Source organism: Meriones unguiculatus, chromosome X (assembly GCF_030254825.1).
Source record: "Meriones unguiculatus strain TT.TT164.6M chromosome X, Bangor_MerUng_6.1, whole genome shotgun sequence".
Lineage (NCBI taxonomy): Eukaryota > Metazoa > Chordata > Mammalia > Rodentia > Muridae > Meriones > Meriones unguiculatus.
Genome location: NC_083369.1, coordinates 117,335,733 through 117,479,911, shown reverse-complemented (window position 1 = coordinate 117,479,911; position 144,179 = coordinate 117,335,733). Strand labels below are relative to the sequence as shown.

Here is a 144,179-nt window from a genome sequence, read left to right as displayed (position 1 = left end):
AGCCAGCTTTGCTAACAACAATAACAAAAAAAACCTGAAAATAGGGACAAAATTTACACAACACTCTTCTGTGAGTTTTTTTTAATCATCTTAACAGAATCTGCAGTATAAAGAATCTTTTGAATTGTAGTCAGTCCCAAAGGTACATGCAATTGGCTAGGGGCGAAATAGCTTTTAAGCGCTAACTTACAATTCCTGGCTTATGTGAAATACGGTAGTAGTATTTGAGAGAACTACTAAGAATTGGTATATCTCTACAACAGTTACACGGAAAATAAAGGTGCTAAAAATCACTTAAAGACTATATGGCCTGCCTTCTTTCTTTTCTTTCTTTTTCTTTTTCTTTTCTTTTCTTTTCTTTTCTTTTCTTTTCTTTTCTTTTCTTTTCTTTTCTCTTCTTTTCTCTTCTCCTCTTCTCTTCTCTTCTCTTCTCTTCTCTTCTCTTCTCTTCTCTTCTCTTCTCTTCTCTTCTCTTCTCTTCTCTTCCCTTCTCTTCCCTTCTCTTCTCTTCGCTTCTCTTCTCTTCTTTTCTTGTTGTGAAGGGTAATAATATGGGCCTCTTGGCATTCTTCTACATATCGACATCCAGTTAGATCAGCACCATTTGATGAAGATATGGTCTTTTTTCCATTGTATGGTTGTGGCTTTTTTTTTTTTTGTCAAAATTAAGTTCCCATTTGTGTGTAGGTTTATTTATGGGTCTTTGATTTGATTCCATAAAATCTGTCAGTCTGTTTCTATGCGAGAAACATGCCAATTTTATTACTGTTGCTTTATAGTACAACTTGAGATCAGGGATGGAGATACCTCCAGAAGATCTGTTATTGTACCGGAATGTTTTAGCTATTCTGAGTTTTTGTTTTTCCATATGAAATTGAGAATTGTTCTTTCAAGGTCTGTAAAATATTATGTTGGTATTTTTTTGGGAATTGTGTTGATGCTATAGATTGCTTTTTGTAGGGTGGCCATTTTCACTGTTATTCATACAGATCCATTAGCATGTGGAACCTTTCCATCTTCAAATATCTCTTTCAGTTTCTTTCTTCAGATCTTTTTTTTTTTTTTGAGTAGATCTAATGATTTATTTATTTTTTTTATTTTTTATTTTTTTTTTTCAATGCAGTTTATTCAGGAACATTGAACAATCCTCGGACCCCGGGGAAAGCCATCCCACAGCTTAAATAGCCTCTGGGTAGCCAACCCAGGCGTGCCACGGGGGCAATGCAGATAGGTCCACATACATGGAAGCAAGCCAGATCCTCAGCCTTAGCCAAATGTGGAATTGTTCATGACAGAGAGCACTCACCATCGGGAAGGTGGAAGGCGGAAACCAGCTCCATCTTTAAGGCATAGCATTCCGCAGCTCTCTACAGTTCCCCCTTTTTGTTTTAGAAGCATCAGGCAAGAGTAGAGGTCTGATCTCTGATATTAGAAATAAATTGGGACTTTGTACAGATGTTCATTTAGGTGTCATCCACCCAAAGAGCATCAGACCCGTCTGATACCTTTTTCTCAGAGGCAGGACCTAGGGCATCAACCCGCATGCAATCAGACATGCTCTTCTCTGGGTCCAAAGCGGTTGACCCTGAGTGCAGTGCTTAGCCTTGCATCCTGAGCGTATCATTTTAGCTTTTTTTTCAGTTCTTTTACTTGCTTGGTTAGAGTCACACCAAGGTACTTTAATGTTATTTGTGGCTATTGTGAAATTATTTTTTCCCTAATTTCTTCCTCAGCCCATTTGTCTTTTGTATACAGGATGGCTTCAGGTTTTTTTGTTTTGTTTTGTTTTGTTTTTTTGAGTAAATTTTGTATCCAGCCACTTTCCTGAAGGTGTTTATCAGCTGAAGGAGGTCTCTGGTAGAATATTTGGGGTCACTCATGTAAACTACTAATCATCTGCTAATAGTGATATTTTGACTTCTTCCTTTCTGATTTCTATCACCTATATCTCCTTTAGTTGTCTTATTGCTCTAGCTAGGACTTCAGGAACTATGTTGGAGAGACAAGGAGAGAGTGGGGAGCCTTGCCTTGTCCTTGATTTCAGTGGGATTGACTTCATTTCTCCCCATTTAGTTTGATGTTAGTTATAGGATTCCTCTATGTTGCTTTTACAATGTTTAGGTATGTGCCTTGTATCCCTGATCTCTCCAAGACTTTAAACATGAATAGGTATTGGATTTTGTCAATTTTTTTGGCATCTAAGGAGATGATCATGTGGTTTTCCTCCTTTAGTGTGTTTATATGCTGTATTACATTGATGAATTTTCATATGTTGAAATACACCTGCATGCCCAGGATCAAGCCTACTTAGTTGTGTTGGATGATATCTTTAATGTGTTCTTGGATTCTGTTTGTGAATATTTTATTCAGTATTTTTGCATCAATGTTCATAAGTGGGATTGGTCTGATGTTCTCTTTCTTTGTAGCGTCTTTGTGAGGTTTAGGTATCAATGTGACTGTCAGCTCATAGAATGAAGTTTGCAATGTTCCTTCTGTTGCTATTTTGTGGAATAGTTTGAAGAGTATTTGTGTTAGCTCTTCTTTGAAGGTCAGGTAGAATTCTATTATACCCATGGTATTTTTTGGTGGGAGGATTATTTATGACAACTTCTATTTCCTTCAGGTATATAGGACTATTTAATTTACTTACCTGATCTTGATTCAGCTTTGATAAATGGAATCTATCAAGAAAATTGTCCATTTCATTTAGATTTTCAAATTTTGTTGCTTATAGGCTTTTGAAGCAGGACTTAATGATTCTTTTGATTTCCAAGGTGTCTGTATTTTTGTTTCCCTTTTCATTTCTGAATTTGTTGATTTGGACAGTGTCCTTCTTCCTTTGATTTAGTTTGGCTAAGTGTTTGTCTGTCTTGCTGATTTTCTCAAAGAATTAGCTCTTGGTGTTGTTGATTCTTTGAATTGTTTTCATTGTTTGTTATTTATTGACTTCAGCCCTGAATTTGGTTATTTCCAGCCATCTACTCCTCTTGGATGTATCTGCTTCTTTTTTTTCTTGTTCTTTCAGGTACGCCATTAATTTGCTTGTATTAGAGGCCTCTGAATTTTTTATGAAGACATTTAATGCTGTGAAGATTCTTCTTAGCACTGCTTTAATTGTGTCCCATAAGTTAGGATAAATTGTACCTTCATTTTCATTGAATATTTGGAAATCTTTAATTCCTTTCATTATTTCCTCCCTAAACAAAAGTCATTGAGTAGAGAGTTGTTCAGTTTCCATGTGTGTGTGTGTAGGCTTTTTGTTATTTCTGTTAAGGTGGAGGTCTAGTTTTAGACCATGGTTGTCTGATATGCTACAAGGAATTATTTCTATATTCTGGTATCTGTTAAGGCTGGCTTTGTGCCCTGCTCTATGGTCAATTTTTGAGAAGGTGTCATGAGGTACTGAAAAGAAGGTACACTCTTTTGTGTTTGAGTGAAATGTTCTATAGACATCTATTAGTTCCATTTCATTTAAAACCTCTGTAAATGTTTTGCTAACCCTTAGAGCCCCCGCAAAGATGTGGGCCATGATATCTCGGTCTCTGTGTGGGTTCCCTAATGATGATAACAGAGAATGTCTCTGGTGTGAACTCAGTGGCTGGCTCTTTGATCATCTCCCTCGATGGGAGAGCAGCCATACAAGGAAACAAAGGAGGACAATGAAGCCAGTCCCGATGAGACTTGATGGGCTGGTGTCAGAGTGACGGGGAGGAAAACCTAAGTTTTAGGTGGACTTGGGGAGGGACATGAGAGGAGATGGGGTTGGGAGTGTGGAATTGGAAGGGGAGGATGGAGGAGGCTACACTGGGAATACAAAGTGAATAAACTATACTGTATAAAAATATAAATAAAAATTTAAAAGAAACATAAAAATAAACACCTCTGTAGGTGTCATCATTTCTCTGTTTAGCTTCTGTCTCAATGATCTGTCCCTTAATGAGATGGGAGAGTTGGAGTCTTACACTATGAAGGTGTTGGGATCAATGTGTTTAAGTTTTATTAATGTTTCTTTGACAAATGCAGGAGCCCTTGTATTTGGTCCATAGATGTCCAGGATTGTGATGTTCTCCTGGTGGATTTTTCCTTTGACGACAATAAAGTGTCCCTCTCCATCTTTTATGACTAATTGTGGTTTGAAGTCTAATTAATTAGCTATTCAGATGGCTATGTCATACCCAAACTTGTGGGACACAGTGTTAAGAGGAAAGTCCATAGCACTAAGTGCCTTTAAGAAGAAATTAGAGACAGCTCATTCAAGCAACTTAATGGCTCACCTAAAAACCCTAGAAAAAGAAGAAGCAGACAAACCAAAACGGAGTAGACGGCTGGAAATAATCAAACTCAGGGCTGAAATTAATCAATTAGAAACAAATAAAACAATTCAAAGAATCAATGAAACCTAGAGCTGGTTCTTTGAGAAAAGCAACAAGATAGACAAACCCTTAGCCAAGCTAACTAAAAGGCAGAGAGACACCATCCAAATCAACAAAATCGGAAATGAAAAGGGGGACATAACTACAGACACTGAGGAAATCCAAACAATCATTAGGACTTAACTTCAAAAGTCTATGTGCCACAAAATTTGAAAATCTAAATGAAATGGACAATTTTCATAATTGATTTCACTTACCAAACCTGAATCAAGACCAGGTAAATCAATTAAATAGTCTTATATCATATCTCCCAAGGAAATAGAAGTGGTCATCGAAAGTCTCCCATACAAAAAAAAAAAAAAAAAAAAAAGTCCAGGACCAGATTAATTCAGTGCAGAATTGTACCAGAATTTCAAAGAAGAGCTAACTCCAGTTCTCTTCAAACTATTCCACAAGATAGAAACAGAAAGAACACTACCAAACTCATTTTATGAAGCCACAGTCATCTTGGTACCTAAACCACACAAAAACCCAACAAAGAAAGAGAATTTCAGGCCAGTCTTTCTTATGAACATGGAGGGAAAAATACTCAACAAAATACTTGCTAAACAGAAAATTCTCTATAGAGGAATATCAAATGGCAGAGAACCACATAAAGAAATGTTTAACGTAATTAGCCATCAGAGATATGCAAATCAAAACGACCCTGAGATTTCACCTTACATTCATCAGAATGGCCAAGATCAAAAACTCAAGTGTCACCACATGCTGGAGAGGTTGTGGAGAAAGAGGAACCCTCCTTCCCTGCTGGTGGAAATGTAAACTTGTAAAACCACTCAGGAATCTGGCGCTTTCTCAGACAAATAAGAAAAGTGCTTCCTCAAGATCCAACCATACCACTCCTAGGTGTATATCCATAAGAGGCTCAAGTACACAATAAGGACATTTGCCCAACCATGTTTGTAGCAGCTTTATTTGTAATAGCCAGAAGCTGGAAACAACCCAGATGCGCCTCAACTGAAGAATGGATACAGAAATTGTGGTACATCTACACAATGGAATATTACTCTGCAATGAAAAATAAGGAAATCATAAAATTTGCAGGTAAATGGTGGGAACTGTAAAGGATCATCCTGAGTGAGCTGTCCCAGAAGCAGAAAGACACACACGGTCTATACTCACTCATATAGACATATAATTTAGGATAAACCTACTAAAATCTGTAAATCTAAAGAAACTAATCGAGAGGGAGGTCCCTGACTAAAATGCTCAATCCCCATCCTGAAAGGAAAAGAGAATGGACATCAGAAGAAGAAGAAAACAGGAAACAAGTTAAGAACCTGCCACAGAGGGCCTCTGAAAGGATCTGCCCTGCAGACTATCAAAGCAGATGCTGAAACTTATGGCCAACTTTTGGGCAGTGTGCATGGAATCTTATGTAAGAAGTAGGAAATAGTAAGATATGGAGAGGACAGGAACCCCACAAGGAGAGCAAGAGACCCAGAATATTTGAACACATGTGTCTTCCCAGAATCTCATACTCCAACCAAATACCATGCATGGAGATAACCTAGAACTCCTGCACAGATGAAGCCCATGGCAGTTTAGTGTCGAAGTGGGGTCCATAGTAATGGGAAGAGGGAATGCCTCTGACATAATCTGATTTGCCTGTTCTTTGATCACCTCCCCCAAAGGGGGAGCAGCCTTACCAAGCCACAGAAGATGATAGTGCAGCCACTCCTGATGAGACTAAAATCAGAAAGAAGGACAGGAGGATCATCCCTATCAGTAGACTTGGGGGGGCTTGTGAAGAAGGGGGAGGGAGGGTGGGATCATGAAGGGAGGAGAGAGGGGCTTATGGGGGGATTCAAAGTGAATAAAGTGTAATTAATATAATAAAATTAAAAAAAATATTGCATATAAACAAAATAAAATTAAAAAAAAGAAAACCTTTTCCCAGCTCTGTTCTTTGAGGTAGTGTCTGCCTTTGTTGCAGAGGTATGTTTCTTGAATGTAGTACAAAGATATAATCTGTTTTCGCACCCATTCTGTTAGTCTGTGTCTTTTTATTGGACAGTTGAAACCATTGATATTAATTGATATTAGTGACCAATGATTACTTGTTTTGCTGGTGATTGTGTATTTGCTTTTTTCTTTTTTCTTTTTGATATGATGGTGTCTTTATTCTGCATTTTCTTGGGTGTTGTTCATCTCCTTTGTTTGAAGTTTTTCTTCTACTATCTTCTGGAAGGCTGGATTATTGTATATATTTGCTTAAATTTAGTTTTGTCAGTGAATATTTTTCCTCCATGTATTCTGACTGAAAGTTTTGGTGGTGATAATCTCCTTAGATGCCAAAAAAAATTGACAAAGTTCAACATCCATTCATGTTTAAAGTCTTGGAGAGATCAGGAATACAAGGCACATACCTAAGAATGGTAAAGGCAATATACAGCAAACCTATAGCCAACATCGAACTCAATGGAGAGAAACTTCAATCAATCCCACTGAAATCAGGGACAAGGCAAGGCTGCCCACTCTCTCCATATCTATTCAACATATTACTGGAAGTCCTAGCTAGAGAAATAATACCAGTAATGTAGATCAAGGGATACAAATAGGAAAGGAAGAGGTCAAAGTTTCACTATTCACAGATGATATGATAGTATATATGAGTGACCCCAAAAATTCAACCAGAGAACACCTTCAACTGATAAACACCTTCAGCAAAGGTGGCTGGATACAAAATTAATTAAAAAAATTCAGAAAGCTCTCCTGTATACCCAAGACAAAGGGGCCAAGAAAGAAATCATGGAAATGACACCCTTCACAATAGCCAGCAATAACAGAAAGAACCTTGGTGTGACTCTAACCAAGCAAGTGAAAGACCTGTTTGAGAAAAACTTCAAGTCTCTGAAAAAAGAAATTGAAGAAGATATCAGAAGATGGAAAGATCTCTGGTGCTCATGGATTGGTAGGATTAACATAGTGAATTTGGACATCCTGCCAAAAGCAATCTACAGATTCAATGCAATTACCATCAACATACCAACACAAATCTTACAGAACTTGAAAGAAAAATTCTTAACTTCATAAGGAGAAAGAAAAAACCCAGAATTTCCAAAACGTTCCTGTACAACAACAGATGATCGGGAGGTATTTGCATCCCTGATCTCATGCTGTACGATAGAGCAATAGTAATAAAAACGGGAAGATATTGGCATAGAAGCAGAAAAGTAGATCAATGGAACCAAATAGAAGACCCAGAAATAAACCCACAAACCTATGAAAACTTTATTTTCGACAAAGAAGCCAAAATCATTCAATGCAAAAAGGACAGCATCTTCGACAAATGGTGCTGGTCCACCTGGATGTCTACATGCAGAAAATGAAAATAGATCCATATTTATCACCCTGCACAAAACTAAAGTCCAAATGGATCAAGACTTCAACATGAAACCAGATACACTAAATCAGTTAGAGAAAAATTGGGGAAATCCCTGGGACTCATTGGCACAGGAGACAACTTCCTGAACAGAATACCAACAGCACAGGCTCTTAGAGCAAAAATTGATAAATGGGTAATCATGAAACTCTAAAGCTTCTGTAAAGCAAAATACATTGTCATTAGAACAAAATGACAGCCTACAGACTGGAAAAGGATCTTCACCAACTCTATATCTGAAGGAGGGCTGATATCCAGAATATATAAAGAACTAAAAAAATTAAAAGGCAATAAATCAAGCAATCCAATTAAAAAATGGGGTAAGGAGCTAAACAGAGAACTCTCAGTAAAGGCATATAAAATGGCAGGGAAACACCTAAAGAGATACTCAACATCCTTATCCATCAGAGAGATGCAAATCAAAACGACCCTGGGATTCCACATTACACCTGTCAGAATGGCAAAGGTTAAAAACTCAAGTGACAACACATGCTGAAGAGGTTGTGGAGAATTAGTGACCCTCCTCTACTGCTGGTGGGAATGTTAACTGGTACAAACACTGTGGAAATCAATCTGGTTCTTTCTCATACAATTAGGAATTGCACTTACTCAAGATCCAGCTATACCACTCCTAGGCATGTATCCAAAAGATGCTCAAGTACACAACAAGGACATTAACTCAACCATGTTTGTAGCATCTTTATTCTTAATAGCCTGGAAACAACCCAGATGTCCCTCAGTTGAGGAATGAATACAGAAATTGTGGTACTTTTACACAATGGAATGCTACTCAGTAATTAAAAAGGAAATCATGAAATTTGCAGGCAAATTTTGGAATCTAGAAAAGATTATCCTGAGTGAGGTATCCCAGGAGCAGAAAGACACACATAGTATATACTCACTTATATAGTCCTATAAGATAGGATAAATATACTAAAATATATGCAGCTAAAGAAGATAAACAAGAAAGGGAACCCGGGGTAAGATGATCAATCCTCACTTAGAAAGACAAATGGGATGGACATGGGAAGTAGGAGAAAACAAGTAACAGTACAGGAGCCTACCACAGAGGCCCCCTGAAAGAATCTAACCAGCAGTGTATCAAAGCAGATGCTGAGACTCATAACCAAACCTTTGGCAGAGTGCGGAGAATCATATGATAAAATGAGGAGTTAATATGACTAGGAGAGGACAGGATCTCCACAAGCACAAAACATATCAGGGCACAGGGGTCCTCAATGAGACTGTTTCTCCAACCAAGGACCATGTTTAGATATAACCTAGAACCCCTTCTCAGATGTATCCCATGGTAACTCAGTATCCAAGTGGGTTTCCCTTGTAAGGTGAACAGGAACTATTTCTGACATGAACTTAAGGACTGGCACCTTTACCTCCTCCTTCCCCCAAGGGAGGAACAGCCTTGCTAGCCCACAGAGGAGGATATTGCATCCAGTACTGAAGATACCTGATAAGTTAGGGTCAGTCAGGTGGAAGGGGAGGAGGTTCTCTCCTAGCAGTGGACTTGGAAAGGGACAGGGAGGAGTGAAAATGGCCATTTTGTCAAAAGCAATCTACATATTCAATGCAATTCCCATCAAGATAACAACACAATTCTTTACAGACCTTGAAAGAACAATTTTCAATTTCATATGGAAAAACAAACATCCTGAATAGCTAAAACAATCCTGTAGAACAACAGACCATCTGGAGATATCTCCATCCCTGATCTCAAGCTGTACTACAGAGGGAGAGTAATAAAATTTGCATGGTACTGGCATAGAAAAAGAATGGTGGATCAATGGAATTGAACAGAAGACCCTTAAATAATCCCACATACCTATGGATTCTATACAATGGAAAAAAGACACCATCTTCAACAAATGGGTGCTGGTCTAACCGGAGATATACATGTAGAAAAATGCAAATATGATTCCTCTGTCAGATAAAGGATCGGTGAAGATTCTTTCCCAATCTTTAGGCAGTTGCTTTGTTTTGGTGATGGTCTCCTTTGCTTTGCAGAAGCTTTTCAGTTTCATGAGGTCCCATTTATTGATTGTTGCTCTTAGAGCCTGTGCTGTTGGTGTTCTGTTCAGGAAGTTTTCTCCTGTGCCAATGAGTTCTAGGGTATTACCCACTTTTTTTTCTAGCCAATTTAATGTGTCAGGTTTTATTTTGAGGTCTTTGATCCACTTGGACTTCAGTTTTGTGCAGGGTGATAAGTATGGATCTATTTTCATTTTTCTACATGTAGACATCCAGTTGGACCAGCATCATTTGTTGACCTTTGTCAAAGATCAGGTGTCCATAAGTGTGTGGGTTTATTTCTGGGTCCTCTGTTCGGTTCCATTGATCCACTATTCTGTTATTATGCCAGTACCATGCAGTTTTTAAAACTGTTGCTCTATAGTACAACTTAAGATCAGGGATGGAGATACCTCCAGAAGATCTTTTATTGTAGAAGATTGTTTTAGCAATTCTGGGTTTCTTGTTATTCCATATGAAGTTGAGAATTCTTCTTTCCAGGTCTGTAAAGAATTGTGTTGGTAATTTGATGGGAATTGCATTGAATCTGTAGATGCTTTTGGTAAAATGGCCATTTTTACTATGTTAATCCTGCCAAGCCATGAACATGGGAGATCTTTCCATCTTCTCATATCTTCTTCTAATTCTTTCTTCAGAGATTTGAAATTTTTTTCATACAAGTCTTTGACTTCCTTGGTTAGGGTTACTCCGAGGTACCTTATGTCATTTGTGGCTATTGTGAAGGGTGTTGTTTCCCTAATTTCTTTCTCAGCCCTTTTGTCTTTTGTATACAGGAGGGCTACTGATTTTTTTGAGTTAAATTTGTATCCAGCCACTTTGCTGAAGGTGTTTATCAGCTGTAGGAATTCCCTGGTAGAGTTTTTGGGGTCACTCACGTATACTATCATATCATCTGCAAATAGTGATAATTTGACTTCTTCCTTTCCAATTTGTATCCCCTTGATCTCCTTCAATTGTCTTATTGCTCTAGCAAGGACTTCCAGAACTATGTTGAAGAGATATGGAGAAAGTGGGCAGCCTTGTCTTGTCCCTGATTTCAGTGGGATTTCTTTAAGTTTCTCCCCGTTCAGTTTGATGTTGGATATAGGTTTGCTGTATATTGCCTTTACTATGTTTAGATATGTCCCTTGTATCCCTGATCTCTCCAATACTTTAAAAATGAATGGATGTTGGATTTTGTCAAATGCTTTTTCAGCATCTAGGGAGATTATCATGTGTTTTTTTTCTTTCAGTTTGTTAATATGGTGGATCACATTGATGGATTTCCATATACTGAACCACCCTTGCATACCTGGGATGAAGCCTACTTGGTCATGGTGGATGATATCTTTGATGTGTTCTTGTATTCGGTTTGCGAGTATTTTGTTGAGTATTTTTGCATCAATGTTCATAAGGGAGATTGGCCTGAAGTTCTCTTTTTTTTGTTGGGTCATTTTGAGGTTTAGGTACCAAGGTGACTGTGGCTTCATAGAATGAGTTTGGTAATGTTGCTTCTGTTTCGAATTTGTGTAATAGTTTGAAGAGAACTGGAGTTAGCTCTTTTTTGAATGTTTGGTAGAATTCTGCGCTGAAACCATCAGGTCCTAGGCTTTGTTTGGATGGGAGACTTTTGATGAATGCTTCTATGCCCCTCACACTATGACTCTCTTCAGACAGAAAAGGGATCTTGGAACTACAGCCGCCACTGTTACTGTCATCTCATTGGCGGCTGTTGGAACTACCACCGGGGCATTAGCCATGAGTCATACTGTGCAGACTGCTCAGACCCTGAATAATCTTTTAGACAATGTAGCTCATGCCTTAGTTGTACAAAAAGGAATTAATGCTCAACTAAAAGGAGGCTTGATGGTGTTCAATCAGAGGATTGACCTCGTGCAGGAGCAAATTGATACCCTATGGCAAATCGCTCAACCTGGCTGTCAATGAAAGTATGCTGGACTTTGTGTCACTAGCATACAACAAGAGAATTTTTCCTGTGCTGCAAATCTGTCTAAACAATTGTCGAGCTATATTTTAGGTAATTGGACTGGAGAATTCGATACTACGATGGAGCAGCTGAGAGTGGCCATTATCACAGTAAATTCTACCAGAGTGGACGCTGGACTAGCCACAGGATTATCACCATGGATTGCTGCTGCCATGAATCATCTGAAGGAATGGGCGGGCATGGGAGCATTAGCAGGCCTTCTGGTGTTGATCTCCTTGGTTTGCCTGTGGTGTATATGCCAGATTAGAGTCTCACAACAGTGTAATGCAGCCATGATCATCCAGGCCTTTACAGCCATTGAAGCAAGACAGTCTTTGTGGGGTAGTTTGATTTTTTTTTTAATCTTTTTTTCTTTTTTTTTCTAAATTTAGGTTTGTTTGTTTGTGTGTTTATTAAATTTAATTCACTTTGCATCCCCTCTTCAGCTCCATTCCATGTCTCCTCCCAGTCCCACACACCCTCTCTTCTTCCCCTCTGCCCTTTCCCTAGTCCCCTGAAGTAGACCTCCTCCCCTTCTATCTGACCCTAGCTTATCATGTCTCAACAAGGCTGGCTTCATCATCTTCCTCTGAGGCCTGGCAAGCCTGCACGCCTCCCCCCCGGAGAGGTGATCAAAGAGCTGGCCACTGAATTCACATCAGTGACAGACCCCATAATCCTTACTAAGGAATGCACGTGGTAACTGAGCAGCCCGTGTGTTTCCTCTGAGCAGGTGGTCGAGGTCCTCTCCATGCATGGTCCTTGGTTGGAATATCAGTCTCTGCAGGCACAGGCATTGATATCTGGACCAAATTGTTTGACTCTGTTTTTCTCCTTGTGGAGTTCCTGTCACCGCCAGGTCTTTCTATATCCCTCTTTATCCATAAGGATCCCAGCACTCTGCCCAAAGTTTGGCTATGAGTCTCAGTATCTCCTTCAATACACTGGTGGGTAGAGTCTTTCAGAGGTCCTCTGTCAAAGGCTTCTGTCCTGTTCCTTTTCTTCTTCTTCTGATGTCTATCCTTTTTGCTCTTCTGAATAAGAATTAAGCATCTTCCCTAGGGTCCTCCTTGTTGTTTAGCTTCTTTAGGACTATAGTTTTAGTATGCTTATGCTATGTAATATGGCTAATATCCACTTATAAATGAATATCTACCATATATGTGTCTTTCTCATTCTGGGTTACCTCACTCAGGATGATCTTTTCTAGTTCCCACCATTTGCCTTCAAATTTCATGATTTCCTTGTTCTTAATTGCTGAGTAGTATTCCATTGTGTAAAGGTAACACAATTTCTGCACCATTTCTCCACTGAAGGACATCTGTGTTGTTTCCAGATGATGGCTATTACAAATAAAGCTGCTATGAACATAGCTAAGTAGATATCCTTATTGAAAGATGGGGCATATTTTGGTTATATGGCTCAGAGTGGCAGAGCTGGATCTTGAGTTAACACCATCCCCACCTGTCTGCCACACTGATTTCCAAAGTAGTTGTACAAGGATGAATTTCAGCCAGCAGTGGAGGAGGGTTCCTCTTTCTCCACAACCTCTCCAGTATGCATTATTCTTTGAGTGATTTTTTTTTTTTTTTTTTTTTTTATCTTGGTCACTCTGCTGGGTTTGAGGTGGAATCTCAGGGTTCTTTTGATTTTCATCTCCCTGATGATTAAGAACATTGAGCCTTTCTTTAAGTATTTCTCTGCCATTGGATATTCCCCTAATGATAATTTTCTGTTTACCTCTTTACTCCATTTTTTAAATTCGATTACTTGTTTTTTGTTGTTTAACTTCTTCAGTTCTTTATATATTCTGAATATTAGCCCTATGTCAGATACAGGGTTGGTGAAGAACGTTTCTCCATATATAGGCTCTCATTTTGTTCTGATGATAGTTCCTTTGCTTTACAGAAGCTTTTCAGTTTCCTGAGTTCCCATTTATTAATTGTTGATCTTAGAGCCTGTGCTGTTAGCGTTCTGTTCAGGAAGTTGTCTCCTGTGCCAATGAGGTCAAGGTACTTCCCCACTTTTTCTTCTAATACATTTAGTGTGTTTGGTTTTATGTTGAGGTCTTTGCTCATCGTGGATTTTAACTTTCTGCAGGGTGATAAATATGGGTCCATTTGCATTTTTCTATATGTAGACATCCAGTTAGACCAGCAACATTTGTTTTCTCATTGCATGGTTTGGGCATTTTTGTCAAAACTTAAGTTTCCTTAGGTGTATGAGTTTATTTCTGGGTTTTAAATTCCATTCCATTGATCCACCAGTCTATGTCTATGCCAGTACCATGCCATTTTTGTTATTGTTACTCTATTGTACAGCTTGAGATCAGGGATGGAGTAACACCCAGAAGATCTTTTATTTTACTGGAATGTTTTAGCTATTCTGGGTTTTTTGCTTTTCCATGTGAAATTGAAAATTGTTCTTACAATGTTTGTAAAAAATTGTATTGGTATTTTGATGGGAATTGTGTTGAATCTGTAGATTGTTTTTGATAGGATAGCCAGTTTCACTATGTTAATCATATGAATCCATGAACATGGAGATCTTTCCATCTTCTTATAGCATCTCCAATTTCTTTCTTCAGAGACTTGAAGGTTTTTTATTTTTTATTTTTTCATATGGTCTTTCACTTGCTTGGTTAGTGTTACAGCAAGGTACTTTATGTTATTTGTAGCTATTGGGAAGGGTGTTCTATCCCTAATTTCTTTCTCAGCCAGTGTGTCTTTTGTATACAGGAGATCTTCAGATTTTTTTTTTTAGCTAAGTTGGTATCTAGCCAATTTTCTTCAGGTTTGTTTTTTTTTTTTAGAAAAATTTTGGTGATCCCTCATATATACTACCATACAATTTTCGACTAGTGATACTTTGCATTCTTCCTTTTCAGATTTGTATCTCTTTGATCTCCTTTAGTTGTTATATTGCTCTGGCTAGGACTTCAAGAACTATGTTGAAGAAATAGGGACAGATTGGGCAGACTTTTCTTGTCCTTGATTTCAGTGTTATAGATTTAAATTTCCCTCCATTGAGTTTGATGTTCATTATAGATTTACTGTATATTGCTTTTACTATTTTTAGTTAAATGACTTGTAATTATGATTTCACCAAATCTTTAATCATGAACAACTGTTGAATTTTTCAAATGCTTTTTTTGGCATCTAAGAAGATGATCATGTTTTTGTTTGTTTGTTTGTTTTTCTTACAGTTTGTTTATATGGCGGATTACACTGATGGATTTTCTTAGTCAGGAAGCTAGATAGAGACTCACATGTTTTCTAATAAAATGGGTGGAGAAGAGGGAGGGATGGTAGAACTGGGAAGGGAGGAGGGAGGAGGCTACAGGTGTAATTAATAAAAAATAATTTTAAAATGTTATAACAGGTCACTTCAAGATATCAGCTGGTGTCCACATGTGCAGCATTCTGTAAAGGCTCCCTTCCTTTGCTGCTTGACTTCATGTTTGAACGGTTTAGATATGATGGAGTTGGAGATGTTGATTCTTATTTTTTGATATTTTTATTTTAATTTTTATTAATTACACTTGATTCACTTTGTATCCCCCCATAAGCCCCTCCCTCCTCCCCTCCCAATCCCATCTTCCCTCCCCCTTCTTCACACATGCCCCTCCACAGGTCCACTGATAGGAGAGGTCTTCCTCTCCTTCTTTCTGATCTTAGTCTATCAGATATCATCAGGACTGGCTGCATGGTCTTCCTCCGTGGTCTAGTAAGGCTGCTCCCAAGTCAGGGTGAGGTGATCAAAGAACAGGCCAATCAGTTCATGTCAGAGGCAGTCCCTGTTCCCAGTACTATGGAATCCACTTGGACACTGAACTGCCATGGGCTACATCTGTGCAGGGGTTCTAGGTTATCTCAATGCAAGGTACTTGGTTGGAGTATGGTTCTCAGGAAAGAACCTTGTGCTTAGATTTTTGGTTCTGTTGCTCTTTTTTTTGGAACTCCTGTCCTCACCAGATCTTACTATTCCCCACTTCTTTCATAAGATTCCTTTTACTCTGCCCAATGGTTGGCCATAAGTCTCAGCATCTGCTTTGATTGTCTACAGGGCAGAGCCTTTCAGAGATGTTGATTCTTAAAGAGACCAGATTCAGGAACATAGTTAGTGGTGGCTTCTTCAATCAATGAGTTAAACGATTGTCCACACAGCGGCTGGGATGAACTGGAACCCCTTACTCTGCAGTACATGAGAACTAAGTCTTTCTCTCTCTACCCATGGACTCAGTACGCAGCTGTCCTGGAAAAAAAAAAAAGGTTTTCTTAGCAATCATCAGTCTTCTATTGTTATTGATACTATTGTTTACTTAGGGAACATTTGGAAAATAGTCATCTCTCTGGTGCTGCCAAGTATGATTTTAGAGAGCAGCCTCAGGTATCTTTGAAGGACATGCAATGGGTCAGGCAGTCCAACACCACTGTTTCCCTTGCTGGCTGTATCTGCCCATTAACACCCAGTGGCATGCATATCCAGACTGTCAGTCACAGTTTTAAAACAGAAAGAGGGATACTGTATTTTGATGCTCTGTCTTTCTTCTGTTCTTGGTTTAAATTTTCAAATTACTGCTCTTAATTTTCAGTATATCTGGCGAGAAATATATATTGGATTTCTCTCTGATACATCCTTTTTCAGTGGGGTGGAGCTTAGGGCAATTGCATATGATGTATTCAAATGATTTGCTTTGACTTGACCCAGTTAGAATTTACTCCAGCCTGTAGCCAGCTGAAGTAACGGTTATCCCACTTTATGCCACTGTGCCCCCTCCAAAAATAATGGTGAGTTGGAGCAGAACCACTTTTGTGAATGTGCTCCTCTAAAGCATGAAATGTTTGTCTACTTAGAATATTGATGTATACTACTTATATTTTAATCTGGCAGTAGAGAAAGTATAGTTTTGTTAAAGGGACATTTTGCCTGTGGCCTAGATTTCTGGTATGAAATTTGATCTGTTATCCAACAAAGGAAGTGAAAATCTTTAAATACATTGGCAACAGTTATGTGGCTAATTTTGCAATATGCCTTTGAAGTAAATGGGAATAATCAATAATCATGATAATTTATTTATTTTTCCTTTGCTTTGTGTGAGTTGCTAACCTGAGCTTATTGTATTGAATAACTATCATTAGGAGGAACAACTGGTATTATTCTACATAGCACAATAGGATGACTATAGTTGACATCGGTTAAATCAATGCATCAGAACAGATAGTAGGCTGTTGGTCCTAGATAGAGGATATGGATATGGAAGTTACCTGGTTCTTACTGTGCACTGAATGTATAATTAAAAAAAAGTACTCCCCCACAAATGTCTGTAACTTTATGCCAATGAAATTCATGTACATTAAATACAATTCATAGTAAACAGTATTTTGAAGTAGGCATTGTTACTAGTTTTTATAGGTGATAAAACAAAGTCTGAGACACACTAGCAAGCTTTTTTAGTCAGTCTTGTTATTCCTGACTTTAGCATCTCTACTCTATTTTTATTACCTTTAATGATATAAATTCTCATGGTAGAAAGTAGATTGCACATTGGAATGGGGTAACTGACACTGTAAGTGTTGCAGGTATAAAAAAGCTAACATCTGCTTTGATAGTCTGCAGGGCAGAGCCTTTCAGAGGCCCTCTGTGGAAGGTTCCTATCAAAGCAGATGCTAAGACTTATGGCCAAATGTTAGGCAGAGTGCATGGAATCTTATGAAAGAAGTGGGAAATAGTAAGATCTGGAGAGGACAGGAACTCCACAAGGAGAGCAACAGAACCAACATATTTGAACACAGGAGTCTTTCCAGAGACTCATATTCCAACCAAGGACTATTCATGGAGATAACCTAGAACCCCTGCACAGATGTAGCCTATGGCAGTTCAGTGTCCAAGTGGGTTACATAGTAATGGGAACAGGAACTGCCTCTGACATAAATTGCTTAGCCTGCTCTTTGATCACCTCTCCCTGAGGGGTGAGCAGCCTTACCAAGCCACAGAAGATGACAATGCAGCCACTCATGATGAGATTTGATAGACTAAGATCAGAAGAAAGGAGGGGGGACCTCCCCTATCAGTGGACTTGGGGAGGGGCATGTATGAAGAAGAGGAAAGGAAGGTGGGATTAGGAGGGGAGGAAGGAGGGGTTTATGGGGGATACAACGTGAACAAAGTGTAACTAATAAAAAAACATTGGAATAAAAAGAAAGCTAACAAGAGAAGGAGATGCAAGCATCTTGATGCTGACACCAATAAATTTCATTATTTCTGCACATAAGAGGCCAAGAGAGGATTTATTATTTGATCATAACAGAGAAGCTGCAACTACAGCAGAGGGCTGCCTGCAAGGAGCTCTTGTCCTAGGCTGGGTTATTTATCAACTTTGGTGATAATAGGGAGGGAGTTGGTGAAGTGAATACCTGAAACTCACATGTCCCTTCCTCTCTCCAGTCTTTTGCCAGCCTTCCTATTGGCCAAATTCAAATGGTAGCCAGAGGAAGAGGAATCCTTGAATGCAGTGGTCAGCTTCTTCTTGCCTGGATCTAATGGAAAAGGTTGAAGGTTTGCAAGGAAATCAGAACAAATCTAGATCATAGAGGCATTACTGAGAAAATAGTTTCTCGGTAACAGCAAAAAATGTCTCTACATCTTTTAAACTGCTTCTTTTCCTAATTATTGTAAGAAGTTACCGACACACACATATGTATATATATACACACATACACACATAACATTACTAATACAATTGCAATTGCATTTTGGTAGATTTCATTGGGATTTACAAAATAGTAATATATTATGAATAATTAATAACACTTAGGTATGTCCACACCTTACCACTCTTATTACCCCTCTTCCTTCCTAAATATTTAAACCTCTGCTATCTGCCAACCCAGGGCCTCATACATGCTAGCCAGAAGTTTTATAACTGAGCTTTATATCATTATCCCTTTTTGGCTAATTATTAATTTTTGAACTTCTGCTTTAGGTTCCTGAGGCATTAACTGTGATTTTTCATTTTAACTTTTATTAATAACACTTTATTCACTTTGTATCCCCCCATAAGTCCCTCCCTCCTCCCCTCCTAATCCCACCTTAGCTCCCTCTTCTCCACACATGCCCCTCCACAAACCCACTGATAGGGGAGTTAGTTCTCTCTTCTGATCTTAGTCTATCAGTTCTCATAAGGAGTGGCTGAATTGTCTTCCTCTGTGGCCTGGTAAAGCTGCTCCCCCCTCAGGAGGAGGTGATCAAAGAGCAGGCTGATCAGATTATGTCAGAGGCAGTCCCTCTTCCCATTACTATGGAACCTACTTGGACACTAAACTGCCATGGGCTACATGTGTGCAGGGGTTTTGGTTATCTTCATGCATGGTACTTGGTTGGTGTATGAGTCTCTGGAAAGAACCCTGTGTTAAAAATTTTGCTTCTGTTGCTCTCCTTGTGGAGCTCCTGTCCTCTCCAGGTCTTACTATTTCCCATTTCTTTCATAAAATTCCATGCACTCTGCCCAAGAGTTGGCCATAAGTCTTAGCATCTGCTTTGATAGTCTGCAGGGCAGATCCTTTCAGAGGTCCTCTGTGGCAGGTTCCTAACTTGCTTGCTGTTTTCTTCTTCTGATTTCCATCCTCTCTGCCTTTAGGGATGGGGACTGAGCATTTTAGCCAGAATCCTTCCTCTTAATTAGTTTCTTTAAGTGTACAGATTTTAGTAGGTTTATCTTATATTATATGTCTATACATATATGTATGAGTGAGTATATACCATACATGTCTTTCTGCTTCTGGGATAGCTCACTCAGGATGATCCTTTCCAGGCCCCACCATTTCCCTGCAAATTTCATGATTCCCTTGTTGTTCATTGCTGAGTAATATTCCATTGTGTAAATGTATGACAATTTCTTTATCCATTCCTCAACTGAGGGACATCTGGGTTGTTTACAGGTTTTGGCTATTACAAATAAAGCTGCTACAAACATGGATGAGCAAATGTCTTTTTGTGTACTTGAGCATCTTTGGCTATATGCCTAGGAGTGGTATACCTGGATCATGAGGAAGCATTATTCCTAATTTTCTGAGAAAATGCCATATTGATTTCCAAAGTGGTTGTACATGTTTACATTCCCAACAGCAATGGAGTAGGGTTCCTCTTTCTCCACAACCTCTCCAGTATGTGTTGTCATTTGAGTTTTTGATCTTAGCCATTCTGACAGGTATTAGGTGAAATCTCAGGGTAGTTTTGATTTGCATATCTCTGATGGCTAAGGATATTGAGCATTTGTTTAAGTCTCCTGTCAAAAAAAAAAAGCCTGGGCTAGAAGGTTTCAGTGCAGAATTCTACCAGACCTTCAAATTATTCCACAAAATAGAAACAGAAGGAACATTACCAAACTCATTTTATGAAGCCAAAATCACCTTGATACTTAAACCATACAAAGACCCAACAAAAAAGAGAACTTCAGATCTATCACTCTAAAGAACACTGATGCAAAAATAATCAATAAAATACTAGCAAACCGAACCTTAGAACACATCAAAGATATCATCCACCATGACCTAGTAGTTTTCATCCCAGGCATGCAAGGGTGGTTACTGCATGGAAATCCATCAATGTAATCCACTATATAAACAAACTGAAGGAGAAAAACCACATGAACCTCTCCTTAGATGCCAAAAAAGCATTTGACAAAATCCAACACCCATTCATGTTTAAAGTCTTGGAGAGATTAGGGATAAAAAGCCCATACATAGATATAGTAAAGGCAAAATACAGCAATCTAATAGCCAACATCAAACTCAATGAAGAGAAACTCAAACCAATCCCACTGAAATAAGGAACAAGGCAAGGCTGCCCACTCTCTGCATATCTATTCAACATATTACTGGAAGTCCTAGCTAGAGCAATAATACAAGAAATGGAGATCAAGGGGATACAAATAGGAAAGGAAGAGGTCAAAGTTTCACTATTCACAGATGATATGATAGTATATATGAGTGACCCCAAAAATTCAACCAGAGAACACCTTCACCTGATAAACACCTTCAGCAAAGGGCTGGATACAAAATTAATTGAAAAAATTCAGAAAGCCCTCCTGTATACCCAAGACAAAAAGGCCAAGAAAGAAATCATAGAAATGACACCCTTCACAATAGCCAGCAAGAACAGAAAGAACCTTGGTGGCTCTAACCAAGCAAGTGAAAGACCTGTTTGAGAAAAACTTCAAGTCTCTGACGAAAGAAATTGAAGAAGATATCAGAAGATGGAAAGATCTCCCATGTTCATGCAATGGCAGGGTTACCATAGTGAAAATGGTCATCCTGCAAAAACAATCTACAGATTCAATGCAATCCCCATGAAAACACCAATGCAATTATTTATAGACCTTGAGAGAAAAATTCTCAACTTCATATGGAGAAAGAAAAAAAGCAGGATTAGCAAAACAATCCTGTGCAACAACAGATCTTCTGGAGGCAGCTCCATCCCTGATCTCAAGCTGTACTACAGCACAATAGTAATAAAAACTGCATGGTATTGGAATAGAAACACAATGGTGGATCAATCAAACCGAATAGAAGGCCCCTAAATAAACCCACACACCTATGGGGACTTGATTTTTGACAAAGAATCCAAAGCATTCAAAGGAAAAAACGATAGCATCTTCAACAAATGGTGCTGGTCCAACTGGATGTCTACATGCAGAAAAATGAAAATAGATCCATATTTATCACCCTGCACAAAACTCCAAAAGTCCAAGTGGATCAAAGTCCTCAACATAAAACCAGATACTCTAAATCAGTTAGAAGAAAAAGTGGGAAAGAGCCTAGAACTCACTCATTGAATTGTTTTAGTTTTAACCTTTATGCAAGTGGCTCAATTATGAATCTTCAAAACTTGGAAAACATAAGGACTGTAAATGTCCGAGCTATTGAGATAATATTCTCTTTTGTTCCACTTTGTCTTTTCTTTTTTTCTTAATTTTTATTTTTAATATTAGTTACAGTTTGTTAACTTTGTATCCCTGCTTTATCCCACTTCCTCTTTTCCTCCCAATTCCACACTCTCTGCCTGGGTAGGGGGGGTGGGAGGTCAAAGAGCCCACCATTGAGTTCATGTCAGAAACAGTCCCTGTTCCCCTTATTAGGGTACCCACTTGGATACTGAGGTACCAAGGGCTACATCTGAGCAGGGGCTCTAGGTTGCATCCATACATGGTCCTTGTTTGGAGAAATAGTCTCATAAAAGACCCCCTTGCCCTGATATATTTGGTCCTCGTGAAACTCCTGTCTGCTCCAGCTCACATTAACTCCCCCACCCTTTTTTATGATTCCTTGCACTCTGCCGAAGTTTTGGTTATGAGTCTTAATATCTGCTTTGATAAACTGCTAGGTAGAGTCTTTTAGAGGCCTTCTGTGGCAGGCTCCTGTCCTGTTACTTGTCTGCTCCTACATCCAATGTCCATCTTATTTGTCTTTCTAAGTAAGGATTGATCATCATATCCTGGGACCTCTTTCTTCTTTATCTTCTCTAGGTCTATAGATTTCATTATGTTTATGCTATCTTATAAGTCTATATACATGAGCATATACTATGTGTCTTTCTGCTTTTGGGATACCTCACTCAGGATAATCTTTTCTAGATCCCACCATTTCCCTGCAAATTTCATGTTTTCCTCATTTTTAATTGTTGAGTAGTATTCCATTGTGTAAAAGAACCACAATTTCTGTTTCCATTCCTCAACTGAGGGACATCTGGGTTGTTTCCAGGTTCTGGTTATTATGAATAAAGCTGCTACAAACATGGTTGAGTAAATGTCCTTGTTGTGTACTTGAGAGTCTTTTGGATATATGCCTAGCAGAGGTATAGCTGGATCTTGAGGAAGCGTTATTCCTAATTGTCTGAGAAAGCACCAGATTAATTTCCAAAGTGGTTGTACAAGTTTACATGCCCACCAGCAACGGAGTAGGGTTCCCATTTCTCCACAAGTTCTCCAGCCTGTGTTGTCACCTGAGTTTTTGATCTTAGCCATTCTGCTGGATGTAAGGTGAAATCTGAAGGTCATATTGATTTGCATATCTCTGATGGCTTAGGACATTGAGCATTTCTTTAAGTGTTTCTCTGTCATTCTGTATTCCTCTACTGAGAATTGTCTGTTTAGTTCTATATCCCATTTTTTAATCAGATTGCTTGATTTGCTGCTTTTTAACTTCTTGTGTACTTTATATATACTGGATATCAGCCCTCTGTCAGATATAGGGTCGGTGAAGATCCTTTCCCAGTCTGTAGGCTGTTGTTTTGTTTTGATGAATATGTCCTTTGCTTTACAAGAGATTTTCAGTTTCATGAGGTCCCATTTATTGATTGTTGCTTTTAGAGCCTGTGCTGTTGGTGTTCTGTTCAGGAAGTAATCTCCTGTGCCAATGAGTTCTAGTTCCTTCCCCACTTTTTCTTCTAAGCAATTTAGAGTATCTGGTTTTATGTTGAGGTTTTTGATCCACTTGGACTTTAGTTTTGTGAAGGATGGTAAATATGGATCTATTTTAATTTTTCTGCATGTAGACATCCAGTTAGACCAGCACCATTTGTTGTAGATGATGTCTTTTTTCCATTGAATGGTTTTGGGTTCTTTGTAAAAAATCAAGTATTCATAGGTGTGTGGGTTTATTTCTGGGTCTTCTATTTGGTTCCATTAATCTTCTTTTCTATTTCTATGCCAATACCATGCAGTTTTTATTACTATTGCTCTGTAGTAATGCTTGAGATCGGGGATGGAGATACCTCCAGGTTTTCTGTTGTTTACAAGATCTTTTTGGAAATCCTGGGGTTTTGTTTTACCATATGAAGTAGAAAATTTTTCTCTTAAGATCTATGAAGAATTTTGTTGGTTTTTTTTTATTGGAATTGCATTTAATACATAGATTGCTTTTGGCAGAATAGCCATTATCACTATGTTAATCGTGCCATTGCATGAGCATGGGAGATCTTTCCATCTTCTGATATCTTCTTCAATTTCTTTCTTCAGAGACTTGAAGTTTTTCTCATTCAGGTCTTTCACTTGTTTGGTTAGAATCATTCCAAGGTACTTTTTGATATTAGTGGTTATTGTGAAGGGTATTGTTTCCCAAATTTCTTTCTCGGCCCTTTTGTCTTTGGTATACAAGAGGGCTTCTGCATTTTTTGAGTTAATTTTGTATCCTGCCACATTGCTGAAGGTGTTTATCAGGTGAAGGAGTTCTCTGTTTGAATTTTTGGGGTCCCTCATGTATAATATCATATCATCTGCGAATGGTGAAACTTTGACCTCTTCCATTCCAATTTGTATCCCTTGATATCCTTTAGATGTCTTATTGCTCTAGCTAGAAATTCAAGCACTAAACTGAAGAGATATGGAAAGAGTGGACAGCCTTGCCTTGTTCCCGATTTCAGTGGGATTTCTTTGAGTTTCTCTCCATTGAGTTTGATGTTGGCTATAGGCTTGATGTATGCTGTCTTTACTATCTTTGGGCATGTGCTTTGTATCCCTGAACTCTCCAAGACATTAAACATGAATGGGTATTGGGTTTTTTCAAATGCTTTTTCAGCATCGAAGGAGATTATCATGTGTTTTTTCTCCTTCAGTTTGTTTATATGGTGGATTAAATTTATGGATTTCCGTATGTTGAACCACCCTTGCATGCCTGGCATGAAACTGACTTGGTCATGGTGAATGATATCTTTTAAGTGTTCTTGGATTCTGTTAGCCAGTATTTTATTGAGTACTTTTGAATCAATGTTCATAAAAGAGATAGGTCTGTTTCCAAATAAAGCTATTACAAATAAAGCTGCCACAATCCTGGTTGAGGAAATTTCCTTATTGTGTACTTGAGCCTCTTTGGGATATATACCTAGGAGTGGTATGGCTGGATCTTGAGGAAGTGCTATTCCTAGTTTTCTGAGAAAGTGCATGAATGATTTCCAAAGTGGTTGTACAAGTTTACATTTCCACCAGCAGTGGAAGAGGGATCACCTTTCTCCACAACCTCTTCAGCATGTGTTGTCACTTGAGTTTTTCATTTTGGCCATTCTGGTGGGTGTAAGGTGAAATCTCAGGGTCATTTTCATTTGCATTTCCCTAAAGGCTAATGACCTTGAGCATTTCTTTAAGTGTTTCTCTGCCATTCAATATTCCTCTACAGAGAATTCTCTGTTTAGTACTGTTCCCCATATTTTAATTGGATTACTTGGTTTGCTACTTTTCAGGTTCTTTAGTTCTTTATATATACTGGATATTAGCCCTCTGTCAGATAAAAGGTTGGTGAAGATTCTTTCCCAATCTGTAGGAAATTGTTTTGTTTTTATGATGGTGTCCTTTGCATTACAGCAGCTTTTCAGTTTCATGAGGTCCCTTTTACTGATAGTTGCTCTTAGGGCTTATGCTGTTGGTGTTCTGTTCAGGAAGTTGTCTCCTGTACCAATGAGTTCTTGGGTCTTCCCCACTTTTTCTTCTAACCAATTTAATATGTCTCGTTTTATGTTGAGGTCTTTGATCCATTTGGACTTTAGTTTTGTGCAGGGTCATAAGTATGGATCTATTTGCATTTTTCTACATGTAGACATCCAGTTGGACCAGCACCATTTGTTGAAGATGTTATGTTTTTTCCATTATATGGTTTTGGCATATGCCCATCAACTGAAGAATGGATGCAAAAACTGTGGTACCTCTTCACAAAGAAATATTATTCAGCAATGTAAAATAAGGAAATCATGAAATTTGCAGGTAAATTGTGGGACCTGGAAAGGATCATCCTGAGTGAGCTGTCCCAGAAGCAGAAAGACACACACTGTATAAACTCACTCATATAGATATGTACTATAAGATAAACCTACCAAAATCTGTCCATCTAAGTAAACTAATCGAGAGAGGAGCCTGAATAAAATGCTCAATCCCTATCCTGAAAGGCAAAGAAGAAGGACATCAGAAGAAGAAGAAAACAGAAAACAACCTAGGAACCTGCCACAGAGGGCCTCTGAAAGGCTCTGCCCTGCAGGCTATCAAGGCAGATGCTGAGCTGGATGGGCAACTGTTGGGCAGTACTCATTGAATCTTATGTAGTAAGTGGGAAATAGTAAAATCTGGGGAGGACAGGAGCTCCACAAGGAGATCAAGAGAACCAGAAAATTTGAACACAGGTGTCTTCCCAGAGACTCATACTCCAACCAAGTACCATGCATGGAGATAACCTAGAACCCCTGCACAGATGTAGCCCATGGCAGTTTAGTGTCCACGTGGGTTCCATAGTAATGCAAAGAGGGACTGCCTCTAACACAAACTGATGGGCCTGCTCTTTGAACACCTGCCCCTAAAGGAGAAGGAGCCTTACCAGGCCACAGAAGATAACAGGGCAGCCACTTCTGATGAGATCTGATAGACTAAGATCGGACGGAAGGAGAGAAGGAGCTCCACTATCAGTGGACTTGGGGAAGGGCATGCATGAAGAAGGGGAGGGAAAGTCGTATCGAGATGGGAAGAGGGAGAGGCTTATGGGGGGATACAAAGTGAATAAAGTGTAATTAATAAAAAGGAAGAAAAGAAAACATTAACAACAACAACAACCAAAAAGAAATAGGTGTGAAGTTCTCTTTTTTTGTTGGGTCTTTGTGTGGTTTAGGTATGAAGGTGACTATGGCTTCATAGAATGAGTTTCTATGAGCTTCCTTTTGTTTCTATATTGTAGAATAGTTTGAGCAGTATTGGTGTTAGCACTTCCTTGTAAGTCTGGTAGAATTCTGAGCTGAGACCATCCGGCACAGGGCTTTTTTTTTTTTTTTTTTTTTTTTTTTTTTTTGAGGGGAGACTGTTAATGGCTGCTTCAATTTCAATTTCCTTTGGGGATATAGGGCTACTCAATCTTTCTACATGATCTTGACTCAATGTTGGTAGATGGATTCTATCAAGAAAATTGTCCATTTCATTTAGATTTTCAAATTTTGTGCCATATATCCTTTTATAGTATGACCTAATGATTGTTTGGATTTCATCAGTGTCTGTAGTTATGTCACCCTTTTCATTTCTGATTTTGCTGATTTGGATAGATTCTCTCTGCCTTTTAGTTAGAGTGGCTAAGGTGCCAAAGATACACTTGCAGAAATGAAATCAGGAATGTGCATTTGCGGAGAAAAATGTGAATGTTTAGGTCAGAATTCCAGCTCATTGTTGGACAGTTATTCCCCCAAGACAAAGTAGCAGTAGTTGGAATATACATTTGCCCCTTCCTTTTAAAATATTTCATCTAAATTAGGTGTAAATATGTATGCCTGTATGGGTATGTGAAATTGTGTGTGCAGGTGCCCACAGAGTTCAGAAGAGGTCATCTGGTTTCCTGGAGCTAGAATTGCAGGTGCTTGTGAGCTGCCAATGTGGGTGCTAGAAATGGAACTCAGGTCCTCTTCTAAGAGCACTCTTTTTTTAATTAAATTTTATTTTACATTAATAACATTTTATTAGCTTTGTATCCAAGTTGTACCCCAATCCTACCCTACCTCCCTTACCTCCTTCCATGCCCCTCTCTACGTCCACTGATAGGGGAGGTCTTCCTCCCTTTCCATCTGTCACTAGCTTATGAGGTCTCATCAGGACTGGCTGCAATATCCTCCTCTGTGGTCTAACAGTGCTGCTTCTTCCTGGGGGTGTCAAAGAGCAAGCCACTGATTTCATGTCAGAGACAGTCCCTGTTCTCCTTACTAGGGAACCCACTTGGATGTTGAGATGCCATGGGCTACGTGAGATCAGGGGTTCCAGTTTATATCCATAAATGGACATTTGTTAGAGTACGAGTCTCAGAAAAGTCCCCTGTGCCCAGATATTATGGTTCTGTTACTCTCCTTTTGCATCTCCTATCCTATCCAGGTCTTAAAAACTCCCCCTTCTTTCATATGATTCCCTACACTCTGCCCAAACTTTGTGATGAGTCTCATCATCTGCTTTAATACACTGATATGTAGAGTCTTTAAGATGTCCTCTGTGGTAGGCATCTTCAACAAAGGGTGCTGTTCTAACTGGACGTCTATGCAGAAAAATGAAAATAGATCCATATTCATCATCCTGCATGAAACTGAAGTCCAAGTGGATCAAAGACCTCCACATAAAACCAGATACACTAGATCGGTTAGAAGAAAAAGTGGGGAAGAGCCAAGAACTTATTGACACAGGAGACTACTTCCTGAACAGAAAACAACCAGCACAGGCTCTAAAAGCAACAATCAATAAATGGGAACTCATGAAACTGAAAAACTGTAAAGCAAAAGACACTGTCGTCAGAATGAAACGACAGACTACAGACTGGGAAAGGATCTTCACCGACCCTATATCTGACAGAGGGCTGATATGCAGCATATATAAAGAACTAAAGAAGTTAGAAAGCAATAAATCAAGTAACCCAATTAAAAACCGGGGAATGGAGCTAAATAGAGAATTCTCTGTAGAGGAATATAGAATGGCAGAGAAACACTTAAAGAGATGATCAACATCCTTAGCCATCAGGGAGACACAAATCAAAATGACCCTGAGATTTCACCGTATACCCATCAGAATGGCTGAGATGAATAACTCAAGTGACAACACATTCTGGAGAGGTTGTAGAGAAAGGGGAACCCTCCTCCATTGCTGGTGGGAATGTAAACTGGTACAACCACTTTGGAAGTTAATCTGGTGCTTTCCTATAGCACTGCTAGGCATATACCCAAAATTTGCTCAAGTACACAACAAGAACATTTGCTCAACCATGTTTGTAGCAGCTTTATTTGTAATAGCCATAACCTGGAAAGAACCCAGATGTCCCTCAGCAGAGGAATGGGTACAGAAATTGTGGTATTTTTACACAATGGAATACTAATCAGCAATCAAAAATGAGGAAATCATGAAATTGCGGGCAAATGGTGGGATCTAGAAAAGATCATTCTGAGTGAGGTACCCCAGAAGGAGAAAGACACACATGCTATATACTCACTTATATATCATAAGATATGATAAACATAATGAAATCCATATACCTAAAGAAGATAAACAAGAAAGATAACCCGGGGGAAGATGATCAATCCTCACTTAGAAAGACAAATAGGATGTACATTGGACTTAAGAGAAAACAAGTAACAGGACAGGAGCCTACTGCAGAGGGTCTCTGAAAGACTCTACCTAGCAGTGTATCAAAGCAGATACTAAGACTCATAACCAAACCTTTGGCAAAGTGCAGGGAATCTTAGGAAAAGAAGGGGGAGTTAGTATGATGTGGAAAGGATAAGAGCTCAAGGACCAAATATATCTGGGCACAGGGGTCTTTCCTGAGACTGACACTCCACCAAGGACCATGTATAGATATAACCTAGAACCTCGGCTCAGATGAAGCCCATGGTAGCTCAGTAGGCAACTGGTTTCACATAGAAACAGGAACAGTGACTCTTTCTGACAGGAACTCAATGGCAGGCTCTTTGACCTCCCTACCCACACCAAGAGAGGAGCAGTCCTGCTAGGACACACAGGAGGACTTTGCAGCCAGTCTGGAAGATACCTGATAAAACAGGGTCAGATGAAAGGGGAGGAGGTCCTCCCCATCAGTGGACTTGGAAAGGGGCAGGGAGGAGATGAGGGACGGAGGGTTTGGGAGGGAATGAGGGAGAGGGATACAGCTGGGATACAGAGTTAATAAAATGTAACTAATAATAAAAAATTAAATTAAATTAAAAATAAAAAAAGAACTGAACTCAGAAAAGGAGTGGCTTTGGGCTAAGCAGCTATGCAGACTGGGACCGACTCTTAGGTTTATATAGTACAGTAACAGCTACAGAAAACCTTTCCTGTTCCTTGGCTTATCTAACACTTTATCCCAAATCCCACTTAACAGCAGTACCCATGGTAAGCTGTTTTGTGATTGGAGGGGCGTCCACATAGCCTATGCACCTGCTTATCACAAGTGGCCTGTGGTCAGAGGAATCTCTGGTACCTTCTGTTTGGATTAACACAAAGGGTGAAAGTTTTCCAAAGGAGGCCCTAGTTTCCTTCTCAAAAACTGCCTTCTCTATGGTAGACCCTTAGAATTTCCTTTGATTTATGAAGTAACTGCTTTAGGACAGTCTCTCATATCATCCCTTCTTCTAAGGGTGAACATGAATTACAGAGCAGTACAATCGCATGATGCTAGTGATGTTAGTGAAGTTAATGATATTGGGAAAGATCTTTCCTCACATCATAAGCACTGTAAAAGAGTGGAGCTGTAAGAGGTATGAGGTCCAGAGCCTGGAATCAGCCCTCTGATTCTCTTCTAGAACCAGTACCCTTCCAGAGCCCAAAATTGTTCCAAGAGTAAGGAAGATAATTTGTACTATTACATATACACATTCCTAAAAATTTGTCCACTCTTATTTGCAAGTCACATGAGTGACACAATGGACTTTCTGATAGTTGTTTTGTCAGGGATTCCTGCAAGCTGTTTGGCATTTCCTCCCTTCATTGTATCCAGTAAAACTCGAAGCACGTCTTTGTTCTTGTAAGCCCTGAGCATCAGTGCACTTACTCCATATTTTGGGGCATAACTCCTAAACTAAGGCTTTTCCTCCTACCCCTGAAAGGACAAAACAGAGGTCCTAGCAGCTCTCTTACCTCAAAATGTAAGGTGAGCACTGAACTGAGTCAAAGACTGAGATCTATACCTATTACTGCAAGCTTAAAGAAGCTATTTTTAGCAAAGCAATGGCATTGGGTGGGGAATTTCAAAATTTCTTGGACATTAGATACTTTGTGATTCTGGGAACTGGGTCAGATAATAAACTACAGTCTGGTTCCTGTCTCACGGATGTGTGCCTAATGATTTAGATTTAGAATGTCATAGACCTTTCTAGTGCCAGGGAACTCACCTATTATTGTCTAGGGGGAATATTTCTATATTTATTAGTAGGTAGCCTCCTTTTTAGATAAGGAAAATACCACATCATTACCATGCAAAAAGTTCAAGGGCATTGTAGATATTTTCGTCTTGGGTCACCAGGTTGGATTTGTGGACTAAAGAACTTTAACCAAGTGAAAAATTGTTGACCATGCCAAGAGGTGAAAACAAACAAACAGAAAAGAGGGGGGAATTTGTGATAGAAACGTGGACAATGCAGAACATCTCCTGGGCAATTTCTGACCTTGCCTTTTCCTTAGTTGACCCTGTATTTACGCACCTGTGGCAATGACAGCATGCAACGTGAAGGAACGTTTGTGTTATGCTCAGAGACAAGTGCTCCCTTCCCTTCCGATAACAGTAAGTACCTGTCATTACCACAGGATGGTCAGAGTGTCAAGACACACAAATCCCCTTTGATAATAACAAGTTATACCATGTCTGTGAGGAGCATTAGTGGGTCCCTGCCAGTGTACTCTGATCTGATGTAACAAACCAATGTCTATGCTACCCCAGAGATCTCATAACTAAGTAAAAAGAAAGGCTTTTCAAACAGAAAATACAGAAGGGGAAAAAAGAACAAAATGGTTGTTGAAAGTATCACAATGCTATGGAATGGGAGTCAAAGGCTGGTATGAGAACAGGGACTCGGTCCATGAGGGAGTATACCTTTCAAGGCATTCCAATTCTATCTGAATCCTATTTGATTAACAAATCAGGAATATTGGCAAGAAAAGATACCTCACTGATACCAGCATGTTCTGAAAAATGTCTCTGGATTTAGAGATATGTCAGTTCTTTTGACTAACAATGGACTGACACTATGTTCTGAAACTAGCCCCAGAGGTGGGACCAAACGATGAGCTTTAGATAACTTTAGATCCCTTACAAGCTTTAGATAACTATCCCTATACCTTGACTTTTATGTGGGCACACAGCTTTGTGTGCATTATGTATCTATGTTCATCCCGAGGAACAAAAATTATTCAATCAACAAAAAAGCAGCATTCATATTCTAGTTGCCATGGTGAAAATGCTTTTATGCTTAAGGAATAGAAACCTGAGTTTAGAGAATGGCCCCTAATTCAGTGCCTAAAATCGCTTGCTATCTGGATCTTGCAACCTAGATCCCATGGTGATAGAAGAGAACAAATGCCCTAAAGTTGTCCTCTGACCTCCACACATACACTATGGCACATGTGTGCCTGAATTTATATACATTTTTTGTTATTGTTGTTGTGAGCCTACCTATAATGAATGAACCATCACTCTAGCCCAGAGTAATAAATTTTAAGTAACTTGGATATTGGGAACCCTTAACAGGAGACCCTGAAAGGCCTTTAAGCACTTGGTTTGAAAAGGTTTAAATTTCTGAGAAGCGGAGTAAAAAAATCAATTTACAAAAGAGGGCAAACATAGCTTTGTTTGTTAGGGTGACTGAGCTGTTTCCTGAAGAGAGAAGCATGCTGGGAGGCTGGCTGCCTCTCCTGTTGGCACTGCTGTTGGCTACATGGGTGCTGGCAGTTTGGATCTACCTAACTTGTAGGCAAGGTAAGGATGGTGACTCTGAAAACACATAATGAGATCCTCCCCACCTGTATGTGTGGGAAAAAGACATTGTTGGATGTGGCAGCAGAAACCTGTACTTTAAACCCTTGAGAAAAACAGGTTCAAGAACATCATCAATTACCATTGAAGGCTAGCATGAGCTACACAATGACTTCTTTCAACAAAACCAAAAAGGAGCTCTTAGTGTACCTTGTGAGTTAATCCTATGTCACAGCAGAAGATTAACTTCACAGTTTAAGCTAAGCCACCTGAACTTTCACCTCAAGAAATCTTGTGGGGAAAGGATGATGGCACCTACCAGCATGCATCATACAGTCTGAGTGGCACAGGATTCCAAACTCCGAAATTAGTGAGTGAAGGGGCAGGTGAAGCAAGAACATAACATTGAGGCTTCCTGGGTGAGAGGCTACTACCTGGGGGCTGTGACAGTTAAGCTCCAAGTCACCCTTGGACATCTCCAGGGACTGAGAGTGGTAAATATTCAATCGACCTTCACCTCCCCTTGCCCCAAGCATAGACCTCTCAGTGAATGAGACAGCAGAGGCAGGCATCCCAGGTCTGGATCCTCCGTACTCACTGACTGAGACTGCAGAGGTGGCTACCACAAGTATGGGTCTCCCTATGCTCCCTGGAAGCCAAACAGAGGACACCACTGAGCTCACAGATCTCCTACACTCTCATTTGCCCCTGCGGGCCCAAATATGAGAGTAGAGAACAGGGGGAACCCCTGTGACTTCTGATTAGTCCTAGGAGCAAGTGAGTGTTCCTTCAAGTGAGTGCATGAAGATTCAAGGTCCCTCTACACTAACAGCCAGATATCAGATGCCTCTTACCCACATCCTCACAGTTGGCAAAATAGGGTTCCTTGAGACAGTGTTCCCAACATTGAAGCCCTGCTCTGTGAGTCTACCAGTGGAGTCCAGGCAAACAATTCCTGGAGCCCGGAAAATCAGAATTCGAGGTGGACAATACTAGAGGCCTGTAGGCCATTGATGTATTCATGGCACCTACACATCTACATTGTGCCTGCAAAAAGCACTAGGACCTGTACCCACTCCTACACTTAAGCTCCACATTGCAGGCTCTAGCACCCTCTCGTTAAAGGCACTCTTCCATGCACACTGCCATGCTTGTGCACATGTGCCAGCAACCTTCTACGTTTAGTTACAGTTGAAACACAAAGATCAATGCTCAAACTGGTGGACCTCTCTAAACATCCTAAAGAGTACTCCAGAAACCAGAGACAGATGGGCCCAGTATGAAGTGCAGACACCAGGAACAAATACCTAAGGTTATGGATAAGAAGACGGTTAGAGGTTGGTTTAAGAACACATCCAACAAAATCAAGGCATCATGGCCACCATTTTATCAGAGGAGAAAGCAGATGGTGGGTGTGCATATACAAATAAGCATGGGACAAAGAACAAAATCACAACTGCAGTGTGGGACCCAAAGGTGGAGAGAGTTTTCCATTGCCCTTTACAACTGTAGACTTTCAGAGAGCACAGGATGACACCATAGGATACAAGCAAATTAGAAAAGATTATTATGCAGTTAGACCCACTCTCGCCAACCACCAAAAGGCTGAAGCTATGTGTATCAGTGCAGGCAAGTACTTGTAATGGGAACAAATCACAAATAAAATGATCAAAAACATTGAGTGCAAAGAAGGGTAACTGCAAAGCAAAAATTATTTGTATGATAGAACACAAGAATCCTCCTGTTTATAGTACCCCCATCAGTGTGCCACAGGCCTTCCAGTTCATGATGGAAGGGTAGTGCAAGGGCTTACAAATTGCTACCTAGTGGCCATAGGCCCTGGTTGTCAGTACAATCACTTTTACTGCTTTAAGGAAGTGTTCAGCAAAGAGCTGCATCATGCATCCTTCAAAGGAGATAGTTTTCTTCTAATATAGGCAGTACACAAGCTTTGGTGTGGTTATCGAAGAGAAGAATGCATCCAATAGGGACAAAAATGCCAAGAAGGAATATACAGAACAGTCTGTATGTTCTGGGCTACAGATAGTGGTCACCACAATTATCATGTTCCCCCAACAGTTTACAATGTAGACAAATGAAAATACAATAAAAACTATTTTCTGGACTTTAGGGTTCTGTGAAAGTCTGAGGAATATAAACTCTGTTAGAAAACTCTGCTTTTGCATAATTTTAAGGAGGATGAAGAAGTAACTGTGTTTATATAATCTGTAATTATTAGAGAAAAATGCTTCGAATAAGTATACATTATCATCAAGAAGTTGGGTAGTAAACAATTTTATCTTCAGTGGTATTTGGATAAAACATGCTTTTCCCAAGACATGTTAATACAATGAACACTAATTGAATTGTGTTTGTGAGTATGTCTTTGTGCAGTAATAGAGAGACTAATGTGTAAACAGATAGATGATAGGAATATACATAGGCAGATAGATAGATAGATAGATAGATAGATAGATAGATAGATAGATAGATAGATAGATAGATAGATTTACTAATAAGTAGAGTTCATAAATTATAGAGAGGATTACAGTATGAGTCAGAAGGGGGAGGGATGTAAGGGAAGGAATTAGGTTTAAAAAAGATATACATGTATAAATTTGTTTTTAACAAAATATCATTTTCTGTCACCAGTATTCAGAAATCATGTATGATTAAAATGCTGGCTATATTTACTCCACAAAGCATCCACATGTGTTTTCACAGTGAATTGCTGATTTGTTTTCTCTAGTGGCGTCCTGAAGTGGAATAACAAAAAAGCATTGTGAAACTATTTACACATTACACATGTAGAGAAAACACTTTGTGTTAACCATTTTTCTAATCTGCTTGGAACAAGGTACATTTAAATAGTTTACAATGTCTGATCAGAACTCTTACTTACCAAGAGAAAAAAGACAAAATGTACTGTAGAATGCAATTGAAAATCGTCTTCATATTTCAGATTGTCGTCAAGATCCTGAGATTAATTGGAATGTCACATGAGTTAATTTATTCTTAAAAACTATAAAGACCTACAGGAAATGTTTGTCTCTGTTTGTAATGTATATGTTCCATTTGTTGAGATTTCCTTTTAATTCATCAATTTAAATTGTTACCAGAACAGAATATAATGCCTGTTGTCATAGTAAGTGAAAGACAACAAGATAAGCAGCTGCTTAGAGGTTAGGTAACAAGGATCAAAGTCTGCAGTATATTATATCTATTTTCTTGGTGAACATTTTAGTAAGAGGTGTTAACTTTAAGCTAACAAAAGATGCTTAACCTGCTATTGTAACACAGACTCTCTGGTTCAAACATACAGGAGCTTTCCTTTGGGATGAACAGAGAAGAAAAGAATTTCATCTTTTTAGACAAGAAGTACAGAGGAGTGGTGGCCTTTTCACACTCTACGTCCAGATATAAAATTCAAAACAATACAAATACATATACAAGTTAACAGCAGTCACATAAAGAAGTGTAACTCTAAGTTGAAAAAGATTTAGTGTCTTGAAACATTATAAGTATCAATGATTTATTCATTGTTTCCCATGTTGATACAAGCCAAATTCCTCAAGGTATATGATTTGAAATTCATAAGACTTTTCTGTAAAAATGATGTTTATAAATAGCTTACCTGCTCAAAGGCGAGGTTTCTGGAAAAACATCAAATGTGAACACTACCTATGCTAAAACGTGTTTAACAATTCTAGTTATAATTCATCCCTTTAAAATCACAGATAGTTTTTCCATAAGAGCACCAGATAAGTATTTCAGCTCTTGAATTCATTTTGTACAGACACATACTCAACCAACTGTTTCTGGTTCCTCTTTTGTGTGGACAATTGAAATACTATTGGTACCTGCCATCTCTTGTCTTGCCTTCTCCCAGAGCCTCTGTGCTTAAAGACCCTGTACCCTGGAGTGATAGAGACATCTTCTGTAGTGTGTGCATGGTTACTTTTTTCATGCCTGAAGCTACAGGGGTCTGGCTGGGGGGAACTAGGTGACAGAGGTGTAAGTGAACAGTACTTCCTGGTTTCCACAAAGAATTGGCTACTTGCAGAAACCTATTTCTATGAAACTGTGGTTGCCATGACAACGAGGACAAGCCATTCTTTCCTGGTTACAGATGTATTTCTGAAGGATACTCACAGACTGAAGAGGTGAGATCAGTAGACAACCACAGGAAGCATGTAGGTAGGTGCCTTCAGCCAACCTGAGTGACTCTGTGAGCTGACCCTCTGAGTGTGCCCTGGGAGCCTGTGTGCTTGTTCATGGGACAGGAGTTGTTGTCACTACTACTGTTTGAAGTGAAGCCCAAAGGACCCTGCCTTGTCTCTTTGTCCTCAAGTGACAACCCTTTGGTGCCAGCTTTATCATTTCAGGCCATGAAATCATAGTTCCCCAACACATGTGAATGGATACCTTTTCTCTCTTTGGCGATGATTGTCACTTGTGTGCTTGACAGAATGACTGCATCTGTGTGGCAGCACCTTAATGCCTAGATAGTTGTGGCGTTTGTTGTCTTAGAGAGAAGCTGGAAGGCATTTAAGGCAGAGGTGTATCTGGGCCTCCCTTTGTGGCTGGGGTGGAGGCTTATGAGTGGGAGGTGGGTGCTGACCTGCAGCCTATTTTTGGAAGATTGTTTATAGGAAGTGGTGATACTCTCCGGGCCTGGATATCTGCCACGGGCCTACAAAAAGATACCTGCCTCTAATACTGGCCACTAATGGCAGTTGGGTATACTGAAGTAAAACACCTGGTGTCATGAATACCCGAGGAGAGAGGAGAGACCAGACTTTGTTCCCCCAACAGGCATTAGTATGTGTCTGTGTCTGAGACTTTACAGTGCTCTGAGTTGGGTTAAGAACCAGCTGGGAATTAGAGAGTGTGCAGCCATGGATTCCACATAACCCACCAACACATCAGGATCCCTCTGTGTGTCTCTGCTCCTCTGTGTGACCAATATACACTATACCCTTCTTGCACCTTCTCATCAGACTTCCTTTAACCCATGTGTCTGTCTTGCACACAGGAAAGGAAGCTATTGTTCCCATCTTCAGAAAATGTGAATAGACTTCACACACAGCAATTGTGCCCAAGTTCTTGATAAAAGGCCTTTGGTCCCAGGGCTGAAGCATGTACTGAGACAGGGATTTCAGTATTCTACTTCTTCTCTTTGTGCCTCTGGAAAAGAGAGCACTGTTTTTGCCAGAAAGGTAACTATCACAGAAATTTCAGCAAAGCATTGGTTGAAAGTAGTGGTCTGGAGGCAGGTGATGCCTGAAACAGTGGAGGCAGGTGGCAATACCAATAACATTTAAGCAGTCTGTAGGAAGGGCAAGGACTTTCATATGCCCTGGAGCAACAGGCATACAAAGACAGAATACACAAAGGGGGTGTGGGTGGCTGAGTGTGGACTGATATGAGTGCATGCACATCTCTCTATGTCTGGGTTACAGATGATGCCTGAATAGCATGGTTCGTGGGCTTGAACACACACTTTGTATTCCCAGATATGATTTCTAAGTGAAGTATGTGAGTCTGAGAACGTACTGCCCGAGGGAAGCTGAACATTGTGCAGACCTGTGCAGCGTAAAAAGGGTGCATTTTGTAAGTATAACTCACATATCTGAGGTTTCTAAGGGTACCCTGTGAGGCATGGTATCTGGATGGTGGTGATGTGGTTGGGCCTGATGGTGCTCATTCATCCTTGCTGGAGGGCCAGTTCAAGGAAGATCCAGAAGAAGACAGCCTAAGGTACCTGAGGGGGTTATAGTTTCCTCTGTGTTCTCAGGAGACACCTGTGTCCCAACGTCTAGGACTCCAAGGGAGCTGCATCAGAGGGAGCCAGCTAACCATGTTAGATGATACAGCCTCATCAGAGGAAGGGTTCCTGTTGGTGATCACTAAAATGAACTCCATACTTCCAACATACGCATTTAGTGTTGCATCATCCAGCAGATGTGGCCTGAGACACACCTAGCCTCCTTTATGTAGATAGCCACTTTATGCATTGTGAGATCAGATTTGAAGTCAGTAATGCTTGGAAGGGAATGCAACAGGAGAGACACTGCACATTTGCATTGTGAATAGGGGGCTAGCGTGGACCACCAGTAGTTTATGGATACAGGGGTTCAGAAGGAAAGGACTGAGGAATTGAGGAGAATGTCATTGCTCTCCACCCCCTACTTCTGTAAGGTTAGGAATTCCTAGGATAAGATCTGGGGTCTCTATGCTCGGTATGGCCACACTCACAGAGGGGACCTGTTGTAATGGGAGTTCCCAAGATGATTTGTGTCACAGGAGCCCCCAGTTCACAGTGCTCTGTTTCACTATGGCTCATGGTGCCCTGGTAATGTCAAGATTCAAATTTGCATCCTAGCATGAATAGTGAACATGGGTGGCATGTGGGTCTTTCTTGGTTCTTCCTCTGTGTTGTAGTTCTTCTCAGCAAGCACAGCCTCTTGAGGATCAGACAGATGAGTTTTCCCTCAGGTGACATGCACACTGCTGATAGGAAACTGGCCGGCTCAAGGAAGAAGCAGTCAAGAGCAGATTAGCTACCACCATAAACACACACACACAGAGGGAGAGACAGAGAGAGACAAATAGACAGATGGACAGAGAGGAGAAGAAAGGGTTGAAATTACACTGAGATGGTTAAGGGGAGGACTATGTTGAGAGGGACAGTATGGAGGAACATGAAGAGGAGAGCTGCAATACAGATGAGATTGAATATCACGAGACCTAGGGATGGGCACATGACCATCCATATCATCAAGTAGCTACTTTAATTTCCTGTCTAAGACTTTATGGATTAACATTAGGGCACAGAGGTTGGAGACAGGAGAGGTCAGTGATCTGTAATATCTTGGATGAATACTGCTCATCACAGGCAGATATGGGTGTGCAGGGTCTATCATAGGCTTGACATTGCAGCAGGAGGGTGCACAGTTCCAACAGAGACTCTTGTCTCCCTGTCATGTCACATAACCCTGTTGCTTGCCATCTGAAATCACTGAGTCTTCCAATTAATTAATAAGCATGTCTGTATAGTAAAGAAGTAGCTTCTCTTTTGGGGATCTCGCCAAGTGTGCCCTGTAGACACTTGATGCCATAGTGAGGTCCACAATGGAAAAAGAACTAAGCTGAAAGATTGGTGGTGGGCTGGTGGGGTAGCCAGAAGCTATGAAAGCAGCCATCTTCTCTTACCATGTTATGCGAATCACCATGAAGAGTTCCCCACCTCCTTGCTGCTCAACTTAGAATCACACAAGTATGGAAGGCTCATGCACTAGGTTGTCCATAGGCATCCTGGGGTTGGCAGAGCAGGACTAGCTCCCTAGGACAGAGAACAATGAGGTTTCCTTGGCAAAAGAATCCCAGGGAGCCCTAAGGTACTGACTGGGAGGCAAGAAAATGCACAGCCTTTCTAATGACATCCACCTCTCTGGGATGAAGTTAAACACTCCAGACTTGGGGTGGGGAACAACATTATTACAACTGTTTCCCATCTGCTCTGGACCTTTTGCATATCTTCTCCCACATCTGTATAACAGGCTTTGTGAGCTCCCTTGATTACCCTTGCCTCACCTGACCGCATTGATGTGTCCATGCTGGCTAAAGCCTATTTATTTCCTTCCTAATGCAACTCTGCTTCCTTCTCCCACCATGCATTGGAAGCCCACATAACCCTGAGGGAAGTCAGCTCCAGCTCCTCCACCAGAATCTGGAAGGAGGCCAGTAGCACAGGCAGGAGAGCCTGGCCAGAGACAACTGCCAGGCAGTCACATTGCCCACCAAAACCAAAGTGCTCACGCTGTAGTGATCAGCACAGCCCCAGAGTACTGTCACCATGAACTCTGCAGAGTATGTGCTGTGTGGCTGGAAGGGTCAGCTGTGGCCTGCCAGGGTGTTGTCCAGACCCAGGACATCAGCCCATAGTAAGAGGAGAGGGGCACCTTTCCTGGAGGTGCAAATCTTGCCTATGGGGGAGAAGACAAGAGTGAGGAGCACCAAAGCAAGGCCACTATCCAAGTCTGAAATTGTGAGCCTTGCCTCCATGGCAGGGAAGGAGTCACAGGGCAATGGCTCACCAAAGCAGACCAGAGCATACAGAAGAGCCCTCAAGGTGGCTCTCGATATCCTGGGGGAGGGAGGCTGTTTGCAAGGTGGAAGGACAGGTGGCCAAAGAACCAGCACAAGAACAAGTCCTCAAAAGGTTCCAAAAGAGCAGGCCAACTCCAAACCACGTCCTCGCTTTCGCCTGCGCGTGCGTCTGTGCTTCCAAAAGCACAACCAGAAAGGCCAAGAGCTCTCCCAGAGGAGTCCAGGAAAGCAGCACCGTCAGGGTCCTGTGTTGCCAGTGGGCTCACAGAAAGTGCCCACAGTGCGAGGTGGAAAAGCCCAGGCACACACCACTGTTGGGCCTCCACACTTTGAGATGAAACAGAATGTCCTAAGAGGCATCAGAGTACGGCCATGTCACACAACACTGGAAGGAAATTCTGGTCGTAATGCATGCATGAAAAAGCTAAACACATCCAAACCCAAGTCTTTGACTGCCTCAGCCTCCAGGCAGAGTGTACGGGCTAAGAAAGAGCAGCAGGCTGCTTCTGGGCCACTGAGGTGCATCTGGTCCTCGCCCAAAGCCCTCAAGCAACAAGCACGTTTTGCTGACCTACACACCAGGGCTACTGGAGGCCAAAGGAAGAATGCCTTCCATGAGAGCAAGGAGGACCACGGCCCGGGCACCCTGAAGCCAGCTGCAAACTCGGCCTCAGCAGCTTGCATGCCTCCAATCCTGAGGCTGCGAAGATCCCTCCGCATTGCTAACAGGAAAAGGAAGATCCACGTGCTGTGTCCACATTGCAGGGTGCCAGAACTGGAACCGTGTGCTCACTCAAAGGTGACGAAGACCAGGTTCAAGAGGAGGCGTTCCACCATTCAAAAAGCACGCCAAGCTGCCAAGGTGGCTTCTGCCCAGCTACAGAATACCATTGAACAAGGAATGCTGGTCTGGTTCAAATTTCAGGACCTTCCATTCTGGCCAGCGGTGGTAAAAAGTGTCAGCCAAAATGACAAGATGGCGAGGGTGTTGTTGATGGAAGCTAACATGCAGTTTGAGCACAAGGGTGTCCGTGCCCCTCTACACAAGTTGAAACATCTGGACTGTGGAGAAAAAATATCACTCATAAGAAGAGCCAGCAGAGTGTACAGCCAGGGCATCAGCTGGTGCCTCACAGTGATCGACCACTACAGAGAGGGCCTGGCCTGTGGCGCCTACCTGGGCTCCTTTATGGGCTATTACACTGCCCAAGTCAGTTACCCGCTAAGGAGGGCCATCCAGGAAGGAGACCTGCACATTGATTTCCCTAAGGTGAGCTATGTGGACCTGGAAGATTGGGAGGAGGAGAATGCCCCAGGTGGGAAAGGCCCCCGCAAGAAAGTTCTGCCTGACCGTATGAGGGCTGCTTGGGACAGAGCCAACCAGAAGCTCGTGGACTTCATAGTGAAGAGAAAGGGGGCCGACCAGCACCTGCGGGAGATTGTGCAGGGCAGAAAACCGTCCAGGTGGGTGGACAATCTTTGGAAATCAAGGGGGGAAGACTTCTGTATTGAGACCTACCTGGAGGATGACGACCAGTTGCATCTTGTGGCCAGGCATTTGCAAGAAATATGCAAGGAAGCAGATGAGGCTCTGCTCTCCCTGACTAGAGGAGATAAAGTGCAGTTTACCATGGACGTTCTTCTTCCAGAAGCAATCATCTGCTCCATCGCTGCCCTCTATGAGCTCAGCTACAAGGAGGCAGAAGAGAAGTACCTGCATGGCCCACCAGTGCACTACCGTGAGAAAGAGCTCTTTGAAAAGAACCTCTTAAAGGCAGCCCGGAAGAGGTCAGCAGTCAGAATTGGGGCTGCCAGGGCCCCTCATGCACCCATTCCTTAGAAGGGTGCTCACTGCTATCAGCCATCACCCCTGCAACTCCCAAGAGAGGAGACAGGAAGGAACTCCAAAAAGGAACATCTGGGAGACTGTGGGGTGTACTTTGGGCACTGGGACGACTGCTCGCTGAGTGTTTCTTTCCCCACCTCGAAATAAATATTTTCTTTCCTGATTGACAGTGCAGATGTCTACATGGGCTCTACAGACAGACAGATTCTGTTAGCTTCAGGCCAGACCAGCCCTCTCTGGCCTGTGCCTAGGTGTGCACAAGTCCTGTGGGTGCACTTCCCTGGAACCTTGCCAGCCCTGAGTGGAGCATTGGCTATCTTGGCATAGCCTTGCCCTCTCTGCAGTTTCCCAACATACCCAGCCAGCACATCAGGTTAATGATGACACCTGTCTCTGACTTCCCCACACTTCCTGTCCTCTTTTCTCTAAGGTGCTATGGATGGAGCCAGCTTAGCTTCCACAATTTTCTTTCTCCATTACCTCCTTCTTCACTCACTCACAATGAAGAAGAGGAACAGATATGTGTATTGAGGCAGTTGGTTAAAGCCAGAGAAAGGAAGTGAATGTACTCCCGGAGTTAGTCTGATTTCAAAGATCATGATGTATTGCGTTTTAAAACCTCTCACTCTCTCTCTCCTTCCCTTCCTTTATTCTTCCCTCTCTACTCTCTCTCATCTTTCTGCACCTTCCTCCCTCCATCTCCTTCTCTTTCCCTCCCTGCCTCCCTCCCTCTCTCTCTGTATGTGTGCACAAACGTGAGGATGTCATAGGTCAAAATCTGGTGTCTCTTCACTTATTTTTTCTGCTTTCTGAGACAGGATCTCTGATGGAACGTGTTGCTCACTGATTGTGCTAGAAGAGGTATCCAGGCAGCTCTTTCCATCCTCCTGTCTCTGTCACCCCAGTGCACAGATTAAACATGCCTGTCCATATACTTTTCTTTTAAATGAGTACTGGATGGTAAACTCATGTTTTCACCCCATGCAGGAAACACTTTATATTCTCAGCCATTCTCCAGTCCCCCAGAGACTACATTCTCTTAATGAGAAAGGTCTGCCAATCTCATGGGCTGACTGTCTGCAGCAGCAGACAATAGTATCTCTGCTTTTCTCACATTTCTGAGATCAAAGACTTCTAGACTTCTGGTGTTGGCCGGAAGAGGGAGAGCGGCCTTTCATTCCTTGGAGTCACTGACACCTTGGGTGTACTGATGAGAAGCAAGCTTGCCATACCTCCCATACTGGCCTGTTTTCCCCTCTTGAATCACAGTCCTTTATGTGTTTTGGAGATACACATGAATCGGTGCCTCTGTGGACCCTGAAGTACAACTTTATAAGCAGCTGTCCCCTTGGTTTCTGCCAAATCCCTGTAAATATGCATTTGTACTCCAGCCTATGTCCCTGGATACATGATACCTTTTCCCTTCCTGTTGCACTGGAGAATGGTGAGCATTAGCCCTTGATACTAATTAGTTCCTTTCCTTTGTGTATCCAGTGGGCTCTTACCTGTGAAAAAGGGCAAGAATGACACAGGTGCTTGTATTCTCAGTAGTGGGGGCACAAAGACAAAAACACTGAGGCTTGCCAACCAGCCAGTATAGGTGCATTGGCAAGCATCTTGTTCTGTGAGAGACCCTGTCAAAAAAAGAACAAAAGAAAAACAAATATACTAATTTGGAGTGTAGATGAGGGAGACACCTGATATCAACTTCTGGCCTTCAAGTTCAGGTGCACACAAAAATTATCATGTACACACACCAAAAATATATAAATGAAAAAGACTTTTTAAATGTAATCATATTTTTCCCTCTGCTATGAGCCATCTCTCTGTAAAAGACACCGACACTGTATAACTCAATCCTCCTTGCTTTTGAAAAGTTTATAAATCATAGTCATCTCCTTTAGTCCTGCTTTTGACTCCATCTAGGATAGGAATTAATAACTCCAATCTGTTAATGGATTTTCCAGGAGAAGCTCAAATCTAAATTCTTTGTGTTCTACATACCCAAGCACCATGCCAGTGCAGGTCTCAGAAGCTTCATGTCAGACATAGTCTCACCTGCATAGTCAGCCTCTACTATGACTTTAACTGACACTGCCCCCTTTTGCATTATGTTCTGACAACAAAACCCTCTGTCCTCACCTTCTACCATTCATGTCCCCTAATAGCACCACCTACCCTGCCTGTAGCATCCTCTTTCAGAGCTAAAAGTCTTTTCTTCCTTCTCAACTTTCAAGTGAATTTTGTGCCATTTCTACTACTTACTTTGCGCACTGACATGGAACAAGAGAACACATGATTGCCCTACTGCTACACTAATCTGCCCACATTCCTGTTATCTCCTTATCTCCTGGTTCTTATCTTTCCTACCAGTAGTTCTGTCTTGGTTTCTTGAGACTCTGGGGTCCTCAAAGTTCCCTATTCATTTGGGAATAGATGTGAATTGACTTTTCCACCTTTTCTTTGGCTTAACTTTTAGATCTGCAATCTCTGACACCCACTCTCATGGTCACATTTTCACTACCTATTATCCACAGCTAATGCTAAAGATCATGATCTCTCTCTCAGTTTGGGTTTTACTGCTGTGAAGAGACACCATGCCCATAGCACTCTGAGAAATATAAACATTTAGTTTGCTTTGGTTTACAGTTTCATAGTTTGTTGTTGGCTATAGGCTTGCTGTATATTGCCTTTACTATGTTTAGGTATGTGCCTTGTATCCCCGATCTCTCCAAGACTTTAAACATGAATGGGTGTTGCACTTTGTCAAATGCTTTATTAACATCTAAGGAGATGATCATGTGGTTTTTCCCTTCAGTTTGTTAATGTGGTGGATTACATTGATGGAATTCCGGACCTTGAACCATCCTTGCATGCCTGGGAAGAAGCCTACTTGGTCATGGTGGGTGATATCTTTGATGTGTTCTTGGGTTCGGTTTGCAAGGATTTTATTGAGTATATTTGTATCAATGTTCACTGAGTTCAATTCTTTATCTGTCTGAGGATAGATGAAGCATCATTGGTCCCAGTAAGGAATATCGCCAAATGAAAAAAAAAAAAAAAAAAAAAAAAAAAAGCTACATCTACTTACAGGCCTCAATGCATTGCTTCTTATATTTTATTACATGATTTAGGTAGCCTGGGTGTTTGAATGAAAGTTGTTACATTTGAGTGAAAGGTATCTATATTATAAACCCTCTCCTGGTACACACAGAAACACACACTTCTGTTGTAAGAGAGACAGCAGATCTAAACAGGACACTATGATTAACATTTTAATGTTAATCATTAAAATCCCATGGAAGCTGTAAGTACTCTAATATAAGTACAACCTTTATCAAAACAGTCTCTATGGGGTGTTTTGGAAACCAAAAATTGAGAGCTGATAATACCTATAAACTCTGCTTCTCACACACGTGAAGCTGTATGTAGAGTGTACCTAAAGGCTTAGTAGGCATGACCATCCCTGACATCATCACACACCCCAGAGAGGACATAAAGAGGAGGATTCAATACCTTCTGTGGGATTTGTATCTAAACCTCATATTTATGGCCTACATATGAAACAAGCACCAGACAAATTCAAATTGGAGACATTCTAGGTGTTTGACAAGTTCATGCAAACAATGGCCAGAGGAGGCAGAATTTGCAAGAGGGACTAAATACCTGAACCAGTAACCACTGTGCTGTGTCCCTTAGCACACCCTAACCCTAAGCTGTACAAAAAGTAGTTAATTCACCTTAGGCATAATTATGACCTGGTCGTAATTATATATATATTTTAATTATATATATATATATATATAGATAGATAGATAGATAGATAGATAGATAGATAGATAGATAGATTGCCTTGTACTTAGAATAGTTACTTATATCATGTTTAGGCACTATTATGACCTGGTTAATGTTTACATTTGGAAATTAATTATGGCATAAATATGACTGTGTGTCAAGTCAACACAGGTTGCAGTTGTGATGGGTTTTCTTGGTTGTCAACTTTATTACACTAGAATTAACTAAAACCCTAAAATGGATGGATACCCCCAAGAGGATTTTTTTTTCTTGATTTGAAGTTAGAATATCTACACATAATCTAGAATTTGAGGTAGGAAGGCATGTCTTTAACTTGGACCATGCTGGAGGAAGATACACCTTAATACAGTGTTTTGAGCAAGAAAACCCCACCTCTAGTCTGGGCCACACCTTCTTCTAGAAGCCTATATAATGGCGTAGAAGAAGCTTTTTTTTCTTTAGCTGCTTACTATCACTTTTTAAGCAAGCCCATTCCTTCACTACTTCTTTGAGATTCCAACCTAGACTAAAGATGACCTGAGACATCCAGCCTTATGGACTGAGCAACTACGTGGTTCAAGAACTTTGTCATCATAGATGGCCATAGTTCAAATGACTGGACCACAACCTCTAAGTCATTAAAAAAAAAAAAGAACCTTTCTGTATAGAGAGGATGATTCTTTAGGTTCTGTTATTCAATATGGAACACATTAATATAATTATATGTGTGTGCAAGATAGAGAGGTTCCCACTTAAATGAAGAATGAAAATCCAAATGCCTTGCTTCCGTGGGCCAAGACCTGAAACTCAACCCATATGAAGAGTAGAAGACAGAACTTTTTACCTTTGATTTGACCACCCTAATCTTGAGACTCAGAGTTACTTCCTACACACTGTCAGTGCCAGAAGTCAGATCTGTTCCACATATCTTCACAAGAATAAAGCAGTCAAGAGGAAGAAACATTTCCTCAATATACTCTGAGATCTGCTATGGTAAAAGAGCAGCATCAACTATCTCTCTCTTCCTAGCCTTGCACATACACACTCTCCAGCAGATGCATGTGGACCCTGATGCAGGCTCCATATTCTCCAGCTAGTTTTAAGGCTCCTCCTAAGGTTGCTTACCTCAACCATCTAGAGGGATTCCTTACCTCATCTCTACACTGAGGATAGTTTTATCAATTCAGCATTTCATCAGACCATCAGGCAGGCCTAATCTTCATTGTCATTCTTCCTGAGAGGTAACAAATATGTTCCAATCTGACAATCAGTGATATTGTGGCAGGATCCATAGCCCAGGTTGGCTTCAAACTCACTGTAAAGAATGGCCTTGAATTTCTGATCCTCTCTCCCTTCCCTCCTCAGTTATAAGTCTTTAGACAGATTGCACCATGCTTGGTTTGTGCGATCTTGGTGATGGAACCCTGGGGTTCATGCATGCAACTTAGCCCAAACTACTCTGCTCTTATTTTATATTTATGAGACAAGGCCTTGCTATGTACCCCTAAATGGCCTGGAACTCACTTAATAGAGAAGGCTGGTTTTGAATTCAAGGTGTTCTTCTCATGCCTTATCTTCTAAATGCTGCATCTTCTAAGCATGCATCACCATGCCTGGTTTTCTTTTTGTTTCATTTTTGTGTATGTGTGTTAGTGTATGCATGTACTGGCAGAAACAAGAAGTCAATGTTGACTGTCTTTTTAATCTCTCTCTCTCTTGAGATGGTATCTCTTACTGAACCAGGAGCTCATTGATTTGAATGGAACATCTGGCTAGCAAATTCTGAGGATCAATCTGTCTCTACTGACCTAGAGACAGATTTCAAGCAAGCAACACAAAACTGGCTGGAAATCAAAATTGGTCCTCATAAGTATTCCACATCCAAAGTTGTTGTTTGAGACAGGCTCTCAGAGACTCCAGGCTGACCTCAAATTATGGTCTTGAATTCCCTTTCCTCCTGTCTCCACCTCCCAAGTGTTAGGATTACCTCCTTGCACCACTGCAGGCTTATCTTTGATCCAGAAGCCATTAAGTTGTGAGTCTGTAGAACCTGAGATCAGAAGACATTCCTATGCAGCAACCATCTTTAGTTTGTGCTGCATTATCAGGTTCCGCCTCATTCTCAGTCTCTGACCATGATTTTGCAAGGAGAAAAAGTATGGGTTGAGAGAGAGAGAGAGAGACAGAGAGAGAGAGAGAGAGAGAGAGAGAGAGAGAGAGAGAGAGAGAGAGAGAGAACGAATGACCACAACAGTCTGGGAAGATGACTCAGTCTGTAAAGCAGTTACAAGATAACTCAGTCTGTAAAGCAATGAACAAGAATGAGAAACTGACTTTGACTCTGAGATCCCTTCCAAAAACCTGGGCATGGTAGATGCAGAGACAGTTGGATCCCTAAGGCTCACTGTCCATGGAGTTTAGCATAAATTTGGCGCCAAAAGAGAGGATGCACAACTCCTGATGAACAGTTGTCCTCTGGCCGCCATATGTATTTTCACCTGTGCACACAAACACATATGCTCACACATAACACGTATCTGAAAATGCATGTATGAATACACCTGCACACATACACTAGCATTCTTAAAATTGAACTGAGACTCAATGGGCCACTTTTGCACATGCTGCTGCAAATTCCTTAAAAGAGATGAGAAGTAGAAAGGTAAAGATTACACAGAGAGAGTGCTCCAGCACTGACTTAGGCCAAGAGTTATAGTGGACTATACCAGGTCTATAGAATCAGTTTCAGTACAGCCAAGGCTAGAGAGAGAAACCCTGTTTCAATAATCTTTTATTTTTTATATTTTATATTATATTAAAAACTATTTATTATAATTTATTCACTTTGTATCCCAGCTATAGCTCCCTCCCTCATCCCTTCCTAATCCTGTGGTCCCTCCTTTTTCTCCTCTCATTCCCCTCCCCAATCCAAAGACAGGGGAGGACATCTACCACTTCCATCTGATCCCAGCTTTTCAGGTCTCATCAGGACTGGCTACATTGTCTTCCTCTGTAGCCTGGTAGGGATGCTACCCCTCAGTGGAGATGGTCAAAGAGCCAGCCAATGAGATCATGTCAGAGATATTCCCTGTTGCCAAGGGAACCCACTTGGACACTGAACTGCCATGGGCTGTATCTGAGTGGGGGTTCTAGGTTAACTCCATGCGTGGTCCTTGGTTGGAGTTTCCATCTCAGAAAAGACCTCTGTGCCCAGATTTCTTGGTTCAGTTGCTATCCTTGTGGATTTCAAGTCACCTCCAGGGCTTTCTATCTCCCTCTTCATTCATAAGATTCCCTGAGCTCTGCCCAAAGTTTAACTATGAGTCTCAGCATTTGCTTTAATACCCTGCTTGGTAGGGTCTTTCAGAGGTCCTCTCTAAGTAGGCTAGTGTCTTTTTCCTTGATTTCACACTCTTCCAATGTCTATTCCATTTGCCTTTGTGAATAAGGATTGAGCACCTTACACCAGGTCCTCCTTGATTAGCTTCTTTAGATGTGCAGATTTTAGTATGATTATCCTATATTATTTGTCTAATACACACTTATAAGTGAGTATATACCATGTGCATCTTACTGCTTCTGGGATACCTCACTCAGGAAAATCACCATTTGCCTGGAAATTTCATGATTTACTTATTTTTATTTGCCAAGTAGTAATCTATTGTGTAAATGTACCAGCATTTTTGTATCCATTCTTCAGTTAAGGGACAGACATCTGGCTATTAGGAATAAAAGTGCTACAAACATGCTTGAGCAAATGTCCTAGTTATATACTTGAGCGACTTATAGATATAGGCCTAGGAGTGGTACAGCTGGATCTGGAGGTAGCACAATTCCTAATTGTCTGAGAAACTGCCAGAATGTTTTCCAAACTTGTTTTACAAGTTTACATTCCTGCCAGCAGTGAACGTAGGTTCTTCTTTCTCCACATCATCTCCAGCATGTGTGGTTACTTGAGTTTTTGATCTTCGCCATTCTGGTGGTTGTAATTTGAAATCTCAGGGTCATTTTGATATGCATTTTCCTGATAACTAAAGATATTGAGCATTTCTTTTAGCGTTTCTCTGCCATTCGACACTCCTCTTGAGAATTTTTGCTTAGCTCTGTACTATTTTTTATTTGGATTACTTGATTTGTTGCTTTTTAACTTATTCTGTTTCTTTGCCAGTACCATGCAGTTTTTATTACTAATGCTGTGTAGTACAGCTTGAGATCAGGGATGTAGAAACCTCCAGAAGGTCTTTCATTTTATAGGATAGGTTTAGTGATTCTGGATTTCTTGTTGTTCCATATAAAATGGAGAATTTTTCTTTCAAGGTCTGTAAAGAATTGTGTTGGTATTTTGATGGGAATTGCATAGACTCTGTAGATTACTTTTGGCAGGATGGCCATTTTCATTATGTTAATCCTGCTCTATTCATCTTCCAGTATCGTATACTATTTCTATCTTCAGAGACTTCAAGTTTTGTTTTGTTTTGTTTCATACAAGCCTTTGACTTGCTTGGTTAAGTTACAACAAGGTACTTAATGTTCTTTGTGGCTATTGTGAAAGGTGATGTTTCCCTAATTTCTTTCTCAGCCCAATTGTCTTTTGTATACAGGAGAGCTATAGATTATTTTTGTGTTAATTTTGTATCCAGCCACTTGCTGAAGTTGTTTATCAGCTATAGGAATTCCTTGGCAGAATTTTTGGAGTCACTTATGTATACTATAATATCATCTGCAAATACAGCTAATTTGACTTCTTCCTACAAGTATGCTTCATGCCAGGCATACAGGGGTGGTTCAATATACGGAAATCCATCAATGTGATCCACCACATAAACAAAATGAAGGAGAAAAACCACATGATCATCTCTTTAGATGCTGAAAAGGCATTTGATAAATTCCAACATCCATTCATGTTTAAACTATTGGACAGATCAGGTATACAAGGCACATACCTGAACATAGTAAAGGCGATATACAGCAAGCTTATAGCCAACATCAAACTCAATGGAGAGAACCTTAAATCATTCCCACTGAAATCAGGGACAAGGCAAAGCTGTCCAATCTCTCCATATCTCTTCAACATTGTTCTTGAAGTCCTAGCCAGAGCGATAAGACTATTGAAGGAGATCAAGGGAATACAAATTGGAAAGGAAGAAGTCAAAGTATCACTGTTTGCAGATGATATGATAGTATACCTGAGTAACCCCAAAAACTCTACCAGGGAACTCCTACAGCTGATTAACACCGTCATCAAAGTGGCTGGATACAAAATTAACTCAAAAAAAAAAAAATCAGTATCCTTCCTGTATACAAAGGACAAAAGGGCTGAGAAAGAAATTAGGGAAACAACACACTTCACAATAGCCACAAAGGACATAAAGTACCTTGGTGTGAACCTAACCAAGCAAGTCAAAGACTTGTATGAAAAAAAATTTCCAGTCTCTGAAGAAAGAATTAGAAGAAGATATCAGAAAATGGAAAGATCTCCCATGTTCATGGCTTGGCAGGATCAATATAGTAAAATTGGCCATCTTACCAAAAGCAATCTACAGATTCAATGCAATTCCCATCAAATTACCAACACAATTCTTTACAGACTTTGAAAGAAAAATTCTCACCTTCATATGGAACAACAAGAAACCCAGAATTGCTAAAACAATTCTCTACAGTAAAAGATCTTCAGGAGGTATCTCCATCCTTGATCTCATGCTATACTATAGAGCAACAATACTAAAAACTGCATGTTACTGGCATAGAAACTGACTCATGGATCAGTGGAATCGAATAGAAGACCCTGACATAAATCCTTTCCAAACTGAATCCCTTTGATCTCTTTTAATTGTCTTATTGCTCTAGCAAGGACTTAAGGAGCTTTGTTGAAGAGATATGGAGAGAGTGAACATCGTTGCCTTGTCCCTGATTTCAGTGGGATTGATTTAAATTTCTCTCCTTTTAGTTGATGTTGGCTATACGTTTGCTATATATTGCCTTTAATATGTTTAGGTAAGTACCCGTGTACCTGATCTCTCCATGACTTTAAACAAACAAATGTTGGATTTTATCAAATGCTTTTTCAGCATCTAAGGAGATGATCATGTTTTTTTTTTTTTCTTTCAGTATGTTTATATGGTGATTAAATGGATGGATTTCTGTATATGGAATCACCCCTGCATACCTTGGAGGTAGCCTACTTGGTTATAGTGGATGATATCTTTAATGTGTTCTTGGATTCAGTTTTTGAGTATTTTGTTGACTATTTTTTGCATCAATTTTCATAAGGAAGATTGGCCTGAAATTCTCTTTCTTCGTTTGGTCTGTGAGAGGCTTCATTATCAAGGTGAATCTGGCTTCATAGATTGAGTTTGATACTGTTCTTCTGTTTCGGTTTTATATAAAAGATTTGAAGAGTATTGGTAGCTAACTCTTCTTTGGAGTTCCAGTAGAATTCTGCCCTGAAAAGTTTTAAAACTGGTTTTTTGTTTTTTGTTTGTTTTTAATGGCAGACTTTTGATGACAGCTTCTATTTCCTTAGGGGATATAGGACTATTTATTTGGTTTACCTGGACTTGATTCGACTTTGTTAAGTGGAATTGATCATAAAAAAAAAATATCCATTTCATTTAGATTTTCAAATTTTATGGTGTATAGGCTTTTGAAGTAAGGCCTTATGTTTGTTTGGATTTCCTCAGTCTCTGCTGTTATATCTCCCTTTTCATTTCTGATTTTGTTGATTTGGATAGAGTATCTCTGCCTTTCAGTTATTTTCGCTAAGGGTTTGTCTATCTTGTTGATTTTCTTAAAGAACCAGCTCTCTGTTTTCTTGAGTCTTGAGTTGTTTTATTTGTTTCTATTTTATTGATTTCAGCCCTGAATTTGATTATTTCCAGCTGTCTACTTTTTTTTTGATGTGTCTGCTTCTTTTTCCCCCTAGGGCTTTCAGGTGAGCCATTAAGTTGTTTGAATGAGATGTTTCAAATTTCTGCTTAAAGGAACATAGTGCTATGAATTGTCTTCTTAGCACTGCTTTCACTGTGTCCCATAGAATGGGTATATTGTGCCTTTATTTTCATTGAATTATAGGAAGCCTTTAATTTTGCCCTTTATTTCTTTCCTGACCTACCTGTCATTGAATAGTGAGTAAGCTTTTGGTATTTCTATTACTGTAAAGGTCCAGCTTTAATCCATGGTGGTCAGATAGGATACGTGGGATTATTGCGGTCTTCTTGTATGTGTTGAGGCTTGCTTTGTCCCAATATATGTTCTATTTTGGAGAAGGTTGCATGAGGTGCTGAGAAGAAAGTAAATTCTTTTGTGTTTAAGTGAAAGGTTCTGTAGATGTCTGTTAGGTCCATTTGATTCATGAACCTGTGTCAGAGTCAATATTTCTTTGTTTAACTTAGGATTTGTTAACCTGTTCTTTGTTGAGAGTGGGATATTGAAGTCTCCCACTATTAATATGTGGGATTCTATGTGTGGCTTCAAATTTATTAATGTTTCCTTTCCAAATGTCTGTGCCCTTGTACTTGGGGCATAAATGTTCAGAATTGTGATGTCTTCTTGGTGGAATTTTCCTTTGATGGGTATGAAGTGTCCTTCCACATCTCTTTTGATGAATTTTGGTTGAAAATCTGTTTTATTCAATGTGAGAATGGCTATTCCTGCTTGCTTCATTTGGTCCATTTTGATTGGAAAACTGTCTTCAAGCCCTTTACTCTCAGGTAATGTCTATCTTTGTGACTTATCTATGTTTCTTGTATGCAACAGATTGTTGGGTCTTGTTTACATAATCATTTTGTTAGTGTGTGCCTTTTTGTTTTAGAATTGAGTCCATTGATGTTGAGAGAGGTTCATGACCAGTGGCTCTTTGAGGCTTTCATTTTGCTGTGTTTTGTGGTAGTTTGTGTGCTTGGCTAATATCCATTTTGCTGTAGTGAGGTTATTTTTTTCCTTTGTTTTTTTCTGAATGTAGTTAGCTTTCTTGGCTTGTATTTTTCTTCTAGTAACTTCTGTAATGCTGTATTGGTGTAAAGAAAAGTTTAAATTTGTTTTTGTCATTGAATATCTTTTTTTTTTTCATATCTATGAAGAGTAAGAGTTTTTCTTGGTAGAGTAGCCTGGGCTGACATCTGTGTTCTCTTAGGTTCTGCATGATATCTGTCCAGGCCCTTCTCACTTTCTTAGTCTCTGTTGAGAAGTAAGGTGTGATTCTGATGGGTTTTCCATATGATACTTGGCGTTTCCCCTTGTAGCTTTTAGTATTTTTTTCTTTGTTCTGTTTACTTACTGTTTTGATTATTATGTACTGGGAGAATTTTCTTTTCTGGCCTAATTTTTTAAGTATTCTGTAGGACTCTTGTATTCTTATAAGCTCCTCCTTTAAATTTGGGAAATTTTCTTCTCTGCTTTTCTCATAGACAACCAAGTGGCATAGTAAGTTAGCTCAGACATTGATAGGCACAGCTAAGGTAACTACCTAACCTCCGCTCAACATCTTCATTTCTTTTCACCACACCTATGCAGGACTGTTCCTCATGTAGCCCTTATAGGTGGCTGCCCATTTATGGGGTAGGGTGCCCAACATGTACAAGTGGAAGAAGCACACAGTGATGTCACCCCACATCTTCTTCATCTCTGCCAACACTGACAAAGAATGGCCTGGGATGCATGATGGTTGGTCTTCTGGGCCTGAATGACATTTCAAGTCCATGGTCTTTACTCTTTATGTTCCTTTAGAAATAAGTAGCTGAGAAGTTCTTTGTGTATAACATTGGGTGAGTGGTCACAGATCCCAACAGATCATGGAGGTATACCTCCCAAGTGCAGTCTGAGCTACCATGGGCTACGTCTAAGCAGGGGTTCTAGGTTATTTCCATGCCTGATTCCTGTTTTGAGAATCAGTATCAGAATAGACACCTGTGCCCAGATATATTTGATCCTTGTGGAGCTCCTGTCCTCTCCAGGTCTTACTAACGTCTCCTTCTTTCATATGATTCCCTGCACTCTGTCCAAGGTTTGGTTATGAGTCTCAGCACCTGCTTTGATACCCTGCTAGGTAAAGTCTTTCATATGCCTCCCTATTGTAGGCTGCTCTCCTGTTAATTGTTTTCTCCTACTTCAAATGTCCATCACATTTGTCTTTCTAAGTGAGGATTGATCACCAGGACTTCCTTCTTGTTTAGGTTCTTTAGGTGTACAGATTTTAGTATGTTTATGATATCTGATATATTTTGTATCCATAAGTGAGTATATACCATGTGTGTCTTTTCTGTTTCTGGAATACCTTCTTCAGGATAATCTTTCCCAGATTCTACCATTTGCCAGCAAATTTCATGATTTCCTTGTTTTTAATTGTTGTGTAGTATTCCATGGATTTTCCTAGTAAGGGGAACAGGGACTGTCCTTGACATGAACTCAGTCGAGGGCTCATGAACACAGAGGAGGACATTGCAGCCATTCCTGATGAGACCTCATAAATTAGGGTCAGATGGAAGGGTAGGAGGATCTCCCTTAGCAGTGGACTTAGAGAGGGGCAGGGAGGAGATGAGGGAGGGAGGGTGGGATTGAGAAGGAAAGAAGGAGGGGGCTAAAGCTGGCATACAAAGTAAATAACCTGTATTTAATATAAAAAATAATAGTTAAAAAAAGAAAACTGCTTCTGAAGTTGAGTGATATATACAAAAGTGCTGATTGCTCATGGGAGGGGGCATTCAAATGCTTAATTTCAAACATTTCCTAATTAGGTCTTTTCATGCTTGTTTTCTTCCCCACAGATTGTGAAAATCAGTTTATGTTAGTCAAGTGTCTCTTCCATCTCTCTCTCTCTCTCTCTCTCTCTCTCTCTCTCTCTCTCTCTCTGTATATATATATATATATATATATATATATATGACTTATTCATGTAATTAAGCCGTGTATCCATGTAATTATGTAATTAGAGTCTCACAACAGTTTGATGCAGCCATGATCATTCAGGCCTTTACAGCCATTGAAGCAGGACATTCTCCCCAAGCATGGTTGGATAGCATAAAAAGCTAAAATGTTACGCTCAGGATGCGAGGCTAAGCACTGCACTCAGGGTCAGCCGCTTTGGACCCAGAGAAGAGCATGTCTGATTGCATGCGGGTTGATGCCCCAGGTCCTGCCTCTGAGAAAAAGGTATCAGACGGGTCTGATGCTCTTTGGGTGGATGACACCTAAATGAACATCGGTACAAAGTCCCAATTTATTTCTAATATCAGAGATCAGACCTCTACTCTTGCCTGATGCGTCTAAAACAGAAAGGGGGAACTGTAGAGAGCTGCGGAATGCTATGCCTTAAAGATGGAGCTGGTTTCCGCCTTCCACCTTCCCGATGGTGAGTGCTCTCAGTCAAGAACATTTCCACATTTGGCTAAGGCCGAGGATCTGGCTTGCTTCCATGTATGTGGACCTATCTGCATTGCCCCCGTGGCACGCCTGGGTTGGCTACCCAGAGGCTATTTAAATTGTGGGCTGGCTTTCCCCAGGGTCCGAGGATTGTTCAAGGTTCCTGAATAAACTGCATTGAAAAAAAAAAGTAATAGTTTGGATGCATATGAGAGAAGAAAAATCTGTAACTACTTACAGCATGAAAAATTGCCATTACAGTAAAAATTTTAAACTCTTCATGAGAACTAAAATGAAATGTACAAACCAAAATAATTTAATTATAATGAGCATAGATGAATTTGATTAAAGTAATGTCCCATGAATATTATTTTCAGATATGTTAAATATTAGCACACACAAGATGAATGAAAATAAAAACAAAATATCTCTCTAATATAAGAAAAAACAAAAAAAAATAATAATTAAAAAAAGAAAACTGCTTCTGAAGTTGAGTGGTATATACAAAAGTGTTTACTGCTCTTGGGGGGCATTCAAATACTTAATTTCAAATATTTCCTAATTAGGTCTTTTCATGCTTGTTTTCTTCTCCACAGATTGTGAAAATCAGTTTATGTTAGTCAAATGTCTCTTCCATCTCTCTCTCTCTCTCTCTCTCTCTCTCTTTCTCTGTCTCTTTATATATATATATATATATATATATATATATATATATATAGGTAGGTGTGTGTGTGTGTGTGTGTGTGTGTGTGTGTGTGTGTGTCTTATCCATGTAATTAAGCCGGCTTGGAATTAATTGGGAGGACTTTGAACAGAACTCTTCAGGCAGTGACAAGAATTTCATCTATACAGAAAAGGACCAGAGAGGGTCAAGGCAGCTCAGTGTAGCCAGCAGTGCAGGTTATGCCGAGGAAGGCCACAGCCTCACAGGCGAAAGTTGCCTGGTGTGATTATTTGGCTAGACAGAAACAACCAATGCTCTCAGTTCAGTGGCAGTTAAACACCTATATACATACCTTGTGTCTAGAATGCCTGACTCTCTGGTTGATTTGAATTTTGGGACAGTCTTGCTTTGTAGGCAAGGCTGGCCTGGAACTCAGGATCCATAGGCCTGTATAGAAGACCCTATCTCCAAACAACAACATAAAGTAAAGGGACTATTCAATGTTATAAACCAAAGAAAAGAACCATACAGAATCAAAGTTGGTATGGTGCAGCTCAAGAGCTGGCCCCAGTTCTCATATTCATTAGAAAGGCTGTCCCTGCCCTTTGCTGGCTGTGGCAACTAAGGATATCTAGCTCTGCCATTTGTCTGCTTGCCATGGCATGGCCACAGGAGAGATGGCCCCCTCACTGCTGTAACAGGTGGGAGAGCTGGCCCCACCCCGGGCCAACTGCAGCAGTCAACAGAGTGGGTCCTGTACCTCCCCTTAGCAGCAAGGTAGAACTGGCCCTGGTGGTGTGGGCAAGAATGAGCTGACCCCAGGGTATGAGAGTGAGAGATTCGGCCTTGTCCCTCAGCTGGGCAAAGCAGGAGAGCTGGCCCTGATGGCAGGACAGCAGGAGTGATGGTAGGCTGTCCAACTCAGCTTCCACCCATGCTGAGATCCAAGGCTGTGACTTGGGCCACTCCAAGATCTACATCATGTACAATATGATGAAGCACATGAAGGAGCTGGTCCTACAGATCCAAAGCTGTAGTTTCTTCATGACACAGGGCAAATACAGAATATCTGAGAGGAGACCAGGTGAGGATCCTGAATATTGCACATCACAGAGGCAATAGAAGCCCTGGGTGCCTCGTGAATCGACACTTTTGGTACTTTGAGAGTTCTGCATCTACCACAGGGCTAACCTGTGCAGGCTTTGAGAGCCTTTGAGTCTTTGATTACAGAAATTTACAAGATGGCTTAGTAGGTAAAGGGCTTACTGCCAAGCCCAATAAGTTAGTTTGATTTCTACCACTCACATTGTGGAAGAAGAGAACCAACTTCACAAGTTGTCCTCTGGTATCCATAGGCACGCCATGGTAAAGACTTCCACACACAAACTTTTTTCCATACACAGACTTCCTCTAAGTCTATCTCACTCTCACTCAAGGTGACACAGATCTCAACAACAGTTCATGGAGGGGAAGAACATATGAAGTTGGGAAACAAGGCCTATCTTGAAATCGTTTACTGTGCAGGGCACAAACCAGAAAAAGTCAGGTACTGTGGGGGATGCAGTGGTAAACACAGCCATGGGGCTAGTTAAATGGCAGTGTGGTGATGCTCCATATCAAGCATTCAGATCTTGGCAATAACTCTGTTCTGATCAACCACTTATATGTGTTCACCACTACACCTAGCTTTAGAGCTCTCTCTCTCTCTCTCTCTCTCTCTCTCTCTCTCTCTCTCTCTACCTATCTATCTTTCTGTATATGAATATGTGTGTGTTTCTGTATGAAAACAGGTGCTCAAGAAGGACAGAGGCTTTTAAACTTTTGGAGTTGTTGTTGCAGGTAATTGTGAGTGATGTGGATTCTGGGAATGAAATTTATGTCTTATCAGAAGAAGTTAATTCTAATGAGCTATTGCTTTAGCCCCTAGAATTTTTGTTTGTTTGCTTTTGAAATCATCCTCAGTTACTAGAACCTTTCATCACTTACAAATACTTGTTCTAGAGAATAACTGCACAAACCACTCAGACACCAATCTCAGTTAGATATTTTTGGTTTATTAAACACACACCCCAAGACTAATCATGATGTGAGACACAGAATGAACTCAGTAGACAAACTGTGATATCAATCTCTTCTTGGGGCAGTCTTATTATAGGAAAATCAAGTTCAGAAGACAAGGGGGAGCACTAATACATTATAATACATTTTTACTAACTAGGCTAGGTATTATCAGCTAGCCTTTAAACTGTTTGTCTTCAAGTGAGGTAAGTAAGTTAGTAGTTATCTATGACTCAAGCTATTTTTGTTAACAAGATAAGCAGTTTTAACATATTTAAAACAGTACAATTATGAATAAAAATTCCAGGCAACAATCAGTCCAATTGCAGGTGCACAATGAAGCCTAAAGTGTATCTACAAAGAAACTCATTTGAAAAGTACATGTGACCATGAGGTTGGGTTATGTAGCTAATAGGCTTAGAATTCAGTGTGGTCTCTGAACAATAGCTTAGAGGTCAGCTGGTTATAAAGTACATAGGGCATTTCTTCTAAGGAGTTGTAACAGTCTAGGGAAGAAAGAGTCTGGGATAATCATTCTGGAAATTTGGTGTAAAATCTGCCTTTCAAGCAAGAGGTTGCTGAGGTCTGCCTCCACAGATAGCTAAGAGGTCACCAGGACATTAGCAAAATCCATGTCCAGCCTTTTGGTTTGAATGCAGTTATTTTATCTCTTTGATTGAGTAGATTCCCCTGTTTTCTTAATATTCATGTTTTGCCTAATGATCTGGGTGTGTAAGGACCTTTGTGCCCTCAGCATCGGGTTGCCTGTTAAAGAGTGGAACTCTCCTTCAAGTGGGAGAATTATCCTCAGGCAAGGATGAGCTTCCTAACTGATTATTGAGCCCACTGTGGTCAGTCCTGAAAACATATTCACACAACCAACAAAAAAGAACTTCACAAGATTTTTAAAAGATCTATCTATCTATCTATCTATCTATCTATCTATCTATCTATCTATCTATCTATCTATTTATTTTGTATACAGTATTCTGCCTCCATGTGTCCCTGCAGGCCAGAAGAGTGTACCAGATCACACTATAGGAAGTTATGAGCCTACCTGTGGTTGTTGTGAATTGAACTCAGGACCTTTCAAAGAACAGCCAGTCCTCTTAATCTCTGAGCCATCTCTACAGCCCCAACATTTTTTCTTAATATTTTTTAGCATACTTACTCTAACATACTTAATATGGAAGAAATTGCCTTGGAAGAATAAGGAGGGATAGAGAGAGGAGAAGAAAGGGGAAAGCAATGTAATATATTCTAATTAAAATGAATAAAATAAATTTTAAATTAAAAAGGAGCTAGAGAGATAGCTCAGCAGTTAGTAGCAATGGATGTTGCTACTGAAGGCATAGGTTCCATCTCAATTAACCACATGGTAGGTAGCCATTTCCTGTCATTCCAATTACAAACATCTCTGCCCTCTGTTGTTACTGCACCCAGAAACATGCCAGCAAACACCTTTATAGATAAAATAAAAATAAAGCTTTAAAATGTTATCTCTACAATAATGGCATAGCCATGAGACAGGCAGAAACTAGGGCTAGTTAAAATGCACTCCTTTTGGTCCTGTTTGGAAGCAGCTGTGGCCTTCCTCTGAGACAGCCTCATCAGAGGCAAAAACAGCCTCAGCATGATGTTAGAATAGCTCAGCAAAGCTATTCCTCTAAGAACAGTGTCCACAGAGCTAAGAGCTGACTTCTTTGGTGTTTTCTAAATTTCTGTTCTCTGTCCTTTGTATATGTGAGAATTGTGGCATTAATGCATTTATTTGTAACATCAAGCATCATGACTGACAGGTAGCATTGGCTTCTTAGAAATCACAGTGTCTTTTACGAATTTTCAGCTATGACCTTATAGTACAAGATGAACATTCCAGAGGCATTTCTGTCCGTCATTTTTATAAATTACATATGTTTCTGTGTGACATTGTCCTAAGAGTACCCTTAAATATCTCTGCTTTTACAAAGTGACCACTTTCAGAAGAGGATTTTACTTAGCATGCTTAAGAGTAGGCAAACCTATATGTAAAGATATCCAGACGCCCTAAGAAAAATCCCAATGTTTCCTTGGTTGAAGAACATCATTTCTTTGGAAATAACTCCCATTTTCTTCTTGCCCACCACAGGGGGAAAATATCTTTCTCAGGTCTTCTGTATTGGCTGTCGTGATGGTTATTCTTGGTAGTCAAATTAGCTACCTCTAGAATTAACTAAAACACTAACAGTTGGGAATTGTGGGGATTTATCTTGATTATAACTTTTGAAGGGAAAACCCCTTCTTTAATCTAGATCTTTTGAGGTGATACGATTCACCTTTAATCTAGGTGCCACAGTTTGTTGTTGTTGTGTTTTTTTTTTTTTTTAATTCTGGCATATAAAGCCACTTGAAACATCCAGACACATGGATTAAAACATTACTGGATTGGTTGTATTTAAGAAAAATCACATAAATTCAATTTTACCAATAAAGACTCAGGAGCCAGACGCTGAATGAAAGCCTATTAGCTCAGAGAGGCAGAGAAAGCACCCAGGTGACCTTTCTACTCAGCCAAAGTCCTGTGGAGGAGGAGTGTTCTGGGTGCCTAGCTGCAGTTTCAGTGCTCTCACTGAGCAGGTCTGAATGATTCCTTGTGGTGTTCTCTGCATGCTGCTGCTGGGTACTGTGAGGGGAACTCAGGCAAGCTCTTAAGCTGCAACATGGTGAGCCCAGGGTCACTGCCCACAACAGGGAGGAGCATGTGGTTGAACAACAGGAGATGGTATGGTGGGTCATCCCTGGGGCTGGGTAGTAAGGTCCCTTTTAATCCTAGTCAGTCCCTGGATCTGGAAGGCTCTGCATAACTAAACTTTGGGGGCTGGATCTAAGCAAAGCATTTGAAGCAGGAGTTTGTGTGTAGAAACATCCTTGGCAGAAAGCCAAACTCAGAGAACCCTAGTATTTCTACTATCTTCTACAGATTCTACCCTTAGCATTCTTTTAACATTTATGTGTAAGACACATTTGGAGTTAATTCTCTGGAGGCTGTGAAAGGAATCTCGTGTGTTAGGTAGCACTCCATTATTAAGCTGTGATGTACAAGACTAGACTAGATGACAAAAAGGATTTAGCAATGCTTAGGAAATAGTGACACCAAGTAGAATTTTGCTGAGGGAAGACTGCCTCTAAAACATCCCACAGATAAGTAGTATGCTAACCAGGACTGTTAGAGATTAGAATGCTTAGATACACATTTGGTCACCAGGATTGTCCAGACATTTGGCTCCAAACCAAAAAAGGGGGGACACTGATTTAAAAATATCCACTAGGCACATCCTCATATCAAAGGACAGGCCTCTAACAAGGTGCCCAATGGTCCATTACACCTCCACAACTGACACTAAGGCCTGGTGTGCCATACAGGTGTTGAAGTAACTTTTATTCTCCTGATGTAATTTTCCTTTCACAGGCTTTCTGCTTCCATCTGCGAACCTAGGCCAAGTCCTGGAAACTTCTAGACTCCATCCAATCTAACCCAGGCCTAGAATGTTTTCAGCTTCTGAGACTTACTGATGAATAAGCTCACCCTTTCTGCTCCTATCTCAACTCTTGCTGGCTAGTTCACGTCTGCTGTTCTGACTCAAACTGTTCTCCAAGCTGACTGATTAAATACGTTTTTCTTTTTGTTTTTGTTTTTGTTTTCTCAGTTTCTGACTAAATTGTTCTGCTTAGCCTCATGCTAATTCTGGCAATATGTTCTAAGCTTCTGGCTCTTTCTCTTTCTCTGGCTTGTTCTGTCTTTACGTGTGTCTAGTTTTTTCTCTTTTCAACCTGTCTCTGTAAAACTCTCCCAGTGAAACTGCCTCTGTATTTCACAAACTCAGCTCCACTGCACTGCCTCTCAACTCACTGACTCATCTGAACTGCTTGAACAGAACTGACTAGAACTGTAAAGTCTGCATACCCTTGCCTCCTGAGTGCTAGAATTAAAGGCATATACTACCACGCCTGGATCTAAGGTTTTCTTTACCTGAAACTTGCTCTATTCCAGGCTGGCCTTGAACTCAGAAATCTGTTTGCCTCTGTTTTCTGGGATTAAAGAGGTGTCTGTATTCTAGTTAGACCACACAGACCTACAAAGTGCTTGGATGTGGTTTCTTGCCATAGCAGCCATGTTCTGAATTAAAATTCCTCTACACAGAGTTTCAGTTTGCTTTTTGAGAAAAGCACAATTTTGCCCTATGGGCAAGTCTAAACTGGTTGACACTGCTTTGAAGAGGAAAAACACTGTTGTGTTGAGAGCTGGCCTGATCAAGAAAGGTCATCACAGCAGAAGTGGGTGATTACTTTAGGCCCACACTATGTCAAGCAAAAGGTGATGAGCGTATGGAAAAGAGCAACTAGAAACTGTCACTAATTGAATGCAGACTCTCCTAGATATCAGTGTTAAATAATACAGGGGGCTACAAATATCCACATAGCAATCATAGGCCATAGAGGCCAGAAGGCAAAACTCTGTGATCATGAAGGTAGGCCAACAACTCAGTTGTGCTGCACAAGCATGAAAAGGGATGGTGTTGTGCTCTACCACATCTCTGGTTCACCATCATCTCTGGTGTGAGAGCAGATGAGAAACAAAGTTCAACTAAGGTCAGGTGACTGAGAAAGAAGTACATATATAGATAGTGTACTTACTATACTATACTAACATAGTGAGATTGGTAGAAACTTTAGGCAGTGGGATGTAGTGGAAGGAAGTGAGGTGACTAGGCACACCAGCTTCCTTAAAGTGTTTTTAACTGACTATGCTTCCCAGCCACCAAAAAATAAGAGTGTTTCATTTTAAGACACTCTCAGCATGTATACTGGGTTAGAAACAACTGGACCAATCTGAATGAAGAATAAAACCTGACACTTTGAGCAAAAATAAAACTTTCTTTCTTATAAACTCATTATCTCAGGTATTTTGCCACAATAATGGAAGCTAACAAAAAGCTGTAAACCAAGTAAGAGCAAAGACAAAAGATACTTGTTTTGTCCTGAGTTGGATTCCCAGGACTTGCTTGATGGAAGAAGGAAACTTGACACTTTCATATTTTCTTCTGACCACAGTGCCTGAGCCCACATACATGTACACAAACACATACACACTTACAAACAAATAAATAAAAGAAGCTTTTAAAAATTGCTATGGCTGTCAGGCATGGTGGTGTACTCCTTCAATCCCAGTACATGGGAGGGATAGGCAGGTGGATCTCTTTGAGTTGGAGGAAATCCTGATCTACAAAGTGAGTCCAGGACAGCCAAGGCTACACAGAGAAACACTGTCAAAAAAATTAAACCCCCCAAAACTAAACCTTACATTTATGTATTGTGTGTGTATGAGTACCATGTGGATGAATATACTATATGGAAGTCCGAGTACAACAGGCAGGAATTAATTCTTTCTCTTGTATGGTCCTGGGGATTGATCTTAGGTTGTTGGATGCTCCAGGGTGGAAATCAGGTTAGCACATGAACAATGATCTTAGGTTTTCAGCCTTGGCATCAAGGACCTTTATTCACTGAACCACCTTGCCATCCCAAAATTGTGTATTTGAAGGTCAGCAAACATGTTACTGTAGACCTGTAGTATTTGTCTCCACTGTTAATTTTTTGTAGACACAGTATCCTGTGCAATAAAAAATGTTCATGTTTATGTGAAAGATATGAGCTATATTAATATAATTACTGAGGAATAAACATAAATAAAAGAGTAATTATTACCTAAATAATTTGACTATTATCCTAAATCAATTTTTACTACTATTTCAAAGGTACTATATATTATCAAATGCATTCTGTCTGAGTTTTCTTATGTGTTAAAAAAATCTTTGACTAAATCATTTCTGAGTTTTTGGTGCTGGGGTTGAACTCAAGGCCATGGGAGTGACAGGCATGTATTCTGCTGTTGTGTTACATCCTTGGCCCTGATGTCTGGTCGACTACTCACTGTTTGCAGTGCACAAAAAAGTCTTCTATTTTATTAAGTGGTATAGTCTGATACTCAGAACGTTCTTCATCAGGAGATTTGTAGCCAGAAAGGAAGAAAGAAAGACAAAGAAATAAGAAAGAAGGAAAGGAAAGAAGGAAAGAAAGAAAGAAAGAAAGAAAGAAAGAAAGAAAGAAAGAAAGAAAGAAAGAAAGAAAGAGAGAAGGAAAGAAAATCCCCTTAGCATATTCTATAGCTTATTATGGATGGGATGAAAATCTGGAAAACCAATTAGTAAGCATCAATATTTTAATAACAGCTGGGCCTGGTGGCTCATACATGTCAATTTCAGTACTTGGGAGGCAGAGACAAAAGGACTACTGACAGTTGTGAGGACAGCATGTATTCAGCTCCAGGAAAGCATGGGCTATACAGAGTGTGATTTTATCTTAAAAGCAAAACCAAAGCAAATAACAAATCCAAGAAGGAAAAAACATTCCTCCTACTCACCTCCAAAGCCATTAGTTTCTCTAGGCAGGATTTGGCATATGGCTTAAATTCTCTTGTGTTTAGGTGATGTTTACATATGCTAGTAATATTGATTGCTGACTACAGGCTCCCTTCATGGAAAGAGATGGATTCAGCTTATTTCTCTAGTACTTGTCAAGCTGCAAAGGTCTCACAAGCATTTCTCTTTTTTTTTAATTTTAATTTTTCTTTTTAGTTACATTTTGTTAACTCTGTGTCCCAGCTGTATCTCGCTCCCTCATTCCCTCCCCAACCCCACACTCCCTCCCTGGTCTCCTCCCTGCCCCTTCCAAGTCTACTGATAAGGGAGGACCTCCTCCCCTTTCATTTGAGCCTGTTTTATCAGGTATGTTCAGGGCAGGCTGCACAGTCCTCCTCTGTGGTCTAACAGGACTGCTCCTCCCCTGGGGGGGGAGGTCAAAGAGCCTACCCTTGAGATCCTGTTAGAAATAGTCCTTGTTCCCCTTACTTTGGAAAACTACTTGGTTACTGAGCTACCATGGGCCACATCCGAGCAGAAGTTCTAGGTTATATCCATGGACGGTCCTTGTTTGAGTGTCAGTCTCAGAAAAGACCCTGTGCCCGGATAAAACCCTTTGTCTGCCAAGATTAATATTTAACAACAATGTTATCTTTTTATTTGAACTGTGGCAGTTTGCAATTTTGTATTTGAAAAGTTTTCTACAGTAAAAAAATATCAAACAGGATGGACATATAGCTTGCCTCTATCCCTTAGAACTTTAAAAAAAAAGATTGTATAAAAATATGAGAAGCTAAATTTGGATCCCAAAACCCACACAAAGAAGGACTAGTTAATACTTATAGTCGGGGGAGCTGGAGACAGATTCCACAGAAGCCAGCTGTATAAGCCTGGTGGCTGGTAGCTCATTTGCAGTGAAAACTAAAAGAACCTGCCTCAAACAAGGAGGAAGGAGAAGACTGGCACCAAAGGCTGTCTTCTGACCTGCACACCAGTGCTTGTACTCATGAACACATGCCACTCCTGTGGTGACTCACATCTCTACTCCCAGTGCTTCACAGGTAAGTAATTTCATGGCTAGTATAAACTACCTGAGACTGTGAATGTCCTGCTTATCTTCTCCATCCAAATTACCTTTGGATATGTCCAAAGGGTATCAAGATTCACTTTTCCTGAAGATATTGTTCTGTTTGGGTTAATCTAGAAGAGATATATGCTTAATATTGGTCAACATAAACCATATGTTCTAGTGAGTCAAGATCAGAAACCCAAAACAAGCAAGTAAATATAGCACTATATATTTGTAAACTAAACTAGCAAACCATCTGAAAAAGATAACCAAAATAACCAGAAAAGTTCAATAAAATGGGAATATTCAGTTATTTTACAGATTAGATTTAGTTACCATATCATCAAAGAGTATTTATTATTATTATTTAAGCTGTGCATGCTACTCAACAAGGACATATTTTTGAAACAAACAAATCAACTGAGAATCTTCCCTCCCTTACCCAAATACTTTAATAGATGAACAACTATTAGTTTCCTCCTAATAAAATCCAGATTGCATCTAAAGCACCCTGGACATAGAAGAAGACAGGTTCTAGCCATTTCTGCTTCTCCAATTCAGTCCACCCTGATTAAATGCCTATGCAGAGCAAAGAAGATGACATGGGTTCTATGATTTAACTTCTTATCACAGGAGTGAAGTGTGAGGTGCAAGAGGGTTAAGACACCAGAGCTTAAGCCTTTATCACAGTGTTTTAATTTTTCAGTATTCTTTCTTTAGCAAATCTTTCTGAACAACTTAAAACACACACACACACACACACACACACACACACACACACACACAGAAACATAAAACAAGCTTGGTGTGGTGGTATATGGCATTAACCTGAACACTCAGGCAGAGGCTGTCTGGGAGTTCAAGGACAGCCTGGTCAACATATCCAGTTCTAGGATAGACAGAGCTACATAACAGAGAGACTCTGTGCCAAAAACAGTAACAAAACAAAACAAAATTAAACCCATACAAAACTTATATAGGTTGGAGGGATACCTCAGAAGTTAAGGGTAGTTGCTGCTCTGGCAGAAGGAAATGGGTTTGGTTCCCAGCACTCACATCTAACTCCAATTCCAGGGTATCCCACTGCTACTTCTGGACCCTACAGGCACCAAGCACATGTGTGGTGCACAAAGATAACATGCAAACACTCATAAAGATACAAATTTTTAAATATTTACTGAAGCTAGAGGACTGAGGATATAGCTTCATGGTAGAGAGAACTCTTAAATAGCATATGAAACCCTGACACCATAAAAACAAAAGGTAAAATGAAACAAAAAAAGTGGAGCCACTAGGATGGTCCTATGGGTAAACGTGCCTACTGTCAAGCCTGAGGACCTGAATTTGGTCCCTGAGACCGACATGGTGGAGGGAGAGAATGGACCCCAACAAGCTGTCTTCTCACCTATGTACATGGGTCATAGCATGTGTATGTCTCTCCCCCAGCTCCTGATACAAACGTACAAGAAGGAAGACAAACAACAAAAATTAAAACTGAAATAAAAAAATGCTAAAAAGAATGTGGTACTCTACACTTATAGTCCTAGTATGCTAAGCACATAATAGGAGAATCAGGAGTTCAATTTCAGGAGGTAATGACCAACCTGAAACACATGAGACCCTCATTCATTCATTCGCTTATTTATTTTTACCTTATGTATGACTCCTTGAATATATGTCTTATATCGTGTCCTTGGAGGTCAGAGAAAGGTTTCAGATACCCTGGATCTAGGTTGTAAGCCTTCATATGGGTGATAAGAATCAAACTAGAGTTCTTTAGTTCTTTGCTAAAGCAGAGACACTTTTTGTTTTGTTTTGTTTTGTTTTGTTTTGTTTTGTTTTGTTTAATGCACGTACCACCACTGCCATGAATGGTTACTGGGAGTGCAAGTTAAGCATCTGCCTACTAACATCAATCCCAGAGAGCCAAGAGCTTTAACCTGGGTAGCTCTGGTATAAGCTAACTGCATTTTCAAGGTGGCCACCTTAATACATGAAAGAAAAAGCTTGCTTGAGGTGTGGTAGAATCTCAGATATTGTCATTTACAGGTTTTATGAAGCACTGTGGTCTAGTAGCAGTGTGAAGCACATGCTTCTTTGAAGCTAAAGAATTTCTGAAAAGACACACATGCATGCAGTGTAAAATTATCAAGGTACCAGATCAAGGCTATCCACTCTCTTTCTGTACCTTTTCCCTCATCTCTCTCTTTCTCAGCCCAGACATTATCACTAACATCTGATATACCTTCACAGGAATATGCTGTAGATTATAAAACATATCTGCACATAGATGCATATCACATACAACATACTTAAAAAATTGAACAAAAAATCTTGATCTTGTTCTGTGTAAGTATATAAGTAACTTAAGGAAGAAAAATAGCCTAGTCCATTAGATTTCAACCTCACACTCATCAGAATGGCTAAGATAAAAAGCTTAAGGAATGATGCATGCTGGAGAGGATATGGAGAAAGTGGAACCTTCCTCCACTGTTGGTGGGAATGTAACCTAGTACAATCACTTTGGAAATCAATCTGGTGCTTCTGCCAAAATTTAGGAATAATGGTACCTCAAGATCCAGCTATACCACTCCTAGGCATATATCCAAAAGATACCCCACCACTCACTAACGACATTTGCTCAACCACGTTTGTAGCAGCTCTATTCGTAATAGCCAGAATCTGGAAACAACCTAGATGTCTCTCATGAAGTAATGGATGCCGAAATTGTGGTACATTTACACAATGGAACAGTACTCAGTAATTCAAACAAGGAAATCATACAATTTGCAGGCTAATGATGGGAACGAGGAAAGATCATCCCGAGTGAGATAACCCAGAAGCAGAAAGACACAAATGTTATATACTCACTTATAAGCGGATATTAACCATATAATATAGGATAAACATACTAAATCTATAGCCCTCAAGAAGCTTAACAACAAGGAGGACCCTAGGGAAGATGCTTAATCCATATTCAGAAGGGCAAACAGTATTGATTTGAAAGTAGTAGAAGGAACAAGACAGGAGGTCCACAAGGGACCTCGGATAGACTCTACCTACCTGGATATTGAAGGAGAAACTTAAACTCATAGCCTAATTTTGAGAAGAGTGGCAGAATTATTAAGAAAAAGAGATAGAAAGAAGAGGGAGATAGAAAGACCTGGAGGGGACAGGAACTCCACAAGGAGGAAAACATTGCCAAACTTCCTTGGCTGAGTGGGGACTGTAGAGACCTATACTCCAACTATGGACCATTCATAGAGAGGACCTAGAACCCCTGTTTAGAGAAAGCCAATCGGCTGCTCAGTATACAAGTGGGTTCCCTAGCAAGGGGTGCAGGGGCTGTCTCTGACATTAACACAGTGGCAGGCTCTCTGATCACATTCCCTTGGTGGGTGGAGCCTTGCCAGGCAACAGAGGAAGATGATGCAGTGAGCCTTGATGAGACCTGATACTCTAAGGTCAGTTAGAATGGGAGAAGTTACTCCCCTATCAGGTGAATAGGGAAAGGACATAGAAGGAGATGAGGGAAGGTTGGTGGGACTGGGACAAGAGAGGGGGCTGCAGCTGGGATACAAAGTGAATAAATTGTAATAAATAAATATATAAATAAAATTACTTTGAAAAAATTAGATTCACTCTTCTCAGGAATAGTTAATTCCTAAATTTCTTCATTTTTTTTTTTCCAGTGTTGAGGGATTCTGGAGATATTGAACTCTGGGCTCATGAATGCCAAGCCTACATATTTTTTTTTTCAATTTGAAACACAACTGACACTGACTATGAAAATTTAATTGAGAAGGACTCCTTCCTCCAACCTAGTACTATAAACCTCACAAGATTTTTAATACTTTACATGAAAATTATTCAATTTTAATTGTAAATTTTAATGTGAAAAGGACAGTTTTAAGCTCAGAAACCCAAAAGTCATCTTGAGACTCTTAAGAGTTACTAAGTTCTAAGAAACCATATTTTTACCTGTTTGTCATTTTCTGTGTTTGCAGCCATTTCCTCATATGTGGCAGCCTGAGAATTTATTTTGGTTTCAGTGACCTCTACAGACAAAACAAAACTGCCCATGATGATCATGGTCCCACTGTCCTCTTTACCAAGCACCAAGCCCATCACTTCCAGGTTGCCTCCTGATCTGGCATGCATCACGATTTTCAGTAGAGCCAATGTTGAGATTTTGCAGTATTTAAAGTAATGCTGACTATAAAACAAAATCACAGTACAATCAAGGTTCTTACATAATATACAATTTCAAAAGATTTTTTATGAAAATAAATAAATACTGAAGGGATCTGTAGTGATGGAAGAGGACTGTAGAATGGGGGGCTGGGGGGGAATAAAACAGCATCTACAAGCACTGGGAAATAGCTTCACGAGTCATCATCATCTCTGGCCCCCAGGGAAAGTGAAGATTACAAAGTAAACTTTAATATCCTATTGAAGTGAAGGAATAATATGATCAACTCGATAGGCCTTTTTATCTCCATTAACATGTAATCATCATAGCTTTGATTATGTTCTCAGTTCTAACTTTATGACCTAAATTTATTGATTTATTAATTAAATTGCAACCACAAGCTGAAAGAACAGAGACCATCTTGGAAATCAAAACATAAGTTAAATATTATGAGAAGCCTTAACCCCTCGTTGGAACATCCTGCATCAGTTCTAGAACTAGCAGTGGTGGTGTCCGAGGTCTGAGTAGGTTCAGGAGACCATTGCCCCCAGGGGCGAGACATGCTCCATGCCAATTGACTAACTCCATGTTTTCCTCCAATTTTGAAAGTCATTTAAGGTTCTTAAATTATTTTTTTTCCCTTTTTTCTTAAATTTTTCATCAATTACACTTTATTCATTCTGCATCCCCCCATAAGCCCCTCCCTCCTCCCATCCCAATCCCACCCTCCCTCCTCCCTCTGCTTGCATGCCACTCCCCAAGTCCACTAATAGGGGAGGTTCTCCTCTCCTTTCTGATCTTAGTGTCTATATCCCCCATTTTTATTCATTATTAGCCAGATAGAGCCAAGTAATTGTGGTAATGATACTTGCTTTTTTGCCCAATGCTGGAATGCTAGTAAAGTTAGGTATGCCCTGGTTACTCGCATGCCTCACTGGGTGCCTATGCCCATTGATGCCCCTCACGCTATGACTCTCTTCAGACAGAAAAGGGATCTTGGAACTACAGCCACCATTGTTACTACCATCTCATTGACGGCTGTTGGAGCTACCACCAGGGCATTAGCCATGAGTCATACTGGGCAGACGGCTCAGACCCTGAATAATCATTTAGCCAATGTAGCTCATTCCTTAGTTGTACATAAAGGAATTAATGCTCAACTAAAAGGAAGCTTGATGGTGTTCAATCAGATTTGACCTCTTGCAGGAGCAAATTGATACCCTATGTCAAATCGCTCAACCTGGCTGTCAATGAAAGTATGCTGGACTTTGTGTCACTAGCATACAACATGAGAATTTCTCCTGCGCTGCAAATCTGTCTAAACAATTGTTGAGCTATATTTTAGGTAATTGGACTGGAGAATTCGATACTACGATGGAGCAGCTGAGAGTGGCCATTGTCACAGTAAATTCTACCGGAGTGGACGCAGGACTAGCCACAGGATTATCACCATGGATTGCTGCAGCCATGAATCATCTGAAGGAATGGGTGGGCATGGGAGTGTTAACAGGCCTTCTGGTGTTGGTCTCCTTGGTTTGCCTGTGGTATATATGCAAGATTAGAGTCTCACAACAGTGTGATGCAGCCATGATCATTCAGGCCTTTACAGCCATTGAAGCAGGACATTCTCCCCAAGCATGGTTGGATACCATAAAAAGCTAAAATGATACACTCAGGATGCGAGGCTAAGCACTGCACTCAGGGTCAGCCGCTTTGCACCCAGAGAAGAGCATGTCTGATTGCATGCGGGTTGATGCCCCAGGTCCCGCCTCTGAGAAAAAGGTATCGGACGGGTCTGATGCTCTTTGGGTGGATGACACCTAAATGAACATCTGTACAAAGTCCCAATTTATTTCTAATATCAGAGATCAGACCTCTACTCTTGCCTGATGCGTCTAAAACAAAAAGGGGGAACTGTAGAGAGCTGCGGAATGCTATGCCTTAAAGATGGAGCTGGTTTCTGCCTTCCACCTTCCCGATGGTGAGTGCTCTCTGTCACGAACAACTCCACATTTGGCTAAGGCTGAGGATCTGGCTTGCTTCTATGTATGTGGACCTATCTGCATTGCCCCCGTGGCACGCCTGGGTTGGCTACCCAGAGGCTATTTAAGCTGTGGGCTGGCTTTCCCCGGGGTCCGAGGATTGTTCAATGTTCCTGAATAAACTGCATTGAAAAAAAAAAAAAAGAAATATATTAATATTAAATTAAGTTTATACGTTCAAAAAAAAAAAAAAAACATAAGTTAAAAATTTGGCTCTTCTGTTTACAGGGAAAAGAGAGAAAGATAATCACTACTATGGTTCATTGCATATGGCTCATCTAGAAGCTTTAAATAAATTACCTCATCTAATCTTCATAACATCATCAATAGCTAGATTTACTTTTATCTTACAGGTAGGTAAGTTTAGATACTTCAGTTTCCTAATGCCAGTCTACAGTTTAACTGTTCAGAGGTGATTTTCAGTTTGGTGCTCCTGAGTTCATTACTGTAGTATGATAATGAGGTGAATTTCTGAATGCATTTGTTTATTTCCCTATTTACAGAAAAGGAATGAAAGTACAGTACTGGACTGCCATGATTATTAAACGACATGAAAATCTTTAATCCAGTGCTAGGCCACGGTAAGTACTCAATAAATACTTTGAAAATTGAATAATGCCAATTAAAGCCAGCTTTGCTACCAAAACAAAACACCTGAAAATAGTGAGACAGTTTAGACAGCATCCATTGGTGAGTTTTCTTTACTCTCCTTAACACAAGCAGCTCCATGAAAAATCTCTTGACTTGTATTCAGTCCCAAAGATACATGGATTTGTGGCATTTGTGTAGGAGCTAAATAGCCTTTAAGCTCTATTTTAAAATTTCTGACTTCTGTGAATTGTTGTAGTGGTATTTTAGAAAACTAGTACGACTTGGTGTACAGTTTCATGAAAAAAAGTGATTTAAAAAAGTGCTTATGGAGTGCCTTCTTTCCCTTCATTTTTTTTTTTAAATCACTGGCTTGTAAATTTGATTTCTGAAAACAGCTGTGCTCCTCAGTTTGAAAGTCACTTATAGCTGCAACAAGGTGCATGTAGTCACCAGGTTCAAGGCAGAATTATGAAATTTATGAAAATAATCATGTTGAGAACATGACATCGTAAGTCATCCCTTACACTCCCTGGAGAGACAATTCAGTTAAAGAAACTTTCTAAGAGGGGAATGGAAACAGGCTCTAGAAGAGGGGTTAGGCTCTGCTGATTCAGAAAATGCAAACTAAAAACATATAAATAAATTTTTTCACTAACTTAAAAGTGGATATTAGACTTAGAATATAGGATAAACATACTAAAATCTGTACACCCAAAGAAGCTAAGCAAGAAGGAGGACCCTGGATAAAATCATTAATAATCACTCAGAAAGGCAAACAAGATGGACGTCAGAAGAGGGAGAGTGTAGGGAACAGGACAGGAGCCTACCACAGGGGACCTCTGAAGGACTCTACCCAGCAGGGTATCAAAGCAGATGCTGAGACTGCTGGCCAAACTTTGGGCAGAGTGCAGAGTGTCTTGTGAAAGAAGGGGGAGATGAAGGACCTCGGTGGTAGGAGGGGACAGAAACTCCACAAAGAGAGCAGCAGAACTGAAGGATCTGGGCAAAAGGGTCTTTTCCAAGACTGATGCTCCAACCTGGGCCCATGCATGGGGATAACCTAGAACTCCTGCAGATATGTAATCCATGGAACCTCATTATTCAAGTGGTTCCCTAGTAACTGGAACAGGGACTGTCTCTGACATGAACTCACCCGGCTCTTCCCTTGAGTGGGGAGCAGCCTTACTACGCCACAGAGGAAGACAATGCAGCCACTCCTGATGAGACCTGATATGCTAGGGTCAGATGGAAGGGGAGGATGCTTTCCACTATCAGTGAACTTGTGGAGGGGAATGGGAGGAGATAAGGGAACGAGAGTGGGATTAGACGAGGACAAAGTAGGGGCTGCAGGTGGGATACAAAGTGAATAAACTGTAATTAATTAAAAATAAATTAATTAAAAAATTAAAAATAACATTGTATAGAGTATATTTTTTTCTTTGGGTTACTTCACTCAAGATGGTCTTTTATAGTTCCCACCATTTGCCTGAAAATTTCATGATTTCCTTGTTTTTAATAGATGTGTAGTATTCCGTTGTGCAAATGTACCACAATTTCTGTATCTATTCCTCCATTGAGGGACACCTACGTCATTTCCAGATTGTGGCTATTATGAATAGAGCTTCTAGGAACATTGTTGAGCAAATGTTCTTGTTGTATAGTTGAGTGTATTTTGGATACACGCCTAGGAGTGGTATGGATGGATCTTGAGGAAGAGTTATTCCTAGTTGTCTGAGAATGTGCCAGATTGAATTTCCAGAGAGGTTGTACAGGTTTACATTCCCAATGGAAGTGGAGGAGGGTTCCCCTTTCTTCACAGCCTCTCCAGCATGTGTTGTCACTTGAATTTATGGTCTTGGCCATTCTGATGGGTGTAGGTGAAATCTCAGGGTCATTTTGATTTGCATTTCCCTGATGGATAATGAGGCTGAGGATTTCTTTAAGTGTTTCTCTGCCATTCGATATTCCTCTACAGAGAATTCTCTGTTTAGCTTTGAAATCCATTTTTTTAAATTGGATCATTTGATGTGCTGGTGTTTAACTTCTTGTTTTCTAAGTTTCTTTTTTAAATTTTATTATTTTTTAAAATTTTTAAATTTTTTATATTAATCACAGGTTATTTACTTTGTATTCCAGCCGTAGACCCCGTCCTTATTCCCTCCCATTCCCACCCCCCCTCCCTCATCTCCTCCATGCTCTTTTCCAAATCCACTGATAGGGGAGGACCTCCTCCCCTTCCATCTGACCCTAGTTTATCAGGTCTCTTCAGGACTGGCTGCAATGTCCCCTACTGTGACCTAGCAAGGTTGCTGCTCCCTTGCGGGTGTGTGTGTGTGTGTGTGTGTGTGTGTGTGTGTGTGTGTGTGTGAAGAGCTCACCATTGAGTTCATGTCAGAAATAGCCCCTGTTCCCCTTAATATAGAATCCACTTGGATACTGAGCTACCATGAGCTATATCTGAACTGGGGTTCTAGGTTATATGCATACGTGGTTCTTGGTTGGAGAAACAGTCTCATGAAAGACGCCTGTGCCCAGATATATATGGTCCTTGTGGAGCTCCTGTCCTCTCCAGGTCTTACTAACTCCCCCTAATTTCATATGATTCCCTGCACTCTGCCCAAATTTTAGTTATGAGTCTTAATATCTGCTTTGATACACTGCTAGGTAGAGTGTTTCAGAGGCCCTCTGTGGTAGGTTCCTGTCCTGTTATTTGTTTTCTCCTACATCCAAGGTCCATCCCATTTGTCTTTCTAAGTGAGGATTGATCATCTAACCCTTGGTCTTCTTTCTTGTTTATCTTCTTTAGGTGTAAAGATTTCAGGATATTTATCCTATCTTATAGGTCTATATAAGTGAGTATATACCATGTGTGTCTTTCTGCTTTTGGGATACCTCGCTCAGGATGATCGTTTCTAGGTCCCAAAATTTGCCTGCAAATTTCATAATTTCCTTGTTTTTAATTGTTGAGTAGGATTGTTTTTAATTGCTGAGATGAAACCTAAGAATAATAGGAATAGATGAAAAAGAAGACTCCATGCTCCAAGAACTGGAAAATATTTTTAAGAAAATAATAGAAGAAAAATTTCCCAACTTAAAGAAAGAGATGTCCATAAACATACAAGAAGCCTACAGAACACCAAATAGACTAGACCAGAAAAGAAATACTTCGTGTCACATCATAGTCAAATCACTAAACCTACAAAACAAAGGGAAAAAGGCCAAGTGACATATGAAGGTAGACCAATCAGAATCACACCAGACTTCTCATCAGAAACTATGAAAGCCAAAAGGGTCTGGACAGAAATCATTCAGTCTTTAAGGGAACACAGATGTCAACTCAGACTACTATACCCAGCAAAGCTTTCAATCAACATAGATGGAGAAATCAAAATATTCCATGATAAAACTAAATTGAAGCAATATCTACACAGCTACCCAGCCCGAAAGAAGATATTAGAAGGAAAACTCCAATCCAATGAAAACAACTACACTAAAGAAAAAATAGTGTACAGATAATTTCCCAAAAAAATTAAAAGAAAAAAAACCTGCAATGAATCATAGTAAGACCACCAACTCTACAGTAAAAGGAACTATCGGTCATTGGTCACTATTATCTATCAATATCAATGGACTCAACTCTCCAATAAAAAGACACAGACTAATAGAACAGTTGTGCAAACAGGATCCAGAATTCTGCTGCATCCAAGAAACACACCTATGCAAAAAAGGTAAACACTACCTTAGAGTAAAGGGCTGGAAAAATGTTTATCAAGCAAATGGACCCAGAAAACAAGCTGAGGGAGCGATCCCAATATCTAATAAAATAGGCTTTCAACCAAAATTAATAAAAAAAGATGAGGAGGGGCACTTTCTTCTCATCAGGGAAAATTCCAACAGGAGAACATCACAATTTTGAACATCTAAGCCCCAAATAAAAGACCACCTACATCTGTAAAAGAAACATTATTAAAGCTGAAATCACACATTGATTGGAAGCCTTAATAGTGGGAGACTTCAACGCTCTGCTTTCACCAAGGGACAGGTCATCCATTCACAAGTAAACCAGGAAAAAAAGGGCACTTACAGAGGCCCTAAATCAAATGGACCTAATAGATGTCTACAGAACTTTGCACCCAAAACCAAGAGTATACCTTTTCAGCACCTCATGGAACATTCTCCAAAATAGACCATGTAGTTTGTCACAAAGCAAGCTTCAGCAGATACAAGAAGATTGAAATAATCCTTTGTATCCTATCTGACCATCATGGTTTAAAGCTGGACCTCACCAACAAGAGAAACAGCAAAAAGCCTGTACATAAATGGAAACTGAACAACTTGCTACTCAATGACAGCTTGGGGGTTGCTGGTGGGGCCATGGTGTCTTGATTTTTGTTGGGTGAGTTCTTACTCCTACCTTTGTCCATTTGCTTATATGTGATCTTCACTGTCTTTTCCTTGAGTCTGAACTTCAGACTGGAACTGTCTTTCTCTGGTGTCTGGAATATTCTTCAGGAAAATCAGGGAAGTCCAATGTTTTGAGAGTGTGTGTTGTTGCTTCAGTTGTACCCTAGAGAGGAAAAGCTGCTGGCACAGATTCATTATTGCGGGGGAGTAAGTGTGTGTGTGTGTGTGTGTGTGTGTGTGTGTGTGTGTGTGTGCTCCCACGCATGTCTAAGTGTGTCTTGATGGGTAGTGCTAGAGAGTGTAATTGGGATATGGGGGTTGGGAGGAAGCACAGGAGGGGATGTGGATGCTAATGGTGTTAGCAAGCACAGATTGTGGACACAAATCCCTGTGCAGGTTTCCTGAATAGCCAGTGGTCTCCAATCTTTGGAAGGCTCTGCAGGCTGGACTATGAGGTCTGTGGCTGACACTGCAGGTTGGACAAGTACTCTGTCGTGGGCTCTGTGTGCCCAGCCCTCTGCTCTGTGCTAGAAGCTGTGAACACAGCAGGCTGTGCTGTGCTCTCTGATTTGGGAAGCGCTATGTGCTTCCTCTGCCTCCTCCCCCTCAGGCAAGGCTGGTGATCAGAGTTCCTGGGGAAAATGCCAGGGGTTTGAGTGTACTTAGTCTCAAATCTCAAGGAGGAGGATTTGTGCTTGGAACAGGTAGCACTGTGTTTAGGCAAGCTGTTTGCACTGCGGGGTGCTTCCTCTGCTTCAGCTGCTAGTTGTGGTGCCTCCACTGCTGCCTCCATGTTTGCTGCGGTACCTCCGCTGCTTCCTCTGCTGTAGGCTTGGCTACCTCCACTTGTGCTTCCACCCATTATTATGGAAGTGCCTGGGAATCGATTCCCCAGGTGAAGTCCAAGGAGATGTTCGCTGACAAACTGTATCCTATTGGACTCAGATCAGGGTTTGTCTCCCTTCTCCCCAGACTCTTCTACCATTGTTTTGGGTTTTACAGCCCCTAGACTCACCAATTCAGAGTTTCAGCTCCTCTGAATATGGTGCATGCTGGTCGCCCCAATCTTGGATTCTCCCGGTGTTTAACTTCTTAAGTTCTTTATATATTCTGGATATTAGCCCTCTGTCAGATAGAGGGTTGGTGAAGATCCTTCCCAATCTGTAGGCTGTCATTTTGTTCTGATGACAGTGTTCTTTGCTTTACAGAACCTTTTCAGTTTCATGAGGTCCCATTTATTAACTGTTGATCTTAGAGCCTGTGTTGTTGATGTTGTGTTTAAGAGTTGACTCCTATGCCAATGAGTTCAAGGATCTTCCCCACTTGATCTTCTTACAGATTTAGTGTGTCTGGTTTTATGTGGAGGTCTTTGATGCACTGGGACTTTAGTTTGGGGCAGGGTCATAAGTATGGATCTATTTACATTTTTCTACATGTAGATATCTAGTTAAGCCAGAAGCATTTGTTGAAGACGCTATCAATATTCCATTGTATGGTTTTGGATTTTTGTCAAAAATCAAATATCCGTAGGTGTGTGGGTTTATTTCTGGGTCTTCTATTTGATTGTGTTGATCCTCCAGACTGTTTCTCTGCCAGTACCATGCAGTTTTTATTACTGTGGTTCTATAGTACAGATTGAGATCAAGGATAGAGATAACTCCAGATGATCTGTTGTTGTACAGGATTTTTTTTTAAACAACTGTGGGTTTTTTATTTACCATATGAAATTGAGAATTGTTCTTTCAAGTTCTGTAAAGAATTATGTTGGTATTTTGATGGGAATTACCTTGAATCTGTAGACTACTTTTAGCAGGATGGCCATTTTCATTATGTTTATCCTATCAATCCATGAGCATGGGATATCTATCCTTTTTCTGATATTTTCTTATGGGCCTCTAATAACTGGAAAAGCACACACTTGAGATCATTCTCCTGTGCTTCTGATGTTATTAAAATATCCGTTGATATTTGGGGTTGGTGATGAAGGCAAGTTGTCCTGATTTTTTTGGATGTGTTCTTATGCCAATCTTTAGCCATTGCTTATCAGTGGCTTTGGCTGTTTTTTCCTCTAGTCTGTACTTCCAAACTGGGTCTGTTTGTCTCTGGTATCTGGAGTATACTTCAGGAAGATGAGAGAAGTCCACCACTTTGAGAGCAGATGTTGGTGTTTTAGCTGTAGCTAAGGCAGGAAAGATGCAGGTACATACACAAAATCATGGGAGTGTGTGGAAGTGTGCCTTGAAGGACAGTGTGCCTGAGTGTTTAGATGCCTGGAATGGTGGAGCATAAGTGCAGGATTGGGTGCGGGTGCAGTTCATGGGCACAATGTGCCTGCATGGGTGCTCTAAATGCATATAGGCCTGTGGTACTGTCTTCCCATTATTCAGATCTGTCTGGGATCTAGGAATTTTTTGCCTGGACTCCACTAGGAGACCCACAGAAGACGGGCTTCAATGTTGAGAACACTGTCCCAATGATGTCTATGTTGCCTACAGTGTGGATGTGGTTGGGAGGGATCTGATATCTGCCTGCTAGCAAACAGGGACCTTGGATCTGGGGCAAAACCAACCAGAATTAACTTAATATGGTTTAAATTTTGGCATACTTTACAGTTTATTTTTTCTTGTATTTCCAGGTATACAACCAAAGCAAATAAAGTTCATATGCCCTCTAGCTTCTTGTAATTTTTACATACTCTGGCCTTTTATAAATTTTTATATACTTTGACATTTTACAACATTTTATACATGTTTAGGTTATGATTTTTTTCTAGCTCTGATTTTTAGGTTTAAGAAAACATTTTTGGGGGGCCAAGATGGCGGCACCAGGAGAACACTGTGTCTGAGAAACAGGACAAAACTCTCCGTGCAGCGACCAGGAGGCTGAACTCTGGGCCCTAAAACTACAGCGATCATGTTTCCCAGGTGAGGGGAGGCTCCCACAGCATGGGAATTGGTCGGGTCCACTCTCAGGCCACACAGCCTAGAATCCAGAAGAGATCCCAGCTAATGCGGGCTTTGGTTCTCCAGGCTGGAGCCGCACGCTTGCGTGTCCTGATCACTTTCCCAGGCTGAGTGGTGGGTACAAGGGTGCCAGAGACTGAGAGTTCCAGTTCCAAGAAAACCCCATGGGGAAGGAAGGTTGAGAGACTTATCATGGGTTACCTGGTCTTTCCCTGGAAGGTCTCACTGACCATGGGTACCCGCCACCTTCACAGCTGAGCTCCACTGTGCAGAGAGCTGCTGCGCGCCCAGCTCAAAATCCCTACTTCCTCTTCGGAGGAGGCAGGGGGCATCCACCAGAATCTGCCACAGACCACATTGTCTTTACCCCAACCCGAGATTGGGACTGAGAAAACCCAATCCTTTCGAGCACTCCCGCAAATGCCACCATAACCCTGCCATGGTGGAGAGGAAAGATAAAGAGGTGCACAGCGGCTTCACAGTGCTCGGACCCCAGTGCTGCCAGAGGCTCCTAGCAAACAAACTTCAGCTCAGGATCTGGGACTGTGGTCATTCAACACATCCTGAGAATCTCCTGCATCCTGCACAATAAGGTCTAGCACCAAGTCCTATCACCGGCAGCCCCCTGACCCCTGGCAGAAAAACCCTGGCTCAGGATCGGGACTGAGAAGTCCCAACCCCTTCTGGCACTCCCCTGACAGCACAGCCATAAGCTTGCCCTGGTGGAGGGGCAGGTCAGAGGGGAAGGACAGAGAGGCAGCCTGCCACAGGACACAGCACCCCCTCTTCAGCTCACCCAGCGGCCCCTGGCAGAGAAACCCAAGCTCTAGATCTGAGGACACTCAACCCTACCTGGTACAATCTTGGCATCAGCAAACATAGGTTCTACCGCCAGGCTGCTTCTTGCAGAGAGATCTGGGCCCGGGATCTGGGATTGAGAACACTCAACCTAACTCTTTCCCACGCTACCCTGGAACCAGTCATCATAATCCTTCCTGGTAGAGGGAAAGGACAGAGAGGCAGCACACAGGAATGGTGGACACCGAGTCCTGTGGCCACAGTGTCACAGAGCTGACTGTTAGCCTACCCGTGCATTTTCTGCAGCAGGACCAAATCAGAGAGTAGAGAGAAAGGGGAACCCCTGTGCATTCCAACTGGTCCTGCAAGAGAGTGAGTGAGCATTCTAGGGAGAGTTTGCCCCAGACCCAGGGCCTCTCCACAGAAGCAACCAGACGAGATCCCTGCCACCCTCATCCCTAGTGTGGGCATCATAGGGATTCTTGGGATAGCGACCCCAATGTTGCAGCCTCTGCCTTGTGGGTCCACCAGTGTAATCCAGGCAAACAATCCCTGGATCTCAGACAGAAATGCATAATAGTGGCCTACAGACCACTGCAATAGTCAAAGAATCCGCACATGCACACTGTGCCACATTCCTTACTTAGGCAAAACTGAAACCACAGTGCACACTCCAAAACCACCGAACCTCTCTCATCTTCCTGAAAAAAAAAAAAAAAAAAAAAAAAAAAAAAAAAAAAAAAAACGGTCCAGAAAACAGGAAGAGATGATCATAGCCTGAGCTATAAACCAAGGAACAAACAGTGAGGGCTATAGATAACCAGATGGCTAGAGGCAGACATAAGAACACACCCAATAAAAATCAGGACATAATGACCTCACCAGCAACCCCACAAATCAATGGACACTTCAATTCACTAGATAGACAAGAAAAGGACCTCAAAACTATGCTTCTCCAGCTATTAGAGGCCCATAAAGATGAAATGAACAAAGCCCTCAGAAAAATAGCCAAGGAAATTGAGACGAACAAAGAGGAAACATATAGAACTCTCAGAGAAATGACCACGAGAATTGAGGGAAACAAAGAAGAAATGAACAAAGCTTTCAAAGAAATGTCCACACAAATGAAGGCAAATAAAGAAGAAATAAACAAAGCTCCCATAGAAATACACGCAATTATAGCCAAAAAAGTAGAGGCACAATTAGTGATACATAGAGAGGAAACAGACAAAAAATACAAGCTGTCATTGAAAAGCAGGACTCCACATTCAAACAGATGAAGGAAATTGTACAAGACATGAAAACAGAATTAGAATCAATAAAGAAAATACAAATAGAGAAAAACCAGGAGCTGGAGAACATAGAGAAAAGATCGGGAACTACAAAGGTAAGCATCACCAACAGAATACAAGAGATGGAAGAAAGAATCTCAGGAGACGAAGATACACTTGCAGAAATTGACACATCTCTCAAAGAAAAAATAAAATCAAAAAAGTTCCAAACACAAAACATCCAAGAAATCAAGGACACCATGAAAAGACAAAATCTAAGAATAATAGGAGTAGAAGAAAAAGAAGACATCAGGCTCAAAGGTCCAGAAAATATTTTCAAGAAAATTATAGAAGAAAACTTTCCCAACTTAAAGAAGGAGACGGCCATAAACATACAAGAGTCCTACAGAATACCAAGTAGACTAGACCAGAAAAGAAATTCTTCACGTCACATCACAGTCAAAACACTGAACCTACAGAACAAAGAAAAAATTATAAAAGCAGCAAGGGAAAAAGCCAAGTAACATATGAAGGTAGACCTATCATAATCACACCAGATTTCTCAATAGAAAATATGAAAGCCAGAAGGGCCTGGACAGAAATCATACAGTCCTTAAGGGACTACAGATTCCAACCCAGACTACTATACCCAGCAAAACTTTCAATCAACATAGACGGAGAATTCAAAATATTCCATGACAAAACCAAATTTAAACAATATCTACATAGTACCCCAATTCTACGGAAGAAGACCATTTATGGATATAACATAGAACCTCTGCTCAGATGTAACCTGTGGTAGCTCAGTAACCAATTGGTTTCCCATAGTGAGGGGAACAAGGACTATTTCTACCAGGAACTTAATGACTGGCTCTTTGACCTCTCCACCCCCCCACCCCCAAGAGAGGAGCAGTCCTGTTAGGCCACAGAGGAGGGCTTTGCAGCCAGTTCTGAAGATACCTGGTAAAACAGGATCAGATGAATGGGGAGGAGCCCCCCACATCAGTGGACTTGGAAAGGGGCAGGGTGTAGATGAGGGAGTGAGGGTGGGATTGGGAGCGAATGAGGGAGCGGGATATGGCTGGGATACAGAGTTAATAAAATGTAACTGATAAGAAAAAAAAATAAAATTAAAAAAAAGAGAACATTTTTACTTTAGACAAGCTTTTTTTTTCCATCCCAGTCTCTTGCTTTTTTTTTGTTTTGTTTTATAGACAACATAAAAACTTCCTTTAAAATCCTTTTCATTTTTTTTTTTTTTTACTCACTCATTCCATGGGTTTTTACCATCCTGAAATGATACATTTTAAAAACTCTAATTTCTTCAATTGCCTTAAACAGTATGGCTTGGTTTAATTTGGTAAAATTAATAAAATAAATAACAAGGCCTTTTTACCTCCCTGAAAGCACTGAGAAACTGTTCCAATTTCCTTGTTAGGTTGCAGAGGGTCATTATTTTTAAATACCTGAAAAATTTTAAAAAATGTTTTATAGCCTTAAACATTCAAACATTCTTCAAAATCTGCTTTTGCAATATTAAAATGCCCAGAGTGAAGTCATAGAGCATAACCATAGTTTTTAGAAGTCAAATCCAAATTTTATCAGTGTTAAAAATTCAGACAAATCAGTGTCTTTAAAATCAATACCAAATGTATTATTTTGATGTTACAAAGTTTGACTGCCAACAAGAAAAGTTCTGGTATACAGACACATGGAGGTGTAGCTCTAATATCTCATACAAACAAAGTTTTAAACGGTTTTTTTTTTTTTATCATCCTTGTTTTTAAGACAGGACAGAAATTATGTAAAATCTTATACAAATTTATATTACCTTTGGAGACTTTTTTTTATTGAGCTCATGCCATTTGTTATTTAGAATGGCTCCAATCCTAAGTTTTAAGTTAACTTTACGTTACAGATTTTAAACATACCCAATAATCATTAACCTATAACCAAGATTTATATAACATTGCAAACTTATACAAACAATACTCTTTGTACTTTTAAGCTGTTATTTCAAAGGAGGAGCATCTTGCTACCTGTTGAATCCAATTTCTTATGAGCACAGAGGCTTTGTAGCAGAATTAAACATTAGATTTCTTATGGAGAAACGGAGAAGCCACTGGTGCCCTTTCAAGAGCAGGCTGAACATGCCATAACTGGCTGGCTGCCAGGTTAACCCAGGCAGGAGACTCAGTTGCAAAAATGCAGACCTTCAAGGACAGAGCCAGTATTATCAGTCTTTGTCAAATGAGCTGCTTTTTTATTTTTATTCATTCATTTTTTTTACTAGAGAAGCTGTTTTTTTTTTTTTTTTTTTTTTTTTTCTGAAAATTTTTGAAACAAGCTAAACCAAGTTAAGGGGTAAACAGATGGCCAATAGATAATGTTTGGTTCATGATTACTACATATTAATCCAGAAGAGTCCAAAATGAGCCAATGACAAACATAACTCAAATGACATGTACAAGTAAATACTCCCAGGAGACAAACAAAACATCAGACCAGCATCTCTTGACTTTTATATCTGTGCATGAGAGGCAAAGAGGCTCTATGCAGGTTCAAAAACTAAATGAAAGACATCAGACTCTCACTGGGAGTTTGGAGCACCAGGCCCTCTCAGAACTTGCTGAGAGTCTCATAGAATCTCTCTGGGATCTTGGAGCATCATCCAGCATCCTTTTGTGACTTCTGCGATTGTATGGAAAGAGACTTTACCACACTAGTCAACATTCCTTATATTTAAAATCATTTTTTATTAATTGCATTTATTCATTTTGTATGCCACCTGTATCCCCTTCCCTCATTCCATCCCAATCCCACCATCCCTCCCTCATTTCTTTGCATGCCCTTCCCCAAGTCCACTGATAGGGGTGGTCTTCCCCTCCTTCTTTCTAATCCTAGTCTATCAGGTCTCATCAGGACTGGTTGCATTGTCTTCCTCTGTGGCCTGGTAAGACTGTTTCCTGCTCAGGGAGAGATGATCAAAGATCCAGCCACTGAGTTCATGTCTGAGACAGTCCCTCTTCCCCTTACTAGGTAACCCACTTGGAGACTGAGCTGCCATAGGATATTTCTCTGGGGCGGTTCTAGGTTATCACCATGCATGGTCCTTGTTTGGAATATCAGTCTCAAAGAAGACCCCATGTGCACAGAAGTTTTGCTTCTGCTGCTCTACTTGTGTACCACCTGGCCTGTCCAGGTCTCTCTATCTCCCCCTTCTTTCATAAGATTCGATGCACTCTGTTGAAAATTTGGCTATGTGTTTCAGCATCTGCTTTGATACCCTGCTGGACAGGGTCTTTTAGTGGCCCTCTGTGGTAAGCTCCTGTCCTGTTCCCTGCTTTCTCCTTCTTCTGACATCCATCCTGTTCACCTTTCTGAGTGACAATAGATCATATTACCCAGGGTACTCCTTCTTGTTTAGCTTCTTCAGGTATAAAGATTTTAGTATGCTTATCCTATATTATATGTATAATATCCACTTCTAAGTGAGTATATACAATGTGTGGCTTTCTTCTTCTGGGATACCTCACTCAGGATGATCTTTTCTAGGTCCCACCATTAGCCTGCACATTCCATGATTTCTTTGATTCCAATTGCTGAATAGTATTCCATTGTGTGAATGTAACACAATTATCGTATCCTTTCCTTAACTGAGGGACATCTGGTTTTTTTTTTCCAGATTTGGGCTATTACAGATAATGCTGATGGGAACATGTTTGAGCATGTCCTTGTGGTGTACTTGAGCATATTTTGGATATGTGCCTAGTAGCTGCATTTTGAGTTAGAACAATCCCCAACTGAGAACACACCAGATTTCTTTCCAAAGAGGTTGTATATGTTTACATTCTCAGCAAGCAACAAAGGAAGGTTCCCCTTTCTCCACATCATCTCCTGTATGTCTTGTCACTTGAGTTGTTTCTCTTAGCCATTCTGATGGGTGTAAGGTGAATCTCAGGATCATTTTGATATGCAGTTCCCTGATGACTAAGGATGTTGAGCATTTCTTTAAATGTTTCTCTGCAATTTGATATTCCTCTATTGAGATTTCTCTGTTTAGCTCTGTCCCCCATTTTTAAATTGGATTACTTCATTTGTTGCTTTTTAACTTATTGAGTTCTTTATATATTCTGGATATTAACTCTCTCTCAGATACAGAGTTGGTGAAGATCTTTTCCCAGACTGCAGTCTGTCCCTTGGTTCTGATGACAGTGTCTTTTATTTTACAGGAGCTTTTCACTTTCATGAGGACCCATTTATTGATTGTTTTTTTTATTTTTATTTTTATTTTTATATTAATTACAGTTTTTTCACTTGTATGCCAGCTGTAGCTCACTCCCTCATTCCCTTCCAATCCCACCATCCCTCATTCATCTCCTCCCATGCCCCTTTCCAAGTACACTGATAGGGGAGATCTTCCTCTCCTTCCATCTGAACCTAGCCTATAAAGTCTCATCATGACTGGCTGCGTTGTCTTCCTCTTTGCCTGGTAAAGCTGTTTCCCAATCAGGGGGAGGTGATAAAACAGCCACCTACTGAGTTCATGTCACAGACAGTCTCTGTTCCCCTATTGCAAAATCCACTTGGCTACTGAGCTGCCATGAACTACATCTGTGCAGGGGTTCTAAGTTATCTCCATGAATGGCCCTTGGTTGGAGTATCAGTCTCAAAAAACACCCCTGGGCCCTGATTTTCTGGTTGTGTTGATGTCATTGTGGAGCTCCTGTCTCTTCCAGGTCTTTCTATGTCTCCTTTTATTCATAATTTTTCTGGCACTCTGCCCAAAGTTGTTTATGAACCTCAGTATCTGCTTTGATACACTGCTGGGTAGAGTCTTTCAGAGGCCTTCTTTGTTTGGCTCCAGTTCTGTTTCCTGTTTTCTCCTTCCAATGTCTGTACTATTTGTCTTTCTGAGTGAGGATTAATCACCTTACCCAGAACCGCCTTCTTCCTTAGTTTCTTCAGGTATACAGATTATAGTATGTTTTTCGTATATTGTTTGTCTAATATTCACTTATATATACCAAGTGTGTCTTTCTGCTTCTGGGATTCCTCACTCGAGATAATCTTTTCTCTATCCCAACATTTGCCTGCAAATTTAAAGATTTACTTGTTTTTAATTGCTGAGTAGTAGTCCATTGTGTAAATGTACCACGATATTTCTGTATCCATTTCTCAACTGAGGGACGTCTGGGTCATTTTCTGGTTCTTGCTATTACAAATATAGATGCTTTCAACATGGTTGAACAAATGTCCTTGTTGTGTACTTGAGCATATTTTGGATATATGCCTAGGCCACTTATTGACTGTTGATCTTAGAGCCTGTGCTGTTGGTGTTCTGATCAGAAAGTTGTCTCATGTGTCAATGAGTTCTACACTCTTCCCATTTCTAATATATTTTTTGTCTTGTTTTATGTTGAGGTCTTTGATCCACTTGGAATTTAGTTTTGTGCAAGATGATAAAAATGGAAGTACTTGCATTTTTTTCTACATGTTGACTTCTAGTTAGACAAGCACCACTTGTTGAAAATGCTGTCTTGTTGATAATGTAAGGTTTATGATGTTTTGTCAATAATCAAATATCCATAGGTGTTTGTTTTTATTTCTGGGTCATTTATTCTATGCCATTGATCCACCATTTTTTTTTAGGCCAGTACCATGCAGGTTTTATTACTATTGCTCTGTAGTGCAGCTTGAGATCAGGGATGGAGATACCTTCAGATGACCTGTTGTTGTGCTGGATTATTTTCGCAATTCTGGTTTTTTTTTTTTATTTTTTTCCTTTGAAGTTGAGACTTGTTCCATCAAGTTGTGAAAATAATTGTGTTGGTATATTGAGGAGAATTGCAATTAATCTGTAGATTGCTTTTTCTAAGATGACCATTTTTACCATCTTTATCCTGTCAGCCCATGAGCACGGGAAATCATTTCATCTTTTTTTTTTGATACAATTAGATTCAATAATCTACCTTTTATTCTATAATCCTATACCCATTCTTTTCTCTTTTTTTTACATTTTCTTTTTTTAATTTTATTTTTTCTCATTAGTTACATTTTATTGACTCTGTTTCCTCATTCCCTCCCAATCCCACCCTCACTCCCTCATCTCCACCCTGCCCCTTTCCAAGTCCACTGATAGGGTTGGGGACCTCCTCCCCATTCATCTGACCCTGTTTTATCAGGTATCTTCAGGACAGGCTGTAAAATCCTCCTCTGTGGCCTAACAGGCCTGCTCCTCCCTTAGGGGGTGGGGAAGTCAAAGAGCCAGCCATTGAGTTCCTGTTAGAAATATTCTTTTTTTCCCCTTACTATGGGAAACCAATTGGATACTGAGCTACCACAGGCTGCATCTGAGCAGAGGTTCTAGGTTATATCTGTACATGGTCCTTGGTTGAATGTCATTCTGAAAAGATTCTGTGCCCAGATATATTTGGTCCTTGTGGAGCTCCTATCTTTTCCACATCATACTAACTCCCCTTCTTTCATATGATTCCCTGTATTCTGCCGAAAGTTTGGTTATGCGTCTTAGTGTCTGCTTTGAAACACTGCTAGGTAGAGTCTTTCAGATGCCTTCTGCGGTAGACTCCTGTCATATGTTCAAAGCACACCCCATCTGTCTTTGTAAATAAGGATTGATCATCTTACCCTGTGTCCACTCTTTTGATTATCTTTTTTAGGTGTATAGATTTCATTGTGTTTATCATAACTTATAGGTTTATATAAGCAAGTATATACCGTGTTTGTCTTTCTCCTTCTGGGATAATTCACTCAGAATGATCTTTTCTAGATCCCACCATTTGCCTGCCAATTTCATGATTTCCTCCTTTTTGATTGCTGAGTAGTATTCCATTGTGTAAGAATACCACAATTTCTGCATCCATTCCTCCATTGATGGATATCTAGGTTGTTTCCAGGTTCTGGCTATTACAAATAAAGCTGCTATACACATGATAGAGCAAATATCCCTGTTGTATACTTGAGCAAATTTTGGATATATACCTAGCAGTGGTATAGCTGGGTCTTGAGGAAGCATTATTCCTAATTGTCTTAGAAAGTGCCAGATAGATTTCCAGAGTGGTTGTACCAGTTTACATTCCCACCAGCAGTGGAGGAGTGTTCCCCTTTCTCCTCAACCTCTCCAGCATGTGTTGTCACTTGAATTTTCATCTTGGCCATTCTGATTGGTGTAAGGTCTCAGGGTCGTTTTGATTTGCATTTCCCTAATGGCTAATGATGTTGAGCATTTCTTTAAGTGTTTCTCTGCCATTCGATATTCCTCTGTCAAGAATTCTCTGTTTAGATCTGTTCCCCATTTTTTAATTGGATTACTTGGTTTGCTGTTTTTCAGCATACATACAGATGATCTGTTGTACAGGATTGTTTGGGAGATTCTGTGTTTTTGTTTCTCCATAGGAAGCTGAGATTCTTTTTTATAAGTTCTGTAAAGAATTGAGTTGGTATTTTGATGGGAATTGCATTGAATCTGTATATTCCCTTGCTCTCCAATAGTTGTCTTAATTCAATTGTTATGTTGAAGAGATGCAGAGAGAGTGGACAGCCTTTCGTTGTCACTGGTTTCATCAAGACTGATTTAAGTTTCTCTACATGTAGTTTGATGTTTGCTATAGGCTTGCTGTATATTGTTTTTACTATGTTTACATATGTGCCTTGTATCCCTGATTTCACCAAGTCTTCGATCATGAACGGGTGTTGGATTTTGTCAAATGATTTGTCAACATCTAAGGAGATGATGCTGTGGTATTTCTCCTTCATTTGTTTATATGATGGATTACATTGTTATATTTCCACATAGTGAATCACCCCTGCATGCCTGGGATGAAGCCTACTTGGTCATGGTGGATGAGAACTTTTATATGTTTTTGGATGTGGTTTGCAAGTACTACATTGAGTATTTTGGCAGAAATTTACATAACAGTGATAGGTCTGAAGGTCTCTTTTTTGATTGGTCTTTTTGTGGTTTAGGTATCAAGGTGACTGTGGCTTCATAGAATGAGTTTGGTAAAGTTTCTTCTGTTTCTATTTTGTGGAATAGTTTGAAGAGAATTGGAGTTAGCATTTCTTTGAAGGTCTGGTAGAATTCTTCACTGAATCCATCTGGCCCAGGGCTTTTTTTGAAAGGGAGACTTTTGATGACTGCATCTATTAACTTGTGGGATATAGGACTATGTAATATATGTGTCTGATCTTGATTTAATTTTGTTAAATGGAATCTATGAAGAAAATTGTCCATTTGACTTAAATTTTCAAGTTTTGTTTTATATAGGCTTCTGTAGTAAGACCTAATATTTGTTTGTATTTCCTCAGTGCCTATCATTATGTCCCCTTTTCATTTCTTATTTTGCTAATTTGGATAATTTCTCTCTGCCTTTTAGTTAGTTTGGCTAAGGGTTTGTCTGTCTTGTTGATTTTCTCTAACAACCAGCTCTTGGTCTCATTGATTCTTTGAATTGTTCTCTTTACTTCTACTTCATTGATTTCAGCTCTGAGTATGATTATTTCCAGTTATCTATTCCTCCTCTTGGGTGAGTCTTCTTCTTCTTCTTCTTCTTCTTCTTCTTCTTCTTCTTCTTCTTCTTCTTCTTCTTCTTCTTCTTCTTCTTCTTCTTCTTCTTCTTCTTCTTCTTGTTCTTCTTGTTCTTCTTCTTGTTCTTCTTGTTCTTCTTCATGTTCTTCTTCTTCTTCTTCTTGTTCTTGTTCTTCTTCTTGTTCTTCTTGTTCTTCTTCTTGTTCTTCTTCTTGTTCTTGTTCTTCTTGTTCTTCTTCTTCTTCTTCTTGTTCTTCTTCTTGTTCTTCTTCTTGTTCTTCTTGTTCTTGTTCTTCTTGTTCTTGTTCTTCTTCTTGTTCTTCTTGTTCTTGTTCTTGTTCTTGTTCTTGTTCTTGTTCTTCTTCTTCTTCTTCTTCTTCTTCTTCTTCTTCTTCTTCGGCTTTTAGATGTGCTTTAGGTTGTTTTTAAGAAATTTCTTAAACTTCTTTCTGGAGGCACTTAATGCTATGAAATTTCCTGATAGCACTGCTTTCATTATGTCCCATGAGTTTGGATAAGTTGTACCTGCATTTTCATTGAAATTTAGGAAATGTCTAATTTCTTCTTTCATTTCTTCCCTGACCAAGCTGTCAGTGAGTAGAGAGGTGTTCAATTTCCATATGTATGTAGGCTTTTAAAATATTCTGTTGTTGTTGAGGTGTAGTTTTAGGCCATGGTGGTCTGATAGGATACAAGATTTATATATTCTTGTGTCATTGAGGCTTGCTTTGTGCCCAACTATATGGCAAATTTTTGAGAAGGTTCTATGAGGTGCTGAAAAGAAGGTCTACTCTTTTGTGCTTGGGTGAAAATTTCAGTAGACAGCTATTATTTCCATTTGATTTAGGACCTCTATAACTGTTATTGTTTCGCTATTTAGCTTCTGTCTAGAACATCTTGCCTTGGTAGGAGAGGAGAGTTGAACTCTCCCACTATTAAGGTGTTGGGATCTATTTGTGATTTAAACTTTAATAATGTTTCATTTACAAATGCAGTTGCTCTTGTATTTGGGTCATATATGTTCAGGACTATGATGACCTCCTGATGGATGTTTCCTTTCATGAGAATGAAATGCCCTTCCTCATGTTTTTTAATTAATTTTGGTTGAAAGGCTATTTTTTTAGATATTATGATAAATTCTACAGCTTATTATCTGGGTCTATTTGCTTGAAAAACATTTTTCCAGCTGTATCCCACTCCCTCATTCCCTCCCAAATCCTCCCTTCTTCCCTCATCTCCTTCCTGCACCTTTCCAAGTCCACTGATTGGGGAGGACCTCCTCCCCTTTCATCTGACCTTGTTTTATCAGGTATCTTCCAGACTGGCTGCAAAGTCCTCCTCTGTGGCCTAGCAGGACTGCTCCTACCTTGGGGGTTGGGGAGGTCAAAGAGCCTGCCATTGAGTTCCTGACAGAAATAGTCCCTGTTCCCCTTACTATAAAAATCCAGTGGGTTACTGAGCTACCACAGGTTTCATTTGAGCAGAGGTGTTGGTTATATCCATACATGGTCTTTGGTGGAGTGTCAGTCTCAGAAAAGACCCCTGTGCTCAGGTATATTTGGTCCTTGTGGAGCTCCTATCCTTTCCATGTCATACAAACTCCCCCTTTTTCCTATGATTTCCTGCACTCTGCTGAAAGTTTGGATATGAATCTTAGTATCTGCTTTGATACACTGCTAGGTAGAGTCTTTCAGAGGCCCTCTGTGGAAGGCTCCTATCCTGTTACTTGTTTTCTTCTACCTCCAAGGTTCATCACATTGTCTTTCTGAGTGAGGATTGATCATCTTAACCAGGGTACTCTTTCTTGTTTATCTTCTTTAGATGTATAGATTTCACTATGTTTATCCTATCTTATAGGTCTGTATAAGTGAGTACATACCATGTGTGTCTTTCTATTTTTGGGATACCTCACTCAGGATGATCCTTTCTAGTTCCCACCCTTTGCCTGCAAATTTCATGATTTCCTCATTTTTAATTGCTGAGTAGTATTCCATTGTATAAAAGTGCCACAATTTCTGTATCCATTCCTCAACTGAGGGACATCTGGGTTGTTTTCAGGTTCTGGTTATTATAAATAAAGCTGCTATAAACATGGTTGAGCAAATGTCTTCATTGTGTACTTAAGCAAATTTTCGATATAGGCCTAGGAGTGGTATAGCTGGATCTTAAGGAAGCACTATTCCTAATTGTTTGAGAAAGTGCCAGATGTACTTCCAAAGTGGTTGTACAAGTTTACATTCCCACCAGCAATGGAGGAGAGTTCCCCTTTCTCCACAACCTCTCCAGCATGTGTTGTCACTTGAGTTTTTGATCTTAGTCCTTCTGATGGGTGTCAGGTGAAATCTCAGGGTTGTTTTGATTTGCATCTCCCTGATGGCTGAGCATGTTTATCATGTCTTTAACTGTTTCTCTCCCACTCTACAATCCTCTAGAGAAAATTCTCTCTTTAGATGTATACCCCATATTTTAATTGGATTACTTGATTTATTGCTTTTTAACATCTTTAGTTTTTTATATATGCAGGATATCAGCCCTCTGTCAGATATAGGGTTGGTGAAGATATTTTCACAGTCTGTAGGCAGTCAATTTGTTCTTTTTCTTTACAGAAGCTTTTCAGTTTCATGATGTCCCATTTATCGATTGTTGCTCTTAGAGCCTGTGCTTTGGTTGTTCTTTTCAGGAAGTTGTCTCCTATGCCAATGAGTTCTGGGGTCTTCCCTACTTCTTCTTCTAACCGATCTAATGTATCAGGTTTTATGTTGAGGTCTTTGATCCACTTGGACTTTAGTTTTGTGCAGGGTGATAGATATGGAGTTATTTTCTTTTTCTTTCTCTTTATTTAGTTATTTACTTATTTTTTTTTTTTGCGTGTAGATATGGAGTTATTTTCTTTCTTTCTTTCTTTCTTTCTTTCTTTCTTTCTTTTTTTTTTTTTTTTTTTTTTTTTTTTTTTTTTTTTTTTTTTTTTTTTTGCATGTAGACATCCAGTTGGCTGAGCACAATTTGTTGAAGATGCTGTCTTTTTTCCATTGAATGGTTTTGGTTTCTTTGTCAAAAATCAAGTATTCATAGGTGTGTGTGTGGGTTTATTTCTGGGTCTTCTATTCAGTTTCACTGATCTTCTTCTGTTTCTATGCAAATACCATGCAGTTTTTATTACTATTGCTCTGTAGTACAGCTTGAGATGTGGGATGAAGATACCTCAAGGTTATCTGTTGTTGTGCAGGATTGATTCTCGGTTTTTTGTTTCTCCATATGAAGCTGAGAATTTTTCTTTCACGGTCTGTAAAGAACAGAGTTGGTATTTTGATGGAAATTGCGTTGAATGTGTAGATTGCTTTTGGCAGGAGGGCCATTTTCACTATGTTAATCCTACCAATCCATGAGCATGGGAGATCTTTCCATCTTATATCTTCTTCAATTTCTTTCTTCAAAGATTTAAAGTATTTTTTTCTTTTTTTTCAAACAGGTCTTTCACTTACTTGGTTAGAATCACCCCAAAGTATTTTATGTTATTAGTGGCTATTGTGAAGGGTGTTGTTTCCCTGATTTCTTTCTTGGCCCTTTTGTCTTTGGTATAAAGGAGAGCTTCTTATTTTTTTGAGTTGACTTGTATCCTGCCACTTTGCTGAAGGTGTTTATCAGCTGATGGAGTTCTCTGTTTGAATTTTGGGGGTCACTCATGCAGACTATCATTATCTGCGAATAGTGACACTTTGACCTCTTCCTTTCTAATTTGTATCCTCTTGATCTCCTTTAGTTGCCTTATTGCTTTAGCTATTATTTCAAGTAGTATGTTGAAGATATATGGAGAGAGTGAGCAGCCTTGCCTTGTCCCTGATTTCAGTGGGATTGATTTAAGTTTCTCTCCATTGAGTTTGTTGTTGGCTATAGGCTTGGTTTATATTGCCTTTACTATGTTTAGGTATGTGCCTTGTATCTCTGATCTCTACGACTTTAAACATGAATGGGTGTGGGACTTTGTCAAATGCTTTTTCGGCATCTAAGGAGATGATCATGTGGTTTTCTCCTTCAGTTTGTTAATGTGGTGGATTACATTGATGGATTTCTGTATGTTGAACCACCCTTGCATGCCTGGGTTGAAGCCTACTTGGTCATGGTGGATGATATCTTTGATGTGTTCTTGGATTCCATTTGGAAGTAATTTATTGAGTATTTCTGCATCAATGTTCATAAGAGTGATAGGTCTGAAGTTCTCTATTTTTGTTGGGTCTTTGTGTGGTTTAGGTATCAGTGTGACTGTGGCTTCATAGAATGAGTGTGGTAATGTTCCTTCTGTTTCTATTTTGTGGAATAGTTTGGAGAGAATTGGAGTTAACACTTCTTTGAATATTGGTAGAATTCTGCACTAAATCCATCTGGCCCATGGCTTTTTTTGGAAGGGAGAGTGTTGATGACTGCTTCTGTTTCCTTCAGGGATATAGGACTATTTAGTCTTTCTCCCTGATCTTGACTTAATTTTGGTAGATGGACTCTATCAAGAAAATTCTCCATTTCCTTTAAATTTTCAAATTTGTGGCATATAGGCTTTTGTAGTAAGATCTAATGATTACTTGGATTTTTTTCAGTGTCTGTAGTTATGTCCCCCTTTTCATTTCTGATTTTGCTGATTTGGATAGTTTCTCTCTGTCTTTTAGTTAATTTGGCTAAAGGTTTGTCTATCTTGTTGATTTTCTCAAAGAGTCAGCTCTGGCTTTCATTGATTCTTTGAATAGTTTTATTTGTTTCTAATTGATTGATTTCTGCCCTGAGCTTCATTATTTCCAGCCGTCTGCTCCACTTAGGTGCATTTGCTTTTTTTTTTTTTTTTTCTAGGACTTTCACTTGGGCCATTAAGTTGCTTGCATGGGACGTCACAAATTTCTTCTTGAAGACACTTAGTGCTATGAATTTTCCTCTGAGCACTGCTTTCATTGTGTCCCATAAATTAGGGTATGTTGTACCTTCGTTTTCATTGAATTCTAGGAAGTCTTTATTTCCTTTCTTTATTTCTTCCTTAACCCACCTGTCATTGAGCAGCAAGTTGTTCAGTTTCCATTTGCTTGTAGGCTTTTTTCTAATCCTATTTTTGTTGAGGTACAGCTTTAGTTCATGGTGGTCAGATAGAATACAGGGAATTATTTCAATCTTCTTGTATCTGTTTAGGCTTGCTTTGTGACCAACTATATGGTCTATTTTGTAGAAGGTTCCATGCGGTTCTGAAAAGAATGTATACTCTTTTGAGTTTGGGTGGAAAGTTCTGTAGACATCTCTTAGGTCCATTTGATTTAGAACCCATGTAAGTGCCTTTCTTTATTAGGCTTCTGTCTAGATGATCTGTCCCTTGGTGAAAGTGGAGTGTTGAAGTCTCCCACTATTAAGGAGTTGGGATCCGTGTGTGATTTGAGTTTTAATAATGTTTCCTTTATGAATGTATGCGCTCTTGTATTTGGGGCATAGATGTTCAGAGTTGTGATGTCTGCTTGGTGGATTTTTCTTTTGATGAGAATGTAGTGCCCCTCCACATCTTTTTCGATTAAAGTTTGGTTGAATATCTACTTTATTAGATATTAAGATAACTACCCCAGCCTGTTTTCTGGGTTCATTTGCTTGAAAGACATTTTTCCAGCCCTTTACTCTGAGGTAGTGTTTGTCTTTGTTGCAGAGGTGTGTTTCTTGGATGCAGCAGAATGTTGGATCCTGTTTCCACAATCATTCTGTTGGTCTGTGACTTTTTATTCTAAAGTTCAGTAATTGATGTTGATAGAAATTAGTGACCAATGAGTGTTATTTTCTTTTATTGTGATTTGGTCGTGTTACAGTGTTTCAATTCTTGTTTTGTTTTAATTCTTTGTTGTGAATTTATCTATATCCTGTGCTTTCTTAGGTGTAGTTGTTTTCGCTGCATTGGAGTTTTCCTTCTAGTATCTTCTGTAGTGCCTCAGCCCTACAATACCTGTGTAGATATGGTTTAAATATAGTTTTGTCATGGAATATTTTGTTTTCTCCATCAATTTTGATTGAAATCTTGGCTGATTATGATAGTTGGGATTGGCATCTGTGGTCCCTTAGAGTCTGCATGACATCTGCCCAGGCCCTTGTGGCCCACCATACTTTTTGTTGAGAAATCTTGTGTGATTTTGATAGGTAGTTATATGTTACTTGGCTTCTTTCCCTTGCTGCTTTTAATAGTTTTTCTTTGTTCTTTAGACTTAGTGTTTTGACTATTATGTGACATGAGGAGTTTCTTTTCTGGTCTAGTCTCTTTGGTATTCTGTTGGCCTCTCGTATGTTTATGGACATTTCAGTCTTTAAGTTGGGAGAATTTTCTCCTATTTTTTTCTGGAAAATATTTCCTGCACTTTGGAACCCAGAATCTACTTATTATCTATTCATAATATTCTTAGATTTCGTTCTTTCATCGCATCCTTGATTTCTTGGATAATTTGTGTTTGGGTCTTTTTCAATTTTACTTTTTCTTTGAAAGATGTATTAATTTCAGCAACTGTATCTTCAGTGCCTGAGATTATCTATTCCATGTCTCGTAGCCTGTTGGTAATGTTTACCTTTGTGGTTCCTGACCTAGTTTCTAAGTTCCTCAGCTCCTGGGTTTTCTTTGTTTGTATTTTCTTTATTGATTCTAATTCTGTTTTAGTGTCTTGCACCATTTCTTTCATGTGTTTGAATGTGGATTCCTGTCTTTCTATGGCCTCTATTTTGGTGTTGTCATTGTTCATTTCCTCTCAATATGCCACCCCTTGTGCCTTTACATGTATCTCTATTTGTATGGCTGTATTTGCTTGTATTTCTTTGAGACCTTTATTCATTTCCTCTTTATGTGCCTCTAATAAATGATTAAGAATAAATTTAAGATAATTTTCCTGTGATTCCAATGAATTAGTATATATCTTGATATTTGGGGTTGTTGGTGGAGCCATGGTGTCCTGATTTTTATTGGATGTGTTTTTATATGGACCTTTAGCCATCTGCTTATCTTAATTTTGATGTTTATTTCTTGAGTCTACACTTCAAACAGGGTCCAACTGTCTCTGGTGTCTGGGCTGTTCTTCAGGAGGATCAGAGAGATCCACTGTTTTGACGGTGTGAGTTGGTGTTTCAGCTGTAGCCAAGGAAGGAAGTTTTCAGGCACATACGTGTAAGTAAGGGGGTATGTGTGGAAGTGTACTGGAAGGACAGGGTGTTAGAGCATGTAGATGCCTCATAATGTAGAGCTTTACTGTACGAGTGTGTGCTGGCATTATTCATGTGCAATGTACATTCACAGCTGTCCTGAATACCTCAGTGTTCTACAGGCCTGTTATACTATACTCCTGGTGTTCAGATATTTCTGTGCTCCAGGAAATGTTTTCCTGGACTCCACTGGTAGACCAACAGAACAGGTGCTTCAATTTTGAGAATGCTCTCCTAAGAATCCCTATGTTGCCCACCGTGAGGGTGTGGATGAAAAGGAACTGATGTCTGGCTGCTACTGTAGAGGGATCTTGGATCTAGGGCTCTGCATGCACTCACTTGGAGGTGCACTCACTATCTTATAGGTCTAATCAGGAAGGACATGGGTTCCTCCTGTTCTCTTTTCTCAGATATCATCCCTCAGGAGAAAATGAGAGTGTAGGAAATCTGTTAGCTCAGTGGTGTCCACTGTTTATCAACATTTGCACAAATATTTTTATACTATTCCCCTGTTCCATGTTAAAAAAAACAAAAACAAAAACAAACAAACAAAAAAAAATCCTCACTGCTTCTCTTCTCTATTTCAAACTCTCTTTTAGTATCCAGTGGTGTCGCTTACAATACTCTCCATTCTCAGGCTCCTATATAGGGTGCCAACTATGACCACGCCCTCTTGGTCATGCAACAGGGAATACAAGAGGAGGTGTGTGGAGTAAAAGAGAAAAGTTAGACCAGTGAATCTCAGGACTTCAGAAAGTGAAAGAATCAGACTAACCCTATAACTTATATTTCTTTTAATTGTCATGAAACTTATAATTTTAAATTGTAGGCCCATGATAAACTAAAGTCTATCAGTACTTTTCCAGAGAACAGGAGATTGTAACAACCCTCCTGATCCTAGCCATTTGCACCGATGGAGATAAGGAAATGAACAAAGAAAGACCTCCACCCGGTTGCAGAAGAAGATAACATCATCTAGCAGCCGATCCAGATGGTCCTAACTCCCCTCCCAAATAACCCCTGATTTTTTGACAAAAGGCATGTACCCCTGCTTTTTGGAGAGGCCACAGGATGAGCAAATTACTTTTCCCACGTTTAACAATCGCCTAGTCTGACCACAGGATGTAATAATCCTTTTCCCACAATTAACAGTGGCTCAATCTGCACGTATCAGGAAAGATATGATATCCCCCAGATGTCTGGGACAGACCTGACCTGGTTCCCCAAATAGACCATATATATACTACCATGCTGTGAAACCTGTAACCCCCTCTATCCCTACAGTGTTTCCTTTAAAAACCTGAGGCTTTCCTAACTTGGTGCTGACACTAGCCTGATTGCAGAGTTAGCCCCCTGACTTGGTGCTGACTCTAGCCTGATTGTAGAGCTAGCCCCATCATGCAATGGCTTGAATAAACCTCTTGCATTTGCATCAGTTGAGTCTTCTCAGATCCCCTCAACTGTCTCCCCAGAAATTAGGCTCTTGCTGGGCCTAACAAAAGAACTGAGGCAAGTTAGTTTTTCCTCTTCCTTATTAATACACCACAAAATCTCTTACTAGCATACAACATGAGAATTTTTCCTGTGCTTCAAATCTGTCTAAACAATTGTCGAGCTATATTTTAGGTAATTGGACCGGAGAATTCGATACTACGATGGAGCAGCTGAGAGTGGCCATTGTCACAGTAAATTCTACCAGAGTGGACGCAGGACTAGCCACAGGATTATCAATGGATTGCTGCAGCCATGAATCATCTGAAGGAATGGGCGGGCATGGGAGTGTTAGCAGGCCTTCTGGTGTTGGTCTCCTTGGTTTGCCTGTGGTATATATGCAAGATTAGAGTCTCACAACAGTGTGATGCAGCCATGATCATTCAGGCCTTTACAGCCATTGAAGCAGGACATTCTCCCCAAGCATGGTTGGATACCATAAAAAGCTAAAATGATATGCTCAGGATGCGAGGCTAAGCACTGCACTCAGGGTCAGCCGCTTTGGACCCAGAGAAGAGCATGTCTGATTGCATGCGGGTTGATGCCCCAGGTCCCACCTCTGAGAAAAAGGCATCGGACGGGTCTGATGCTCTTTGGGTGGATGACACCTAAATGAACATCTGTACAAAGTCCCAATTTATTTCTAATATCAGAGATCAGACCTCTACTCTTGCCTGATGCTTCTAAAACAAAAAGGGGGAACTGTAGAGAGCTGCGGAATGCTATGCCTTAAAGATGGAGCTGGTTTCCGCCTTCCACCTTCCCGATGGTGAGTGCTCTCTGTCATGAACAATTCCACATTTGGCTAAGGCTGAGGATCTGGCTTGCTTCCATGTATGTGGACCTATCTGCATTGCCCCCGTGGCACGCCTGGGTTGGCTACCCAGAGGCTATTTAAGCTGTGGGCTGGCTTTCCCCGGGGTCCGAGGATTGTTCAATGTTCCTGAATAAACTGCACTCAAAAAAAAAAAAAAAAAAAAAAAAAAAAAGAAATTGGGTTCTGACAAAACATCACAAAAAAAAAAAAAAGAACTGAGGCAAGTTAGTTTTCGTCTTCCTTATTAATACACCACAAAATCTCTTACTTGGCAACCTTCGGTTGATAATGATTAATCACTACTTCTAGACAGGATACAGGCTGTCTGTAAGAATAGATACTGATGCCATGGAAACAGGAGTAAGGTCAGGTCTCTATGCACTGTTCTACTGAGTATGAGAGGATAACCTTACTTTCTTCAAAAAAATTTTTCTAGCAGGGCAAGCTCATCCAGAGTAATAAGATGGAACACAAAAGGCTGAAAGAGTCATGGCCCTCCACAGGAAATCAATCTTCCAGTTTCTCAGAAAATTAGGAATAATCCTACCTCAAGATCCAGCTATTACACTGCTAGGCATATACCCAAAAAATGCCACAACATTTAATAAGGATATTTGCTCAACTATGTTCATAGCAGCTTTCTTCATAATAGCCAGAATCTGAAAACAACCCAGATGCCCCTCAATGGAAGAATGGATACAGAAAGTGTGGTATACTTACACAATGAAATACTACTCAGAAATTAAAAACAAAGAAATCATGAATGTTGCAGGCAAATGGTTGGAAATAGAAAAGATCATCCTGAGTGAGGTATCCTAGAAGCAGAAAGACAAATATGATCTATTGTCAGTTATAAGTGTATATTAGGCATATAACATAGGATAAAAATTCTAAAATCTATATATCTTAAGAAGCTAAACAGCAAGGAGGACCTTAAGAAAGATGCTAAATCCTCATTCAAAAAGGCAAACAGGATACACATTTTTTATATCAGGATAATTATTGTCTCAAAAATGAATTGGACTATATTAGGCAAGGTCAAAAAAAAAAAACATATTAAATGAAGAAAAAATGACTCTAACAGAGGTCATGAATCAAGTGGACCAGCAGACATCTACAGAGCCTTTCACCCAAAGAAAAGAATTTACTTTCTTCTCAGCACCTCATGGAACCTTCTCCAAAATAGACCATATAGTTGGTCACAAAGCATGCCTGAACAGATACAAGAAGATTGAAATAATGCCTTGTATCCTATTTGTTCACCATGGACTAAAGCTTGACCTGAACAGCAACAGAAATAGCAAAAGCTTGCACACATATGGAAATTGAACAACTCTCTACTCAATGACAGCTGTATCAGGGAAGAAATACAGAATTTAAAGTCTTCCTAGAATCCAGTGAAAATGAAGGCACATTACCAAACTTATGGAACACAATGACATCAGTGATAAGAGGTAAGTGAATATCACTAAGTGCCTCCTGAAAGAAGTTGGAGACATCTCATACAAGCAACTTAACAGTTCACCTGAAAGCCCTAGGGAACAAAAACAGAAGCAGACACACCAAGGGTAGTAGATGGCTGGAAATTATCAAACGTGGGGCTGAAATCAATAAATTAGAAACAGATAAAACAATCCAAAGACTCAATGAAACCAAGAGCTAGGTTTTTGAGAAAATCAACAAGATAGACAAACTCTTAGCCAAGCTAATAAAAAAGGTAAAGAGACACTATCCAAATCAACAAAGTGAGAAATGAAAAGGGGAAATTACAGCAGACACTGAGGAAATCCAAACAATCATTAGGTCTTAATTCAAAACCTATACACCACAAAATTTGAAATCTAAATGAAATTGAAATTTTTCTTGATTGATTCAATTTACCAAAGCTGAATCAAGACCAGGTAAATAGATTAAATAATTCTATATACCCTAAGGAAATAGAAATGGTCATCAAAATCTCCCAGCAAAAAAAAAGCCCAGGACCAGATGGTTTCAGTGCAGAATTCTACCAAAACTTCAAAGAAGAGCTAACACCAATACTCTTCAAACTATTTCACAAAATATAAACAAAAGGAACATTACCAAATTCATTCAATGAAGACATAGTCACCTTGATACCTAAACCTCACAAAGACCCAACAAAAAACGAAAATTTCAGGCCAATCTCCCTTATGAACATTGATGCAAAAATACTCAACAAAATTTTTGCAAACCAAATCCAAAAGACATCAAAGATATCATCCACTAGGACCAAGTAAACTTCATCCCAGGGATTGTGAATTATATGGAAATCCACCAATGTAATCCACCATATAGACAAACTGAAAGGAATAAAAGAACACATGATAATCTCCTTAGATGCTAAAAAACATATGATAAAATCCAGCACCCATTCATGTTTAATGTCCTGGAGAGATCATGGAAGTCAACATACAGCAAGCCTATAGCCAACACTAAACTAAACAGAGGGAAATTCAAAACAATCCCATGGAAATCAGGAAAAAGGTAAGGCTACTTTCCCTCTATATATCTCTTCAAAGTAGTTTTGAAGTCCTTGCTGGATCAATAAAGAAAGTTAAGAAGATCAAGGAGATTCCATTTGGAAGGGAAGAAATCAAAGTATCACTATTTGCAGATGATATGAGAGTATACATAGTGACCATAAACATTCTATCAGGGAACTGCTACAGCTGATAAAGACCTTTAGCAAAGTGGCTGGATACTAAATTAACTCAAAAAATTCAGTAGCCCTATTGCATATAAAAGACAAATGGTCTGAGAAAGAAGTTAGGGAACAACACCCTTCACAATAGGGACAAAGAACATAAGAAACCTTGGTGTAACTCTAACAAAGCAAGTCAAAGACTAGTATGAAAAATATTAAACAACAAAAATAAACTTCTAGTCTCTGAAGTCAGGAATAAAATATCAGAAGATGGAAATATCTCCATGCTCATGGCTTGGCAGTGTAAACGAAGTGAAAGTGACCATCTTACCAAAATCAATCTATAGATTCTATGAAATTCCTATCAAATTATTAACACAGTTCTTTACAGACCTTGAAAGAGAAATTCTGCACTTCATAAGGAATAAAAAGAAACCCAGAATGTCTAAAACAATCTTCTTCAATAAAAAAAATCTTGTGGAGGTATATCCATACCTGATCTCAAGTTGCACTACAGAGCAACAGTAATAAAAACTGCATGATACTGGCATAGAAACAGGCTGGTGGATCAATGGAATCAAATAAAAGCCCCAGAAAGAAACCCACACACTTATGGATACCCAATTTTTGATAAAGATGTTAAAATCGTACAATGAAAAAATGATATCATCTTAAACAAATCGTGTTAGTCAAACTGGATATCTACATATAGAAAAATGCAAATAGATCCATATTATCACCCTGCAAAAAACTAAAGTACAAGTGGATCAAAGACCTTAATATAAAACTAGACGAACTAAACCTGTTAGAAGAAAAAGTCGGGAGGAGCCTTGAACTCATTGGTACAAGAGCCAACCTCCTTTACAGAATTTAAACAGCACAGGCTCTAAGACCAAGAATCAATAAATGGGACCTCAGGAATCTGAAAACCTTCTATAATGCAAAGGATACTGTCATCAGAACAAAATGACAGCCTACAGCCTAGGAAAGGAGCTTCACCAATCCTATATCTGACAGAATGTCCCGACCCATGGGACTTTAAAGGGGTTCCTAAAGTAAGAGAATGGAAGGAATGGGTGGGAAAGGACGAGAGACACAGGAATGAAGGCTAAGTCTGTTTGTCTCATCAAAGCCTTGTTTTTTAGAGATTTTTACCCAACTTATATAGGGAGAAGGCAGGAAAGAGGGAAGGTTAATTTACTGTTGCAGGAAATAGGAAGAGGGCTTTCATGGGTTAAATATTGTACCTGCAAGATACCATAATGATGTTTTCTTAAGATATCTTACAGATGCTCTAACAATCTATCACCCATGATTTAGGGTCTTAGATAACTCTTTCACTAAATAGCTTTAGGTCTCCACTAAATGGCCTTTGCTCACTACTTGGCTTTGGCTTCAGTAAATACCTTTGTCTCCACTAGATAGCTTTGGCTCGCTAATTGACTTTGGTTTCAGTTGATACCTTTGTATCCACTAGATAGCTTTGGCTCACTAATTGACTTTTGCTTCAGTAGATAGCTTTGGCTACTGGCAACAGAATGCTAATAACCAGAATATATAAAGAACACAAGAAGTTAAAAAGCAAGAAATCAAGTAATCCAATTATAAAATGGGGTACAGAGCTAAACAGAGAAGTCTCAATAGAGGAATATTGACGGTAGGGAAACACTTAGACAAATGCTCAACATCCAAAATCATCAAAGAAATGCAAATCAAATCGACCATGAGATTCCATTTTATTTTATTTTATTTTATTTTTCAATGCAGTTTATTCAGGAACCTTGAACAATCATCTGACCCTGGGGAAAGCCAGCCCACAGCTTAAATAGCCTCTGGGTAGCCAACCCCAGCGTGCCACGTGGGCAATGCAGATAGGTCCACATACATGGAAGCAAGCCAGATCCTCAGCCTTAGCCAAATGTGGAATTGTTCGTGACAGAGAGCACTCACCATCGGGAAGGTGGAAGGCAGAAACCAGCTCCATCTTTAAGGCACAGCATTCCACAGCTCTCTACAGTTCCCCCTTTTTGTTTTAGACACATCAGACAAGAGTAGAGGTCTGATCTCTGATATTAGAAATGAATTGGGACTTTGTACCGATGTTCATTTAGGTGTCATCAACCCAAAGAGCATCAGACCCGTCCGATACCTTTTTCTCAGAAGCAGGACCTGGGGCATCAACCCACATGCAGTCAGACATGCTCTTCTCTGGGTCCAAAGCGGCTGACCCTGAGTGCAGTGCTTAGCCTGGCATCCTTAGTGTAACATTTTAGCTTTTTATGGTAGCCAACCATGCTTGGGGAGATTGTCTTGCTTCAATGGCTGTAAAGGCCTGAATGGTCATGGCTGCATTACGCTGTTGTGAGACTCTAATCTTGCATATATACTACAGGCAAACCAAGGAGACCAACACCAGAAGGCCTGCTAATGCTCCCATTCCTGCCCATTCCTTCAGATGATTCATGGCTGCAGCAATCCATGATGATAATCCTGTGGCTAGTCCTGCGTCCACTCTGGTAGAATTTACTGTGATAATGTCCACTCTCAGCTGCTCCATCGTAGTATCGAATTCTCCAGTCCAATTACCTAAAATATAGCTCGACAATTGTTTAGACAGATTTGCAGCACAGGAAAAATTCTCATGTTATATGCTAGTGACTCAAAGTCCAGCATATTTTCATTGACAGCCAAGTTGAGCGATTTGCCATAGGGTATCAATTTGCTCCTGCACGAGATCAATCCTCTGATTGAACACCATCAAGCCTCCTTTTAGTTGAGCATTAATTCCTTTTTGTACAACTAAGGCATGAGCTACATTGGCTAAATGATTATTCAGGCTCTGAGCAGTCTGCCCAGTATGACTCATGGCTAATGCCCCGGTGGTAGCTCCAATAGCCGCCAATGAAATGGAAGTAACAATGGTGGCTGTAGTTCCAAGATCCCTTTTCTGTCTGAAGAGAGTCATAGCGTGAGGGGCATCGACGGGCACAGGCACCCAGCGAGGCATGCGAGTAACCAGGTCAGACCTAAATTTACTAGCATTCCAGCATTGGGCAAAAAAGCAAGTATCATTACCACAATTACTTGGCTCTATCTGGCTAATAATGAATAAAAATGGGGGATATAAACAAACAGGTGTGGGCTTATAGGAAATATTATGAGAAGCCTCAACCTCCTCCCCCTCGTTGGAACATCCTGCATCAGTTCTAGAACTAGCAATGGTGGTGTCCGCGGTCTGAGTAGGTTCAGGAGACCATTGCCCCCAGGGGCGAGATGTGCTCCATGCCAATTGACTAACTCCATGTTTTCCTCCACTTTTGAAAGTCATTTAAGGTTCTTAAATTATTTTTTCCCTTTTTTTAAAAATTTTTCATCAATTACACTTTATTCATTCTGCACCCCCCCATAAGCCCCTCCCTCCTCCCCTCCCAATCCCACCCTCCCTCCTCCCTCTGCTTGCATGCCACTCCCCAAGTCCACTGATAGGGGAGGTTCTCCTCTCCTTTCTGATCTTAGTCTATCAGTTCACATCAAAAGTGGCTGCATTGTCCTCTACTATGGCCTGGTAACGCTGCTCCCCTCCAGGGGGAGGTGATCAAACAGCAGGCCAATCAGATTATGTCAGAGGCAGTCCCTCTTCCCATTACTATGTAACCCAATTGGACTCTGAACTGCCCTGGGCTACATCTGTGCAGGGGTTCTGGGTTATCTCCATGAATAGTCCTTGGTTGGAAATGCAAATCAAATCGACCATGAGATTCCATTTTAAACCCATCAAAATGACTAGAAATAAAACTCCAATGGCAACATATGCTGGAGAGGCTGTGGAGAAATTGGAAAACTCCTCCATTGCTGGTGGGAATGTAACCTTGTACAACCACTTTTGAAATCAATCTGGTGCTTTGTCTGACAGTTAGGAACAGTTACCTCAAGATTCAGCTACAACACTCCTGAGCATATATACAAAATATGCTCAAGTAATCCACATAGAGATTTGCTGAATCATGTTTGTAGCAGATATCTGAAGAGGGGGAAAACAGGACATAGGACAGGATCCTACTACAGAAGGTTTCTGAAAGAGTCTATGCAGGAGGAGACTCCAAGATGGTGGCAAGCAGAGCACACCATTTTGGAGAGGCAGAAGAGATGAATCTCCAGAATTGGTGAGTGGAGAGTCATTCAAGCTAGAATTTGGATTTTTGGGCTTTCTAAAGGAGAGGGGCCACCACAGAAGCGTGGAGTGCTAGTAGATTTAGATCGGGCACAGACTTCTCTGGGAAGGAAATAGGGATTTTCCCTTGTCCAGGCCTCCTGTGGGGAAACCGGCACACAGCACCAGGCAGCTGAGTGCAAAGCTCACATCCAGGAGATCAAGGCAGCAGAGACAGTGCTCTGGGCCCCTTACAGCAGTGGTCTGCTGTAACCACCCTTTGAACTCCCGTCCCCTCCTTGGACACACGTCCCAATCAGGGCCCTCCAGACCCACGGAGCATCCCCTTCCCCATCCCTCTGAGGAGATCCCAAGCTAGACTGCAGCAGGAAGTGCAGCTGAGCACACATCCCAAGCAGCCAGAACGCAATAACCCCAGAAACCTCCTCACAGGAGGAGCACAGGCCCAATCACAGAGCTCCAACCACTGAGCATTAACCACAAAGACTCAGATCCACAATACAATTCTTCCTGGATACCAAAGCAGCAAAGCTCAGTGTCTGGGACCCAAGACAGGTGGAAGCAGGGAGGCAGGGCTCCAGACCCCACTGCCACAGCGGAGAGCAATAATGACCTGCTGAACGCCACCACTCAGAGGAAAACACACCCAACCTAGGGCCCTCTCGCCGAACTCTTGACCCACTGAACACACTCCCCACTACCAACACCACCCTGCTCTGCAGGAGTGCACGCACCGCTGAAACTCTACCCAGCCAGAGCATACGCCCAATACAGTGCTAGCCACAGAGACTCAGACACACAGTACAACCCTTCTCAGGACCCAAGACTGCTAGTGGCAGCATGTACTACACAGGGCTGCCCAGCCAGTGATTGTACAGGCCTTCCAACCCCTCAGTGGCAGAAAACCAGCTGAATAGACACCAAAGACCAGCAGACCTGTAAAATCAATACACACGTGCATTCTTCAACAGCGTTTACGATCCCTTAGTGCCTGCAACAACTTCAGTGCCTGCAAAGCACCCCTCTCACACACTGAAGGCCTCTTCATCCACCAACACAATGTCCCTTAGAAACACCCACAATCAAAAGCTCAAACACACACTAAACGAATTTGTCCTTCTGAGCCTGCGAACTTTCCTTCTACAGGTATAGCTGAATAACCAACGCACACACTGAAACCACTAGACCTCACTAGACCTTCATTTTCCTGAAGAATTCTCCAGATACCAGAGAAAAACCAGTCTGACCTACAGAATCCAGGAACAAACAGTGAACACAAGAGATAACCAAATGGCCAGAGATCAGCGAAAGAACACAACCAACCCAAATCAAGATATCATGGCTTCACCGGCAACCTCCAAAATTATTGGACACTCCAACTCAGCAGAAACAGAAAAAGAAAATGATTATAAAGCTATGATTATCCAGTTATTTGAGGCACATAAAGAGGAAACTGTTTGAATCTCTAATAGTCATAGAGATTCAAACAGTTAAAGAGGATACAAAAAATCCCTTAAAGATTTGGCCTCCCAAAGAGAAACAAAGAAAAACGAAGTGAACGAAGAAGCTCGTAAGAAACACATGCAAACATAGCCAAACAATTGGAGGCAGAAGCAGAGGCCCTGAGAGAGGAAACAAACAAAAAAATAGAGACCATCTTGGAGACACAGGAATCCACACTCAAACAGATGAAGGAAATGTTGCAAGACATGAAAACAGAATTAGAATCAATAAAGAAAACACAAACCGAGAAAACCCTGGCACTGAAGAACTTAGAGAAAAGAGAAGGAATCACAAAGGTAAGCATCACTAATAGAATACAAGAGATGGAAGAGAGGATCTCAGGTGCTGAAGATACACTCACAGAAATTGGTACTTCTCTCAAAGCAAAAATAAAATCAGAAAAATCCCAAACACAAACCATCCAAGAAATCAAAGAGGCCATGAAAAGGCAAAATCTAAGAATAATAGGAATTGAAGAAGAAGAGGAGTCCAGGTTACGAGGTCCAGAAAATATTTTCAAGAAAATCATAGAAGAAAATTTTCCCAACCTAAAGAAAGAGATTTCCACAAGCATACAACAGGCCAACAGAACACCAAATAGCCTAGACCAGAGAAGAAACTCCTCACTCCACATCATAGTCAAAACACTTAATCTACAGAACAAAGAAAAGATACTAAAAGCAGCAAGGGAAAAAGGCCAAGTAACATACAAAGGCAAACCTATCAGAATCACCCCAGACTTCTCATCAGAAAGCCAGAAGGGCCTGGGGAGATATCATTCAGGCCCTAAGGGACCACAGATGCCAACCTAGACTACTTTACCCAGCAAAGCTTTCAATCAACATAGATGGAGAAAATAAAATATTCCATCACAAAACTAAATTTAAGCAATATTAGAACAGCAACCCAGCCCTACAGAAGATACTAGAAGGGAAATTCCTATCAAATGAAAACAAATACACCCAAGAAAAGATAGGTTAAAGATAATTTCCAACAAAAATCAAAAGCAAACAAGCAACAATTCACAGTAACATCGCCAACTCCACAATAATAAGAAATAACATTCAATGGTCATTATTATCTATCAACATCAATAGACTCAACTATTCAATAAAAAGAGACAGACTTACAGAATGGATGTGGAAACAGAAACCAATATTCTGCTGCATCCAAGAAACACCTACGCAACAAAGGTAAACATTACCTCAGAGTAAAAGTCTGGCAAACAGTTTTTCAAGCCAATGGACCCAAAAAACAAGCAGGAGTGGCTATCCTAATATCTAATAAAATAGATTTTCAACCAAAACTAATCAAAAAAGACATAGAGGAGAACTACATTTTCATCAAAGGAAAAATTCACCAAGAAGACATCACAATTCTAAACATCTATGCCCCATATCAAGAGCACCCATATTCATAAATGAAACATTATTAAAGTTTAAACCACACATTGATAAAAATACCCTAATAGTGGGTGACTTCAACACCCCACGCTCACCAAGGGAGAGATGAACTAGACAGAAACCAAATAGGGAAATAAAAGCATTTACAGAGTCCCTAAATCAAATGGACCTAATAGATGTCTACAGACCTTTCCACCCAAACTCAAAAGAGTATACCTTCTTTTCAGCACCTCATGGAACCTTCTCCAAAATAGACCATATAGTTGGTCACAAAGCAAACCTCAACAGATATAAAAAGATTGAGATAATACTTTGTATTCTATTGGATCACCATGAACTAAAGCTGGACACCAACAACAATAGAAACAACAAAAAGCCGACATGCACATGGAAACTGAACAACTTAAAACTCAATGAAAGCTGGGCTAAGGAAGAAATAAAGAAAGAAATTAAAGACTTCCTAGAATTCAATGAAAATGAAGGCACAACATACCCAAATTTATGGGACATATTGAAAGCAGTGCTCAGAGGAAAATTTATAACACTAAGCGCCTTCAAGAAGAAATTTGTAACATCACATACAAGTAATTTTATGGCCCAACTGAAAACACTAGAAAAAAAAAAGAAGCAGATACATCCAAGAGGAGCAGAAGGCTGGAAATATTCAAACTCGGGCTGAAATCAATTAATTAGAAACAAATAAATTTATTCAAAGAATCAATGAAACAAAAAGGTGGTTCTTTGAGAAAATCAACAAGATAGACAAACCCTTAGGCAAGCTAACTAAAAAGCAGAATCTATCCAAATCATCAAAATCAGAAATGAAAAGGGGGACATAACTAAAGACACTGAAGAAATCCAAACAATCATTAGGTCATGCTACAAAAGCCTATATGCCACAAAATTTGAAAATTTAAATGAAATGGATAATTTTCTTGATAGATTCCATCTACCAACATTAAGTCAACATCAGATAGAAAGACTGAATAGCCCTATATCACCCAAGGAAATTGAAGCAGTCATTAACAGTCTCCCCACCAAAAAAAGCCCTGGGCCCGATGGTTTCAGCACAGAATTCTACCAGACCTTCAAAGAAGCACTAATACCATTCTCCTCAAACTATTCCACAAAATAGAAACAGAAGGAACTTTACCAAACTCATTCTATGAAGCAACAGTCACCTTGATACCCAAACCACACAAAGACCCAACAAAAAAAAAAAGAGAACTTCAGACCTATCTCTTTTATGAATATTTATGCAAAAATACTCAATAAAATACTTGCAAACCGAATCAAAGAACACAACAAAGATATCATCCACCATGACCAAGTAGGCTTCATCCCAGGCATGCAAGGGGGGGGCTCAACATAAGGAAATCCATCAATGTAATCCACCACATAAACAAACCGAAGGAGAAAAACCACATGATCATGTCCTTGGACTCCGAAAAGCATTTGACAAAGTCCAACACCCATTCATGTTTAAAGTATTGGAGAGATCAGGGATACAAGGCACATACTTAAACATAGTAAAGGCAATATACAGCAAGCATACAGCCAACATCAAACTCAATGGAGAGAAACTTAAATCAATCCCACTGAAATCAGGGACAAGACAAGGCTGTGCACTCTCTCCATATCTCTTCAACATAGTACTTGAAGTCCTAGCCAGAGCAATAAAACAACTAAAGGAGATCAAGGGGATACAAGTTGGAAAGGAAGAGGTCAAAGTGTCACTATTCACAGATGATATGATAGTATACATGAGTGACCCCAAAAATTCAACCAGAGAACTCCTTCAGCTGATAAACACCTTAAGCAATGTGGCAGGATACAAAATCAACTCAAAAAAATCAGAAGCCCTCCTGTACACAAAAGAAAGAAGGGCTGAGAAAGAAATTAGGGAAACAACACCCTTCACAATAGCCACTAATAACATAAAGTACCTTGGGGTGACATTAACCAAACAAGTGAAAGACCTATTTGTGAAAACTTCAAGTCTCTGAAGAAAGAAATTAAAGGAAGTTCCCTATGTTCAAATTTTCTTGTTCTGTTGCTCTCCTTGTGGAGACCCTGTCCTCTCCAGCTCTTACTATTTCCCAGTTCTTACCTAAAATTCGGTTCACCTGCCCAACAGTTGCCCATCCGGCTCAGCAGACTCATACTCCAACCAAGGACTATTCATGGAGATAACCTAGAACCCCTGCACAGATATAGCCCAGGGCAGTTCAGAGTCCAATTGGGTTACATAGTAATGGGAAGAGGGACTGCCTCTGACATAATCTGATTGGCCTGCTCTTTGATCACCTCCCTCTGGGGGGGGGGAGCAGCCTTACCAGGCCACAGTAGAGGACAATACAGCCACTTTTGATGTGAACTGACAGACTAAGATCAGAAAGGAGAGGAGATCCTCGCCTATTAGTGGACTTGGGGAGTGGCATGCAAGCAGAGGGAGGAGGGAGGGTGGGATTGGGAGGGGGGGAGGGGCTTATGGGGGGATGCAGAACGAATAAAGTGTAATTGATGAAAAATTTAAGAAAAAAGGGAAAAATAATTTAAGAACCTTAAATGACTTTCAAAATTGGAGGAAAACATGGAGTTAGTCAACTGGCATGGAGCACGTCTCGCCCCTGGGGGCAATGGTCTCCTGAACCTACTCAGACCTCGGACACCACCACTGCTAGTTCTAGAACTGACGCAGGATGTTCCAACGAGGGGTTAAGGCTTCTCATAATATTTCCTATAAGCCCACACCTGTTTGTCTATATCCCCCATTTTTATTCATTATTAGCCAGATAGAGCCAAGTAATTGTGGTAATGATACTTGCTTTTTTGCCCAATGCTGGAATGCTAGTAAATTTAGGTCTGCCCTGGTTACTCGCATGCCTCACTGGGTGCCTGTGCCCATTGATGCCCCTCACGCTATGACTCTCTTCAGACAGAAAAGGGATCTTGGAACTCAGCCACCATTGTTACTACCATCTCATTGGCGGCTGTTGGAGATACCACCAGGGCATTAGCCACGAGTCATACTGGGCAGACTGCTCAGAGCCTGAATAATCATTTAGCCAATGTAGCTCATGCCTTAGTTGTACATAAAGGAATTAATGCTCAACTAAAAGGAAGCTTGATGGTGTTCAATCAGAGGATTGACCTCGTGCAGGAGCAAATTGATACCCTATGGCAAATCGCTCAACTTGGCTGTCAATGAAAGTATGCTGGACTTTGTGTCACTAGCATACAACATGAGAATTTTTCCTGTGCTGCAAATCTGTCTAAACAATTGTCGAGCTATATTTTAGGTAATTGGACTGGAGAATTCGATACTACTATGGAGCAGCTGAGAGTGGCCATTGTCACAGTAAATTCTACCGGAGTGGACGCAGGACTAGCCACAGGATTATCAACATGGATTGCTGCAGCCATGAATCATCTGAAGGAATGGGCGGGCATGGGAGTGTTAGCAGGCCTTCTGGTGTTGGTCTCCTTGGTTTGCCTGTGGTATATATGCAAGATTAGAGCCTCACAACAGTGTGATGCAGCCATGATCATTCAGGCCTTTACAGCCATTGAAGCAGGACATTCTCCCCAAGCATGGTTGGATACCATAAAAAGCTAAAATGTTACACTAAGGATGCCAGGCTAAGCGCTGCACTCAGGGTCAGCCGCTTTGGACCCAGAGAAGAGCATGTCTGATTGCATGTGGGTTGATGCCCCAGGCCCCGCCTCTGAGAAAAAGGTATCGGACGTGTCTGATGCTCTTTGGGTGGATGACACCTAAATGAACATCTGTACAAAGTCCCAATTTATTTCTAATATCAGAGATCAGACCTCTACTCTTGCCTGATGCGTCTAAAACAAAAAGGGGGAACTGTAGAGAGCTGCGGAATGCTATGCCTTAAAGATGGAGCTGGTTTCTGCCTTCCACCTTCCCGATGGTGAGTGCTCTCTGTCATGAACAATTCCACATTTGGCTAAGGCTGAGGATCTGGCTTGCTTCCATGTATGTGGACCTATCTGCATTGCCCCCGTGGCACGCCTGGGTTGGCTACCCAGAGGCTATTTAAGCTGTGGGCTGGCTTTCCCCGGGGTCTGAGGATTGTTCAATGTTCCTGAATAAATGCATTGAAAAAAAAAAGAAGAAAAAAAAATAAAAAAAAAAGAAATTAAAGGAGATCTCAGAAGATGGAAACATATCCTGTGCCCAAGGATTGGTAGGATTAACATTGTGAAAATGGCCATCCTGCCAAAAGCAATCTACAGATTCAATGCAATTCCCATCAAAATACCAACGCAGTTCTTTTCAGACCACTGAAAAAAAGATTCTCAGCTTCATATGGAGAAACAAATAACCTAGAATCTCCAAAACAACCCTTTACAACAACAGATCATCTGGAGATATCTCCATCCCTGATCTCCAGTTGTACTACAGAGCAATAGTAATAAAAACTGCATGGTATTTTCATAGAAACTGAAACGAGGTTCAATGGAACCAAATATAAGACCCAGAAATAAACCTATGTATCTATGAATCCTCGATTTTTGACAAAGCAGCCAAAACCATTCAATGGAAAAAAGATAGCATCTTCAACAGATGGTGCTGGTGTAATTGGATGTCTACATGCAGAAAATGAAAATATATCCACATTTATCACTCTGCACAAAATTAAATCTAAGTGGATCAAAGAACTCAACATAAAACCAGATATGCTAAATCTGTTAGTAGAAAAAGTGGGGAACAGCCTAGAACTCATTGGCACAGGAGACAACTTCCTGAACAGAACCCCAACAGCACAGGCTTTAAGAGCAACAATCAATAAGTCGGACCTCTTGAAACTGAAAAGCTTCTGTTAAGCAAAGGACACCGTCATCAAAACAAAACGATTACCTACAGATTGGAAAGAAACTTCACCAACCCTTTATCTGACAGAGGGCTAATATCCAGTATATATAAAGAACTAAAGAAGCAGAAAAGCAGCAAACCAAGTAATCCAATTAAAAAATGGGGAACGGAGCTAAACAGAGAATTATCTGTAGAGGAATATAGAATAGCAGAGAAACACTAATGCTCAACGTCATTAGCCTTTAGGGAAATGCAAATGAAAAGGACCCTGAGATTTCACCTTACACCCATCAGAATGGCCAAGATGAAAAACTCAAATGACAACACATGTTGGAGAGGTTGAGGAGAAAGGGGAACATTCCTCCATTGCTGGTGGGAATGTAAACTGGTACAACCACTTTGGAAGTCAATCTGGTGCTTTCTCAGACAATTAGGAATAGTAGTTCCTCAAGACCTAGCTATACCTCTGCTAGGCATATACCCAAAATTTTCTCAAGTGTACAATAAGGACATTTGCTCAACCATGGTTGTAGCAGCTTTATTTGTAATAGCCAGAACCTGGAAACAACCCAGATGTCCATCAACGGAGGAATGGGTACAGAAATTGTGGTACTTTTACACAATGGAATACTACTCAGCAATCAAAAAGGAGGAAATCATGAAATTTTCAGAAAAATGGTGGGATCTAGAAAAGATCATTCTGAGTGAAGTATCCCAGAACGAGAAAGGCAAATATAAAATATACTCGCTTATATAGGCCTAAAAGATATGATAAACATAATGAAATCTATACACCTAAAGAAGATAATCAAGAAAGCATACACGGGGTATGATGATCTATCCTCATTTAGAAAGACAAATGGGATATGCATTGAATGTATGACATGAGTCTACCACAGAAATCATCTGAAAGACTCTACCTAGCTGTGCTCAAAATTAGATAGTAAGACTCATAACCAAAACCTTCGGCAGAGTGCAGGGAATCATATGAAAGAAGGGGAGTTTGATGTGGAAAGGATAGGAGCTCCACAAGGACCAAACATATCTGGGCACAGGGTCTTTTCTGAGATAGACACTCAACCAAAGACCATGAGAGGATAAAACCTAGAACCTCTGCTCGGATGTGACCCGTGATAGCTCAGTAATCAATTGGTTTCCCATAGTAAGGGGAACAAGGACTATTTCTAACCGGAACTCAATGACTGGCTCTTTGACCTCCCCACCTCTCAAGTGAGGAGCAGTACTGTTAGGCCACAGAGGAGGGCTTTGCAGCCAGTCCTGAAAATACCTGACAAAAGGGAATCATATAAAATTGGAGGAGGTCTTCCCCTATCAGTGGACTTGGAAAGGGGTAGGGAGGCGATGAGGGAGGGAGGGTGGGATTGGGGAGGGAATGAGGGATACAGCTGGGATACAGAATTAACAAAATGTAACTAATGAGAAAAATAAAATTAAAAAAAAAACTATTAAAATAAAGGAGTCTACCCTGCAGGGTGTCAAAGCAGATGGTAAGGCTCATAGCCGAACCTTGGGCAGAGTGCAGGGAATCTTTTGAAAAGAGGGGGAGATAGAAAGACCTGCAGGGGCCAGGAGCTTCAGAAGGAGAGCATCAGAACCAAGAAATACGGGCACAGGGCTATTTTCTGAGACTGATACTCCAACCAAGGTCCATGTATCAAAGTTAACTTGGGAACCTTGCACAGATGTAGCCCATGGCAGTTCAGTGTCCAAGTGTGTTCCCTAGTAATTGGAATAGGACTGTTTATGATATGAACTCAGTTGCTAACACTTTGATCATCTCCTCCTGAGAGGGGAGCAGCCTTTCCAGTCCACAGAGGAAGACAACACAGACAGTTCTATTGAGACCTGATAGGCTAGGGTCAAATGGAAAGGGAGGAGGATCTCCCCTATCAGTAAACTTGGATGAGGGCATGGGAGAAGATGAGGGAGGAAATGTGGTATTGGGAGGGATTGAGTCACGGGGTTACAGCTGAGTTAAATGTGAATAAACTATAATTGATATAAAAAAATAAAAAATAAAATTAAAAAATGAGTAAAAGGAGAAAACTGAAAAAAAATTAAAAACAGTGATACACACACACACACACACACATTATACATAAAGAGTTACACTTTAGTTCCTTAGAGCTAACAGAAATGAAAGATAATATAAGGGAAGAGTATAAACAGCTCAACACTATACTGAAGGATTGATAATGTCATGTTTGAGGTTGCGGTAAACAATGGCACAATTGGTTTTACACATTAAATGAATTCTTTAAAAAGGAAAGAAAATGTACATAGTTAAAATAAGACCCATAGAAGAAAATTTCCCAACTTAAAGAAAAAGATGTCTGTAAATATACAAGAGGCCTACAGCACACCAAATAGACTAGACCAGAAAAGAAACTCCTTATGTCACATCATAGTCGAAACACTAAATCTAAAGAACAAAGAAAAGATATTAAAGGAAGCAAGGAAAAAGGCCAAGTAACATATGGAGGAAGACCTATCAGAATCACACCAGACTTCTCATGAGAAACTATAAAAGCCAGAAAGGCCTGGGCAGATATCATGAACACTTTAAGGGACCACAGATATCAACCCAGACTCCTATACCCAGCAAAGCTTTCAACCTACATTGATGGATAAAACAAAATACACCATGACAAAACTAAATTTAAGCAATATCTGCTCAGCAACCCACCCCTACAGAAGTTACTAGAAGGAAAACTCCAATGCATTGAAAACAAATACACCCAAGAAAAGACAGGATATACATAATCTCTCAAGAGAAATTGCAAGAAAACAACCAATGAACAACAGTAATACCACTAACTCCACAGTAAAAGGAACTAACAGCCATTGATCACTATTATCTATCAATATCAATAGACTCAACTCTCCAATAATAAGGCACAGATTAACAGAATTGTTGTGGAAACAGGATCCAACATTCTGCTGCATCCAAGAAACACAACTATGCAGCAAAGATAAACACTACCTCAGAAAAAGGGCTGGAAAAATGTCTTTCAAGCAAATGGACCCAGAAAACAAAATCGAGTAGCTATCCTAATATCTAATAAAATAGACTTTCAACCAACATTAATCAAAAATGATGAGGAGGGGCACTTCATTCTCATCAAAAGAAAAATCCACCAGGAGAACATCACAATTCTGGACATATGCCTCAAATTCAAGAGCATCTACGTTTGTAAATTAACTATTAGTAAAGCTGAAATTACACATCGATCACAACACCTTAACAGTGGGGGACTTCAACACTCACTCACAGAAATGGACAGAAAATCCATACAGAAGCTAAACAGGGAAATAAGAGCACTTACAGATTCCCTAAATCAAATGGACTTAATAGACGTCTACAGATCTTTTTACCCAAACTCGAACGATTATACCTTCTTTTAATCACCTCATGGAACCTTTTCCAAAATAGACCATATAGTTGGTCATAAAGCAAGCCTCAGAAGATAGAAGAAGATTGAAATAATCCCTTGTAATCTGTCTGACCACCATGGACTAAGCTCGACTTCAACAACAACAGAAATAGCAAAAAGCCTACATATAAGCACATGGAAATTGGAAAACTTGCTACTCAACGGCAGGTGAGTTAGGGAGGAAATAAAGGAAGAAATAAAAGACTCCCTAGAATTCAATGAAAATGAAGGCACAACATACCTAAACTTATGCGACACAATGAAAGCAGTACTGAGGGGAAAGTTCATAAGTGCCTTCAAGGAGAAATTTGAAACACTGAATACAAGCAACTTAATAGCTCATCTGAAAGCCCAAGAAAGAAAAGAAGCAGGCACACCCAAGAGGAGTAGATGGCTCAAAATACTCAAGCTCAGGGCAGAAATCAATAAATGAAAAACAAATAAAACAATTCAAAGAATCAATAAAACCATGTGCTGGTTCTTCGAGAAAATAAAAAAAGATAGACAAATCCTTAGCCAAACTAAATAGAAGCCTCAGAGAAACTGTCCAAATCACCAATATCAGAAATGAAAAAAAAAGGGGACATAACAACAGACACGGAGGGAATTCAAACAATCAATAGGTCCTACTACAAAAGCCTATACACCACAAAATTTGAAACTCTAAATAAAATGGACAATTTTCTTGACAAATTCCATTTACCAAAATTAAATCAAGAACAGGAAAATCAATTAAACAGTCCTCTATCCCCCAAGGAAAGAGAAATAGTCATCAAAAGTCTCCTTTAAAAAGAAAAAGCCCAGGGCCAGATGGTTTCAGTGCAAAATTCTACCAGACCTTCAGAAAAGAGCTAATGCTAAATCTCTTCAAACTATTCCACAAAATAGAAACAGAAGGAACATCACCATACTCATTCTATGAAGGCACCTTGATACCTAAAACACACAAATACCTAACCAATAAAGAGAATTTCACACCTATCTCTCTTATGAATATTAAAGCAAAAATACTCAATAAAATACTTGCAAACTGAATTCAAGAACACATAAAAGATATCATCCATCATGAACAAGTAGGCTTCATCCCAGGCATGCAAGTGTGGTTGAATATATGGAAATACAGAACGGGGCAGAGCCAAGATGGCGACTAGCACACACAGTTTCTGAGTGGTGGGATACCTGAACTTCTGAGTTGGTGAATGGAAGGACCCCTAACCCAGGAAAACCACGGTGAGGCTTTCTGAACAACAGGGAACATCGCAGGAGGTGAAACCTTTGGTCTCTGGTCACCCGGGGACTTGTTTGGGGAAGGAGAGAAACGATCCTTTGATCTTGCAGCACTCCCTTCCCCCAGACCTGCTTCCTCCTGGGCACAGCAGCACAGCGGACTCATCTTTCTCAGCGCAGACCTAACTGCCTGGGATATACAGCCACTGAGATGGAGCCCCAAGCACTTTAGCGGCAGACAAAAGCCAGCAGTATGTGTCCTGGAGTCCCAGATTCTCTCAGCAGCTGCACCATCCTCCCAGGGCCTGAGTCTGCTAGACGCCATACTGAACTGGCAGCACTGAACTAGCAGGGCACCACAGCACTCCAGTTTATGACTAACCAGGACCAAACCAGAGAACAGAGAGCCTGGTTACCCCATCCCTGCTGAAGTGACCACCCTGAAATCTCCAGGTGCAGCAAGACCTCAGAACCTGGCAGTGACAGCAGCACAGAACTGGCAGAGCACATCAAAGAAGCAGGGCCAAACCAGAGAGCAGAGAGCCCCAGATACCACGATCTCTGCCAAAAGACCTGCCTGTAAGTGAGTGCACCCTTGAGAATCTGCAGTTCCCCAGATCCTGGGCCCTTCTAAATCAGAAGCCAAGCATCGAACCCCCCTCCCACCCACATACCCACTTTGGGAAACAGAGGGGCACTAGGGACATCGAAGTTCCTGCCCTGTGGGCCTAATTGAGGAGTCAAGGCAGTTAATGCCAGAAATTGCACTGCGGTCATCATTAGCGCCTGTGACATATACAGTGCAGAGCCCCTTGCACACACTCAAAGGTTCAACATTAGCCATCACTCTGTCCCTCGAGACACACGTCCACGCACACTTACACACACGGACACACACATGCGCGTGCACACACACACTTGCATCTGCCTCTTTTGTGCCTGCATATTTTCCTCCCACAGGTACAGCTAGTCCTCAGCACGCGCTGAGAGTGCTCAGCTTCCTGAAGAACTCTCCAGACACCAGAGAGAGACAGCACCAGTCTGATCTGCAGAATCCAAAAACAAACAGGGAAGGTTTCAGATAAGCCAATGGCCAGAGGTAGGCGAAAGAACACTTCCAACATAAATCAGGACATCATGACTTCACCAGCAAACCCCAAAATCGGTGGATACACAAATTCAGCAGAAGCACAGGAAAATGATTTTAAAGCCATGCTTGCCCAATTATTTGAGGCTCATAAGGAGGAAATGAACAAGTCTTTCAAAGAGATGGCCAGTCAATTGGAGGCAAAGAAAGAAGAAATAGACAATATCCTTAAAGAAACACAGGCAAACATAGCCAAACAAATAGATACACAAGTAGAGGAAAAATTAGTGGCATATAAGAAGGAAATGAAAAAAGAAATAGAGGCCATCGTAGAGAGACAGGAATCCAAATTCAAACACATGAAAGAAATGGTGCAAGGCATGAAAACAGAATTAGAATCAATAAAGAAAACACAAAATGAGAAAACCCTTGAGCTGGAGAACTTGGAGAAAAGATCAGGAACCACAAAAGTAAGCATCACCAACAGAATACAAGAGATGGAAGAGAGAATCTCTGGAGCTGAAGACACACTTGCAGAAATGGATACTTCTCTCAAAGAAAAAGTAAAATCAGAAAAGTTCCAATCACAAAATATCCAAGAAATCAAGGATGCTATGAAAAGACAAAATCTAAGAATAATAGGAATTCACGAAAAAGAAGACTCCAGACTCCAAGGTCCAGAAAATATTTTCAAGAAAATCATAGAAGAAAATTTTCCCAACTTAAAGAAAGAGATGTCCATAAATATACAAGAGGCCTACAGAACTCCAAATAGACTAGACCAGAAAAGAAACACATCACGTCACATCATAGTCAAAACACTAAATCTACAGAACAAAGAAAAGATATTAAAAGCAGCAAGGGAAAAAGGCCAAGTAACATATGAAGGTAGACCTATCAGAATCACGCCGGACTTCTCATCAGAAACTATGAAAGCCAGAAGGGCCTGGGCAAGTATCATGGAGACTCTAAGAGATCACAAATGTCAACCCAGACTACTATACCCTGCAAAGCTTTCAATCAACATAGATGGAGAAAACAAAATATTCCATGACAAAACTAAATTTATACAATATCTACACAGCAAACCATCCCTACAGAAGATACTAGAAGGAAAACTCCAATCCAATGAAAACAAATTCACCCAAGAAAACAGGGCATACAGATAATGTCCCAACAAAAATGAAAAGAAAACAAGCAATGAAACAGGGTTAGATCATCGACTCCATTACAAAAGGAACTAACATGCATTGGTCACTATTATCTATCAATATCAATGGACTCAACTCACCAATAAAAAGACACAGGCTAACAGAATGGTTAAGGAAACAGGATCCAACATTCTGTTGCATCCAAGAAACACACCTATGCAACAAAGACAAACACTACCTCAGAGTAAAGGGCTGGAAAACTGTTTTTCAAGCAAACGGTTCCAGAAAACAAGCTGGAGTAGCCATCCTAATATCTAATAAAATAGACTTTCAACCCAAGTTAATCAAAAAAGATAAGGAGGGCCACTATATTCTCATCAAAGGAAAAATCCACCAAGAGGACATCACAATCTTGAATATCTATGCCCCAAATACAAGAGCACCGACATTCGTAAATGAAACATTATTAAAGCTTAAATCATACATTGATCCTAATACCTTAATAGTGGGAGACTTCAACACTCCACTCTCACCAAGGGACAGATCACCTAGACAGACACCAAATAGGGAAATAAAAGCACTTACAGAATCCCTAAATCAAATGGACCTAATAGACGTCTACAGATCATTTCACCCAAACTCAAAAGAGTACACCTTCTTTTCAGCACCGCATGGAACCTTTTCCAAAATAGACCATATAGTGGGCCACAAAGCAAGCCTCAACAGATACAAAAGGATTGAAATAATCCCTTGTATACTATCTGACCACCATGGACTAAAGCTCGACCTCAACAACAACAGAAACAACAAAAAGCCGACACGCACATGGAAAGTGAACAACTTACTACTCAATGACAGCTGGGTTAAGGAAGAAATAAAGAAAGAAATTAAAGACTTCCTAGAATTCAATGAAAAGGAAGGCACAACATACCCAAATTTATGGGACACATTGAAAGCAGTGCTCAGAGGAAAATTTATAGCACTAAGTGCCTGCAAGAAGAAATTCGTAACATCACATACAAACAACTTAATGGCCCAACTGAAAACCCTAGAAAAAAAAGAAGCAGATACACCCAAGAGGAGCAGACGGCTGGAAATAATCAAACTAAGGGCTGAAATCAATCAACTAGAAACAAATAAAACTATCCAAAGAATCAATGAAACAAAAAGCTGGTTCTTTGAGAAAATCAACAAGATAGACAAACCCTTAGCCAAACTAACTAAAAAGCAGAGAGAAACTATCCAGATCAGCAAAATCAGAAATGAAAATGGGGACATAACCACAGACATTGAGGAAATCCAAACAATTATTAGGTCATACTACAAAAGCCTATATGCCACAAAATTTGAGAATCTGAATGAAATGGATAATTTTCTTGAAAGATTCCATCTACCAAAACTAAGTCAAGATCAGGTAGAAAGACTGAATAGCCCTATATCTCCCAAGGAAATCGAAGCAGTTATTAACAGTCTCCCCTCCAAAAAAAGCCCTGGGCCAGATGGCTTCAGTGCAGAATTCTACAAGACCTTCAAAGAAGTGCTAACTCCAATTCTCCTCAAGCTATTCCACGAAATAGAAACAGAAGGAACACTACCAAACTCATTCTATGAAGCCACAGTCACCTTAATACCTAAACCACACAAAGACCCAACAAAAAAAGAGAACTTCAGGCCTATCTCTCTTATGAACATTGACGCAAAAATACTTAATAAAATACTTGCAAACCGAATCCAAGAACACATCAAAGATATCATCCACCATGACCAAGTAGGCTTCATCCCAGGCATGCAAGGGTGGTTCAACATACGGAAATCCATCAATGTAATCCACCACATAAACAAACTGAAGGAGAAAAACCACATGATCATCTCCTTAGACGCCGAAAAAGCATTTGACAAAGTCCAACACCCATTCATGTTTAAAGTCTTGGAGAGATCAGGGATACAAGGCACATACCTAAACATAGTAAAGGCAATATATAGCAAGCCTATAGCTAACATCAAACTCAATGGAGAGAAACTTAAATCAATCCCACTGAAATCAGGGACAAGACAAGGCTGTCCATTGTCCCCATATCTCTTCAACATAGTACTTGAAGTCCTAGCCAGAGCAATAAGACAACTAAAGGAGATCAAGGGGATACAAATCGGAAAGGAAGAGGTCAAAGTGTCACTATTTGCAGATGATATGATAGTATACATGAGCGACCCCAAAAATTCAACCAGAGAACTCCTTCAGCTGATAAACACTTTCAGCAAAGTGGCAGGATACAAAATCAACTCAAAAAAATCAGAAGCCCTCCTATATACCAAAGACAAAAAGGCTGAGAAAGAAATTAGGGAAACAACACCCTTCACAATAGCCACTAATAACATAAAGTACCTTGGTATGACTCTAACCAAGCTAGTGAAAGACCTGTTTGAGGAAAACTTCAAGTCTCTGAAGAAAGAAATCGAAGAAGATATCAGAAGATGGAAAGATCTCCCGTGCTCATGGATTGGTAGGATTAACATTGTGAAAATGGCCATACTGCCAAAAGCAATCTACAGATTCAATGCAATTCCCATCAAAATACCAACTCAATTCTTTACAGACCTTGAAAAAAAGATTCTCAGCTTCATATGGAGAAACAAAAAACCCAGAATCTCCAAAACGATCCTGTACAACAACAGATCATTTGGAGGTATCTCCATTCCTGATCTCAAGCTGTACTACAGGGCAACAGTAATAAAAACTGCATGGTATTGGCATAGAAACAGAAAAAAGGATCAATGCAACCGCATAGAAGACCCAGAACTAAATCCACACACCTATGAATACTCGATATTCGACAAAGAAGCCAATTCCATTCAATGGAAAAAAGACAGCATCTTCAACAAATGGTGCTGGACCAACTGGATGTCTACATGCAGAAAAATGAAAATAGATCCATATTTATCACCCTGCACAAAACTAAAGTCAAAGTGGATCAAGGACCTCAACATAAAACCAGATACCCTAAATCAATTGGAAAAAAAAGTGGGGAACAGCCTAGAACTCATTGGCACAGGAGACAACTTCCTGAACAGAACACCAACAGCACAGGCTCTAAGAGCAACAATCAATAAATGGGACCTCATGAAACTGAAAAGTTTCTGTAAAGCAAAGGATACCATCATCAAAACAAAACGACTGCCTACAGATTGGGAAAGAATCTTCGCTAACCCTTTATCTGAAAGAGGACTAATATCCAGTATATATAAAGAACTAAAGAAGCTGAAAAGTAGCAAACCAAGTAATCTAATTAAAAAATGGGGAACAGAGCTAAACAGAGAATTCTCGACAGAGGAATGCCGAATGGCAGAAAAACACTTAAAGAAATGCTCATCCTCATTAGCCATCAGGGAAATGCAAATCAAAACGACCCTGAGATATCACCTTACACCCATCAGAATGGCCAAGATGAAAAACTCAAGCGATAACACATGCTGGAGAGGTTGTGGAGAAAGGGGAACCCTGCTCCACTGCTGGTGGGAATGTAAACTGGTACAACCACTCTGGAAAGATATCTGGCACTTTCTAAGACAAATAGGAATAGTGCTTCCTCCAGACCCAGCTATACCACTGCTAGGTATATACCCAAAGTTTGTTCAAGTACACAAAAAGGACACTTGCTCAATCATGTTTATAGCAGCTCTATTTGTAATAGCCAGAACCTGGAAACAACCCAGATGTCCATCAACGCTGGAATGGGTACAGAAATTGTGGTATTTTTATACAATGGAATACTACTCAGCAATCAAAAAGGAGGAAATCATGAAATTTGCAGGCAAATGGTGGGATCTAGAAAAGATCATTCTGAGTGAAATATCCCAGAAGGAGAAAGACAAACATGGGATATACTCACTTATATAGATCTATAAGATATGATAAACATAATGAAATCTATACACCTAAAAAAGATAATCAATTGAGTGGACATGGGGTAAGATGATCATTCCTCATTTAGAAAGACAGATGGGATGTGCATTGAACGTATGACAGGAGTCTACTGAGCGCATCTGAAAGACTCTAACTAGCAGTGTTTTCAAAGCAAAGACTCATGACCAAACCTTTGGCAGAGTACAGGGAATCATAAGAAAGAAGGGGAGTTAGTCTGATGGGGAAAGGATAGGAGCTCCACAAGGACCAAATATATCTGGGCACAGGGTCTTTTCTGAGACTGACATTCAACCAAGGACCATGTATGGATATAACCTAGAACCTCCACTCAGATGTAGCCTGTGGTAGCTCAGTAACCAATTGGTTTCCCAAAGTGAGGGGAACAGGGACTATTTCTAACAGGAACTCAATGACTGGCTCTTTGGTCTCCCCACCCCCGAAGGGAGTAGCAGTCCTGTTAGGCCACAGAGGAGAGCTTTGCAGCCAGTCCTGAAGATACCTGATAAAACAGGATCAGATGAATGGGGAGGAGGTCCTTGGACTTGGACTTGGAAAGGGGCACGGTGGAGATGAGGGAGGGAGGGAGGGACTGGGAGGGAATGAGGGATCGGGACATGGCTGGGATACAGAGTTAATAAAATGTAACTGATAAAAAAAAAATAAATAAATAAAAAGAAAAAAAAAAGAACTGAACTCAGAAAAGGAGTGGCTTTGGGCTAAGCAGCTATGCAGACTGGGACCGACTCTTAGGTTTATATAGTACAGTAATAGCTACAGAAAACCTTTCCTGTTCCTTGGCTTATCTAACACTTTATCCCAAATCCCACTTAACAGCAGTACCCATGGTAAGCTGTTTTGTGATTGGAGGGGAGTCCACATAGCCTATGCACCTGCTTATCACAAGTGGCCTGTGCTCAGAGGAATCTCTGGTACCTTCTGTTTGGATTAACACAAAGGGTGAACGTTTTCCAAAGGAGGCCCTAGTTTCCTTCTCAAAACTGCCTTCTCTATGGTAGACCCTTACAATTTCCTTTGATTTATGAAGGAACTGCTTTAGGACAGTCTCTCATATCATCCCTTCTTCTAAGGGTGAACATGAATTACAGAGCAGTACAATCTCATGATGCTAGTGATGTTAGTGAAGTTAATGATATTGGGAAAGATCTTTCCTCACATCATAAGCACTGTAAAAGAGTGGAGCTGTAAGAGGTATGAGGTCCAGGGCCTGGAATCAGCCCTCTGATTCTCTTCTAGAACCAGTTCCCTTCCAGAGCCCAAAATTGTTCCAAGAGTAAGGAAGATAATTTGTGCTATTACATATACACATTCCTGAAAATTTGTCCACTCTTATTTGCAAGTCACATGAGTGACGCAATGGACTTTCTGATAGTTGTTCTGTCAGGGATTCCTGTAAGCTGTTTGGCATTTCCTTCCTTCATTGTATCCAGTAAAACTGGCAGCATGTCTTTGTGCTTGCAAGCCCTGAGTATCAGTGCAGTTATTCCATATTTTCGGGCATAACTCCTAAACTAAGGCTTTTCCTCCTACCCTTGAAAGGAGAAAACAGAGGTCCTAGCAGCTCTCTTACCTCAAAATGTAAGGTGAGTATTGAACTGAGTCAAAAACTGAGATCTATACCTACTACTGCAAGCTTAAAGAAGCTATTTTTAGCAAAGTAATGGCATTGGGTGGGGAATTCCTAAACATTCTTGGACATTAGATACTTTGTGATTCTGGGAACTGGGTCAGAAGATAAACTACAGTCTGGTTCCTGTCTCATAGGTGTGTGCCTAATGATTTAGATTTGTTTCTGTAAAGCTCCCTGGGAGCTCAGATGAGGGAGGAATTATCAGGTCACCCATGAGGTTTTCTTTCAACTTGGAGGAAGTCTGTGGGATCCAAATATCACTGCTTGTAAGAAGAATGAGAAGATGGTTGAAGTGAATTTTACAACCAATCAAGTTGGAAATACATACACGGTTCTCATTCAAAGGAACCTGTTGTTGGGTTTTTCTAGAGTGTTGGAGGTACTCTCCCTTTCATTCCCTTCACCACTGTTACATCCCCAATCTCTAGCTATGATATCTTGAAGGAAAATACACTTTGGATACGTTTTCTTTCAAGATATCCCAAAGCTAACTGCTGTCTCAACATGCTAGGCTATCTTTATCACTGTAGCAGAAAAAAGGACCTGTACACATCCTGGGTACAATAAGTCTAGGATCAACTAAAGGCAGAAACTCTAGGCTTCTGAAGGGAGTCCTATTTCACACAGTCTGATGCATCTGAAGTCAGTCAAGAAGACTGACAGGTTTCGTCACTGATAGTCTGGCTACTCACTTGGACCTTATAGCTCTTGACTTTGTTTCACTTATTCACACCAGAATAAACTGACATGGATATCTGTAGCCATTTTGGTGGATGAGGAAAGTGAAGGTGCTGTCACTCAGGTGATTTACAGTGATCTGGGAAGGGAAGGACAGTAGAAAATTAGTTGTTCCAGCATGGATGCTTTCTGAATGTGAATGTGTGGTGGAATGCTAGGGACTGAACCTAGGACTTCTTGAGTTCTAAGTAAGCATTCAACAACTGATACATACTAACCCTCTGATTCATCTTTTAAACGATGGCAAGTCTTTTACCAATAGTCCTAGTCAAGCGTGCTATCAGGGACACCTTATTAGTCTTTACAGTGGTAAGATCAGGAGGCTGATTCTGCTGCTCTGGTGTCTTTTCTTGCACTAGTGACTGCTAACTTGTCAAAGTGCTTTTGCTTCTATTTTCTACCACAGATCCTCAGAGTAATTCTGAGATAGGACAGCCATTTTATTTCTCCAAAGCCTCAGTTTTAATTTAAAAGAGAATCTTCAAAGGTTTGCTGCTGGAAGGCTGGAGTGCAGGTCAATGCCTGAACTCTGGAGAGCAATTGTTTGCCTTCTGGGGGCCTCAGGTGGCCCATGTAGAAACAGGAAGTGAGGCCCTTGTAGGATTCGGAGGGTCACAGAGCAACACAGCCACACACAAGTCATTCTCCATGCCCTCTAACATGAAGAGCTCAGGGTGGCCAAGAAAGCAGACACTGGCAACACTGTAACTGCACGTTTTAGGATGTCATAGACCTTTCTAGTGCCAGGGAACTCACCTACTATTGTCTAGGGGGAATATTTCTCTATTTATTAGGATGTAGCCTCCTTTTTAGATAAGGAAAATACCATGTCATTACCATGCAAAAAGTTCAAGGGCATTGTAGATATTTTCGTCTTGGGTCACCAGGTTGGATTTGTGGACTAAAGAACTTTAACCAAGTGAAAAATTGTTGACCATGCCAAGACAAACAAACAGAAAAGAGGGAGGAATTTGTGTTAGAAATGTGGACAATGCAGAATGTCTCCTGGGCACTTTCTGACCTTGCCTTTTCCTTAGTTGACCCTGTATTTACGCACCTGTGGCAATGACTGCATGCAACATGAAGGAACGTTTGTGTTATGCTCAGAGACAAGTGATCCCTTCCCTCCCGATAACAGTAAGTACCTGTCATTACCACAGGATGGTCAGAGTGTCAAGACACACAAATCCCCTTTGATAATAACAGGTTATACCATGTCTGTGAGGAGCATTAGGGGGTCCCTGCCAGTGTACTCTGATCTGATGTAACAAACCAATGTCTATGGTACCCCAGAGATCTCATAACTAAGTAAAAAGAAAGGCTTTTCAAACAGAAAATACAGAAGGGGAAAAAAGAACAAATGGTTGTTGAAAGTATCACAATGCTATGGAATGGGAGTCAAAGGCTTGTATGAGAACAGGGACTCGGTCCATGAGGGAGTATACATTTCAAGGCATTCCAATTCTCTCTGAATCCTATTTGATTAACAAATCAGGAATATTGGCAAGAAAAGATACCTCACTGATACCAGCATGTTCTGAAAAATGTCTCTGGATTTAGAGATATGTCAGTTCTTTTGACTAACAATGGACTGACACTATGTTCTGAAACTAGCCCCAGAGGTGGGACCAAACGATGAGCTTTAGATAACTTTAGATCCCTTACAAGCTTTAGATAACTATCCCTATACCTTGACTTTTATGTGGGTACACAGCTTTGTGTGCATTATGTATCTATGTTCATCCCGAGGAACAAAAATTATTCAATCAACAAAAAAGCAGCATTCATATTCTAGTTGCCACGGTGAAAATGCTTTTATGCTTAAGGAATAGAAACCTGAGTTTAGGGAATGGCCCCTAATTCAATGCCTAAAATCGCTTGCTATCTGGATCTTGCAACCTAGATCCCATGGTGATAGAAGAGAAGAAATGCCCTAAAGTTGTCCTCTGACCTCCACACATACACTATGGCACATGTGTGCCTGAATTTATATACATTTTTTGTTATTGTTGTTGTGAGCCTACCTATAATGAATGAACCATCACTCCAGCCCAGAGTAATAAATTTTAAGTAACTTGGATATTGGGAACCCTTAACAGGAGACCCTGAAAGGCCTTTAAGCACTTGGTTTGAAAAGTGAGTAGCGGAGTAAAAAAATCAATTTACAAAAGAGGGCAAACATAGCTTTGTTTGTTAGGGTGACTGAGCTGTTTCCTGAAGAGAGAAGCATGCTGGGAGGCTGGCTGCCTCTCCTATTGGCACTGCTGGTGGCTACATGGGTGCTGGCAGTTTGGATCTACCTAACTTGTAGGCAAGGTAAGGATGGTGACTCTGAAAACACATAATGAGATCCTCCCCACCTGTATGTGTGGGAAAAAGACATTGTTGGATGTGGCAGCAGAAACCTGTACTTTAAACCCTTGAGAAAAACAGATTCAAGAACATCATCAATTACCATTGAAGGCTAGCATGAGCTACACAATGACTTCTTTCAACAAAACCAAAAAGGAGCTCTTAGTGTACCTTGTGAGTTACTCCTATATCACAGCAGAAGATTAACTTCACAGTTTAAGCTAAGCCACCTGAACTTTCACCTCAAGAAATCTTGTGGGGAAAGGAAGATGGCACCTACCAGCATGCATCATACAGTCTGAGTGGCACAGGATTCCAAACCCCGAAATTAGTGAGTGAAGGGGCAGGTGAAGCAAGAACATAACATTGAGGCTTCCTGGGTGAGAGGCTACTACCTGGGGGCTGTGACAGTTAAGCTCCAAGTCACCCTTGGACATCTCCAGGGACTGAGAGTGGTAAATATTCAATCAACCTTCACCTCCCCTTGCCCCAAGCATAGACCTCTCAGTGAATGAGACAGCAGAGGCAGGCATCCCAGGTCTGGATCCTCCGTACTCACTGACTGAGACTGCAGAGGTGGCTACCACAAGTATGGGTCTCCCTATGCTGCCTGGAAGCCAAACAGAGGACACCACTGAGCTCACAGATCTCCTACACTCTCATTTGCCCCTGCGGGCCCAAATATGAGAGTAGAGAACAGGGGGAACCCCTGTGACTTCTGATTAGTCCTAGGAGCAAGTGAGTGTTCCTTCAAGTGAGTGCATGCAGATCCAAGGTCCCTCTACACTAACAGCCAGCTACCAGATGCCTCCTACCCACATCCTCACAGTTGGCAAAATAGGGTTCCTTGAGACAGTGTTCCCAACATTGAAGCCCCTGTTCTGTGAGTCTACCAGTGGAGTCCAGGCAAACAATTCCTGGAGCCCAGAAAATCAGAATACGAGGTGGACAGTACTAGAGGCCTGTAGGCCATTGATGTATTCATGGCACCTACACATCTACATTGTGCCTGCAAAAAGCACTAGGACCTGTACCCACTCCTACACTTAAGCTCCACATTACAGGCTCTAGCACCCTCTCGTTAAAGGCACTCTTCCATGCACACTGCCATGCTTGTGCACATGTGCCAGCAACCTTCTACGTTTAGTTACAGTTGAAACACAAAGATCAATGCTCAAACTGGTGGACCTCTCTAAACATCCTAAAGAGTACAACAGAAACCAGAGACAGATGGGCCCAGTATGAAGTGCAGACACCAGGAAAAATTAGCTAAGCTTATGGATAAGAAGACGGTTAGAGGTTGGTTTAAGAACACATCCAACAAAATCAAGGCATCATGGCCACCATTTTATCAGAGGAGAAAGCAGATGGTGGGTGTGCATATACAAATAAGCATGGGACAAAGAACAAAATCACAACTGCAGTGTGGGACCCACAGGTGGAGAGAGTTTTCCATTGCCCTTTACAACTGTAAGCTTTCAGAGAGCACAGGATGACACCATAGGATACAAGCAAATTAGAAAAGATTATTATGCAGTTAGACCCACTCTCGCCAACCACCAAAAGGCTGAAGCTATGCATATCAGTGCAGGCAAGTACTTGTAATGGGAACAAATCACAAATAAAATGATCAAAAACATTGAGTGCAAAGAAGGGTAACTGCAAAGCAAAAATTATTTGTATGATAGAACACAAGAATCCTCCTGTTTATAGTACCCCCATCAGTGTGCCACAGGCCTTCCAGTTCATGATGGAAGGGTAGTGCAAGGGCTTACAAATTGCTATCTAGTGGCCATAGGCCCTGGTTGTCAGTACAATCACTTTTACTGCTTTAAGGAAGTGTTCAGCAAAGAGCTGCATCATGCATCCTTCAAAGGAGATAATTTTCTTCTCATATAGGCAGTACAAAAGCTTTGGTGTGGTTATCGAAGAGAAGAATGCATCCAATAGGGACAAAAATGCCAAGAAGGAATATACAGAACAGTCTGTATGTTCTGGGCTACAGATAGTGGTCACCACAATTATCATGTTGCCCCCAACAGTTTGCAATGTAGACAAATGAAAATACAATAAAAACTATTTTCTGGACTTTAGGGTTCTGTGAAAGTCTGAGGAATATAAACTCTGTTAGAAAACTCTGCTTTTGCATAATTTTAAGGAGGAGGAAGAAGTAACTGTGTTTATATAATCTGTAATTGTTAGAGAAAAATGCTTCAAATAAGTATACATTATCATGAAGAAGTTGGGTAGTAAACAATTTTATCTTCAGTGGGAATTGGATAAAACATGCTTTTCCCAAGACATGTTAATACAATGAACACTAATTGAATTGTGTTTGAGAGTATGTCTTTGTGCAGTAATAGAGAGACTAATGTGTAAACAGATAGATGATAGGAATATACATAGGCAGATATATAGATATATAGATTGATAGATAGATAGATAGATACATAGATTTACCAATAAGTAGAGTTCATAAATTATAGAGAGGATTACAGTATGAGTCAGAAGGGGGAGGGATGTAAGGGAAGGAATTAGGTTTAAAAAAGATATACATGTATAAATTTGTTTTTAACAAAAAAAAATCATTTTCTGTAACCAGTATTCAGAAATCATGTATAATTAAAATGCTGGCTATTTTTACTCCACAAAGCATCCACATGTGTTTTCACAGTGAATTGCTGATTTTTTTTCTCTAGTGGCGTCCTGAAGTGGAATAACAAAAAAACATTGTGAAACTATTTACATATTACTCATGTAGAGAAAACACTTTGTGTTAACCATTTTTCTAATCTGCTTGGAACAAGGTACAGATAAATAGTTTACAATGTCTGATCAGAACTCTTACTTACCAACAGAAAAAAGACAAAATGTACTGTAGAATGCAATTTAAAACCGTCTTCATATTTCAGATTGTCGTGAAGATCCTGAGATTAATTGCAATGTCACATGAGTTAACTTATTCTTAAAAATTATAAAAACCTACAGGAAATGTTTGTCTCTGTTTGTAATGTATATGTTCCATTTGTTGAGATTTCCTTTTAATTCATCAATTTAAATTGTTACCAGAACAGAATATAATGCCTGTGGTCATAGTAAGTGAAAGACTACAAGTTAAGCAGCTGCTTAGAAGTTAGGTAAAAGGAACAATGTCTGTATTATATTATATCTATTTTCTTGGTGAACATTTTAGTAAGAGGTGTTAACTTTAAGCTAACAAAAGATGCTTAACCGGCTATTGTAACACAGACTCTCTGGTTCAAACATACAGGAGCTTTCCTTTGGGATGAACAGAGAAGAAAAGAATTTCATCTTTTTAGACAAGAAGTAAAGAGGAGTGGTGGCCTTTTCACACTCTACGTCCAGATGTAAAAGTCAAAACATTTTTATTACTTTGCTGATTTGTGTCTGAGCTTTGTTGACCATGCTAAAAGAAGAAATGGTTGAGAATTAAAAGTCAGTGTTCCAATCAGCCTCAGATACAAATTAATAGCAGTCACATAAAGAAGTGTAACTCTAAGTTGAAAAAGATTTAGTGTCTTGAAACATTATAAGTATCAATGATTTATTCATTGTTTCCCATGTTGATACAAGCCAAATTCCTCAAGGTATATGATTTGAAATTCATAAGACTTTTCTGTAAAAATGATGTTTATAAATAGCTTGCCTTCTCAAAGGCGAGGTTTCTGGAAAAACATCAAATGTGAACACTACCTATGCTAAAACGTGTTTAACAATTCTAGTTATAATTCATCCCTTTAAAATCACAGATAGTTTTTCCATAAGAGCACCAGATAAGTATTTCAGCTCTTGAATTTATTTTGTACAGACACATACTCAACCAACTGTTTCTGGTTCCTCTTTTGTGTGGACAATTGAAATACTATTGGTACCTGCCATCTCTTGTCTTGCCTTCTCCCAGAGCCTCTGTGCTTAAAGACCCTGTACCCTGGAGTGATAGAGACATCTTCTGTAGTGTGTGCATGGTTACTTTCTTTCATGCCTGAAGCTACAGGGGTCTGGCTGGGGGGAACTAGGTGACAGAGGTGTAAGTGAACAGTACTTCCTGGTTTCCACAAAGAATTGGCTACTTGCAGAAAAATTTTTCTATGACACTGTGGTTGCCATGACAACGAGGACAAGCCATTCTTTCCTGGTTACAGATGTATTTCTGAAGGATACTCACAGACTGAAGAGGTGAGATCAGTAGACAACCACAGGAAGCATGTAGGTAGGTGCCTTCAGCCAACCTGAGTGACTCTGTGAGCTGACCCTCTGAGTGTGCCCTGGGAGCCTGTGTGCTTGTTCATGGGACAGGAGTTGTTGTCACTACTACTGTTTGAAGTGAAGCCCAAAGGACCCTGCCTTGTCTCTTTGTCCTCAGGTGACAACCCTTTGGTGCCAGCTTTATCATTTCAGGCCATGAAAGCATAGTTCCCCAACACATGTGAATGGATACCTTTTCTCTCTTTGGAGATGATTGTCACTTGTGTGCTTGACAGAATGACTGCATCTGTGTGGCAGCACCTTAATGCCTAGATAGTTGTGGCGTTTGTTGTCTTAGAGAGAAGCTGGAAGGCATTTAAGGCAGAGGTGTATCTGGGCCTCCCTTTGTGGCTGGGGTGGAGGCTTATGAGTGGGAGGTGGGTGCTGACCTGCAGGCTATTTTTGGAAGATTGTTTATAGGAAGTGGTGATACTCTCCGGGCCTGGATATCTGCCACGGGCCTACAAAAAGATACCTGCCTCTAATACTGGCCACTAATGGCAGTTGGGTATACTGAAGTAAAACACCTGGTGTCATGAATACCCGAGGAGAGAGGAGAGGCCAGACTTTGTTCCCCCAACAGGCATTAGTATGTGTCTGTGTCTGAGACTTTACAGTGCTCTGAGTTGGGTTAAGAACCAGCTGGGAATTAAAGAGTGTGCAGCCATGGATTCCCCATAACCCACCAACACATCAGGATCCCTCTGTGTGTCTCTGCTCCTCTGTGTGACCAATATACACTATACCCTTCTTGCACCTTCTCATCAGACTTCCTTTAACCCATGTGTCGGTCTTGCACACAGGAAAGGAAGCTATTGTTCCCATCTGCAGAAAATGTGAATAGACTTCACACACAGCAATTGTGCCCAAGTTCTTGATAAAAGGCCTTTGGTCCCAGGGCTGAAGCATGTACTGAGACAGGGATTTCAGTATTCTACTTCTTCTGTTTTGTGCCTCTGGAAAAGAGAGCACTGTTTTTGCCAGAAAGGTAACTATCACAGAAATTTCAGCAAAGCATTGGTTGAAAGTAGTGGTCTGGAGGCAGGTGATGCCTGAAACAGTGGAGGCAGGTGGCAATACCGATAACATTTAAGCAGTCTGTAGGAAGGGCAAGGACTTTCATATGCCCTGGAGCAACAGGCATAAAAAGACAGAATACACAAAGGGGGTGTGGGTGGCGGAGTGTGGACTGATATGAGTGCATGCACATCTCTCTATGTCTGGGTTACAGATGACGCCTGAATAGCATGGTTTGTGGGCTTGAACACACACTTTGTATTCCCAGATATGATTTCTAAGTGAAGTATGTGAGTCTGAGAACGTACTGCCTGAGGGAAGCTGAACGTTGTGCAGACCTGTGCAGCGTAAAAAGGGTGCATTTTGTAAGTATAACTCACATATCTGAGGTTTCTAAGGGTACCCTGTGAGGCATGGTGTCTGGATGGTGGTGATGTGGTTGGGCCTGATGGTGCTCATTCATCCTTGCTGGAGGGCCAGTTCAAGGAAGATCCAGAAGAAGACAGCCTAAGGTACCTGAGGGGGTTATAGTTTCCTCTGTGTTCTCAGCAGACACCTGTGTCCCAACGTCTAGGACTCCAAGGGAGCTGCATCAGAGGGAGCCAGCTAACCATGTTAGATGACACAGCCTCATCAGAGGAAGGGTTCCTGTTGCTGATCACTAAAATGAACTCCATACTTCCAACATACGCATTTAGTGCTGCATCATCCAGCAGATGTGGCCTGAGACACACCTAGCCTCCTTTATGTAGATAGCCACTTTATGCATTGTGAGATCAGATTTGAAGTCAGTAATGCTTGGAAGGGAATTCAACAGGAGAGACACTGCACATTTGCATTGTGAATAGGGGGCTAGCGTGTACCACCAGTAGTTTATGGATACAGGGGTTCAGAAGGAAAGGACTGAGGAATTGAGGAGAATGTCATTGCTCTCCACCCCCTACTTCTGTAAGGTTAGGAATTCCTAGGATAAGATCTGGGGTCTCTATGCTCGGTATGGCCACACTCACAGAGGGGACCTGTTGTAATGGGAGTTCCCAAGATGATTTGTGTCACAGGAGCCCCCAGTTCACAGTGCTCTGTTTCACTATGGCTCATGGTGCCCTGGTAATGTCAAGAATCAAATTTGCATCCTAGCATGAATAGTGAACATGGGTGGCATGTGGGTCTTTCTTGGTTCTTCCTCTGTGTTGTAGTTCTTCTCAGCAAGCACAGCCTCTTGAGGATCAGACAGATGAGTTTTCCCTCAGGTGACATGCACACTGCTGATAGGAAACTGGCCGGCTCAAGGAAGAAGCAGTCAAGAGCAGATTAGCTACCACCATAAACACACACACACAGAGGGAGAGACAGAGAGAGACAAACAGACAATTGGACAGAGAGGAGAAGAAAGGGTTGAAATTACACTGAGATGGTTAAGGGGAGGACTATGTTGAGAGGGACAGTATGGAGGAACATGAAGAGGAGAGCTGCAATACAGATGAGATTGAATATCACGAGACCTAGGGATGGGCACATGACCATCCATATCATCAAGTAGCTACTTTAATTTCCTGTCTAAGACTTTATGGATTAACATTAGGGCACAGAGGTTGGAGACAGGAGAGGTCAGTGATCTGTAATCTCTTGGATGAATAGTGCTCATCACAGGCAGATATGGGTGTGCAGGGTCTACCATAGGCTTGACATTGCAGCAGGAGGGTGCACAGTTCCAACAGAGACACTTGTCTCCCTGTCATGTCACATAACCCTGTTGCTTGCCATCTGAAATCACTGAGTCTTCCAATTAATTAATAAGCATGTCTGTTTAGTAAAGAAGTAGCTTCTCTTTGGGGATCTCGCCAAGTGTGCCCTGTAGACACTTGATGCCATAGTGAGGTCCACAATGGAAACAGAACTAAGCTGAAAGATTGGTGGTGGGCTGGTGGGGTAGCCAGAAGCTATGAAAGCAGCCATCTTCTCTTACCATGTTATGCGAATCACCATGAAGAGTTCCCCACCTCCTTGCTGCTCAACTTAGAATCACACATGTATGGAAGGCTCATGCACTAGGTTGTCCATAGGCATCCTGGGGTTGGCAGAGCAGGACTAGCTCCCTAGGAAAGAGAACAATGAGGTTTCCTTGGCAAAAGAATCCCAGGGAGCCCTAAGGTACTGACTGGTGGGCAAGAAAATGCACAGCCTTTGTAATGACATCCACCTTTCTGGGACGAAGTTAAACACTCCAGACTTGGGGTTGGGAACAACAATAGTACAACTGTTTCCCACCTGCTCTGGACCTTTTGCATATCTTCTCCCACATCTGTAGAACAGGCTTTATGAGCTCCTTTGATTACCCTTGCCTCACCTGACCACGCTGATGTGTCCAAGCTGGTTAAGCCTATTTATTTTCTTCCTAATGCAACTCTGCTTCCTTCTTCCACCATGCAGGGGAAGCCCACATAACCCTGAGGGAAGTCAGCTCCAGCTCCTCCACAAGAATCTGGAAGGAGGCCAGTACCACAGGCAGGAGAGCCTGGACAGAGACAACTGTCAGGCAGTCACAGTGCCCACCAAAACCAAACTGCTCACGCTGTAGTGATCAGCACAGCCCCAGAGTACTGTCACCATGAACTCTGCAGAGTATGTGCTGTGTGGCTGGAAGGGTCACCTGTGGCCTGCAAGGGTGTTGTCCAGACCCAGGACATCAGCCCATAGTAAGAGGAGAGGGGCACCTTTCTTGGAGGTGCAAATCTTGCCTATGGGGGAGAAGACAAGAGTGAGGAGCACCAAAGCAAGGCCACTATCCAAGTCTGAAATTGTGAGCCTTGCCTCCATGGCAGGGAAGGAGTCACAGGGCAATGGCTCACCAAAGCAGACCAGAGCATACAGAAGAGCCCTCAAGGTGGCTCTCGATATCCTGGGGGAGGGAGGCTGTTTGCAAGGTGGAAGGACAGGTGGCCAAAGAACCAGCACAAGAACAAGTCCTCAAAAGGTTCCAAAAGAGCAGGCCAACTCCAAACCACGTCCTCGCTTTCGCCTGCGCGTGCGTCTGTGCTTCCAAAAGCACAACCAGAAAGGCCAAGAGCTCTCCCAGAGGAGTCCTGGAAAGCAGCACCGTCAGGGTCCTGTGTTGCCAGTGGGCTCACAGAAAGTGCCCACAGTGCGAGGTGGAAAAGCCCAGGCACACACCACTGTTGGGCCTCCACACTTTGAGATGAAACAGAATGTCCTAAGAGGCATCAGAGTACGGCCATGTCACACAACACTGGAAGGAAATTCTGGTCGTAATGCATGCATGAAAAAGCTAAACACATCCAAACCCAAGTCTTTGACTGCCTCAGCCTCCAGGCAGAGTGTACGGGCTAAGAAAGAGCAGCAGGCTGCTTCTGGGCCACTGAGGTGCATCTGGTCCTCGCCCAAAGCCCTCAAGCAACAAGCACGTTTTGCTGACCTACACACCAGGGCTACTGGAGGCCAAAGGAAGAATGCCTTCCATGAGAGCAAGGAGGAACACGGCCCGGGCACCCTGAAGCCAGCTGCAAACTCGGCCTCAGCAGCTTGCATGCCTCCAATCCTGAGGCTGCGAAGATCCCTCCGCATTGCTAACAGGAAAAGGAAGATCCACGTGCTGTGTCCACATTGCAGGGTGCCAGAACTGGAACCGTGCGCTCACTCAAAGGTGACGAAGACCAGGTTCAAGAGGAGGCGTTCCAAGATTCAAAAAGCACGCCAAGCTGCCAAGGTGGCTTCTGCCCAGCTACAGAATACCATTGAACGAGGAATGCTGGTCTGGTTCAAATTTCAGGACCTTCCATTCTGGCCAGCGGTGGTAAAAAGTGTCAGCCAAAATGACAAGATGGCGAGGGTGTTGTTGATGGAAGCTAACATGCAGTTTGAGCACAAGGGTGTCCGTGCCCCTCTACACAAGTTGAAACATCTGGACTGTGGAGAAAAAATATCACTCATAAGAAGAGCCAGCAGAGTGTACAGCCAGGGCATCAGCTGGTGCCTCACAGTGATCGACCACTACAGAGAGGGCCTGGCCTGTGGCGCCTACCTGGGCTCCTTTATGGGCTATTACACTGCCCAAGTCAGTTACCCGCTAAGGAGGGCCATCCAGGAAGGAGACCTGCACATTGATTTCCCTAAGGTGAGCTATGTGGACCTGGAAGATTGGGAGGAGGAGAATGCCCCAGGTGGGAAAGGCCCCCGCAAGAAAGTTCTGCCTGACCGTATGAGGGCTGCTTGGGACAGAGCCAACCAGAAGCTCGTGGACTTCATAGTGAAGAGAAAGGGGGCCGACCAGCACCTGCGGGAGATTGTGCAGGGCAGAAAACCGTCCAGGTGGGTGGACAATCTTTGGAAATCAAGGGGGGAAGACTTCTGTATTGAGACCTACCTGGAGGATGACGACCAGTTGCATCTTGTGGCCAGGCATTTGCAAGAAATATGCAAGGAAGCAGATGAGGCTCTGCTCTCCCTGACTAGAGGAGATAAAGTGCAGTTTACCATGGACGTTCTTCTTCCAGAAGCAATCATCTGCTCCATCGCTGCCCTCTATGAGCTCAGCTACAAGGAGGCAGAAGAGAAGTACCTGCATGGCCCACCAGTGCACTACCGTGAGAAAGAGCTCTTTGAAAAGAACCTCTTAAAGGCAGCCCGGAAGAGGTCAGCAGTCAGAATTGGGGCTGCCAGGGCCCCTCATGCACCCATTCCTTAGAAGGGTGCTCACTGCTATCAGCCATCACCCCTGCAACTCCCAAGAGAGGAGAGAGGAAGCAACTCCAAAGAGGAACATCTGGGAGACTGTGGGGTGTACTTTGGGCACTGGGACAACTGCTCGCTGAGTGTTTCTTTCCCCACCTCGAAATAAATATTTTCTTTCCTGATTGACAGTGCAGATGTCTACATGGGCTCTACAGACAGACAGATTCTGTTAGCTTCAGGCCAGACCAGCCCTCTCTGGCCTGTGCCTAGGTGTGCACAAGTCCTGTGGGTGCACTTCCCTGGAACCATGCCAGCCCTGAGTGGAGCATTGGCTATCTTGGCATAGCCTTGCCCTCTCTGCAGTTTCCCAACATACCCAGCCAGCACATCAGGTTAATGATGACACCTTTCTCTGACTTCCCCACACTTCCTGTCCTCTTTTCTCTAAGGTGCTATGGATGGAGCCAGCTTAGCTTCCACAATTTTCTTTCTCCATTACCTCCTTCTTCATTCACTCGCAATGAAGAAGAGGAACAGATATGTGTATTGAGGCAGTTGGTTAAAGCCAGAGAAAGGAAGTGAATGTACTCCCGGAGTTAGTCTGATTTCAAAGATCATGATGTATTGTGTCTTACAACCTCTCACTCTCTCTCTCCTTCCCTTCCTTTATTCTTCCCTCTCTACTCTCTCTCATCTTTCTGCACCTTCCTCCCTCCATCTCCTTCTCTTTCCCTCCCTGCCTCCCTCCCTCTCTCTCTGTATGTGTGCACAAACGTGAGGATGTCATAGGTCAAAATCTGGTGTCTCTTCACTTATTTTTTCTGCTTTTTGAGACAGGATCTCTGATGGAATGTGTTGCTCACTGATTGTGCTAGAAGAGGTATCCAGGCAGCTCTTTCCATCCTCCTGTCTCTGTCACCCCAGTGCACAGATTAAACATGCCTGTCCATATACTTTTCTTTTAAATGAGTACTGGATGGTAAACTCATATTTTCACCCCATGCAGGAAACACTTTATATTCTCAGCCATTCTCCAGTCCCCCAGAGACTACATTCTCTTAATGAGAAAGGTCTGCCCATCTCATGGGCTGAGTGTCTGCAGCAGCAGACAATAGTATCTCTGCTTTTCTCACATTTCTGAGATCAAAACTTCTAGACTTCTGGTGTTGGCCAGAAGAGGGAGAGCGGCCTTTCATTCCTTGGAGTCACTGACACCTTGGGTATACTGATGAGAAGCAAGCTTGCCATACCTCCCTGACTGGCCTGTTTTCCCCTCTTGAATCACAGTCCTTTATGTGTTTTGGAGATACACATGAGCTGGTGCGTCTGTGGACCCTGAAGTACAACTTTATAAGCAGCTGTCCCCTTGGTTTCTGCCAAATCCCTGCAAATATGCATTTGTACTCCAGCCTATGTCCCTGGATACATGATACCTTTTCCCTTCCTGTTGCACTGGAGAATGATGAGCATTAGCCCTTGATACTAATTAGTGCCTTTCCTTTGTGTATCCAGTGAGCTCTTACCTGTGAAAAAGGGCAAGAATGACACAGGTGCTTGTATTCTCAGTAGTGGGGGCACAAAGACAAAAACACTGAGGCTTGCCAACCAGCCAGTATAGGTGCATTGGCAAGCATCTTGTTCTGTGAGAGACCCTGTCAAAAAAAGAACAAAAGAAAAACAAATATACTAATTTGGAGTGTAAATGAGGGAGACACCTGATATCAACTTCTGGCCTTCAAGTTCAGGTGCACACAAAAATTATCATGTACACACACCAAAAATATATAAATGAAAAAGACTTTTTAAATGTAATCATATTTTTCCCTCTGCTATGAGCCATCTCTCTGTAAAAGACACCAACACTGTATAACTCAATCCTCCTTGCTTTTGAAAAGTTTATAAATCATAGTCATCTCCTTTAGTCCTGCTTTTGACTCCATCTAGGATAGGAATTAATAACTCCAATCTGTTAATGGATTTTCCAGGAGAAGCTAAAATCTAAATTCTTTGTGTTCTACATACCCAAGCACCATGCCAGTGCAGGTCTCAGAAGCTTCATGTCAGACATAGTCTCACCTGCATAGTCAGCCTCTACTATGACTTTAACTGACACTGCCCCCTTTTGCATTATGTTCTGACAACAAAACCCTCTGTCCTCACCTTCTACCATTCATGTCCCCTAATAGCACCACCTACCCTGCCTGTAGCATCCTCTTTCAGAGCTAAAAGTCTTTTCTTCCTTCTCAACTTTCAAGTGAATTTTGTGCCATTTCTACTACTTACTTTGAGCACTGACATGGAACAAGAGAACACATGATTGCCCTACTGCTACACTAAACTGCCCACAGTCCTGTTATCTCCTTATCTCCTGGTTCTTATCTTTCCTACCAGTAGTTCTGTCTTGGTTTCTTGAGACTCTGGGGTCCTCAAAGTTCCCTAATCATTTGGGAATAGATGTGAATTGAGTTTTCCACCTTTTCTTTGGCTTAACTTTTAGATCTGCAATCTCTGACACCCACTCTCATGGTCACATTTTCACTACCTATTATCCACAGCTAATGCTAAAGATCATGATCTCTCTCTCAGTTTGGGTTTTACAGCTGTGAAGAGACACCATGCCCATAGCACTCTGAGAAATATAAACATTTAGTTTGCTTTGGTTTACAGTTTCAGAGTATGTTGTTGGCTATAGGCTTGCTGTATATTGCCTTTACTATGTTTAGGTATGTGCCTTGTATCCCCGATCTCTCCAAGACTTTAAACATGAATGGGTGTTGGACTTTGTCAAATGCTTTATTAACATCTAAGGAGATGATCATGTGGTTTTTCTCCTTCACTTTGTTAATGTGGTGGATTACATTGATGGAATTCCATATGTTGAACCATCCTTGCATGCCTGGGAAGAAGCCTACTTGGTCATGGTGGGTGATATCTTTGATGTGTTCTTGGGTTCGGTTTGCAAGGATTTTATTGAGTATATTTGTATCAATGTTCACTGAGTTCAGTTCTTTATCTGTCTGAGGATTGATGAAGCATCGTTGGTCCCAGTAAGGAATATCGCCAAATGAAAAAAAAAAAAAAAAAAAAAAAAAA

At 40.7% G+C, this 144,179-nt stretch overlaps 2 protein-coding genes and 1 pseudogene across 2 annotated transcripts; 2 read left to right on the top strand and 1 right to left on the bottom strand.

Moving 5' to 3' along the window:
- Positions 1-40,141: 40,141 nt before the first annotated feature.
- LOC132649932 (PWWP domain-containing DNA repair factor 4-like) lies at positions 40,142-42,235 on the top strand. Its single transcript, XM_060374705.1, has one exon. The coding sequence runs from the start codon at positions 40,142-40,144 to the stop codon at positions 42,233-42,235; it is 2,094 nt and encodes a 697-aa protein (XP_060230688.1).
- Positions 42,236-65,081: 22,846 nt separating this feature from the next.
- Positions 65,082-137,074, bottom strand: LOC132649931 (COP9 signalosome complex subunit 5-like; annotated as a pseudogene).
- Positions 137,075-139,005: 1,931 nt separating this feature from the next.
- On the top strand, positions 139,006-141,099 carry LOC132649930 (PWWP domain-containing DNA repair factor 4-like). The gene has a single exon (XM_060374704.1). The coding sequence runs from the start codon at positions 139,006-139,008 to the stop codon at positions 141,097-141,099; it is 2,094 nt and encodes a 697-aa protein (XP_060230687.1).
- The last annotated feature ends 3,080 nt before the right edge of the window (positions 141,100-144,179 follow it).

Bases quoted from the DNA above. Each gene is read 5' to 3' on its own strand.
- LOC132649932 (XM_060374705.1), top strand. From the start codon at position 40,142: ATGAACTCTGCAGAGTATGTGCTGTGTGGCTGGAAGGGTCAGCTGTGG.
- LOC132649930 (XM_060374704.1), top strand. From the start codon at position 139,006: ATGAACTCTGCAGAGTATGTGCTGTGTGGCTGGAAGGGTCACCTGTGG.